At 31.1% G+C, this 115,023-nt stretch overlaps 7 protein-coding genes and 1 long non-coding RNA gene across 17 annotated transcripts; 6 read left to right on the top strand and 2 right to left on the bottom strand.

Moving 5' to 3' along the window:
• The first annotated feature begins 2,858 nt into the window (after positions 1-2,858).
• LOC129293183 (pyrophosphate--fructose 6-phosphate 1-phosphotransferase subunit beta-like) lies at positions 2,859-10,121 on the top strand. The gene is made up of 16 exons (XM_054930995.1): positions 2,859-3,122; positions 3,364-3,525; positions 3,630-3,751; positions 3,936-3,989; positions 4,083-4,189; positions 4,410-4,515; positions 5,235-5,298; positions 6,183-6,271; positions 7,806-7,937; positions 8,053-8,223; positions 8,310-8,425; positions 8,630-8,741; positions 8,907-8,991; positions 9,126-9,170; positions 9,529-9,597; positions 9,809-10,121. The coding sequence occupies exons 1-16, from the start codon at positions 2,927-2,929 to the stop codon at positions 9,883-9,885; spliced, it is 1,707 nt and encodes a 568-aa protein (XP_054786970.1). The 5' UTR covers positions 2,859-2,926; the 3' UTR covers positions 9,886-10,121.
• A 20,475-nt stretch (positions 10,122-30,596) lies between these two features.
• Positions 30,597-31,789, top strand: LOC129293506 (uncharacterized). The gene has a single exon (XM_054931513.1). The coding sequence runs from the start codon at positions 30,703-30,705 to the stop codon at positions 31,708-31,710; it is 1,008 nt and encodes a 335-aa protein (XP_054787488.1). The 5' UTR covers positions 30,597-30,702; the 3' UTR covers positions 31,711-31,789.
• A 22,507-nt stretch (positions 31,790-54,296) lies between these two features.
• LOC129291977 (uncharacterized) lies at positions 54,297-62,647 on the top strand. 2 transcript variants are annotated; one of them, XM_054929466.1, is made up of 14 exons: positions 54,297-54,572; positions 54,901-55,037; positions 55,161-55,349; positions 56,057-56,213; positions 57,044-57,159; positions 57,277-57,548; positions 57,941-58,065; positions 60,079-60,122; positions 60,456-60,587; positions 60,706-60,783; positions 61,222-61,304; positions 61,397-61,519; positions 61,626-61,686; positions 62,336-62,647. In XM_054929466.1, exons 1-14 carry the CDS (start codon positions 54,455-54,457, stop codon positions 62,501-62,503), a joined length of 1,803 nt encoding a protein of 600 aa, XP_054785441.1. In that variant the 5' UTR covers positions 54,297-54,454; the 3' UTR covers positions 62,504-62,647. The 2 variants fall into 2 exon arrangements, with proteins under 2 accessions (XP_054785441.1, XP_054785442.1); XM_054929467.1 differs by having other exon boundaries at positions 54,299-54,572; positions 56,057-56,187; positions 57,039-57,159.
• Positions 62,648-76,398: 13,751 nt separating this feature from the next.
• On the bottom strand, positions 76,399-77,064 carry LOC129293951 (uncharacterized). Its single transcript, XR_008589243.1, has 2 exons — positions 76,931-77,064; positions 76,399-76,841 (listed from the first exon to the last, which is right to left on the bottom strand). It is a non-coding gene; the product is annotated as an uncharacterized LOC129293951 (long non-coding RNA).
• On the top strand, positions 76,836-81,980 carry LOC129293950 (homeobox protein SBH1-like). The gene is made up of 4 exons (XM_054932100.1): positions 76,836-77,631; positions 77,970-78,219; positions 81,149-81,393; positions 81,527-81,980. Exons 1-4 carry the CDS (start codon positions 77,194-77,196, stop codon positions 81,716-81,718), a joined length of 1,125 nt encoding a protein of 374 aa, XP_054788075.1. The 5' UTR covers positions 76,836-77,193; the 3' UTR covers positions 81,719-81,980.
• Positions 81,981-94,163: 12,183 nt separating this feature from the next.
• On the top strand, positions 94,164-99,010 carry LOC129293358 (chromatin remodeling protein EBS-like). 8 transcript variants are annotated; one of them, XR_008589149.1, is made up of 6 exons: positions 94,164-94,551; positions 94,650-95,043; positions 95,143-95,211; positions 95,951-96,092; positions 97,321-97,423; positions 98,678-99,010. XR_008589149.1 is itself a non-coding variant. In XM_054931270.1 (6 exons), the coding sequence occupies exons 1-5, from the start codon at positions 94,479-94,481 to the stop codon at positions 97,348-97,350; spliced, it is 708 nt and encodes a 235-aa protein (XP_054787245.1). In that variant the 5' UTR covers positions 94,164-94,478; the 3' UTR covers positions 97,351-97,377; positions 98,678-99,010. The 8 variants fall into 8 exon arrangements, 7 of the variants coding, with proteins under 7 accessions (XP_054787245.1, XP_054787252.1, XP_054787249.1 ...); XM_054931270.1 differs by having other exon boundaries at positions 97,321-97,377; XM_054931274.1 differs by having other exon boundaries at positions 94,165-94,551; positions 97,372-97,423.
• Positions 99,011-99,916: 906 nt separating this feature from the next.
• On the top strand, positions 99,917-106,086 carry LOC129293151 (subtilisin-like protease SBT2.4). The gene is made up of 9 exons (XM_054930954.1): positions 99,917-100,071; positions 100,190-100,334; positions 100,415-100,803; positions 101,105-101,200; positions 102,056-102,125; positions 102,207-102,489; positions 103,148-103,488; positions 104,110-104,653; positions 105,674-106,086. The coding sequence occupies exons 1-9, from the start codon at positions 99,917-99,919 to the stop codon at positions 106,084-106,086; spliced, it is 2,436 nt and encodes an 811-aa protein (XP_054786929.1).
• Positions 106,087-107,961: 1,875 nt separating this feature from the next.
• Positions 107,962-113,687, bottom strand: LOC129292099 (O-fucosyltransferase 15-like). Of its 2 annotated transcripts, none has more exons than XM_054929619.1 (10): positions 112,927-113,681; positions 112,107-112,196; positions 111,883-111,976; positions 111,706-111,767; positions 111,485-111,573; positions 110,870-110,990; positions 110,646-110,789; positions 110,216-110,550; positions 109,360-109,600; positions 107,962-108,459 (listed from the first exon to the last, which is right to left on the bottom strand). In XM_054929619.1, exons 1-10 carry the CDS (start codon positions 113,446-113,448, stop codon positions 108,175-108,177), a joined length of 1,983 nt encoding a protein of 660 aa, XP_054785594.1. In that variant the 5' UTR covers positions 113,449-113,681; the 3' UTR covers positions 107,962-108,174. The 2 variants fall into 2 exon arrangements, with proteins under 2 accessions (XP_054785594.1, XP_054785595.1); XM_054929620.1 differs by having other exon boundaries at positions 108,287-108,459; positions 109,322-109,600; positions 112,927-113,687.
• Positions 113,688-115,023: the final 1,336 nt, after the last annotated feature.

The raw sequence follows: 115,023 nt of genomic DNA, 5'->3' as shown, positions 1-115,023 counted from the left end.
ATGTTTATCAAAGATGTGTGCAATGATGGGTGAGATAAGAACTTTCCTGAGTGAAATTTTCTATATGTTTACAAGATGTAACAGACAATTTTTCTTTATTTTTGTAATGAGAGGCAATATTGTTATTTGGTTGTGAAATTTAGTTTCAAATTATTGCCCCTACCTTATGATGATCAGTGATATGTCAATATTTTTAATTTTTTTTTAAGTATAGTTAGAGTTTCTTGAGTGAAATTTTTTCAATTATCTATGAATTATGATCTTTCTTGTTTTCTGCTATATCAATCGGGCTATCAAGTGATTCGATGGCTTTATATGTCAAGCATGCCTGAGGCATTCGAGCTCATTGAGCCGAGCTTTGGGCCACAATAAATTGTTTTATATCTTTTTATTCTTTTAAATAATTTGACTTCTTTTTCTGGCCTGAAATAAATAATTTAATTCGTTGAATTCCATTATTATAATTATGAATTTTATAACATCATAGTCTATGAATATAAGTTTTGCTTAGTTAAGTTTCTTATTGAATTGAAAACCATCAGTGTGTCGAATTTTTTTTCCCCTCCCATGCTATTAAACAAAAAGAAGTAATCCATTTTCGATGGTTAATGCATAATACCAATTTTAAAAGAGTTTCACTTTAACACTAGTTTTTTTAATCAAATAATGATTTTAAAAAAATAAAATTCCATATATATTTTGATTGTTTTATTAGACCAGTCAATCAAATTATATATATTCATGGAACTACATAAACACATGATCCACAGGCGCAAAGTGCAATTAATTAATTATATATAATATTAAAAATTTGAAGATATATAAAATGAAATCGTTTCCAGTTGAAGAATCATCCACCGATTCAAGGGAGACGGTGGTGGCAAAATAAACTCACGACGCATTACCCACTGATTTCATTAGCTAGAAAGGTTAATAATTAATAATTAACACACACACAGACACATTGTTGATTTTTTCAATCATACATGTGATTGATAAAATGTAAGTTGGATAAAAAAATTATATATGTAAACATATACCTGGATTTTATATATTTAAATATTTATTCATCCAAAGATAATTTATAAATGAATTTTAATCAATAAAGCTAAAAAAACAAAACTTTGAGTCCTTATATTTTATTTATGTTTTGTTATTAGTCTTTATACTTTTTTTAATATGTTAAATCCTTAAATTTTTATTTTTTAATGTTCTAGATTTCCTATACTTTATTCATGAAGAAATTTACAATATTAAAAAATAAAAATATAAAAATCTAAAATATTAAACAATATATAAAAATTAATAACAAAAGATAAGTAAAGTATAGAAATTCAAAGTTATTCTTTGACATAAAGTTGTTTGTATGGCCAAAAATCAATAAAGGTTATATCGAAAAAATTCGTGCGAGCCAATCTAGTTGATATTGAAGCTAGCTATGTTTTTTTACAGTTTCCATCAATAATTAACAATTATAATAATCAAATTTAATAATATTATCTATTTTTTTGTTAAAATAATATTATCTGTTGTCCCTGTCGATTTGAAAATCATTACCTAATCCATCCTATATAAAATAGTTTCCAATTTGTAATTAGTAATTATCCTCACAAAGCAATATATTTTTTCCTTTTTACCAGAATTATCACTGAGCATCAAGAAATTTAAAAGCGACAGAAAGCTGTGGTTAGTTACCTTATTTTATTTTAGCACCTTTCTATATCTTTCTGACAGTAACACATAGTAACCCTGATACAGAATCTATCATCTTCATCCTGGGGAGAGGGTTCCTCCCTTTCATCCTTGGACACACGTGGATGATTTGGCCAACTGATTAATTATTATTTATTAATTTAATTTAATAATTATTAATGCTATTTAATTAATATATAGTACTTATACTACTTATAAATAATAATTTCTGACTTATTTCTATCTTTGAACAATATATTCCTCTCATTCGAGTAAATAATTTTCTTAGTTTTATTTATTATAATTTTTTATTCTCATTAAATGTTAGTAAGAAAAAAAATTATTAAATTTATATATGTAATAAAAATAAAATTAAAAAGTTATTAAATTTTTTTGGGAAAATAAGGATAAAATCTCTTTAAAATATATAAATGATAATTTGGTCTTTCAAAATGCCATAATTCTCTTAAAGTCTTTAAGGACTTTTCTTTCATTAATAAATTTATATAAATTTTTAAAATTATCCTTATTGAAAATAAAATATTTATAAGTTTTGTTTAAATATTCACAACTTTCCTTCTTATATTCACAACAATGCAATAACAAATAAAGAATTTAACATGTGAAGTTGTGATTTGCTGTTGCATTATTGGGAATATAAAAAAAAATTATGAATATTTAAACAAAATTTGTGAATTATTTATTTCAACAAAAATAATTTGATAATTTAGATAAATTCATTAATAATAAAAAAGTCTTTGGATACTTCAATAAAATTATGACATTTTAAAAAACTAAATTATTATTTATATATTTTAAAAAAAATTTATTTTTATTTTTTTATTTTTTTACAACGTCGGAAAGGGGAGAGTTTTTAAATTTTTTTGGAGTTAGTAAGTTTTATTTTTTAAATTTAATAAAATATATCAAAAATAACTTATAAATAATACAGCATATTCACTTTGCAGTCAAGACAATTAATAATAATAACTCGCTGCCTAAAAAGAAAAAAACACAAGAACTTGACGCATTTTTCTGAGTTGGTTTGGTTTGGTTGGAGGAAGTGTCATGCTTTCTCATATATAATTATATATACATATATATCAAAAATATATATATATATATACACACACATATATATATACACGCACTGCCCACAAAAAAATATATTTACGCTTCGTTCCCACTGGAAGATAACTGTCACTGTGATCGTTTCTGATAGGTCTGATCAACAATGGCACCGTCTTTTTTACCAAACGGTGGCCTCGCCGCTGGCTGGTCCACCGCTCCTTCCGTCACCAGTCGTCTCACCTCAGTCTACAGTGATGTCCAAACCAGTCGTATCGACTACGATCTTCCTCTTCCTTCCGTTCTCAGAAATCCTTTCAAGGTTGTTGATGGTCCCCGAAGCTCCGCTGCTGGACACCCAGGTCTGTCTTTTCTCCTTGTTGTTCAATTGGGTCCGAATTCTGTGATGGTCGATCAATTTCTATGCGCTCCGTTCAATTTCTGGCTAATTTTACTTTCTGACTGGTTGAGTTCACTTAAGTAGTTGAAACGAAATGATGATTCTATTGGATGGTTGATTGTAGAGTTAAGTTTCCTTTTTGTGGATTTTTACGTTTTGTCAGGTTACTTAGTTTGGAAATTGACTGATAATGGATTTTGCAGAGGAAATTGCGAAGCTGTTTCCAAACTTGTTTGGGCAGCCTTCAGCAATGTTGGTGCCCGGTGATTCTGATACGGTGCTACCAGATAAGAAGTTGAAGATTGGTGTGGTATTGTCAGGGGGCCAAGCTCCTGGAGGTCATAATGTGATTTCTGGAATTTTCGGTGAGGATCATTTTGTTTGAATTTAATGGGATGTCTTGGTATCATTTGGCTCTACGTGTGTCGTGGAACTTAATTTTTATCTTTTTTTCATTTTCTTTTTTAAGATTACCTGCAACACCGCGCAAAAGGAAGCACGTTATATGGTTTCAGGGGTGGTCCTGCTGGCATCATGAAGTGCAAATACGTTGAACTGAACTCGGACTATATTTATCCTTACAGAAATCAGGTTCCTCTTCTTTACCTAGAAAACAGTTGTCATGTTTCAGTTTCATGGTTTTTACATGTTCCTTTGTGTAGTGCTGCGTCATACAGGTCAAAGTTTTATGCACTTAGCACATGATATAATTATTACTCCTCTTATATCAAATAACTACAAGAATGTGACCTCTTGCATCAATTTCCTCTTGCAGGGTGGCTTTGACATGATTTGCAGTGGTAGGGACAAGATTGAAACTCCAGAGCAGGCACGGCTAAATATAGCTTCTATATATTATGTGATTACCTGACTAGCTTTTCTATATCTGCGGTACGAAGAGTGATCTATTTTACATGTTCAGTTTAAACAAGCTGAAGACACAGTACAGAAGCTGGACTTGGATGGGCTTCTTGTTATCGGTGGAGATGACTCAAACACAAATGCATGCCTTCTTGCTGAAAACTTCAGGTTGTCTTAATGAAGGTTTATTTTTGGCATAATCTATATTAAAGTAGTGATGGTGCTTTCTTGTTGATTAGCAAATCACCTTCTGGGTTCATTTATCAGTTCTTAGATTAAATTATTAAGTCGGCCTTAGAACATACATATGAGAAGACAAACAATTTCCTAATCCATTCACAGACATGTTGTCATTGCAGTTTGTTTTACTCTAAGTTGGTTCATGCAGGAATAAAAATATGAAAACACTAGTGATTGGATGCCCCAAAACCATTGATGGTGATTTGAAATGCAAAGAAGTTCCCACAAGTTTCGGGTTTGATACTGCATGCAAGGTGAGTGAAGCTATGCAGCCACTTCTCATTGCACATTTGTTAATGCAAGTTCAGTTTAGATTTTGAAGGCTCCACAATCAATTCTCACAGTGTCTATGGGTGGCAGAATCAAATCTGTTTTCTTAGGATAAAATAAGGTGAGAGTTGACACCAGGGTCCAAAATCAGGAGCAATCTCATGAATGCTTCTACCTTCCAATATCAGTTCCCCCACTTCCCAATAGAACATAATTTACTTGAATTTTCTTATCATAATTTGTTGCATATTTACAATTTTTCCAGGAATACCGACATTATTCCTCGTTCCTAGTGATTTCATGTTCCATTGGTATCTCTTTTTAGTTGCTATGGTGTGCCCTTCTCTACCACTTCTTGTAAATAAATTCATTGTGAGAAAGAAGATTAGTACAAATGAGCATAACAAAATCTTCTAAACAAGTCGTAGGGGGAAAAAAGAAAGGATAAAGGGGAAAAAAACAAGAAATTCATGAGCTCAAAATAGTGCTCCCATCCCTTGAGAAACTATCCTTAAGAAACCATGATACCTATGAAGCCTCTTCTCATGCATTTATGTGATTAGGCTTTCACCCCCTTTCCGGAAACTCTTGTACACTTATTTATTGAAATATCACTGATGCTAAATTTAGATCCCTTCTTTAATACATGTTGCATAATTACATGACCAAGCTTTGATTACTTTGTTATGTGGATTGGATGCAGATATATTCAGAAATGATTGGAAATGTTATGGTAGATGCACGATCAAGTGGAAAATATTACCACTGTAAGTATATTCAATTGGGATGTTTATATAATTTTTGGCAATTAGAGACTCACGACTTTATAGAGTTTAACTGACTGATGTTGTATGCATAACTTTGTACGTTAATTGTTGGTGCTAGTCTGCGCTTCCTAGCTTCCTGTTTATTGCAAAATGAACCACTTCACCTAGCCCTTTAAACCCCTCACGTCACCTGATCTTTTTCCTCACATCAGAAGATTTGAATCATGAGTTCATATTATCTGAGACTATCCCTGTGGCATTTCACATATGCCATTTTTCCTGTCACAAATTACTTGTAATCTGAATATTTTCTTCCCCCATTATGTTTGTGTCAAGGGAATCTACAACATGCTTACGAGAATATTCCTCTTTTTTTTTTTATTAAGACGGAAAATATGATAATATTCCTCCGTAGTATCAAAAAATGATGCCTTTTTAATGCACCTACCTTGCCTTATCTCAGCATTTTCCCTCCTGTGAGGTGACATTTCTGTTTCTGGTTCTCTTGAAAATTTGATATATCATGCTTTAAGGTTGTTGTGTAAAGGTAACTTTCATGGCTCTTTATTCAGTCATTGATTATATATGAAGATAAACTATGGCCTCTAGATCTTTTTCTTTTTGTTTTTTTTTTTTTGGGCAGAATCTATGACCTCTTGATTAGTTTTGACATGAATGTTTTCCAACATCTACAGAGTGTGGTACTTTTCTTAGAATGATGTGATATGATCTGAAAGATAGGAGGCTTTACTTCATATGGTTCAACATTAAAATTAGGAAGCAGTTCCGCCTCCCATTAATATCTTTCTCTATATATAAATATATGCATGTATATTGGGCTTGAAGTCATGGATAACATAACACGTTTGAAATTCTGTCTGCAGTTGTACGGCTCATGGGACGTGCAGCTTCACACATTACACTGGAATGTGCTTTACAAACCCATCCTAACATTACTATTATTGGAGAAGAGGTCTTTCATAAACTCAGCTAATTCATTTAGTGTCTCCGTAGATGTTGAATATCATATTAAGATGTATTATTGTTGATCTTGTGATTCAAGTTGTCGTCTCTACTCTGTACTGCCCAATGATGTTAAAGAATCACATCATCCTCTCATGAAATCAAGAGATGCACTACACTAACTCTGTTAGGAGAAAAGAAAGTAATTTACCATAGATTTTGTGTAGCTTTGAAGGTTTTTGAGAAGCCATATGGCATTTCAAATCAAAATGACACTAAGCTTGGTGCAAATTTTTGACCAAAAGCACAAAAGTGTGGAGTCATAATGCGAAAACAATTGTGCCTGCCACCTGAATAAATTACTTCCTCCTATATGTGGAAAATAGTATATAGCAGACATGAGGTGATAGGAAATAGCATTCATCCTCTTGAGCAAACTCTTGTAACCACTTTCAGCACCATCCAGCCCCCCTCCCAGCTCTCATGTAAAAGGACATGCTTCCTTGTATGGTTTCTTATTCTGAGACTCAATGACATGCAATATTTTGGAAACCTGCGAGCATCAATTCAGTCAGTCGAACCATGAACTACCCATGTTAGCAGTCTAGTTAGTATTCAATTTTCTATAAAGTTGAATTGAATTACTTAGCTAGTACCAGTTTGAGTCTTTGAGAGAGAGAGAACCGTGTGATCCTTCCTTTGAGCTTCCAAATGTTCAATTTAAAAAAAAAATATGGCAAAGGGCCAGGAATGGGGGCATCAAACTTGGTCTAAATGACTTGGCCCGGCCCTAAAGAGCCTGTCCTTGACGAGCTCAAGCCTAAAAGAGTCAGCCCGTTTAAACTCACTTACCCTTTGAGATCCTTATATGCGAAGCCCGACTCTCATGATAATGGGCTTAGGCCTGGTCCACGGGCTTCAAGCCCTTTTACCTTTTTTTTTTTACATTTTTTATCAAACCAAAAATATTTAAACAAACTTAAACAAGCTTAGAAAGTTTAGTTTAGGATTTTATAAAATAAATTTTAAAAAAAATAGATGTGAGCTTAAACTAGCAGCCCTTGGCCCACTTAAAACCCATTAGGGCTAGCCCGTTTAAGTGTGTTTTGCAATTTCAAGGTCCTATATGTAAGCCCAACCCTCCTTTTAAATGGGTTGGCTCGTCGGGCTTGGTCTAGGCTCTACCCATTTTCCCCCAACCAGGAGGTCAGTACTTATTTTTGGTTCATGTGAAAAAATATTAATTTGTTATCCGTGTTTAAATTAGACTGAAATAATTCATAGCGCATGGAAATAGCTATGTACTAAATAAATTATGTTCTTTTTTTTTATAGTTATTATATTTCATAACTGTATCATGTAATAATATATTAAAATAGAATATATACTTTCTAATTAATTTAAAAAATTATTTGGGTTGATTTCTGTTTTGGATTTCTCCCCTGATTGCAGCCTAGTGCAGTCAGTGTAAGCACTGGTGATGCATAATTTGTGAAAGGCTTCTAATGTCAATTTAGAACTGAACTGGAGCTGTCTTGTTACAGGTTGCTGTCAAGAAGCAGACCCTGAAAAATGTCACAGACTACATTGTAGATATTATTTGTAAGCGTGCTGAGGCTAATTATAACTATGGGGTCATCCTTATCCCCGAAGGTCTAATTGATTTTATTCCTGAGGTATGAATCACTCTGCTTAGAAGAGTTTTGATTCAGTCTGTTATTCTCCTTTTATTTACTTGTGATATAAGCTTTTCATATGATAGGCAGTCGTATGTTATGGTGCCATTTGCAGGTCCAGCAGCTTATTGCTGAACTAAATGAAATCCTTGCCAATGATACTGTGGATGAAGGTGGGCTATGGAAAAAGAAACTTACTGATCAATCATTAAAGCTTTTTGAATTTTTACCTCGATCAATTCAAGAACAATTGATGCTTGAGAGAGATCCCCATGGAAATGTTCAGGTACCATGTACTTTCTTTCTGTGATTGTCTGTTCCCAGCTTGCACTTAACTAGGTATTGAAGTTATGCTGGCCTTTTCCCACTCAGGTTGCCAAGATAGAGACAGAGAAAATGCTTATTCAGATGGTTGATGCTGAGTTGGAGAAGAGAAAGAAAGAGGGTTCATATAAAGCGGTGTTCAAAGGGCAGTCTCACTTTTTCGGGTATTTTATTTAATCACACATTTCTTGGGGGGGTTTCATGTTATGAAACGTATTCTGAATATGCAAAGAACTTCTCAGTGCATACTCTGTAAATTGCCTTTCATTTAGATTTATAATTTTATTTAACCCTGCATTTGCTTGTCACCATCTTTTGACTTAATTTTTTAGAACTTGTAGTTACTCACACTTGTTTTAAATTTGCAGCTACGAGGGGAGATGCGGCTTGCCAACTAACTTTGATGCTATGTACTGCTATGCATTGGGCTATGGTGCTGGAGCCCTCCTTCACAGTGGGAAGACCGGATTAATATCATCAGTTTGTGCTTCTCCCCTGCCTTGTCATCTTCTTTTGATTACAAGTTTACAATTTTCATTTCTACTGCTGTTGATGACTTGTTATGTTATAAAATTGTTTGTCTGGTAGCTTTAAAGCTGTACAACTGTCAGCTAAATTCTTTCTCTTTTGTGATATTTTTATCAGGTTGGGAACTTGAGTGCTCCGGTAGAAGAATGGACTGTCAGTGGAACTGCACTCACATCAATGATGGATGTGGAGAGGAGACGTGGTACGCATTTTGATCCATCAGAGCTTCCAGTGGCTATTTCTTGATTAATCATACATGAAATGTCATTTTGTCTCCATGATCCAGCTCATATAAACGTCCATCTGTTGCTTATGAATGTTTAATTTCCTATGCAGGTAAATTTAAGCCTGTGATCAAGAAGGCAATGGTTGAACTTGAAGGTATGTTATCATCCAAACACTAATTATTCAGCTTAAATCAAAAACTAAGGGATTCACGATGGATGAACGGGTGAAAGAGTGAACTATTGCTTTTAACTCCTTGGCATGAGAATAATAAAATGGAAGGGGAGGAAAAGAAATAATTTGCATCATATTCCCTTGATGTGGGGCATAGGATAACTTTGTTTCTTTTCACCAACCACCATGGGCATAATTGTTCGCCCACAGACGCTTGGGGATTTCAAGATTATCAATTTTTGTCTTTCTTTTCTTTTGCATAAACGTTTTTCTTTATATAAAACATGGATTTTGCAATAAAAGATGAAATATTGATTACATTTGACGTTGAATTATCCAGGGCCACCCTATAAAAAGTTTGCCTCAATGAGGGATGAGTGGGCCCTAAAGAATCACTACATGTGTCCAGGTATGCTCTATTCTATTTACTGATAACTGGCTGTTTTCACTATGCCTTCATCTGAGAAAGGCCTTGTTTTTTGTTTGACATGGTTTATATTTCCATTTAAATTGAAAAAATTGACTGTGGAAAAGTGGTATAGAATGAAAGCTGCCTTTATGTTGAACTTGGAGCTAGTCCTAATCTCCATTGTGATTTATGGTGATAACATTTGCTGCAGGTCCAATTCAATTCTCTGGGCCAGGATCTAATACAGTTAATCACACATTGCTTCTGGAGCTCGGTGTAGAATCTTAGGCATGTTGTGAAATAAATCTTTGTTTTGATTATGGCAGTTCCTATCTATATGTTTCGACGTGCCTTGATAGGTAAGCTCATATCTTGCGGTAGAATGGGCCAGGTTCCTTGTTCATGCTGATCATGGCATTGTAATACCTCTTCAGTCCTAGGCCATTTGCTCGGCCTTCCTGTTGCACATACTGGACTGGCTTTGTTAATAAAGACTGGATTTTGATAAAAACGTTTTGAACTAAGATTTGAATTCCTGTTAAGAAAAATGTTCATATGTTTCAAAAGGGTTGCCTCTAATGAAAAGTTACATGTGTGCAATTTAAAAAAAAAAAAAAACTAGATTTTGATGGAATTCCATAAATGTTCATTTTTACCAAGTTATTGACTGGTCGAGGTAATGGTATCAATTATCAAATTAAGATCATTTGGAGGAAAGCTGACCATGAAGCAGAATAACTATGCCAAATCCTGACGGAGCTCTCTGAAGACGAAGACGGTGATTATGATGCTGATGAAGTAGCCAACGATGCTAGGATGAGAAGAAAGCGATGCTAAGACAAAGAAGGCAAAAACTCGCCCACTAAAATTGCAGTATGACTTGGGGGCTAGAGCACGATTCTTACATCAGACATATTTTGATCATGCAAAAATATTTCTAACCACCGGAAAGGATCGTGGTTCTAATATTTAATTTTTTAATATTTTGTGGTCGTAAATAGTTATTTCTCATTTTCATAGGTCTTTATTTGTTTATAATCTTCCCTTAAATTTTTATATGGACTAGCTCAATAACAAACCTGAGTTCAAGGTGTAGGTTTTCTTTTCTTCCCTTTTTTACAATGAATCAAATTCACACATCTACTTATCCATCGCTTTTCCCGAAGGAAAGGTAGCGCACACATGCTCACCACACTGGCCCCTTGATCACATGGGGTGGAGAATTCACAATCTCTCTCTTGTTAAAGAGTGTCCATGGAATCAAGAGACTCTTTGAAAAAAGGTCTAGAAGTTGGAAACATGCATTGTTCCACATTCTTTAGAGCAAAATAGGGTCAAGAAAAAAAAATTTGGACTAAATTCAAGAAAGATGTTTTGATCGTTGTTGTTGCAGCAATAGCTTGCCATACATGTAAAGTAAGGGATATTAGAGTTTTGAAAAGAATTAACCATTTGATCTCTATAATTTTAATTAAATTTTTTAAACTTTGATTCATTTTAATTCGATCCTTATAATTTTTAACTCGGTTGTAATTCAATTTTTAAACTTTGATTCTTGCAACTTACTCTCTATAATTTTAATCATTTAAAATATTAGTCCATATATTTAAAAAAAATTATAAAGATTAAAACTATTTTAAAATTTTAATCTTTATAATGGTTAAAAGAGTTTAGTAATTTAAAATATTAGTCCTAAGTTTTAACATATTTTAATATTTATAGTTTTATTTTTTAAAATATTAGAATCAATATTTTAAATGGTTAAAATTATAGGAATTGAGTTGTAAAAGTTAAAATTTAAGAATTGAATTATAACTGAGTCAAGACTATAAATATTGACTTATAACAAGTCAAAATTTAAAGATTAAGTTACAATTAGGTCGAAACTATAAGATTAAATAATTAATTTTTTATTTACCAAAATGCCCATTATTCTCAAGCTCAAATCATGATGGATATGAAGGCTTGCATTAAAGTTCAGTCATGTCTTTTCCAAAAGTTAAGGTTTTCTTATTGTGTGTGTTTAATTTTTAATTTACATATGGCAAAAATTTATTTACAAGATTTAATTATTTGTTTGATTTGACAAAGATACATCTCAGATATGATTTAAATGTACTTTTGAAAGTTACTCAAATATTCTTTTAGAGATTGTAACATGTATGGATCCCTTAATTCTTGGTTTTTTTTTTTTTAGTATGATGTGTATTTTCTTGCAACATTTAAAGGTTTTCTGTGGTGAGTGCCACATTAAATTTTTTGAAATGGATGAACCCTTCATAAAAGATGGTCTATTTATATCTATTTCTCTTCATTTGTGTGCATGTATTGTTGGAATTTTTTTTTAAAGAAACGTCATTTTCTTTTTTTAAAAAAAAGATAGGAGGTAAATTTCTTTGAATAGAAATTAAATTATAAAATATTAAAAATTTGAAATTTCTAAATAAGTTGTCAATCAATTTAAAAATAACTTAGAAAATCCGGAGTCTATAATTACATTTACATCCATACATCCTTTCCAAGGGCATTTTGGGGGGGAGGGGGAATGAAATCGAAATGAAATTTGTTTGGACTATGCGTGAAGGGAAAAAGGAAAAAGAAAAAACACTTCAAATAAAAACTGAATCATCATTGTTTCTTAGAAAATTTATTCAAGACATCACATCACATCAAGTAACGCAAAATTTGAAAAGTCAAGGAATAATAAGGTGTTGAAATTTTCAACAAATTAGCATTTTGTTTATGAAAAAGTCTTCGGCACATGGGTTGGCCCTACCCACTTCAGCCCATAGATTTCAGATTATATGGCCCAAAAATTTCGTGGTGCCAATGTGCCGCGAGGCTCGCGTGAGAGAAAATTATATTTGATCCCCTAAACCAGGTTTAATTACAATTAATGGGAATTGAGTCTGACAACAAAAAATAATATATACACATATCTGATTGTATCTTAAATAGATTGTCTCTAATAAAAGAACACCTGTGAGCAATCAAAAAAAGTTTTAATTATAAAATTAGGACACAAAATTTAGATTAGAACAAAACACATCTCCTACACTTGGAATTAATATCAATACATCACTTTTTATTTTCTTATAAACAAAAATTTGACTGGATTGGATCCCAAGACAAAATTCATAGTTCAGAATGTAGTATTTACATATTATTTACTCCATCCCAATGTTTGAAATTTTTTAAGATAATGAGATATTTCAAAATATAAGATATGAGAAAAATAAGATTTTATAATAATAATTGTTCAAATATTACCTCTCATTATTTCATTTCTTAAATAAATTTATTTTCTTCTCTCTCTTATTAATGAAATGTACTTTAAAAGTTTATAGAAAAATTAAAATTATAAACGATATTTTATAAACTTTATTGATATTATAATTTTATCAAAAATATTTAATAAACTGTGACGGAGGGAGTATTAGGACTTTAACCACTCTCCTTGTGATGTAAATTAGCACATTCTTTATGTTCTCTCCAGTTTTTTTTTTTTAATAAATAAAGGTTTAAGTGAGTTGGTTTTGAAAACTCACTAAAGTGAGAGCATACATTCATACTTAAATAAAGCTTGCAGAAGTACTTATAAATTATCTATCAACAAGCCTCTATATCAGTAATGGGATTTAATTCTAAAATCTTTTGAATTATGAGTCAAATTCTTAACAATTAGATCAATGTTTGTTAGTTGTTCTCTCGTAGTTTTAATATAAGGAATAAATAATTAACACACTGGTATTAGGGGGAAAAAAGTTATTCTTTGATCGATCCCGTAAATATACAAGATTTCAATAGTAAAAATTTCCTGAATATCGTAAGTGTTGTATCCAAAGTTGGCGTTAAATTTTATCTTCTCAATAAATTTTAATCAGTTCACAGCAGCAAGCAATAGTGAATTTAATTGAAGCAAATTTATACTAGTAAAGAACAGTGTTAAAAGAAATTAAACAACAATAAAGTATGATTTTTCCAATCACTATCTATATCCCAGCAAAAATGACGAATAATATGGTTATTATTAAAACAGTTCTTAATTGAACGAGTCCCATGTCTTGTATCCCCTCTTTCAAATTATTAAGCCACGAGAGAAATTGATAATGTCAACAAGATGATGATCATAATGATAATAATTAACCGGAATAATTAAAAATGAGGTTAGGAATTAATCATAATAAGGTCCTATGAATTACAATGAAAGTGATCATTATCAATCAAACATTGAACTATATATAAAGTGACAACAGAGCTTGTAATGAAAGAATTAATGAGGCATTGACAATGAAGCAAAAAAATAAAACATGGTGGGGTAATTCACACTAGTATAAAAAATATTTAAAACATAGTTGACAAGTCACGAATGAGAATCAAAACGCCTGTATAAAAAAACACTAACTGTAAAGACATGTTTCAAAAGGATATACAAATTATATTTGAAATGTGTTTTTATCAAATCTAACAAATAGTTAGATCTTTTAATGTAAACTAAAAACTAGACACACCTTAAAACATGGAGGCAGAAGCTACGAGAATGTTTGTGTATTTGTATGTAGACATTATTGGAGATAATATTTTCTCTTTCTGTAAGCACACGACTAAGAGAAGGATAATATCAGTAGTAGTATCACTTGGGTTATTGGATAAGTTTTGAGATCATGTAAATGAAGGGATTAGGGATCTGTTTGTACGTAATTGTTATGTTTTTTTTAATAAAGAAAAGATTCATTAATAAAAATATTACAAACTAGTCGATAAGAAGTTAAAGACAAATTCGATCATTTCATTATTCACCACCTTGTTGCAGTATTATTGTGAGGTTTGATTAAAAGTATTAAAGCTTCGATCGAAACCTATCCTTTGCATTTGAAGCCAAAAAAATAAGTACAGTAAATTTGCTTCCTTGTACACAAAATTTAAAGAAATTAAACACGTACACCAATTTCTATATATGGAAAAGTATCCTAACTTGATCAATAATATCTCTAAAAGAATGTTGTAATGAATCACATCTGGCAATCAAATTCATAGCTTCTGCGAAATCCGTTAAGGGTTAAGCTAAGACTTGAACTTTATGATGGTTAATCTCTAAACCACACCCAATAATTGTTTTATTTCATAGGCAAATAAAATGAGAGGTGTCAGATTCAATATACTTTAATTTCTTCGTTTTTTTTTTAGCACAAAGCCATGGATCAAGAACCGTACAGTGAAAAATAAATCAAAATCATGTCAAAATGCATAAGGTTTCTACACACAAATGGTGGATTTATCATAAAAAATCTTATACTTAGGCTATCACTAGAAGCTTGACAAGCAAGCCAATCCTTGCATTTATTAGCTCATCTAAATACATGGTCAGAGATAATCATTCACTCTCCAATGGCAAGTTTCCTAATATTCTTTAAAGTTTCATATAGGGGATGATTTTGGTGAAATCGCGCTAGATGTATAAGCATGAAGGCTTTTAAGGAAGTCAGAATAGATGTTAACTTTAATAAACTTTATATTTTAACTAAGATTAAGGCCTTTGAAGATACATAAAAGCTCAACAGCGATGTTGAGATAATAACCAAGTATTTAGAGAAGTCATTTCATGAATTCTCTTGATATCATAAATGATGTCTTTACAAGCTAAGCAATAGCTTCATTAATATTATTGACCTATCAATATAATGTCAAGTTTGACTGAGTCAAGATCGGGTGAGGATCATCTAACGAGAGATCTATCACGATTCAAGAACATATGATTGAGTCTCAATTAAAAATTAAGGCTATTGATTGACATATTATGGGTGCAAATGAAAGTGATATCTCTAGCAGTGATATCTAGGCTTTGCTATGGATTGAATGGTTGGCTTTCTTGTGATGAAGAGCAGTTATTCTCAATTTAATGCAAAAAAGGAAAAAGGTAAGCCAACTTCCTCTATGGGGGAATATAATATAATGGCGCGATGAACTAATGCTTTCTCCTTCGAGACTTTTCGGATCTTTTTTTTTTTTTGGGTGTTTAAATATTTTTTTTCCTTAAATTATATAATATCTGATAGTGTCAATTAATTTAGAATTTAGTCGAATCAAGTGAAGCAGGGACACTACAACAGTACAACTGTGCCTATGTCAATATGATATTTGAATTCAAGGGATTATTCAAGAGGCATTGAATCTTAATTTTTTTGCTCAACTCAATTATCATAGCTTGTTTGACTTTCTGGTGAGCTATTGATTTGTTGCTACTTTTGTGAATATAATAATTGATCCCCCACCTTTGTCAATGCTGAATTGTTCCCGTGTTTGAGTCTAAAACTGAGCTAAATTACTCACAAAAATGGAACCATAAAGGATTAAATTATCTTGAGAAATTATCAAATTGCGCATTACTCTTTTATTTTAAGGTATGGTGGAGATGCAAACTGAGATAGTTTTGTGAAGAATTTAATGTTTCAGGAAAAAAAAAAAGAAATAAATGAAGTTGTTTTATTAGTAAATTACAAATGACAAATCAAAGTGATGATATTTTGAAAATATATGATTAACGATAATTAAGAAAAGAAACTAATGATAGAATACCCAAAATTTATTGCATAAATTATACTCTCTCCAGCCTATAACATGGGACACTTTCTAGAAATATACATTTAGTCTAAACAAAATATTGGGTAGTTCTTATAATTTTATATCCTTTCTTCATTTATTATTTCATTTGAAAAAATGGCCCATTGAAATTTCAATTATTATAGTTATTAAGATATAACGAGAGTATAATAAAAATATATATAATTTTTATTAGAACTGTAAAAAATTACTATTGTCTTATATTGTGAATCACACATAGTTAACATTGTTGGGCCTAGGAGCACTTTAGAAGGGAGGGCATAGCTGGGTGGCAAAATAGGTTCTAAAAAAATACATATAAATAAATACGATATTCATGTTAACCCAACTTGCTACAATAGCTTAGCCATGCCTAGTAATATTGGTGATCTTTAAAGGATTTTTCTTTCATTTTCATGCCAGGTCTCATACCACTTGTTTGGCCTTAAGAAGGAGATAGCTAGGCCACCAAATGGGTTTTAATAAAAAATATAAATAAATAGAATAGTATATTTTAATCTAAAATCTTGAGACATGGAGTTTGTGAATTTTTTTACTTATGTGTGTGCATATATATATAATATATATATCTCTTCATTAACCCAACTCTAATTGACGTAAGACTTATTTTTTCAATATCAAATCAAATTACACTTGACATACATCCTAACAAATATTGAAGTAAAGGACGCAGTTAAATAAGATGAGAGATAAATGTTCCCTAAGAGGCAAGTAACAGGCAAATGAGACACTGAGACTCCATTGATTAATGATTTGTACAATTAAACGAAGAGATTAGTGATAATGGTGGGGTTAATACATTAAAGTTCTCGTTAATTAAGATGGTTGGTGCCATCAAATTTGGTAATTAAACCTAGAAAACTAGAAGCAGAGAGTTAGCTAGGCACGGCAAATAAAGTAAAATTTGATAAATGGAGGAACAGTACAAATTAATGGTGGATGGAGGAGGAAGCAGCCTTGAAAGTCAAGCGTGTATAATGAGGATTGAAGTTTCGTTCAAAAAAAAATAATAATAAGGAAGATTGAAGGTGAGAGCCAATTTTTTATATTTTGATGTAGCAAACCCAAGGCTTTGTGCTCTGAGCCATGTCTTTCTCTTTCTCATAGCCCTCTGTAACTGTAATCTACTGCACACTACACTACACTACACTACATACGCCCACCTCTGTAACTGTGATCTAGTCAAGCTTCTATTCTTCGGACTCTTTCTCTTTCTTTATCTAAGCTATGGAAAATGGTAGCTACATATATATATATATATATATATATATTCCGTATTTCCTTGTCATAGAATCTACAGTATGTTTGGAGGGAGAGATTCTAAACTAACAATCATTTTTTAAGAATTTAAAGGGGTAATGCAAGCATTAATTAAAATTTTAATAATGTGAGAAAATTGAAATACTCCTTCATTTTAATTATAAAATAATTTTAAAAAAATTTTATTCTAAAAGATAAGATAATTTTAAAAAAATTAAGTTTTATTAATTACACTTTTTTAACATTACTTTTAAATTAAAAAAAATAAAATAATTTTATAATATAATGATTAAATGTGTAAATACATTTTATGAAAAATAAATGTTAAAATAATGTTGTTATTGACTTACTGTAGTTTATGAACATGCCTAATTTTATTTTTAATTATTATGTAATTTAATTTGGAAAAGAAGCAAAATAGTTTAAAAAAATTCTAAGAGCCATGGGTACTATAAAAAATCATTTGTCACTCCGCAGACACCCTCGAATTTGGCTCCAGGACATAACCGATGAGACATAACACGTTTAGGCATGAGTCTGTGTCATCTGTCTCAGTCTCTCCTACTTTTAAACACCAAAATCTTATGAATATAAATCTAAGGGTCCATTAATTTGCTTCAATTTTAAAACCCTCTTTCATGTTTCAATAATGAATTTTAATTACCACATATTTTTTACAATTTAAAAATATTTTTTGGAAATTCATTACTCATTTTTAAGAATTCCAACAATGACAGTTAAATTTAGAAATTAATTTAATAGTATTTAAGTCTAAAAAAAATTACTAAAAAAGTCCCAAAATTTTTATCGAAGCATAGGTTTGTAATTAAAATTTTTATGTTTATAATTTCCTAGATTAATATTCACAACTTAATTTCTAACAATTTTTTGAAATTTTCGGCCATTAAATTTATGTTTTTGGACCTTTATAACTTTATTCCCCTCAAGAATTTACAAATTACAAGCAAACCAACTAAAAATTAAATCTTATTTTTGTTATTTTGTTATAAAAAAAAGTGTGTTTCCTGTAGAGTACAAGTAAGAAATTAAAAAAAAATTACATTAAGTTTCACTTAATATAATTATTTAATTTTAAATTATTATATTATCATTTTTTAAACTCAGTTATCAATAAATTTAAAAATAATTAATTGTGTTGAATATTATTTTAAAATAATTTTTTCAAATAAAAATACATCTTAGTCAGAGCCTCAGAGGAAAAAATGTTTTATTAGAATCGTACTCTACAAAGTACTACCTCAATGCATGCAGGGACACAAGCCATAGGGAATAGAGGACTCCCCATGGTTACAAACGAGGGAGAAGAAGCAAAACCATTCTTTTGATTGCTTCCAGTTCTTGGAATTTACATCCATGCCTAACAAATTTTTTAATTATCATCATTATTAAGGTTCTTCTATACAGTGATAAACCCAAATTTTAGAATAGTATTGAAAATCAAGTTAATTGACCCGTTAAATAAAATCATTAACTTGATGTCTTAACAAATCTTCATGATCGATCTAATTATAATTCATCTACAATTTTAGTTATTAACTTTTGAGCTAAGTTTTCAACTAGTTTTATGATATATGATTTTCAAAACATTGTTTAAGGCTTGAGATTATCATAATTTGCTGGGATTTACAAGCTTAATGAGTCACCAACAAGTTGGTATTATCCTATTTTATTTCCTCGAGTTTCTAATTTTGTTTTCTTGATTATTACCCAATTAAAGCAAGGAGGGAAACATGCAAAAGTGATTGGTACTTGATGTCTAAATAATTCCCCTTATAAGTACCCCTCTTTAATTAGTAATCATTCAATAGATTCTCTCTCTTCTATTTGCGTTTCATCCGCGGTGACTATTGCCTGAGCCTGATGGTTTTACGCTTGTCGATTTGTGTTCAATTAATTTACTTTTATATATATGTAGCCTAAGAAAATAAGAGGGAAAGGGACTTGATTAATTGAATCCAAAAAATTAAAAAACTATTTGTAAATATTTAAAATTAGTTCTTATATAAAAAAATATATCAACGTGAAATGACATTCTTGGTAATGCTTCAACTTCCTCAATAGACGTTTAATTATAGATCTATAGGCATGTTTGATTTAGTTTATAAAAATTGTTTTCATTTTTCTTTTGAATGTGTGTTTAGGTAAGTGTCTTCAAAATTATTCTATTTTATTTTAAAAATCAAGAAAATAAAAACATTTTAAAATTATTTTCATTTATTTTTTATTTTAAAAACACATTACTACATTATAATTAGTCATTAAAAGTTATTATCACCTATGCTTATTGCCACTGCTCTTGTCACAGCCAAATTACACCACTCACTTCCACCATCAATTGTTACGAACAGTCATTGAAAGTCCTTGGTAGTCATTGTGATTGGCTATCAGTCACCATTATCGATCATAAATATCTACCGATCATCATCATCAACCATTAGGATAAAAAAATTGATGGGATCGAGGAGATTTCAAAATTTAAACTTGACAAAAAATAAACCTGGTTTAGGTATTGATGGTTTCCAAACAAGAAGTGGGATGCAAACAAGATTAACGGATAAGGGTAAGAAGACAGAGGGGACACATCTCACAGTGTCTAGAGTCTATATGTGTGTGACATGCTAATGGCCAAGAACATCACATTCATGCATTGATTATTGGACCCTACAATTAATTTACTTACTTGGGTAAACTACAAGTGGAATTTGGAATTATTATTTATGTGATTGAGATTTTTGATGTGTCCCTTTTTGTGGGGTCCCTCACTGGATTTGTCTCTATCATTAGAATTTGAATAAGGTTTGGCAACTAACCCTGTAGTTTAGCAGCAAGCTCACTTGTAATCTCATATTCTTTGCACCTATCCCTCCACATAATAAAGAATTTGAAGAAGGCTTTGTGTTTATTTGGAGGCTAAACTCTGGACTGAGTTCAGCTAAATTTGACGACAATCAATGAATTATGATGATTGATTAATTTTCCCAGATTTGGAGTGTTACGAGCAGAAGCAGCAATATAAATCCCTTGTTGCAAATAAGATTCGCTACATATAAATCATATAAGATTTTTTTTGAGTGATTTGATTTACATAGTATTACCTCCGTCCCAACTCCAGTTTGTAAGATGTTCTTAAGTAAGACTCCATGTCACAAAATATAATACGTTTTGAGAAAAATAAATTTTTATTGATAATATTTTTTAATAGTACTTTTGCATTATATTTTTTTATATTTAATATTTTTTTACAAATTAAGTATTAAATTGAAGATACTTTTGAAAATTTTTATTTTGAAACATTGGTACACATGATTTTGTTAAAAAGTATTTATAAATTAAGATGGAGAAATTGACAAAAAAATTCAGACAAAGGGAGTATAATGTTTTGAAAAGATAAGATTAATTAATAACATTATTTCAAAATTAATTGTTATTATTTTACTTTTATATATCTTTCATTTATTTTATTTTTTTATTAAATGATAAATATTTTAATAATTTATTATCCCTTTAAAAAACATAGGACTCCAAGTTATATTATCTCACTTAGTAGTATTTACAATTTTACAAAAAAAAAATCTTTTAAATTGGAGGATGGTGTATACTCCATTTGGCGTCCAGTCCTAGGGCATTAATTAGTAGCTATTTCCACAATTTTTTTGAGAAAAAGTTAGCTTCAACATTAATATTTTAAAAAGTTGAATATTATTTTAATTATATTCTTATTAAATATCCTATATGAATAACTTATTCTACAAATTATTTTTAAAATAAATAATAAATGAAATAGGTATATGCTTCCCGTTAAAAAATATAAAACATTTTTTAGGGGTTAAATTTTAAAAAATACAAGACATTTTTTTTTTATTTTAAGATATAATTATTATATTTTTTTCAGAGTGCTTCTATTAAGAATCACTTTATAATTATTTTAGAATGAAACACCTTGTTACATAGTAATAAATATCAAAAGATAATATTAATTTGAAAACAATTAATTACTATTGGTAGATAATATTAAATTAAAAATATTTATATTTTTTTAATGAAAAGAATAGTTGAAAAACTTATAAGAAGTGCATAATGTCCTATATTTTAGAGTAAAAAATATTTAAAAAAATGTCTACGTTTATAAACCGAAATACATGATATACTCGAAAGATTTGGTTCGACCATTTCTTCAAGAGATTTTCTTCGTCCGCTTTTAATATTTCATAAGATTGTTAAAGATCATTCAAATTGTTCAACACTCCTCTTTTTTTTTTTTTTTGGGCAAGCAACACTCCTCGTTAGCATCTCTAGTTTTACCCTCTTCAATCATTTTCTTTGTCATGGTCAACAATATACATTTTTTCTTACATGTTTTTTAATGCGGGTATGGACGGTTGATGAACAGCTTTTTCATTATCATTTAATTTAATTATAAATGTATTTTATTATAATTTATTTGTTATGTCCTAAACGCAGAGTTTTGCGGGGGCAGACACCAAACATGGATAATGATAATGATGATGATTTTGAAGGGCACATGCAAACAAGGCTGAGTAACAAAAGGAGACAGGCGGTGCCACGGAATACCAAGTCCTCGCGGCCATTCCATCCCACATTCACTATGTACCCTTTCTTTCATGGGCCTTCACTTTGTCACAATAATTAATTGATTATATATATAAATATACACGAATTGATTATATATATAAATATACACGTATACATACATACACATATATATATATGGAAAAGATCCAAGGTTTAAATTCAATATTAACTATTTTATATATGTGCATATGTTTTCCATTTTCTTTGGGAAGAGCAAGGTTAAGAGTATTTAAAAAAAAAAACAAAATTATGTATGTATACACTCCCTCCATTTAAAAATATAGTGCATTTTTTAGGCTAGATGTTCAAATATATAAGGTATTTTAGTTTTTCAATGCGTAATTAATAGTTTTTTAAAAAAATATCCTTAATAAATAAATACTCAATATGTTATGTTTAAGTAAGATATCTTATTAGTTAGAGATAAACATGAAAAGATTGTGTCATTTTGAAAACAAACAGAGTAACCATTAATTTATTGAGGGTATAATTTAATTAAAATATTTATATTTTTTAACAAAAAGAATATATAATTATTATTATTTTTAGTTTTTCTGTTAAGATACTTTTTGCATTTTCTTGTTAAAGTTATTATTTGTTTCTAATATTGAATATTAGAAATTCATTTTATATAGAAAGTAACTAAAACCCATATATCATTTTGTACAATAAAAATTTATAATAAGTCATAACATTACGAATATGAACAGTACAACTTATTTAATTATTTTTAAACTCTACATTATATGAGAAATGGGTTAGCATTACATAATTACGCAGCAAGTATTAATATTATTATTATGATTGTTGTTGGTCAATCTTTTTTTTTAAAAAAAATATGTATTATCGATAGTAACTTTTCTGGGTGACCTAAACCCAAACAAAAATTTCACAAGAAAATTACGTCTAAATCCCTTATTATATAAGTAAGTATCACAAAATGACTTTGTGATGTTTAATATGTTTTAGGAAACTTAAGTATATTTCTATCAAATTTTAATTATTTTTATATGAAAAAAAATATAAAACTTATACAAGCGGAAGCAAACAAGCCATAATCTTTCAAGGTTCAAAAGGCTCAGGGGGTGGTGCTGATGAATTTAAGCTCTATTTTTTTTTTAAAAAAAAAAACAAGAGCTAACTTCTAAAGTCTCAAAAAAAAAAAGTCTTGAGAAGACTATAAGTGAATGAAAAATTCTTATTTTCTGAATGAATACTTCAAAACCAATGACAATTGGTTCAAATAATTGTTGGTGCTCCTCTTTAAAATATGGTCTGAAACTTGAGTTTAGTATATAAAAGAAATTGTAATTATTTGGAGCATACTCATGCATCAATATATGTAGTCTTCCATTCATATTAGTCATACCCATGTATATTTTAGGGAAATGGATTGGTATTATGAAATAGAGAAGCGAGTGTTTTAACGATTGAGCGTGAGATTGATCAAAGTGTAATAGTATTCTCTTACAATATTTTAAAAAGGAAATAATTATATATCAAGTCTTATATATTAATATGCTTTTCTTTAATTAAATAAAACGTGTGAATATTTTTATAAAATGATTTATTTCTAATAATTTTTATTATAATATTATTATATGTTAAAGTTCACATGTCTTAATTTGATTGAATAATTGAATAAAGTATTTCAAGTATATAAGATTAAGTGCATAAGTCTTTTTCTTTTAAAAATGTGTACAAAAAAGTATGGCAAGTTATGCTTCTTCATCATAATGTATTTGTTATGAGGATTGAGAATACACAATTCTCATAATAATATGTTTAAGTTATATGGAAAATATAATAAAAGCGTCTATATTTAATAGTTGATTGTATCTCAACAACACTAATTTTAATATATGAACACTCGTGAGAAATAAATTAACAAAAAAAAAAAGAGATGACTGTTAACATGCTCCTCCTCATCACTCACAAATTGAAAATTAATCCTAATTAATTCCATTGTCCCGTGATCATCGTGATTCGTCACCAAAAGCTTATGTACAGGGATATTGTATCATCACTGAACTAATTTTCTGTTTTTATTCCAAGTGATTGGCACATGGGAATTTCACATGCACAATTTATACAATCACATGTTTATTCACATATATTAATAATTAATGTTATTATATCATCTATATCAATATATATAATAACAATTATGAACTGAATTATATTATTGAAAAATATTGATTCTATAGCTTATTTTTCCAACTCTACAAAGTAACTTGGATATTTTATTTATCCCACGTACTCAATCAATCTCCTACAGTCTACAAAGTAACTTGGATATTTATTTATCCCACGTACTCAATCAATCTCCTACAGTCGAACATAGGACTAGTGAAATTTAAAAAAAAATTAATCAAATTAACACACTTGTTGAGCTCTAAGGTGATCCCCATTTACGTTTATTTAGGCAATATGTTGAAATGCTTTTTATTCCAAAAATATAATTGAATGATTATTTGAGACTAAAGTCAAGAAATGAATAATACGAAAAAGAATATTTAAATTGTTGAATAACTTATTAAATATTCTTCAACTTGGAGATTTTGTACATGTTCAAACTTCAAATTCTATCCTATTAAAATAAAATGGGACGTAGTCGTTCCGCCTCAATCGTTGAAATCTAAATTTCAATGAATCTTAAACGTTGACTTATAACCTCATCATATACATTAACAATAGAATTAATGATCGTTGATTATTAATATTGACTTTTACATTTAAGTGGGAAATATTAATCTACCCAATTGCGTCGTAAACTTACCAACTATATCATCATATCCAATGATTCATGCAACGCATATGTTTCTTTTTTATATAAAGATTAAAATTAATTACATTTTGGACCTTAATCATGAAGAAATTAAGCTTGAAAATACTTAGTTGTAATGTAAAAAATGAAATATTTGAAGCAAATGATTCTTCACTATAAGTGTGAAACTTTTAATTTTAAATCCGTCTTAATAAATTTCAAATGATTAATCAATTATGCTGCTAAAAAGTATAACTAATAAATATAGACAATCGCCTGATCGTTAGTTGACTTTCGTAATGAAATTCTAAAAAAAAAAAATGCACTATATTTATTCTTAGACTTGATATCACGTTGATTAGGGCAATCAATATGATTAGTATCATCCGACAGAATGAATTTTAATAAATTTCGAGAGTAGGTAAAATAGAATTGTAAAACTTGAATATTAATGGGAAACATAAAGATCAAATTTTGTTTGACCTGTTAACTTTTTAATATTTAAAAAGTATAACATTCAAAAACATTTTCCTTAATTCTCTGTATTTAAAATTTAATAATTTATTTTTTATTTTCAACAGGTAAATCAAATCTTCACTGTAGCCAGGCATGCGCACTCCTCGTACAATACGATTATCTATTTATCTTTCCGTTTTTTGCGTTTCTTACTTTACATTGAATCATTGACACAAATATGGTGTGTATATAATTATGGGTAAGATTTATACCCCCTCCCTTAAAAATATAAAACATTTTTTAAAAATTAAATATTAAAAAATATAAAATTTTTTATCTTTGAGATATAATCATTATCTTTTTTAAAAAAATACCCCTATTGACAAATAATTTTATATTTATTGTAGGGTGTTTAACATGAATAAATATAAAAAGATAAGGTTAATTTAAAAGTAGGTAATTATTTTATTGAAGGGTGAGATTTGGTTAAAAATGCCTTATCTTTTAAATGGAGGGAGTATAGTCAACCTTATGTACATAATATATTTAATCCAACCAAATCAAATCATAACAAATAGATCTTAATGTGTTAATGAAATTAATAATAAGAATTTATTATAGAATAAATAATTTATATAAAATTTACATGTCTTGATTTAATTAAAAATAAATATATTAAGTAAATAAGATTATTTTTCCCCTATAATTATAATGTATTTATATTAATACACACACATAATAAGTTGTATCATTCACCGGCACTTGACATAGTACATGAGTTTATAAGAATCATTTGTAACAGTAGCCGGTAAAAAAATGTAACCGTGGGTATAATGCACAACCATGTGTCGCTTATTAATCAATGAGTACATGTCAAGTGAGAAATAATTTTGAATATTTGTTATAAAATTAAAAAAATGCACGGTCAGATGATCAAATTATTTTAAAAATATATTTAAACATCATTCTAATTCTAATTAAAAAGTGATACATATATGGAGTTGGAGCAATTATAATTTTCCCATGAAAATGTTTAAATTTACTTCCTTCCTATTAATTTTTTTCCTCTAAAATAAAAGATTTTTTATATATCAGTTGCCTCTGCTGTAAGAAATAAGCTACAGTAGTCTTCGTTTCAATTAAAGTATTCTTCCATAGTACGTTACTACGTAAAATATTAAATACATGTTCAAATATATGTGTGTATATAAACAATAATCAATCATTAAATAAACATTTAACTAACATATAAAAAATAGTCTTAACTTAAACCTAAAAAAATAAAACATTGCAAATAAGTTTGAAAACATTTTTTATAGTTTGTGGGCCAAAAAAAAAACATTTTTAAAGTTTTCTAGTTAACCATTTAATACTATCTCAGATAATAAAGGTGAAATAAGGCATACGTAGATATTAACAGTTAAAGCCTCATGGTGTGACAAAATACTTTTATTTAAATAAAAATTTAATATTATATCCGAGTCATCATTCTTTAATTTAAAATATTTTGATGTGTTACTATCATAAAATATACTCCCCGTGATTTTCATTATAAAACCTTTTAATCGTTTCACATATTTTAAAAAAATTTTTATATTATAAAAAATGAGATGTATTTTTTTATTCTTGTTTTTAAATCATGATATAATTATATTAAATTCATTTATATTAATCAATAAGGGATAAAATTTTAAAAAAGTTGTTTAATTATTACGAAGTGTGTTACATTTTAGATAAAAAATTACTTTTAAAAAGTATTTTGTAAATAGGATTGAAGGGCAAATGTGAGAAAATATTGAAGCAATTAAAATAAAAATTATACTTTTTTATTAAAAATATAAGATATTTTTAATAAAGTGGTTATTTGTCTTCAAACTACTCCCTCTGTCTCTAGATAAAAGAGATTTTCTAGAATCTTTTTTTATTCTTAAATATATGAAGTTGTTAGCATATTTTTTAATGAATGGACTACTATACTCTTATTAAGTTAAAAAAAAAGTACTATCATTAATTTACTTTGAAAAGGGAGTTTGTTTTTTTTATTTACAATATTTGGGGGAAAAATTAAATATTATTGTGCTTTTAATTAGATAACTAATTTTTTAATTTGCGTAATTCAGTTAAAATATCTTATATATAAGAGGGAGTAACATCAACTCTCTATATTTATCTTATATTTAATAGGATGTTTCACTTTAAAATAAATATAAAGTGATTTATTTATCAGGGACACTTACAAAAATAATAATTTTTTTGCCAACATTTTTAAATTCAACCCTTCAAAAAATATTTTATATTTTTTTAACCAAGAATATAAAGTTGAATAGAATATTTGGAAAAATAACTTAGTTCAATATTAATCTATATTGTTAATATTTTTTCCTTAGCATGTCTCATCCTATGTCCAACATATTCACTAGAGGAGAGATGCTGAAAATTGAATTGATAATTTAACTAGTTAAAATATTGGTTTATAGGTTAAAAGTCAAAATCATGATTAATTGCTTATAAATAAATTACTTTATTAAATCAATCAAGATATTAATTTAATAATTTATTGGTTGAATTGATTACATTCACTCGAATTACTATAAGGATGTACAAATGACTGGATATGATTAGACTTTAATCTAATTCAAAGTTTAGTCTCTTTCATAAAAGAATTAGATCAGGTAACCCATAATTTAGTTTGATCTAGTTGTAACTCAAACATTAACAAGGTTAGATTTGATCCATATAATTAGGAGATTGATCTTATTAGTTAGCACTTACTTAGCTTTTTTTTTCCTCTTATGAGAGGTAACAATTCATTTTATCCTAATAAATTTATTAAAAAATAAAAATATTTATAATCATAAAAAATTCATAACAATATCTAACAACAACAAAAAATTAATTAAAATTTAAATGATTCAAATTCATAATTTTAACAACATATTTTAACAATAATTTAGTAACATGCCTAACATACATTTTAACAATAATTAAAAGCAACCGAATTAAAATCATATTAAATAGAAAGGTGAAATGTGAATGAAGGAAACGATGCGTTCAAACTACTTAAATATAAAATATATTTAAAATAATTTCATAGAATCAGATCGGATCAAATGATTTGAAAATTTAGTCTTTTATTCTATCCAACTTGAGAAGTTAGTATAATTTTTTTAGTTTTTTCAGTCTTTTAGACCAATATTTTTATTGGATTGAATAAGATCGAATTTGCTTGGATTGGATTGAGTTAGATGGAACAAGTAAGCCCTAAATTATCATATTACTCCTTCCATTCCAAATTATATGGCATTTTTAAAAGAGTTTTTTTATTTCAAAATATAAGACATTTTGAGTATATTAAGATTATATTAAATGCATAAATTTTAAATTTACCCTTCTTCTCTCTATAATTAATTATGTCCCTTCTTTTTTTTAATTTATACCATAACCTTTTGCCAAATGGTAAGCTTTCTATGAAACATTCTCATGCCCTGCATAGTGGACCCCACCTCGTCACCTTCGCCCTTAAAATCATATAGAAAATAATACTAATAGTACTACACTAATAAACTTAATAATACAAGTTTATTATAAAGTAAATAATTTATATAAAATTTACATGTGTTAATTTAATTGAAAATAAACACATTAAGTAAATGAGATTATTTTTCTCCTATAATTATAATGTATTTATAATCAATACACATACAAGATAAGTTATATTATCCACAGGCACTTGACGTTGTACGTGAGATTATAAGAATCCTCTGTAACAGTAGCCGGTAAAAAAATGTAACCGTGGGTATGATGCACAACTATGCGTCACTTATTAAACAATGAGTACATGTCAAGTGAGAAATAATTTTTGAATATTTGTTATAAATTTTTTTAAAAAATGCACGGTCAGATGATCAAATTATTTTAAAAATATATTTTAAATATCATTCTAATTCTAATTAAAAAAACGATACATATATGGAATTGGAGTAGTTATAATTTTTCCCATGAAAAATGTTTAAATTTACTTCCTCTAAATAAAAAGATGTTCTATATCAGTTGCCTCTGCTGTAAGAAATAAGCTACAATAGTCTTTGTTTCAATTAAAGTACTCCTCCATAGTACATTACTACGTAAAATATTAAATACATATTCAAATATGTGTGTGTATAAACAATAATCAATCATTAAATAAACATTTAACTAAATATAAAAATAGTCTTAACTTAAACCTAAAAAAATAAAACATTGCAATATAAGTTTGAAAACATTTTTTATAATTTGTGGGCAAAAAAAAACATTTTTTAAGGTTTTATAGTTAACCATTTAACACTATCTCAGATAATAAAGGTAAAATAAGGTATACGTAGATATTAACAGTTCAAGCCTCATAGTGTGACAAAATAATTTTTATTTAAATAAATATTTAATATTATATTTGAGTCATCATTCCTTAATTTAAAATATTTTGATGTGTTACTGTCATAAAATATACTCCCTGTGAATTTTATTAAAATTAATCATTTCACATATTTTTAAAAAATTATTTTTATATTATAATGTCCAACATTCAACAAACTTCGGTAGTAACATATATTATACTAATAATTTAAAAATCAATTAAATTAAAATTATATTAAATAAAAATGTGAAATGTAAATGAAGGAAATAATGCATTTAAACTATTTTAAATATATTAAAAATAATTAAAATTATATTAAAATATTCTATCCAATTCAAGAAATTAGTCTAATTTTTTTTAATTTTTTAGACCAATAGTTTTACTGGATTGAACATGATTGGATGTGTTTGAATTGGATTGAGTTAGATTGAACAAGTGAGCTCTAAATTATCATATTACTTCCTTCATTTTAAATTATATGATGAAAGAGTTTTTTTTATTTTAAAATATAAAAATTTTAAGTATATTAATATTTTATTAAATGTATAAATTTTAAATTTATTTTTTTTATAATTAATTTTTACTTTTTAATATATTAAATGATTAATATTGTTAAAAGTTTATATTTTTATTTTAAAAAAATAAAATTATTAAATATATTTAATAAAATTTATTAATATATAAAATTTTATTTAAAAATATTTTATAATTTGAGAGGGAAGGAAGGAGTACCATGTTATAACTATTATGGCATTTCCTTACTCTGTTAAACTCCGCCAATTACCTTTTGCCAAATGGTAAGTTTCTATGAAACATTCTCATGCCCTGCATAGTGGACCCCACCTCGTCACCTTCACTCTTAAAATCATCATCCATCTCATTTTCTTCTTTCGTGACTCCTCTTTCTTCTTCCATCTCAATCCAACTTCTGCAACATCCTCTTCTTCCTGTGCAACACATTCCCTAGCCTCCCCTCCGTTCCCCCCACCCCTTCATGGAGGCCGAAACCCTTTCCCCTCAACCGTATTCCCCAGCTACTTCTCCAAGAAGCCATAACACTTATTGCTGCAAGTCACCCGAATTCGAGTTCTGGATGGTCCGGAACCCCTGCTTCCCTCAACCCAACCTCCACTCCGCCGATCAACTAATCGCCGACGGCGTCCTCCTCCCTCTCCACCTGCTTCCTCTCCAACCCAAATCCCAAACGCCAGAACTAGATCCACCACTTCCAGAAGCAGATCCTCAACCTGACCCGGAAACTGGACCAGAGTCGTCTCCGGCGATAACAGGGTCAGCTATGACGACGGTGCTCTCGGCGTCCAAGCGGTGGAGGGACATGTTTAAGAAGAGTGAGAAGAAGAACACCGAAATGAACAGTCCAGAAGAGAAGGACAGAGGGAAAGGGAAGAAGAAAGAGAGGAAGAGTGGAGGTGGAGGTAGTTCCGCTGAGTTGAACATCAACATATGGCCGTTTTCCCGTAGCAGGTCCGCCGGGGCTCCACCGAGGTTGTTCCCCGGAGCTCCGGTGACTCGGAGGGTCAACAGCGCGCCGTGCTCGCGGAGTAATTCGGCCGGAGAGTCCAAGTCCAGGAAATGGCCCAGCAGTCCGGGTCGGGCCGGAGTCCATTTAGGACGGAGCAGCCCGGTTTGGCAGGTTCGTCGCTCGAAGATTCAAGACCCAAATACTGAAAAGGGATCAAAGAAAGAAACAACCACGACCCATCGGAGTAAAGTAGCCTCCACCACCTCCGCCGCCGGTGCCAAAACCAGGGTTTTGAGCTTGAATGTCCCCACTTGCATCGGTTATAAGCAACATTTGACTTGCAGAAACGACGAGAACAGCGACATTAGTGCGGCGGGCGGCTCCACCAGAAGTGCCACTCGTACCCGTGGCAGAAACGGCGGAGTTAGCGGCGGCGCTGGTAACGGAACCGGAAACAGTGGAAATTTTTTCAATTTTCGCAGCATTTTCAGCAAGAAAAGCGTATTAACGTCTCACTAAGGAGAAAATCTGTAACTACCCACATGATGATAAACTAAAAAAAAAAAAAATCTTTTTCAATTTCTTTTTCTTGTATTTACTCCCTCCGGTCCTATTTATAAGTCATTTTTATCAATCTCATCAATATCAATACAATAAAAGTATAAGGAATAAAAGTAAGTAAAATTTCAAACATACCCCTATATAATAAATCTAAAAAGTAATGTCCTGTTACTTTTTCTCTCTCATGAAGGATAATTTTGAAAATTCCTCTCAAATATTACTTTAAAAGACGCACCGTGATTTATAAATGAGATCAAATACACCTTTTAAAATTGGACTTATAAATGGGACTGTAGGTTTTTACTTTTTTCCATTAATCTTTTTTTTTTTTTGCATGTTTCTGATACTGACAACCGAATCGTTCATTTATCCTATAAAATTAACTAGACGGATTGACTGGATCTTATGCTATATTGTCTAGTGAGGGAAAAAAAACAAGGAGGAGATTTATCCTTTTGAAACTGTGAGTGTATGAGAAAGTTTCTGACTTTGTGGAGGATAGACTTAGAAAGAGACTGATTAACGTTATCTGGGTTGGAATATTTATGCTTTTGTGCTCAAGCTCGTATACTCTGAAGTGCTTTATAAAAGGGTACTTTTGCTCTTGATTTTTCAAGGAGCATCCATTGGTGGAAATAATTCTGTTCTCAAAATAATTAAATTAAAATATTTTTGCCGTTAATATTAAATTTCCTGATAGTAATTTCAATTAATATTTTTAATGATTAATGTAAGAATTTAAAGATAAAGATAAAGATATTTTATTTTAATTATTTTAAGAGTAAGATGTTAAGTGTTTTTCAAAAGTACTTTGAGAAAAAAATATATTTTTATCATTTATTTATTTCTTGTTATCCTGTATGTATCCTGACCTTCCCCACCTCATCTTTCTCTGCAAGTGGCGGGACAGTCACTCACAGTCCTCTGTTTTCGGTATTGACTTGTTCGTCCGAGGCTGCGATATTTTTGTTTTTGCTTTAAATAATTTGAATAGAAGGACGTGCAAATTTACTGTACATCTTCACTCGATCCATCAGTATCCTTCGTTATTTGGGTCATGTAACTTTTTTGTATACATTCTTAAAAGCATGTTTCAGTCCTGATAAACTCTCTGTGACTCTATCACCCAAACTTTTCATGTGATAAAGCGAACGAAGTTACTTAGAAATTATGTTATTCTTATTCTGGGATGTAATAAATATTTCTTAATACAATGATCTATTAATTATTATCGCATCATATTTGAGTCTTACCAATTTAATTAGGGGCACTTTTGTTAACATGGCAACGTGAATATAATATATACTGCATATATAATTTAGTATCGACTCATATTCTTGCTCATACATTCACACCAAATGAAGCCTACAAATCTCTTTTAAGGTTTTAGTTGTCTGGCTTGTATAAAATCCAGATGTATAATTTAATATACAATATAATATTGTAACTGTATTATTTATTTGGCTCCCATAATATATTATATACGATTTATATTCACTGTCTTCTTATAAATTAAAAGGCTAATTAAATTTACAAGGTAATGCTTTAGTGCCATGAGTTGGGGAGTAATGTAAACACTATCTTCTTGCTCATTAAAAGAAAAATGATTCTTTGATATCCAATGTTTTTGTTTTTCGCTCAATAGGAGGGAACTTTATCAATATCACTTTTTCATTCAAATTGGTTTAGACCATCAAATCTTATGTCATATTTAATAGCATTGAATTGGTAAGGTAAAAATGAAATCAGAAATGAAATTCTAATTTAAGTATGATTGGTATGCAAAAGTTACAATTCTTAAAAATTTTAATTTCATAAAAAATGTTAGAATTCAATTCCTTCATATTGGTCATAGAATTGCTTTAATTCCCTTGAATTCAATTTATGAACTCCACTATTCTTATCTTTTTTGTCCATTTATAACAAAGTAGGTCTTTTTAATTTTGAGAAAAAAGGACAATTTAGTCTTTTCTTATTTTAAGTACATATACAAATTACTATTATATTAGAATTTCATATTCATACCAAACACACTTTTAAAATTTAATTCTATTTCAATTTTGATTCCAATTCTGAATCCGAATTCATTAAAAACTCTTCTATCATACCAAACGAAGCCTTATTTATTAGTCATGGATGGAAAACTTTATTTATTCCTTGAACATCTTCAAATAATATAACTATATAAAAAATTAAAAAGTGTTAGTAAATCAAATGAATTTTTATTGTGTGTATTTAAAAAAAATTAAAGGGTGATTCAATTAATTGAACGTAACTCAGCTACTCTATATAACTTGTTATCTGTTAATATAAAAATTTAAAATAAAAAAAATGAATAGCTCAATAAATTTTATGAAATATAAGCGTTGATTCCAAAAATAGGAAAAAAAAAGTATGAATGATTTTAGTAAAACTAATGAAAGGGATATTCAAGCGATGATTTTGTGTTATTTTAGTATTTGATACTTAAGGGATGATCTGTCCTGAAAAGTGATGAAGTGCCGAAAGTAAGGATCTTAGGTGTTAACAAAAACTGATCCCATGTTCCAATGTTTGGCATTTCAATCACACAAACCAAATTTTTTGATCATTGCAAAACAACCTTGGCTGTGTTTGGATTTTAATTAGAGAAAATTGGTTGTGAAAAAAAATTAATTAACAAAACATGATGATGTTTGGATAATATTTTTTAAAATTTATTTTGCAAGGTCAACTTACTAAAAAAAAGAAAAAATAATTTAGAGTGTCAAAAACTAAATGAAATTTGAAAAAATTGGCAGTGTTTGGTTAGCTTATGCAAAACAAAGTTTCTAGAATCAAATGGGGTTTAGGAAAACTGAGAGCATTTAGAAGATCTTTTCCAAAACTATAATTTTGGATCTCATAATTAATTTTAAAGGAATATCCAAACAAGCCCCTTAAATTTAGATTCCTACATGTTTGACCAAACTGATTTCAACATCCAAAGATCTTCAAACATGTGCCCATATTCCACACACCCTAAAATCCCACTTCAATAACAATAACAAGCATTATTTTAAGTTAAAATATATATTTAATTTTTTAATTTTACATAATATTTTATTTTAATCTATTAACTTTAGAAAGTGTCTTTTTAGTTCTTTAAACTTGATACTATTAGTTTTATTTCAATAAATTTTTACATTAAACTTTTAAATATTAACAAAATATCTTCAAATATTGATATATTAAGTTTAATTTTTTTAAAAAAATAATAATGATTGAAACAAAAAATAATCATTTGATATTAACAATGATAGGATTAAAGGATTAAAAAGATATTTTATAAAATTAAAGGATCAAATTTAAACCTTATATAAAGTTATAGAACTAAATGTATACTTTAGTCATTATTTTATTATGTTGAGTTACTTACGCTTACACTATATCATTGTTATTTTATTAATAACCAATATTTTTAGGTATATTGATAACTAAAAAGTCTTGTATAACAATTTCAGTAAGATTACTTTTGGATGTATAAGGATTTGAATTTGAATTTTTATTTTTATTTTTATTTAAATTTCAACTATATCCCTAATTTATATATATAAAAATTTATGGATCTATGTTTTATTATAATTTTTTTATAATTTTAAATTTTCTATAAACCGTCGTTATTTAAAATTTAGCTAGTCCAACGCTCTCTCTCTCTCTCTCTCTCCATGTTTTCACTGTCATATTTTTTTTTTGGTAATAAAAGGGTCTAAATTTTGAGATTTAAGAATGGTACGCTGTGATTGAGATTGCATTATTCCATAACTGGGCTTAGGATCTCGCGTATTTTGTTCCTCCATGTGAATTGGGCCAATTAGAGACTTCATCAAGAAATTGGGTCTCCAGTTTTATAATTGTCCGAATACTGCACATGCATTGTTCTTGTTTCTATTCTCTATTTTTGGGAGAAATGCATGTGGATGATTAAAAATAGGGAAAATCGCAAACACGGAGGACAAAACCACAAAATTACGAAATGGAATTTTAGGGCCATGGTCCTTTTTTGTAGTTTCAAAAATAATAATTTGACTAAAATGTTCCAGAATGATGACTAAGCTTGTAAGTCTTGGAGGAGAAAATTTTCCAACTCAAATAAAATGATTTCATAATGCTCTTCAAATAAATTTCCAACTCAATTAAAATGATTTCAGAAGTATTTGTAAATTTTAAGTTTGTCAACTACAAATTTGAGAGTAAAAATATTTACAACTCAATTAAAGTAATTTTTATAGCGGAATCAACTATTTAAAGCTATTAAAATGATGGGAAAATGACAATTACAAGCCTTGGAAAGGCCATGACAATTTCAAATCTTGAAAAAGTGAAATCTCTTTAAAAGATCATAGTCTTTATTCAGAATTAAAACTTTAATGAGTTTATGAAATTACCCTTATGAACAAATGTAGCAAATTACTTATCCAAGTCTCATTTATTTAGCATGAAATCCTTATTGTCTCGTCAAAGTTGCTCAGTTTGTCTTTAATATTGGTTTTTGGATGAAGTGGAGCATCTTGTAACCCATCTCTTGGTTTTCGATAGAGTGGGTCATCTTGAAATCCATACATGTGCATTCCTCTATTTTTCTAGTTTAAATATGTGAACCTGTGGTTGGTTTGAAAGTGTTATAACTATTGAAATCACTAACATATGATGAGAGTATTTTTAAACATAGTTGCAAAAACTAGGAATCATATTTGAATAGACTGTTTCCAAGTTTGATTATTAGTTTTCCCAATTACATCGAAAATGTTCTCAACTCATGTTAGCTAGTTCCAATAGTTAACACTTGTCCAACAAATTACATGGGCATATATTTAAACGAAAAATAAAGATATGTCAGCATTATACTAGCGTTATATCTCATGAATGTTAGCTAATTTCATAATTATATCCAACCAATTTTATTCAGAATGTTAGCTAATTTCAATAGTTAATCCTTCTAGATGCCAATTACATCATGAATCTTTTTCATTGATAATTACCAGAACAGAGGACCTTCCCTACCAACATTATTATATATCTTAGCCTTTCACCTGCACACAGTAAGAGCATGGGGAAAAAAATAAAGAACTACTGAATTATTTTACTAAACCACTGAATATATCTAACACTGCTGTTTAATATACATGACATAATTGTTAAATTTACCTTACATCAATATTGAAAATGCCTTAAGTCACAATTGAAATTACATGACCATACTGCTAAATCTTCTAAATGTTATTGCTACAACTTTCTCAAGGTTAATAATTTAAAACTTGGCTCCTCTTGTGCGTCAATTCCATAAAGTGGTCTCAAACTACTGAATATGTGCACATGTAATTTGTTGGATAAATGCTAACTACTAAGAGTAGCCAATATGAGTTGGGAATATTGTTAATGTAATTGGGAAAACCAGGAAACAAACTTAAAAAGGAATTGTTTTCCAATGTGTAATTCATGAACAACTTCATGTTCTTTCAATCTCAACTTTAGACGACTTAATTTGAATAGCATTAGTTGTGAACACATGAATGCATGACTAGTCCCTTATAAATTTTAGGATAGTTAAAATGCTAACTACTGAAATCAGTTAACATTTTGGATGAAATTGTTTGGCTATAACTTTGAAATTTGCTAACATTGGTGATATATAATTCTAATATAAAGCTGAGATTGTAATTTGTTGGCTAAAACATTAACAGCTAAAATTAGCTAATATGCATTGGGAATATTATTAACGTCACTTAGGAAAACTATAAACTAAAATTAGATATGAGTTGTTTTCCAATGTGTAAATCATGGATAGACTTGTCTTCTTTCAATCCCAACTTTGAACAATTTAATTTGAATAGCATTAGTTGTAAAAATTTTAATTTTTGTGGTTTTATGTTAGAAAATAATATATTTCCAAGCATGGTTCCTATTTTTCGCAGCTAAGGTTAAAAATACTCTCATATCATATTGGTGATTTCAATAGTTATAATATTATCAAACCAGTTATAGTCCACATATTTAGACTAGAAAAATTGAAGAATACACATGCACAGATTACAAGATGACCCACTTCATTGGAGACCAAGATATAGGTTACAAGATGCCCAACTTTGCATGAAGACTAAGATTGAAGGCAAACCAAGCAACTTTAAAGCGATGAGAAGGTTTCTACACTAAAAAAGGGGACTTCGATAAGCTATTTGTTGCATTTGCTTTCAAGGTAATTTCGTAAACTCATTGAATTTTTAATTGTAAATAAGGACCATGGTCTTTTAAAATGATTTCACTTTTTTATTTAATGCCTTTATGAGATTTGTAATTGTCATTTTCCCTAAAATGATTTCAACTCTAGCAAATTTTAAATTGGCCAATTAAAAGTCTGAGGGTAAAAAAAAATGAACTAGATTCACTCCCATGTTGTTTTGCCTAATATATCAATCTATTCATTCTCAAGGAGCTTAACTTGAACAGCAACTTAAGAACCATGTTACACCTCCAGGCTCCATCAATTACTAGTTCAGTTCATCTAGTAGAAAATAACACTAACAATACTACACTCAACAAGAATGAGTTAATAGAAGTAGTGAAAATTGTGTTATCGCAAAAAAGCACAAAAAAACTTCATCAGTATGGAATGAATTTGAAGAAATTCAATTTCTTGATGTTGTCACGAAAGCCATGTGTTTGTATTGTAAGGAAAACCTATCTGCTAGTGGAAGGGGTGCTAGCACTAGCTATCTCAAAAGGCGTTTAGAGGTTTTCTTGTATAGAAAGTTTGCTATTTCTCGCCAAAATAAGCAAACCCATTTACAATTCTACCTATCTAATGAATCAAGAAGTAATCCTTTTATTGTTCCTAGGTCTAAATACTCTAATGAAAAGATGAAAGAAATCATTACTAGTATTATTATGGTGCATAAGCATCCTTTTTAGCATTGTGGAAGATGAAATTTAGGTATGGGCTTTTGAATATACAAATATAGATTTTAGAACAGTCACTCATAAGACAATAAGAAATGATTATTTGCAATTGTATAAGGCTGAGAAGGGCACCATAAAAAATATTTTGAATAATGTGAGTAAGGTTAACATTACAATAGATATGTGGAAGTCAAGTCACCAAGTATCTGAATACATGGTTGTTCTAGGTCATTTTGTTGATGCAAGCTGGAATATTCAAAAGATAGTTTTGAGTTTTTATAAATATGTAACATCTTCAATTTTAAACCAGATTAATTAAGCCTAATTAGATTAATTAAGTGTATTAGTGAGATATGTGCTAGAGAAGCCTAACGGGTATATTTGGTTTCAATTTCAGCCTTAAACATGAGTCTGAAAGAGAATTGGGTTACTCGAGAATGAAAGAGGAAGAAATTTTGAGAGGGAAGATTCTGTGCCACACGCCGCGGCTTGTGGATAAGCCGCCGCGACACATGTGTAGCAATACGTCTGGGAGATGCTCTCTATGCCATACGCCATGGCGTATGGTCACATTTCTGCTGTCATAAGTTTGTGAAATAAACCAAAAAATAGAGGAAGAATAAAGGAATACTGGATATCAATGGGAGAGTAGTGCTAAGACTTGAAGAATCTAAATATTGGGAGTATTTTAGAGTTCCTAAACATTAAAGATAAGCTTTCTTACTTAAATCCTTCTCTCTTCCATTTTCCTAGTGGGGGAAGTTAGGGTTTAGTTAATAATAGTAATTTTTGATCCATAAAGACTATGGGTTCGAACCCATTGACTTAAATAGAGTTAATGGAAGTTGAATTAAGAAAACTTGGTATTTATGATTAATGTAGATATTGATAAACTATATTGTAATTGCTTGTAGAGCAACCTTATTGGTACCATTTTAGCTTCTTGGAACCTGTGAAGAGTGAGTATTTAAGGGATAAAAACTTTAACCTTTTAAAGGTTTGAGATAATTAGGGAATTTTATCTTGTGCCTTTGTATGTTACTCAGTTTATTAATTGATAAGTGATGATTGAATTATGAATTATGTGAAATTGATTGAAATGTAAATGTGGCATAAATTATTTGAAAATCCACGATGATGATTTTTTGCAAAAAAATGCAATCTATAGAGAATGTTATTAGTATATTTTTGTATCAAAATTTGTTGGGAGTTCAATGATTGCTTTTTATGGGAGTGCAACGATGTGATTTCCTTGGAGTTCAATGATTTGAGTTGATAAGAGTTCAATGATTTTAAAATTTAATGAGTTCAATGATTGTGAATGTGTGAAATACAATGATTGTGATAAATATGAAATTTGATAACTTGTTTGATTTTGAGTTCAATGAAAATACATTTAGAGAGTACAATGATTCCTTGTCAATGAAGTTTTATGAGTATATATATATTGTAAGGAGTTTAATAATAAATGGTTAAGTTCAACAAAATGGGTTATGTAGGGTTCTATGAATTATGTTAAACGTGAATTATTGCATGAATATGCATTGCATTATCTTAAGAGGTGGGAGTTCACCTAGAAAGAGGAGTATAAAATTAAATTCATGTGGTATGTCTCCTATTTAAGTTGATGGCTTGCCCGAATTGATTATATTCATATTGTCCCACTTATTTAAGGACGGACTATCCTAGTGGTTTAATGAGGGACTCAAACCTAGCTAGCTATCTACTGGTTCAATGAGGAAGCTAGTTTAGGGAGTATGACACTTTATAGTGTGAGAAAATGGAAGAAACCATGTTTCACAAGTGATTTGGGTGAGCCTTGACGGGGTAATCCCTTCATAAGTGTTTAGGCTATAGAAGTCACAAATTATAGACTATCACATTGTGTTATAGCCCATGATTTCATATCAGAGAAATAATGAGGATATAAGGGAGGTGTGATCGTGCATGTAGTGAGATAGGGCACATGGTTGTCTGTATTGTGACTCTAATGATGAATATTATAAATTGAGTCTTAATCCCTTTCGAGTATATGTCATTTGATTGTGTGACAAACTCTTTTTAATATGAAAGTTGTTAAAAAGCATTATTTTATAAGTATGTGTTATTACGCCTGAAATCGTGAATTTATGCTTTTGAACATTTTACACAGTTTGGAGAATTTATTGCATTAGCCATTTGTATTTAAATTAATTGACATGCATTAATATGAGTTAGTTGGACCTTGATTACTGAGTAGTTGTACTTACCCTACTATCTTCTACTTACCCTACTATCTTCCATATTACAGAGAATAGCTCAAGAGGATTGGATAGAGAAAAGCAACTAGAGGCTTAAGACTGCGATCCTATTTAGAAGGCCTCTTTATTTTTGAGCATTTATGTGTATATGACATTTGAAATTGCCAATTAGGAATAGTCCATTTTGATCCTTACTTACATTATGTGTTTTGTAAATTGTAAGTATATTTTAGGCCTTAGAGAGTGAGATTATGAAATGTGATATCTGTGATAAGGCTAAAATACTAATGTAAGTAAGAGTTAAGCATATTATGTGTTGAATGTGGAGTGCTTGATGAAAATGTGCTTAAACTCCCTTTTATTATGTTTTTGAATGAATGGGATTGAGTATTAAAATTGTTGATTGTAAGTATTTTATAACAACCCTCTGGGTCACCACTGCCTCTCCAGGGTCTTTTCCCAGCGTTGGACAACACACATGTCACCACATGATTGCCGGCTTTCTCACTGGTGGTACAGTAGTTATTCCTCACCCCACCCTCACGGGGGTCTTTTGGAACCTCCCCAGACTCGAACCTCCAACCTCTACCACCTTAACGAAGTTGAGGCGAAGTCTGGTACCATTGAGTCAAGTGGTTCAATGGTACCAGGTTTAGCCTCAACTTTGTTATGTAGGAGAGGTTGGAGGATCGAACCTGGGGAGGCTCTCCGCAAGGGGAATAATCCGTACACTACTGCGGGGAAGCCTTTGTCTCCTGATGCTCATCGTAAGGGGTGGGGTCGCCCTGTTGTGGGGCCTGGGGGGAGAGTGTCCATCGCAGCAAAAGACCTCGGGGAGGCGGGGTGAGCGGAGGGCTGTTACATTATTAATAGCACTCTGGGTCACCACTGCCTCTCTAGGGTCTTTTCCCAGCGCTGGACAACACACATGTCACCACATGATTGTCGGCTTTCTCACTGGTGGTACAGTGGTTATTCCTCACCCCACCCTCACGGGGGTCTTTTGGAACCTCTCCAGACTCGAACCTCCAACCTCTACCATCTTAACGAAGTTGAGGCGAAGTCTGGTACCATTGAGTCAGCGCCTTTTAATGTAACAGCCCTCCGCTCACCCCGCCTCCCCGAGGTCTTTTGCGGCGCTGGACACTCTCCCCCCAGGCCCCACAACAGGGCGACCCCACCCCTTACGGTGAACATCGGGAGACAAAGGCTTCCCCGCAGTAGTGTGCGGATTATTCCCCTTGCGGAGAGCCTCCCCAGACTCAAACCCACAACCTCTCCTACATAGCGAATGTTGAGGCAGAGTCTGGTACCATTGAACCACCAGAATTGTAACACACCAAAATTTTTTTTTTAAAATAATTTAACTCAACCATAGTTGGGTTACAGCCACCCAACACATTTTTATATCAATAATTTCAATATAAAATATTTTATAATTGGCTTCAACTCACACACTATAACATTTCAGATAAATTTTTACCTCCCACATGCCATTAGGCTAAATCACATTTGTCCATCCTTATACTCCCAACAAGTAAACTAAATCACATTTGTCCATCCTTATACTCCCAACAAGTAAAATAAGCAATTTAGTCAATTTTCAACACAAGCCAGTTATTTGACCTTATAATCATGCCATTTTAATCAATCCAAAGTAAACCTAATATTAAAATTACAGTCATCCAAATTGTACCAAAAATAGAAATAGTTTGAAAGGCATGATTACATTTATATATTCATATAATTGACAATAAACAAAAAGCCCTAATATTGACAATATAACACATTATAAATCATAAATTAAATATCCAAAAGAGACAGTGGATCTATACCACTAAGCCTCTGGGACTCCTCCATGTGTCACTCGTGGCTCTTCTCCTGAAAATTGTTAACCACATAATGAGACTCAAAAGTCCCAGTAACCAAAGCCAACTTATGATAGTGTATACAAACAGTTAAGTGTGTGCTTACTAAGTGAGAATTAAAAATAATATAATTCCAACAAATATAAGAAATATTACAATAAACACAAACAACCATCCTTATATCCCTCCATTAACCTCGAGCCGTAGCCCTCACTCGGTGCTAAATTACCCGGCCAAAGGTAGATTAGCCCTAGCCCTTACAAGCCACCTATTGAGCTCCAATAGGGGCGTACCACGTGGCACATAAATACATCAATAATAGCAAGTCTCCCAACACCTCCCACAATAATCAAACAAATTCATAATAATATTGCACAATTATACAATATTACAAAATTCATAATTTTCTCGATAATCACGCAATTAACATGAAGTAACACTAATCACAAATTAAAAGCATGGTTACCTTGTGGCTTTTTCAATAAATTATTCCTTAAAATTTCTCTCTCACCACAATCTTCACCAGTAATACAATCTACAAATAACATATTATTTATAAATATTAGTTTCAATTTTTGAAACTAATAAAATAATTCTAATAATAGAATTAAAAATATAACATAATTCCTAATCTCAATCTTAATACAAATCTATAGTTAATACTATTAAGTAAAATTTTTAACTCCTCTTTTAATTATCAATAAACATTAATAATCTAAAAATCAACTTCTAAACTAATTTCTATTATCAAAATTTTCTTTTTATTTCATAAATTCGTACCTAAAATACCCAAAAATTAAAAATTGATTCTCTAGCTTAGAATCATAATCCTATAACCATAATAATTCATTTCTCATCCCAAATAATCATCTAAACCTCAATAAATCAATATATATTTTCAGATCTAGTTTAGAATTTGATCCATAAGCCACAGATTCAAAGATCATCAATAAATTTATACTCTAGAACATTTATTATATTACTGACAACCTCAAAAATCATATTTATTCAACATAAATTCATCCCTCTTCCAGATCTTAAATTTTCTACCACTACAAACTCAGAAACCAAAGAAGAAGGATGATTAAGAAAAAATTTTAGAACACTTACTTAGTCTTGAAAAGCTTAAAATCACACCCTAAATATCCTATTAAAAACTCTTACCTTAAAACCCAGCACTGGTGAAATTGGCTCACAGATGCTCTCTCTGCCTCAGCTCACGCACGAAAGAAGGAATGAAGAAATGAAGGAACAGGTGAGTTTGTATAAAAATTCAGTGGGTCCCACACATTTTTTTTATTATTTCTTCTTTTCTCTCTCTCCCCTTTTTTTATATTATTATTATATACAATGATTGTTGTGGGCGGCCGAAAGCAATTTTGTTCTTCTTCTTCTCTTCTTTTTTTTTTGTATACCTTTTCCCTTTTTTTTATTATAATAATAATTTAATAATATTTTTATTTATTTATTTTTTTAATTATTATTTTTTTAATTTTTTTTAGAATTATATCCTAAGTTAGATTTAATAATCATCTCTTACTAATTTTCTTACCTTTAAATATTATTTTTTTTAAATTTCTATTAACCCAAATTAACTATTAAAATTTAAATTGGGATGTTACAATTCTCCCCTCCTTTTAAAAATTTTGTCCTCAAAATTTGAAGTTAGTAACTATTAACTACTTACTTAATCAAAAAGACGAGGATAATCACGTCGCATACTGTCCTCGGTCTCCCACGTAGCATCACCTGGAGTTGTGCCCTTCCAGATTACTTTAACCAATCTAATGGTCTTGTTTCTTAATTGCTTGTCCTTATAATCCACAATCTCCTTCGGTTCAGCTTTGAATATTAAATTCTCCCTGAGTTCAATTTCCTCGGGTTCAATTATATGGGAAGGATCTAGTTGATACTTCTTTAATTGTGATACATGGAATACATTGTGTATACCAGTAATTTGGGTGGTAATGCTACTTGGTACGCTACTGGTCTAACTCGTTTTAAGATCTTAAAAGGCCCCATAAATCTTGGTGTTAACTTCTTAGCCTTAATAGCTCTTCCAACACCAGTTACCGGAGAGATTTTCAAAAATACATGGTCACCTACTTCAAACTCAAGCGGTCTTCTCCTCTTATCCGCATAACTCTTTTGTCTACTTTGAGCTGTGAGTAATTTTTGCTTGATTAAAGCAATCTTTTGGGTAGTCTCATCAACAATGTCTGGCCCCAAAACAGTTCTCTCACTTAATTCTGTCCAACACAGTGGCGATCTACATTTTCTTCCATACAATACCTCATAAGGTGCCATTTGAATGCTAGAATGAAAACTATTATTGTAGGCAAATTCAGCTAATGGCAAATGACTATCCCAATTACCTCTAAGCTCAATGGCACAAGCCCTCAACATAACTTCAAGAGTCTGTATGGTTCGTTCTGTCTACCCATCGGTCTGGGGGTGGTAAGCGGTGCTAAAACTCAGACGAGTACCCATGGCTTCCTGTAATGACTTCCAAAAGTTTGATGTGAACCTTGGATCACGATCAGATACGATATTTATCTGCACTTCATGCAATCTCACCACTTCTCTTATGTAGATTTCAGTTAATTTTTCAAGAGAATACGTGATATTGGTAGCAAGAAAATGAGCTGATTTGGTGAGTCGATCTACGATTACCCATATAGTGTCATGACCAGAAGATGTTCTAGGCAATCCTATAATAAAGTCCATAGAAATGCTGTCCCATTTCTACTCTGGAATATCAAGAGACTGTAGCATTCCGGCTGGTTTCTGATGCTCAATTTTTACTTTCTGGCAAGTCAAACAATGAGTTACATGTTCAGTTACATCTCTCTTCATCCTTGGCCACCACCAACCACGTCTTAAGTCATGATACATCTTAGTTGCTCCTGGGTGAATGGTATATTTACTCTGATGAGCCTCCTCAAGTAAGATATTTTTCAATCGAGCATCATTAGGCACACACACTCTACCTTTATATCTTACGACATCATCATCGGTCACATCAAAATGTTCAGCCTTTCCAGCTCCAATCTCTACCCTAATCTTATTCAAATAATCATCCTTCTGTTGCGCAATTCTAATTTCTTCCCAAAAATTATTCTCAAATTCAGTAATGTGTAGAGCAGCCAAACGATTCTCGACTACTTCTACATTTACTGCATGGAAACTACTCCATAATTCATGTTCTTTGACCATCATGTGAGCAATATGTACAAGCTTCCTGCTCAGAGCGTCGGCGACTACGTTAGCTTTCCCTGGATGATACTTTAACTCAAGGATGAAGAGAGATGTAACTGAACATATAACTCGTTGTTTGACTTGCCAGAAAGTAAAAATTGAGCATCAGAAACCAGCCGGAATGCTACAGTCTCTTGATATTCCAGAGTGGAAATGGGACAGCATTTCTATGGACTTTATTATAGGATTGCCTAGAACATCTTCTGGTCATGACACTATACGGGTAATCGTAGATCGACTCACCAAATCAGCTCATTTTCTTGCTACCAATATCACGTATTCTCTTGAAAAATTAACTGAAATCTACATAAGAGAAGTGGTGAGATTGCATGGAGTGCCGATAAATATCGTATCTGATCGTGATCCAAGGTTCACATCAAACTTTTGGAAGTCATTACAGGAAGCCATGGGTACTCGTCTGAGTTTTAACACCGCTTACCACCCCCAGACCGATGGGCAGACAGAACGAACCATACAGACTCTTGAAGATATGTTGAGGGCTTGTGCCATTGAGCTTAGAGGTAATTGGGATAGTCATTTGCCATTAGCTGAATTTGCCTACAATAATAGTTTTCATTCTAGCATTCAGATGGCACCTTATGAGGCATTGTATGGAAGAAAATGTAGATCGCCACTGTGTTGGACAGAATTAAGTGAGAGAACTGTTTTGGGGCCAAACATTGTTGATGAGACTACCCAAAAGATTGCTTTAATCAAGCAAAAATTACTCACAGCTCAAAGTAGACAAAAGAGTTATGCGGATAAGAGGAGAAGACCGCTTGAGTTTGAAGTAGGTGACCATGTATTTTTGAAAATCTCTCCGGTAACTGGTGTTGGAAGAGCTATTAAGGCTAAGAAGTTGACACCAAGATTTATGGGGCCTTTTGAGATCTTAAAACGAGTTGGACCAGTAGCGTACCAAGTAGCATTACCACCCAAATTGCTGGTATACACAATGTATTCCATGTATCACAATTAAAGAAGTATCAACTAGATCCTTCCCATATAATTGAACCCGAGGAGATTGAACTCAGGGAGAATTTAACATTCAAAGCTGAACCGAAAGAGATTGTGGATTATAAGGACAAGCAATTAAGAAACAAGACCATTAGATTGGTTAAAGTAATCTGAAAGGGCACAACTCCAGGTGATGCTACGTGGGAGACCGAGGACAGTATGCGACGTGATTATCCTCGTCTTTTTGATTAAGTAAGTAGTTAATAGTTACTAACTTCAAATTTTGAACAAAATTTTTAAAAGGAGGGGAGAATTGTAACATCCCAATTTAAATTTTAATAGTTAATTTGGGTTAATAGAAATTTAAAAAAAATAATATTTAGAGGTAAGAAAATTAGTAAGAGATGATTATTAAATCTAACTTAGGATATAATTCTAAAAAAATTAAAAAAAATAATAATTAAAAAAATAAATAAATAAAAATATTATTAAATTATTATTATAATAAAAAAAAGGGAAAAGGTATGCAAAAAAAAAGAGAAGAGAAGAAGAAGAACAAAATTGCTTTCGGCCGCCCACAACAATCATTGTATATAATAATAATATAAAAAAAAGGGGAGAGAGAGAAAAGAAGAAATAATAAAAAAATGTGTGGGACCCACTGAATTTTTATACAAACTCACCTGTTCCTTCATTTCTTCATTCCTTCTTTCGTGCGTGAGCTGAGGCAGAGAGAGCATCTGTGAGCCAATTTCACCGGTGCTGGGTTTTAAGGTAAGAGTTTTTAATAGGATATTTAGGGTGTGATTTTAAGCTTTTCAAGACTAAGTAAGTGTTCTAAAATTTTTTCTTAATCATCCTTCTTCTTTGGTTTCTGAGTTTGTAGTGGTAGAAAATTTAAGATCTGGAAGAGGGATGAATTTATGTTGAATAAATATGATTTTTGAGGTTGTCAGTAATATAATAAATGTTCTAGAGTATAAATTTATTGATGATCTTTGAATCTGTGGCTTATGGATCAAATTCTAAACTAGATCTGAAAATATATATTGATTTATTGAGGTTTAGATGATTATTTGGGATGAGAAATGAATTATTATGGTTATAGGATTATGATTCTAAGCTAGAGAATCAATTTTTAATTTTTGGGTATTTTAGATACGAATTTATGAAATAAAAAGAAAATTTTGATAATAGAAATTAGTTTAGAAATTGATTTTTAGATTATTAATGTTTATTGATAATTAAAAGAGGAGTTAAAAATTTTACTTAATAGTATTAACTATAGATTTGTATTAAATTGAGATTAGGAATTATGTTATATTTTTAATTCTATTATTAGAATTATTTTATTAGTTTCAAAAATTGAAACTAATATTTATAAATAATATGTTATTTGTAGATTGTATTACTGGTGAAGATTGTGGTGAGAGAGAAATTTTAAGGAATAATTTATTGAAAAAGCCACAAGGTAACCATGCTTTTAATTTGTGATTAGTGTTACTTCATGTTAATTGCGTGATTATCGAGAAAATTATGAATTTTGTAATATTGTATAATTGTGCAATATTATTATGAATTTGTTTGATTATTGTGGGAGGTGTTGGGAGACTTGCTATTATTGATGTATTTATGTGCCACGTGGTACGCCCCTATTGGAGCTCAATAGGTGGCTTGTAAGGGCTAGGGCTAATCTACCTTTGGCCGGGTAATTTAGCACCGAGTGAGGGCTACGGCTCGAGGTTAATGGAGGGATATAAGGATGGTTGTTTGTGTTTATTGTAATATTTCTTATATTTGTTGGAATTATATTATTTTTAATTCTCACTTAGTAAGCACACACTTAACTGTTTGTATACACTATCATAAGTTGGCTTTGGTTACTGGGACTTTTGAGTCTCATTATGTGGTTAACAATTTTCAAGAGAAGAGCCACGAGTGACACATGGAGGAGTCCCAGAGGCTTAGTGGTATAGATCCACTGTCTCTTTTGGATATTTAATTTATGATTTATAATGTGTTATATTGTCAATATTAGGGCTTTTTGTTTATTGTCAATTATATGAATATATAAATGTAATCATGCCTTTCAAACTATTTCTATTTTTGGTACAATTTGGATGACTGTAATTTTAATATTAGGTTTACTTTGGATTGATTAAAATGGCATGATTATAAGGTCAAATAACTGGCTTGTGTTGAAAATTGACTAAATTGCTTATTTTACTTGTTGGGAGTATAAGGATGGACAAATGTGATTTAGTTTACTTGTTGGGAGTATAAGGATGGACAAATGTGATTTAGCCTAATGGCATGTGGGAGGTAAAAATTTATCTGAAATGTTATAGTGTGTGAGTTGAAGCCAATTATAAAATATTTTATATTGAAATTATTGATATAAAAATGTGTTGGGTGGCTGTAACCCAACTATGGTTGAGTTAAATTATTTAAAAAAAAATTTGTTTCAATGGTACCAGGTTCAGCCTCAACTTTGTTATGTAGGAGAGGTTGGAGGATCGAACCTGGGGAGGCTCTCCGCAAGGGGAATAATCCGCACACTACTGCGAAGAAGCCTTTGTCTCCTGATGCTCACCGTAAGGGGTGGGGTCGCCCTGTTGTGGGGCCTAGGGGGAGAGTGTCCAGCGCCGCAAAAGACCTCGGGGAGGCGGGGTGAGCGGAGGGCTGTTACATATTTGATATGACATAGTGCATTACACAAGTGAGTTTTAGTGTATTGCATGTGTTTTAAGTGGTGTCAATGGCTATTAGCTTTTGGTGAATAAGTTGAACACCTAGTTTTGTGAAAAAGATTGAAAAAGCATAAATTTTGGAAAGAGTGTCTAAATTCTAATTGTATAATAATTTGATTATAAAACTAAAGCCATTAATTGGTGCTTGGAAAGAGTTTTTCGTAGACACTTAATTCGCATTAAATGGATGTCAGACGGAGGAATAGAGCACTACGAAAGTTGACCCAAAAGCTGTCAAATTGATAGCAGAATTTGTTGTCACAGATTATACAATACGCCACGGCACATGGTGCCACGAGCTGCGCGTATGGCATAGAGGCGAACACGTTACGGTGCATGTTTAATGAACCATGGCGCACACCCCAGTTTTTGTAGAATCACTTTGTTTTTCTGATCCTTTAGTAAATGCACTTATGTTTGAAATGATTCCATGCTTTCGCATAAATCGTGAACTCTGATTTATTTCTTCAAAGATCATTGGAAATGGTTTTAGTTTTAAAAATTTAGGATCCTAACTTTTTCACCCATTTAAAACTTGGCATATGTTAATTATCTTAATTCAATATGTTTGTTAATTAAGATTTGGAGTTAAATTAGGGTTTAGTAGAAGGAGGATATTACAAAGTGCCCACTCTAATGCAAAGATTAGATATAGCAAATGTCATTTTCAAATGTTTGAGATCATTGGGCGTTAAGAACATGATATTCTCAGTTTTTATTGACAATGATTCTTATAATGATTTTTGCATATGAAATTTGAAAGAAAACTTGCCTTTGAACAAGTTGGTAATTGGTAGGCTACGATTTCATGTTCGATGTTGCACACATATTTTGAATTTGTTAGTATAGGATGGCCTTATGAAGATTAAAGATATCATTCACAACGGTCGTGAAAGTGTCAAGTTCATAAATGGCTCATATACAAGATTGAAATATTTTTGTGAAGTAATTGAGTTGAAGGGAGTTAAAGAAAGAAAACTTATTATTGATTGTCCTACGAGATCAAACTCTACATTCTTGATGTTGACCATTGTAATGAAATTTAAGCATGCCTTTTTAGCTTATAATTTAAAAGAGCCATATTATAACTATGCATCATCTTTTGAGGATTGAGAAAAGATTGAGACAGTATGTAACCTCTTAAAGGTTTTTCATGATGCCACTCATGTTATCTCAGGTAGTGAATACCCAACTTCCAACTTATATCTGATTGAAGTTTATAGGGTAAAATAAGTTATTGATGATGCATTAAAGTCTTTTGACTTATTCATGAGTAAGATGGCAACAATTATGAAAGAAAATTTTGATAAATATTAGGGGGAAGTCAACTTGTTGATGTCTATTACAAGTGTTTTGGATCCAAAGATCAAATTTAGTTTTTTGAAATAAGCTTCCCCTTGACATATAAACCAAAAGCCGAGGCTAAGCAAAATGTTGAAAAGGTTAAAAAAAGCATTAGAGGAATTATATCTTGAGTACATGGACTTGTGTAAAGATGACTTAAACTCTTCTGCTAGTGAAGTGAATTTTGATGGCACCACCTTGACAAATCCTATTGTACCATAAAAAGATAAAGGGATGCAATGAATGTTGAACATGGTTTGTCAAAGGCATTCAGTTCCTCCTTTTAAATTAGAGTTGAAAATGTACATTAATGATGATCCTTATATTCTAACTCCTAATTCTTCATCTTTTTGTGCCTTAGAGTAGTGGAAGAACAACAGGGTAAAGTTTTATCAAAGATGGCAGCTGATATATTAGCTGTCCCTATCTCAATTATGGCGTTAGAATCCACATTTAGTGTAGGAAAAAGGGTGATTGATGAATATCATGCTAGATTGAATGAAGAATCTATTGAAATTCTTATTTATGATAGGGATTAGCTTCACCACAAATATGGGTTGAAGAGAAAAGAAAAGGTAAAAATTTATTTCTTTTAATACTTGTTGTATTGTTAATTGGGATTATGCTAAACTTGTTACTTATTTTCAATTCATTCTTTTATTGTGTAGGAGCCATTTGAACAATATGAGATTATGTTGAAGTCTTGATTGTGTTGCTATCCTTTATTTGTTAGGTTGTATTGTTGCTAGTTAATTTCATTTTAGTTGTATTATATTGTTGCTAAATTTTAGTTGTAACTCTTAAAAATATGTTTTACTTGAATTTATTACAAGTTTTAATTTTATTTTAATTTAATTATATAATGGCTTTAAATAGGTTTTAAGCTTTTAAACCTATTTAAAATCTAAAATATGTAAGGTTTAAGGCTTAGACAAAAATGTAGGCTTTGAGCCTACTTAAAAATTTTGAAGCCTAAATTTAAAAACCTTTTTAAAGGACTACATATGAAAAGGGCCTTTATAAAGGCTTTAGACCTGGCCAGACTTTAGACTTGGCTAGACTTATCATAGGTTCATGTTTGAGCTCATAAAAAAGCCTGCATGCAAGCTCAAGCTTGAGACCTATGTTACAGGCTCAGGCTTATTTAGCTAAAGTCTGGCCTGACTTGATTTATTTTCACCCCTATTTATAGGACACTTTGATTATTATTATTTATATTTTTACCATTTTACTTTTATTAAATATTGGGAAAGTTATTCTTCAATAACAAAACAAGTAACAAAAAAAAAACAACACTTACTATGACAGTTTAAAAAACAAGCATAGGTCAAAAAAGATAAAACAAAAAGGTTATTAAATGTTAAAATATTTTATCTTTAAAGTATATACTTTCTCCGTTAAAAATTATAAAGTATTTTTAACCTAATCTCACCCTCCAATAAAGTAATTACCTACTTTCAAACTAATTCTATCTTTTCATATTTACTCCTATTAAATACCTTACAATAAATATAAAGTCATTTATCAATAGGGATACTTTAAAAAAAAAGCAATGATTACACTTTAGAAGACTAAAAATGTCTTATATTTTTTAATATCTAACTTTTTAAAAAATGTCTTACATTTTTAAACAGAGAAGGTATATCTAATAGAGGTATAAAGTTAAAAACTTATTAAATTTTTAAACAAAATTAATAATGTTTGAAGTTTAAAATGTTAAAAATAATTTATAAATGGAAAGAGATTGGGGTAGTTTTTAAGGTTTAGTAATGACAAGATTTTGTTTCTTAAAAATATCACACTTCACCCCATACATCTTACCTTTCATAAATTCCATTTGAAATTACTATTCCACGTGCACTGAAAACTTTCTACAACACAAAAAATTATTTAATGTTTTATTATATTTTTTTTCATAACTACAACACAAAATCCCACAATTTTATGCGCGTTTGTGGATATAGTTTGTAGTTCTACATCTAGATTATGGAGTACTCCCTCCATTTTACAAGACATTTTTGGGGTGGACATGCCATGCCAAAATATAAAGTATTTAGACAAAAATAAAATTTTATTAATAATATTTTTTTAATATTATCCTTTCTATTATACTTTCTTTCTCTAATTTTTTTATAATAAAGTATTAAATTAAGGATATTTTTTAAAATTTATATTTTATTTTTAAAAAATAAGATTATAAAATGTATTTAAAAAGTGTTATTACTACGTAAAATTTTATTTAAAAGTATCATTTAAATTAAGATGGAGGGATTATTTGGTAAAATTACAAATCTATCATGTGTCCAATTATTTTAATTTCTTTATATGGTTTCAAATCTACCTTTTGTCCTATTATTATTTTACATTTCTTTCTCTTTTCCTATTTATTTTCGTTGAAGTTGGACCGTAACTTAAAGTGGTTGTCAATAAAATTGCATTTCATCCTTTGCCTTGTTAGTGTACATTTCTCTCCCCCTTTCACGAATCATCTTGGCCGAGATCCCTCCCTTTTGAACTTCTCTTGCCTATTGCTTGCCAAATCTATTTCCTGAATCTACAGGGATTAAATTGTGTTGAGTTCAAGCTTGAAAATTAAATTATAATTAAATTAAAATTATAAATAGTGAATTATTATTATTTTCAATAAAACAAGATTTTTGTATTTTTATTATATTGAAGAGTACAAAATGATAAAAAAAAGTTATTAAAAATAACTTATAATACACTTGTTGCATGCGCGGGCAATAAAATTTATTGGCTTAAAATTCGTAAGTCATAAAGTTGAATTTTAGAATTTAATGGAAATAAAAGTATATCCATATTTGGCTCCATCAGCCATAAAGTTTTACGTGGAGGGCGAAATTATGAATTATAATATTTTCGGTAAAGTTCAACATATATGAGTTATTCAAATCAGTACAATTTATATTAATTTATGTATAGTAGTAAAAAAAATTAATAATTTTATAAATTGATTATTTAGATATATTGATAATCTAAATTTAATATTAATTTTTTAAAATTACTTTAAAATTTAATTTAAAATTAACAGTATAAATATTTTGAAATAAAATGAAAGATCTAGACTTACTGACTGATAAATACCAATGGGTTTTGGGGAATTTTCTAGTTTATATTAATTATTACTCGGCAAAGTTTTAATGCCGTGTTTCGGAGGAACCAATAGAAAAATAACAACTCAATCAAGAACCGTGCTTGGCAAGCAGGGCCTGAATTTGAGTCCCACTCTCCCACCGACTTTACGTGTAGTTTACGCGCTGCGATACGGCACCGGGGTGGTTTTCAGAAACGTTCACCGGACGAAGTGAAATAGCGAAGAGCGAATTACTCTTGACTCCTGGACTTCGCAATGGCGATTCTGGAGCGATTAGTGAGGACTTCTCGGCTATGGCGTTCAATTCCTTCTCTTAAAACCCTAACTCCTTCTTCTGCTTGCTCTCGCCGCACTACCCGCCCTTTCTCTCACAGTAAGTTCATGTTCATCTGTGCTCTTCAGTATCGGAATGTTCGTGAGACAGTTTGTTTCTGTCTTGCTTATTTGAATTCGTCGAGTCGTTTTTAAATACTTCGGCTTGACGATTTCAGTGGCCTTTTGCTTGCTTGACTATGTTCTGTAAATGTTTGCTGTATGGAGTGAACAATGATCAGGGCTAGAAACGTGCTCTGTATGTTGAATTTTGTCTTTCTGTTTTGAATTTGTAGTTTATAACTTAGACATTGCCATTTCCGTTTTTCTGTTTCCAGTTCATAGAGATGATTATTTTTTTCATGCGGAGTACTTGTTGATTTTTGTAGGATCTGCTTTTTCGTCTGAGGTTTTAAGTTCTAGAGGTCTACCTGATGCTGCGGGACCATATTCGTTGTTTCCAGCTGTGTTAGCTGGTCTTTTTGGGGTTGGAGTTCTGGAAACGGCATACGCCGATGCTAATGAGGTCTGTCGAAGTTTTAGTATCTTCGCTAGAGCGACTGTATATTGTTGATTTGTGTTCCCAAAACATGCTCTAATTGGATGATCTTTCTTTGAATTATTTCATTCTGTGTTAGTTTTATTGCAGTCTGCAGATGCAGGTTGGAAAGAGCCTGCCAAGACGGAACCTTCCTCATCATCAGCATTGCCTTCAAGTCATGAGGATTTGGAAGGAATTGCCAGGAAATTACGGTCCCAAATAATACTGAAACTTAGAACTAAAGGAATTCTATCTGCTTCTCATCCTGATTTCACTGTTGCTGTTAAAGGTCAAAAGGTTGTGGCATTTATCACCCACAGTTTCTAATTAAAGGAATTCATTGTTGATTGTAATCTGTGTTGTTTTGCGTGGAAAGATCCATTGATTAAAAAGATATTGATTCTTGTTTTCCCCCTAAAATACACTTAATGTAGAATAAGTAGATGGATTTATTTGTTGTTATCAGGTTCAGGAGTACTTTCATAAAGGCTGATATTTTTTGGGTAATGGATGAGGACCGTGCCCCATAAAGGTTGATATTTGTGTAAATGGTCATTAGTTCTTTAAGATGGCGATGTTTCTGATTTCAAGATATCATACATTTTCCGACCATCTGCTCGCCGTTGGAGATGATATGACATGCAATACTAGTATAAATTCCATGAAGTATCTTCGTCATTTACTAGCTTTAAACTCCATGCATGCAATACCATGTCAGAAATGGTTCCATTGTTCAACCTTGCCCCTTGATTTATATTTTTTTCTGAGACACATTCGACACCTCCCCCCCCCCAAACCTCTTCTTTGTGCTGGATTTCATCATAGCCCGTCCAGTACCTACAGCACCCTTTCTTATTCTTAAGCACGGGATTCAGTGTGTATGTTGGATGCATTGCTGAAAACTTAAACACCTGCTGTCTTCTCATTTATTTAAGCTAAATTTTAATCTTCTTTTATAGTGATAAAAGTAAAATTATTTTTTATGGTGACATTTGTCAATGCAGGTTAGCATCAAGTTCCAAATTCCTCCTGCATGTGAAGTTTCCCATCTTCTTGCCAATCTCGTTTCCCAACTTGGAGTGAAGGCTGAAGAGGACAGGGGTGGTTCAGATATGTTACTTCGTGCTTGGGACAGGTTTTCTTGTTCAATTCCTAGAATTTGTGCGTTTATGATTTATGATGCATTCTGAATTTTCTCTTTGCTGTAAGACTCAGTACTTTCTGCATATAAATATTGTTATATTAATACAACAACAAACAACAACAACAACAAGCCTTTATCCCACTAGGTGGGGTTGGCTACATGGATTGTAAGACGCCATTGTTCTCTATCATTTATCAAGCTTTTAGGAATATTATTAATTAAGAGACCGCGTTCAATAACTTCCAAGAGAGTTCTCTTAGGCCTTCCTCTACCCCTCTTAATCGGACTCAAAGTTATATGTTCCATTCTTCTCACTGGTGCCTCCCTTGGTCTTCTTTGTACATGTCCAAACTATCTCAACCGATTTTCTACCATTTTTTCCTCAATAGGTGCCACCCTCACTTTTTCGCATACGTGCTCATTTCGAATTTTATCTTTACGTGTATGTCCGCACATCCATCGTAACATTCTCATCTCTGCTACTCCAATTTTATGCTCTTGCTGTCCCGTTAGAACCCAGCATTCACTACTATATAACATTGCCGGTCTGATAGCAGTGCAATAAAACTTTCCTTTAAGTTTATTAGGCACCTTACGGTCGCAAATAACTCCTTTAGCTTTTCTCCAATTAAACCATCCAGTTTGAATTCTATGTGAAATATCTCCACTGATTTCGCTATCATTTTGAATAATGGCTCCCAAATATCTAAATTTTTCCACTTGAGGTATAATTTGATCTCCCAATTTTACTTCCAAATTATTGTCAAATAGTCCTTTACCAAATTTACAAAATATTGTTATATTAATACATTAATACATAATGCTTCTTGTAAACCATCCAGTACAGTTGCATGGCAGCTTACCCTTAGTCGTCCTCTGAAGCAAAAGGATATCCAAGGGAATTCAAGTGATGAAGATCTATGCATACTCATCTATTATCCTATCATCAGACCTGACAAAGCTGTTAGCATTTGACCATTCCCTTTTCTCTCTTTTCATTATGTGTGCTTTTTCTGTAATGTGTGAAAAAGAAAAGGGAATGGACCCTTTAATTTCCAACTAACCAAGTCTATATTGCAGGAGATTGAATTCATTAAGCATGGTAACCTGAGTACTGAAGAGCTTGATGCTTTTGCATCCATTTTAGAAATAGCTGGCAAAAAGTTGGGACAAAGAAGAACCCCAGATAGCAGACCCAGGGGAGAGACAGAAAAGGTGCCATCTGCAGATAAATCTATAGCAAGTCTTGAATCAATGGGAGTGAGAGTTTATGGACTCAATGAACCTCACACAGGTGTCTCAAATGGTGAGATGGCTTGGGACAGCATTGCTGGTTATGATAAACAGAAACGGTATGTTCTAGAGTAGACTCAGCCTATCTTGGCTCTTGCTCTTTTCTTTTGTATCAGTTAAAATTCCGTTCAACTTGCACAGCAAATTTTCCATCTATGCATATTTCCAATGTTATGGCTTTATTGCTTCAAGAGAAAGGTACAGGAATTCGTGATTAGGTCCCACCAAATTTGATCATCTGTATTTTTCTTAATATAATCCATATATATATATATATATATAACTCAAGAGAGACATCCTGTCCTTCAACTTTTATGTACTTAACCCTTTCGGTAACATGTTTACTTCTACCTTGGTATTACCTATTAATAATTGTGCTCATATGCGTGTTTGTTTGATAATGTGCATGAAATTCCTTTTTAAGTTTTTAACCTAAGTGCTGATTTTGTAGAGAAATAGAAGATACGATACTATTAGCTTTACAAAGACCTGAAGTATATGATGACATTGCTCGTGGGACACGTCATAAGTATGAGATAACCAGGCCGCGAGCTGTTCTCTTTGAAGGTCCCCCAGGTGTGCCCTTATAGTATCTAGTTTTTCATATGATTGCGTAATTTGAGACATCCACGTTCTCTGTAAACATTACTATAGCCTGATATGTCAGTGTATGGAGCCTAATTTAGTGATTTGTGCGCGACAATTAATAGCAGAAATGAAACAAAACTTAATTGAGGCTTTATGTTATAAAGGCAATTCTCAAACTGAAGGTATTTGAGGAATTATGTCTTTTGTCACTGTCCCTGATTGGGTTGTGGGTGAAAAGGCATCCAAATTTTTAGTGGAATGATGTTTTTAAAGACAAGCATTTTTCAAGAGTAATAGAGCAGGACATTCTGCATCTTGGATGATAGTCTTCATTGTGCTGTTGATACTGTTGTTACAGTGTGGAGATAGGACCCTAAAATAGTCAAGAAGCTTTTCTTTCACATTTGCATTATATCAAACAGGTGTATGATATTCAGACTTTTTTTTTTATCAATTTTTTTTTATCAACGATATTCAGACTGTTATTGTAGAGTATTGGCTTTTAAGATTGCATGTGAATAAAATTGATGCACACAAAGTGTTTCACCTCAATTGTACGGGTTCAAATGTATTATATGAGTACGTGAAGGTCGATCCCACAAGGAATCAAGCATAATAGCAATTAGGCAATAAAGTTCTCATTTTTGTTCACAATAAGCAAAACTAATTATAATTGATTGATTAATCAAAATTAAAAAAGTGAAATGAATAAAATGTAATGAGATTTTCAATCTAACAACTAAAAATGTCCAAGGCAACCTAGAGCCACTAATCCCTTGCTAGCTTCATAAGTCTTGCTTTTACTCAATGAATTAAATTTAATGTCAATTTTGTTAATTTAGAGTATTGGTGGCTAAAAGGGCCTTTCGAACCTCAAATAGCCGTTTCTCAAATTAATTATGTTATTTCTAATATAATTATCCAAGAGGCAACTTCAATTTTAACTCAAATTAATTTGATTATATGAGGTAATTAGGTATGTTTCTATCTTAATTGCAAATTAGATAATAATCTAATCCCATATTACTTAATCTAAGGGTCCAAATGAGATTTATTTTTGTCAAGGAAAAATCCAAACACCCAAATTCATATTTAATAGCAGCCAAACATCAAATAGACAATTAAATGCAAGATTGAGCAACCAAAATCAGCATTAAGCATAACCAATGGATAAAAACAAACTGTAATCCACCAAGTTCATAATTACTTTAGGTCAAATAGAATCAGCCACTAACAGCCATGAAAATATCAAAACTCAACAGAATATACATCCAAATGAAGAGAAAAGGAAAAAGAAAGCTTAGGAAGGATGATTTCTATCACAAATTGCAACACCCAAGTGTTTCCCAAGCTTCTCCAACTTAGAATGCTCCTTAGATGTGCAGCTGCTGGTTGAAGAGGAACTAAAATGAAAATGATGGCTAGAAACCCTTTAAAACATGACTTCAAGTGAAACTGTGCGCTTTGTTGAAAACTGGTCTGATGTCGCGACATTCAAAATTGGTGCTGCAACATCACTAGTGAGAATTCAATTTCTTGTGGGCTTTGAAATTGTCAGCTTTGGGCCCATAAATTGGGCCTCCTTATAAGAATAAAACCCAAGTTTAGTGCCATAATTGATCCAATAACTTCTACAATTGTCTTGAAACATATCCATACCCATTCTCACAAATAATTATCTATTAAATCATAAATTTGCTAACTAATTCCGCAAAATGACTTCCAATTGCATTAAAAACTCCATTAAATTCATTAAAATATTGGGAGTCATCAATTGGCTTTTAAGCTTGCATGTGAATAAAGTTGCTACTTGCTTTGACTTAAAAACTACATCTGCTGAACTTTCCCCATCCCTCCCAATAAAATTAAAACCTTATTTTAGTGGGCTGTAACTATGTAATGTCTGAGTTAGGATAATAGTGCAGAATTTAATAATTGATCGGCAGCTATAGTTGATGTCTAAATTCTGAAGGCTTATTTGTTTGGCATTTTTTTCTTCAGGTACAGGGAAAACTTCTTGTGCTCGTGTTATTGCTAGTCAAGCGGTATGCAACTTAAAATCTCACTTTTTCAGCAGTATGCTTTGTACGATGTTGTTGGGCCTATGTTGAATGACATTGAACATGTCCTAGTTGCCTGTTATTATCTGAAGGTAGAATATTCTTTTTTTCAAGAAAAAACATTTAATTATTGATATATAACAATCATCTCAGAGTATAAACTATGTAATTCACAACCCAAGCTGCACAGAAGTGCTGATTCTGTAACTTTTACTTGCTAGTTTATTATAGTTTACAGATGCTGTGCTCATAGGATTTTCCCCCATTCAGTGCATGATATACAATGAACTGAAATTGGTGTGTGATTTGTTTTGGCAGGGGGTCCCATTGCTGTATGTACCACTGGAGGTAGTCATGTCCAAATACTATGGTGAAAGTGAGAACTTGCTAGGAAAAGTGTTTTCTCTTGCAAACGAACTTCCCAAGGGTGCTCTTATTTTTCTGGATGAGGTAATGGACAAATGGATGGAGAGTGGCTTATGTTTTCCTGTGGGAAACTTCCTATTTTCATTCTAAGTTTCCATTTTCAATGTTTTTTGGTGGTTGTTTTCATTTCTTTGGGATGCAGATAGATTCTTTTGCTGCTGCCCGTGATGGTGAAATGCATGAAGCTACGCGCAGGATATTGTCAGTCTTATTGCGACAGGTTATACTTGTTCAAAGCATCATGCTCTACACAAATGGCATATGATATTATATAAAGCTGGACTTTGTTAAAGTTTCTTTAAGTGTTTGCTTGGGTAAAATTACAATAACATGGTTTCAATGAAAAAGGGAAAAAATTAGAACTTGGGGACATTTTTGACAAGTTTCTTTAAGCATTGGCGGGGACTAGTTTCTGTTTACAAGTTCTGGTTTGTCACCATAAGCACTTAAAGTTTCACGAGTTTGGAGGTGCTAGAAAATAGCTTAATTGGTCCAAATTAAGCTATTCTATCGTGCATGGAAGAGAGAATGAGCTTATCGGACAAGGTGTTTGAATATGTTATTTTTATTGCATAAACAGCCTTGGATTAGTGACTAATTGATGCTCATCCATAGCTTAAATGTTTTAGTAATTGACAGGAAAAACCAACTTGTGCAGATTGATGGGTTTGAGCAGGATAAGAGAGTGATTGTCATTGGCGCTACAAACAGAAAGCAAGACCTTGATCCAGCGTTAATCAGGTTAGATTGAGGACAATTTGATTTGTGGCATGTAAATGAGACTCGGTCATGTAAATCCTAATTCCTGGCTGTTGCTTCTCTATATTTTTTAGTCGGTTTGATACTATGATCACTTTTGACCTGCCTGACCATGGTAACCGTAAGGAAATAGCTGCCAAATACGCCAAGCACCTTACAAAATCAGAATTAGATGAACTTGCAAGAATTACAGAAGGGTATGTTTGATGTTTATCCTTTGCCTCTACATATTATAATCATTGAAACCTCTATCTACATACATTTCACTTACATTCTTACCTCGTTGAATCTCACTGTTCTTAGCATGTCTGGAAGAGACATTAGAGATGTTTGTCTGCAAGCTGAAAGGTCCTGGGCATCAAAGGTAAAGATTATTTCCCATGTGAGAAATCCTATAATTTTTTGAATAATAATAAAAAGAATAAAATGAAAATTTGTTTGTACTCTTTCTAGCAGAAGCATCTCAAATATTTTTGTCGATTCAAAATATGTTGGGGGAAACTAACATGCCCTATTTTGGTCCACCCCCAATCACAATGTCTTCGACAAACGAAAAATCACAGTTGACTGCCTTATTTATTAACCTTATTGTTTGAAATGATTTTTTTTGGGCCAACAAGGAAGAAATATTACCATGGAACTAATAGATCAGGGACCAATGCTACTTTTCTGGAGATTAGAAAGGGTAGTGCAATGGGAGGCAAAGATCAAGTGGGTAGTTGCAATTTCTCCTGCAGTATAACTTTTGCTAAACCCGATCCACTGATGTCTTTTCTTTGCCATTTGATCTATATAAAAAATTCCTCTGCACAATACAACAATAGCAAGAAGTTTTATCTCACTAAATAGAATCAGCTATACAGATTGTGTAATAGTCAGTTATAAATATAAAATTAACTGCATTAATTGTCTTATTTAGAACAAAATAAAAGGAAGATAACATAATTTACTCCAACTCATCATGTGTTATATATGGCATGTTCATGTGAAAATATCCCTTTGTGACTTGACAGATTATTCGAGGAAAAGTATCCAAAGGAGATGAAGCTTGTCTTCCACCTCTGCAAGAATATATGGATAGCGGCTCCAATAGGAGAAAAGCCTTGCTTAGTGCTGCAGCAAATCAGAAATTCCGAAGTTGTTCTCCCGTTGGCAAAGGGAGCCAGCTAGATCTGGTCTGACTCGGAGTGGGAAAATATGCTTATTCATTCAATCATGGATATTTTTGTTTTTCCTTGCTTATAGTTATTTAATATTATTTTCCCCCTTTTAATGTTAGCATAGATGGGCATAGCATCTATTGAAGAAACAATTATTAAAAATCATTTAAGATTGTTTGGATATATGCAAAAAAAAATTGTGAGAGGCGCTAATGACGAGAAAGAAATGGATAAATTTGAATGTTGTTAAGAAGGATAGAAGAAAGTCAAAGAGTGCTTATAGAAGTTGTTGACCAAGATCTTTGTTAACATTTTTAAAAGCTTGGTAAATAATAGAATATAAACAATTTATGTAACTAATTTCATTTAGTGTGATAAAGCTTCTTCTTGTTAATCTAGGCATAAATATTGTAGGGGCAGAGAATCGCAAAAGTAAATTTCATTTCAGCCAACTAGCAAAAATGCTAGTGTAGTTTGGTGCATTGCTAGATCTTAACACATCTATTTATAAATTCCATGAGAATATATTTTAGGTAGTTATCTGGATATACATAGGCTAACAAGTACGTTAATTCACATATGGCATACAAAGATTTATTCTTTTTGACTGTACATCCTTGAAGCGCTATTTTATGACAGCGAAGTCAGGTAAATAAAACGAGACCCAGTGGTAAGTTGGCTTGTATATGTGTTTGTGCTATGTAGAAAAAAGAAAATGATTTAGTGCTTGGCGGCTGAAGACATTGGAGCAATTGATACGATCCAAAAGTTGAAATTTCTTGATCGAACTGAAGTCTCTGAAGGATCTAGGGGCCAAGATTTTTATACAGTAGTTTTTATTTCGGCCAACATTTTTTAATGGTTTTGATCAGGTGCTCTATTTGGAGGATTTTGTTTTAGGCTTGGTTTGCATGGAGGGAAAAATGAGAAGAAAAGTGGGAAGAGAGAATACTTGAGAGACGTTTATAAAAATAATAAATTTTTTTTATCATTTTTAAGAGTTTTTCTTTTTTGTTTTTTTTTTCCTTCATATTTTTTTCCCTTTATTAAAATTTATGGAGAGAATGTCCGGTGAATCTGCATCAATGTTCTTTTCGGCATTAAGTATATTTTATTGAATTAGTGAGATATTGGTTGTTGAGACATGTCGAATTCAGAAAATTATCCAACAAAAACAACAATGAATTTTATTCTACTATGTAAGGTCGGTTGTGTAGATTGCAAATTGTCACTTATGATCAATCAAATTCAAAAAAAAAATCAACCTTCTCAACAAATTCATTCATTTGTTCGTTTATTTTTTTTGTCAACGGTCTGTAAGCTAGTAGCATAAGATTCTTTCAGATAAAAGATGCCATGAGTTTAAACCATATAAGGTTCAAGTAAATAGTGAATAGTTAATGACATGTAAACATTTTTGTAAGTGAAAGATTGTGGATTTAATCTCGTTTACAATTTCAGGCCGCTGTGGGAAAAAGAAAGTAAATAGTGAATATGTGTATGTGTGGCTTTCGCTGTGGGAAGAAGTGTAGGGCTTGTGGACGGGTAAAGAAACAGTTTGCATTTCAATCATGTGCAATGTTTGTCCAAAAAAGATATGCCATTTATGCACTGCTATGTTTCATCTGTTTGAATGGGGGCCCAAATTTTAAATAAGGCTAGTTTACCAGTCACCCTTATTCCTAATGGCGTGGGTTACCCTACGAGAGGAACCATGGTTTTTGTTTTTTAATAATGTGTGACTTGAATGATATGTGAACGTCCAAAATTTTATTTTTGAAATAATCAATGAAATTTATTTAAAAATTTGATCTTCATATATTCCCAAATTGTATAAACCAACCCATATATATTTTGTTCCTTAAATTTACTTCCTGTCTCATATTAATTATTTAATTCTTAGTTTTTTTGGTAAATATTCTTTAGTTCTTAGTTAACTCTTGTTTTATGGCTTAACTTCATTTTTGATTTTGCTTTCCTCCCTTTATTTGATTTTCATTTGATACTTTATTTTAAGTTCTATTTCTCTCTCTTTAAGCTTAACATTAATTTGAATTTGATTCTTAACTTTAAACTCAAGTTTTATCCTTTAAAAAACATTTTGTTTGGATTAAGAGATTGAGAAAAAAATTTAAGGAAAAATATTTAGATAATTAAGCTTATATAATTAAGGTAGTTTTTTATTGTTAAACAAGGCTATATGGAATTTTTTTCATGATTTTCCTTCTAACATATTCTTGTTATAAATATTTTTAATCTTTTTAAAGTTTAAAATCCCTTTCCCTATTTTGATTGGAAAAAAGAATACTAACTATGTAATTTTATGCAGCAAAAATTTCTACAAATTTTTATTATTAACAAGTTTTTTTTTTGGTTATGAATTATTAAAAAGCATTTGATTTGATTTGATTTGCTAGAGTCAGTCCATGCCACTACGAAATAGGAATGAATATCCACCATTTTTGTGAACTAATGAAGTGCATTTTAATTTCCCTACCAAAATACACTAAAAAACTACTACTAATAATATTTTGAGTGAAAGTATAATTTTACTTTTAAAGTAGAGGTCTTGGAATGTTTAGAACCGTAAATTCATTTTATTATGCCATGTTTTTCTTCAATTTTTTTAAAAATGGTGTAATATTATTCTATTATTAATAAATGTTAACTTTAACTGTTAAACAAAAATTACAAAAAAATACATCAAAGATTAAGAAAAATTCAGAAATTTATAAAAAAGAATTTAAAAATTGCAAATGAGGATTCAAAAATTTATAAGAAGTTTCTTGATCTTTTTCTATAATTTTTAAATTTTTTTATTAAATATTGGTTAAATTTTATATTTGTTAATGATAGGGATAAGATTGTACTCTTTTAAAAAATTTAAAAAAAATTATTACATTAAAAATAAATTTAAAGCCTTAGGGCTAATTTGATATTTAACCTTAATAGTTTAAAAAAAAAATTTATCATAATTTCAAATAGAGCCAAGGCTAGGTGAGGTCAATGTGAGAGGGACAGCCGTAGAATCAATAGGACCATATCTAATAATATCTAATAATATATAAAGCAAGATTTGCTTCATGCTGGAAAATTTTGAACCAAACATCAGTGAAAACAACACATTCTTTGACATAACTCACACTAATTAACTTTTCAAATAAATAATAATTAAGGTGTTATATGACTTTCCCAATTAAACTTAATCAACCATTAGAAATTATAATCTCACAGGCTTCCTCGTGTGGCGCACGGATAACGAGCAAAATGGTTAGTGAAAAGCTTGGGCCCCACCATTGTTAATCACTGCTTTACTTTTATTGATAATTCTACTAAACTGATTCTATCAAAGTTAAACTACAGAGGAAACTGCTCATAGCTTTTATTATAATTAACATGCTTAAAGTTTCAGCCAATACAATTGACGGGAGTTGATTTTAAAGTTTGATAATTGTTGGTGGGGTCTCACTCTTGTTGTTTATAGTGGAAAATACTTGACAGATAATAATAATAATAATAATAAAATTGATCTTTATCTTTTAAGTAAAATTTAAACGTCCCTGTAATTTAGAAGGGAAAAAGGAAAATTATACTCTTAATAATAAATTATCTTAATCTTCAATTTGTTTTTTATAGCTTATTTTTTTATTTAGGTCTTCATTCAAGGACCTTGTTATTTAGAACTTATAATTACAATTTTTTAAATACTTTATTATATATTTTAATTGATATTATTTTCTTATCTATATTTATATCACTTCTATTGCATTATATTATACATATTTACAATATTAAGTTAAGATGATATATTATTAGCCATGCCAACAAAGTTTATTAAGATTAATAAAATTTTAACAATAAGAACTAAACTTCAAATTTAATACTCATAACAGATTTTATTATATAGTTTTAAATTATACATTTTAAATAAAAAAATATATATTTTTTAAATAAAATAAAATTGAATAAGATCTGATCTCATCGTTTCCAATAAGTAGGGACGAAATTGGGACACGGAGGCGTGCAGCGTGCTCTCTCCTCCCCCTCCCCCCCGTCAAAAAAAAAAAAAATCAATTAAATCTGACTTCTCTTAATTCTTCCCTCTCCGTTTTTCTCCCCACTTTCCATCTCAATTATTAAATTTATTTTTTAATAAGTAAAATTCATAAAATTAATTAATTAATTTATTTTTTATAAAAATTTATATTTTAATAATAATTTTATAAAATATCAAATCTCAATTATTCAATAATAAATTTAATGATTGAGATGAGCGGTTAAAAAAAAATAGAGAGAAAGTCAGGTCCACTTCAATCCATTCTTGACAAAAATTTAAATTTTTGGCTCATAAAAAGTTTTAAAATAGATTTTAATCTCTCCATTTCATATTTAATTTTCACTTTGGCCCTTCTTCAATTAGTTCCAAGATCCGTCCCAGATGTCCATTTTTAATAGATAGTCGATGTGAGATTAGTAAGTGTTCTTTCGTTCCTATATATTAATCACATTTTAAAAGCACGATGTGATTCACTTTATAAATTATTAACGAATGAGATTATTTTATTTTAAATTAATATTTTAAAAGAAAGAAAGACAAAAAATAATATTATATAATTTATTTTTTATATTTTATTTAAAGACTATGTTTAAAAATTTACTTAATTTTATTTTTTTATTTTTATAATATTAATATTGATGAGGTTAATAAAAATAATTTATAAAATGAAGGGAGTAGATGAATAAATAAAATTGCATGAAAATTATAAGGAAATGAATGGAGAGGCAGAGAGGGAAATGTTAATTAAGATAAATTTAAGGGCAACTTTATAGTGTACTTATGAAAATCATTACGAGAAAAAAACGTCGATGTGATTGGAATAAAATGTATATATAATATAAATGGATCTCAAAAATGGGTCTAAAAAGTGAGAGGTTTAATGATAACTATTGGCAATAAAGCGGGAAAAAAAGAAACGAATGCTTGATGTGATTGCGATTGTAAAATCAACGAGAAAATATCACAAAAGTTTTGATGTTGCTGTCAAATTCAACTATTCAATTTATTTGGACCCTTAAAGAGTTAACACTATCCTAATTAATTAAAGTTGCTTTAATCAATTTGGCTCCTCAAAGCTTATTCACAGACAATGTGAAGTAACAGTGTTTTCTTTCATCTTTTAGCTGTCCATGACAATGTAATTATCACATTCATCATTGATTATTTGTAAATTTTACCCCCAAACACCAAAAAATTTAACCAGTATATAAAGTTTTAGTCATGTTTATCTTTCAATTTTATATGAAAGGTCAGTGCATATTTTAAATTCAACTATATATTAATTTTACTTGTTAACTTTAAAATTTTTTTTTCTTATCACTTTATTATTTTTTTACTGTCTTTTTATCATTAGTGAGTTTTATATTATAATTTGTTAATATAAAATAGTTGAGTTTAAGATAGCCACTGACCCTTTGAACTAAAGTTGATAGATAAAAATAACTTATCACCCAATATTTTATAATACAAAGATATTAAAAAAATGTAATGTGAGCCCATTAATAGTAAATAAATAGTGAGAAAATGATAAAGTGATGAAAGAGAGAATTTTTAACATTTAAAGGCACCATAATTGAATTTATAATGCTCAGTAATCTTTTTTATAAAAATTGAGAGGAAAAATGAATCTTAATCTTAATATCAATGCTTTTCCTTATGGCTAAAAAGGGAGTGTTTAATAAGTTTAATTAATCTTTTAAAACCAACTCTTGTACTCTGACTTTTGTCTCGCCCGTACTAATTAAATAGATTTTTGTATAAATATATGGTCAACCCTTTAAGAATAAATTAATATTAAGTCGAAGACCTTACATTTTAATGAAAAATATTAATTTCCAATATGTAAATATATACACATATCCACACATGACATTAAAAAAAATCAATAAAATAGTTACATTTTAATCCTATTTCATATCAAGAAGATCTTTATCCTTTATTTTGAAGTTAAAGTACACATTTAATTCTTTAACTTTACACAATATTTTATTTTAATCCCTTAATTTTAAAGTATTTTTTAGTCTTTTAACCCTAATAAACTTAGTTTCATCCCAACAATTTTTTACATTAAATTTTTAAATATTAATAAAATATTATTAAATATTGACATATTAACTTTAAATTTTTTAAATAATAGTGAATGATACAAAAAATAATTATTTAAAACTAACGATATTATGATTTATTTGCGTTTGAGTGTCAAACTTTCTTACGTAAAATAATTTGATACTAAAATTAATACTATTAACTAGTTTATAGAAAGAACTTTCTATAAATATTCAGATTGAGAAATTTGGTATGTCCAAAGTTCAACCCCAAGTACTATCAAATGATAGCAAAATATTATCAATTTTGTATAATGCATCATTTTGTATGATACAGAAAAATTATGCCATTTTTACTCTGATCTTTACTTGTTATAGTTTAAGTTAAAGTTTTAAAATTAAGACTTGGAATCCCATATTTATTACTATTATGTCTAAAAGCGCAAGCTGAAAATTGGGTTAATTCTTACTTTTAAGAAGATGGTTTTGGTTATATAGTCGAGATAACAAGGGTGATATTGTATTTCAGACAATACATGGCTAAACCCGACACAATGAATTAGATTTAGAAAAACATTTCTTCAATGTTTGAGCTATGTTAACATTTAAATGTCAATCCTCACATATAAAAGAGCATAGTATCCGAGAAAGATTAATTATTACCGACAGAGTCTATTCCTTGTGCTTCACTGATAACAATCATGTTAAAAGAAATTTGATGGCGTCGAATACAATATAATTGTAGAAAATGAAACGTGGCCAACAATAATAATAAATCTAAAATAACCCAAATTTGATGAAGGCGTATATAAATTATGTTAAGAGGAAAAGACATTAAAAAGTGAAAGTAACAGGTGAGAGATGGATGATTGATGAGGTTGTGGGGCGAGTCATGTATCTTAAAAATGAAGCTAACATGACATGTTTTTGTTTTGTTGTGATGAATAAGCTAACATGACATTTAAAATATCAAACACATCAAAAGTGTCTCCTTTGTTTGTTTTTCCATTTTCTTCTTCAACCAAAACACAACAAACATCAAACCAGTAATCGGACACTCTATGTTATGCCTAAAAAACCAATCAAATGGCTTATCACTTCGTCACCTGATTTGATTATTTGAGTGCAAGGCTGAGAGGACACACACACACACATTATGAGTATGATTAAGTAATGTGATTTTTCCAATTCATATAGTTTGAACTTACGCTCTTGTCTTGTTCAAGGATATCGAATTACTTATCTATTCACTTTCATTTTATTATTTCAAAGCAAATATAAAATAAAAATTATATATAGCTCGAGTCCTAAACAATGACAAGTCTATTTTTAACTCTAAAATAATATATATATATATATATATATATTTATATATTTACATAAGATTCAAAATACTACTTTTCACAATTTATGAATGATGTAATTGTTTACAAGTTTTGCATATATATTTAACAATAACATTTGTGAATAGATGTTTCGTATTTTCCCACTTTATTCTTTCTCTTCTTTTGGTGTCCCTGTGTCCAAAGTTAGATGGATGACACGCAGGAAAACACACTTGATCAGTTATTACCTACAATGAATTAACTTCATTTCATTTCAATCCTTGTTATAGTAAACTTGTACACCTAATTGAATTAATTGTGCATGTTTTAGCCTTAGTTGATTATTAGAACATTTTTTTTTTTAGAATTGATTTGTTTTATAGAGTCTTGTTTATCATCCTCCACCCCCTCTTTTTTAAATATCAACTTCATTGTTATTTCGAAGAATTCTTTTGGAATATACCACTTGGAATTAATAAGTTCCTCTTCCAAATTCAGCCGATCCATACATATTCACAAGCCTTTCTCTCAGGACATGTAAATTGTAATATCTTAATCCTCAAGCAACATAGCCTTTGGAACTATGTGTGTATATATATATATATATCATTAGTATTATCCTCATGTACACTTTGCTATTGTCAATTTTTTTTTAAACACGCAGAGCATTTAGACAGAGAGTTCGCGAAAATTAAGATTGGTTCTCATACTATAAATTATCACTGTCTGCCACGTCATCAAAGTCAACATGTCTAATTAAACAAGTCCACCTTATTATTGGCAACATCACATCCAACAACTAGCGCCCAACAACTCCAAGAATTAGCTGCCATCACCACATATCTATATGCAAGTATATAGAATTTCTTATTGTTAGGTGAGTTATATAATCTTCCAAATCATTTTATTACTGTCAGTAAAAAAAAAAAAAGCTATATTATTTATAATACTTAAATAATAAAATTTTATATATGAGGCGGCCAACAAGGTATAAATTCAATCATTTGGGAGCTAATATCCTATTTAAGTTCCATAATATTTGTAAAAAAAATAATCATTATTCCATATAATTTTATTAAATTTTATTTTTAGTTCCTTGAATTTTTTCTATGTTTTTAAATAGAGACATGAGGAACAAACATGACATTAAGAGTGAGAATAGGTCAGGCCTTTAATAGTGACCTACAAGTTAACCTACTTTAGGTCTAGCTTAACTTACTTATTAAATAGGCTCAGGTCACTGAAGTTAAGCTTTTAATTAAGTCTATTTAATTAAATAGGTCGGGTTTATTTTTTTCAAAGCCTAACCTACAGCCCCAATAAGCCAGCCTATATATATATATATTACATACTATATCACAAATACATCAATTTTACCATATAATTTTTAATCAATTTATTTTTATTACTTCTAATTATATTTTCAATAATATTTGATTTATATATTAATTTAATATTGTCAATTTATTATTATATTATATTGTAGTTAGTAACTTCTTTCAATTCTTATATATTGTAATTAATAAATTAGGTTATACATTGTATATTATAATAGCCCCTAAAGTACATATAAATGTTTAAAACTAAAATACGAAACTATTTAAAAGGCTTTACTTTAAAGTAAACTTTTAAATAAGCTTGTAGACTATGTTAGGATTTAAGTAGGTTCAAGTCTGAGCCATAAAAAAAGTTTTACATAGGTTTGAGGTCAGGTTCAGATATTTGATTTACTACACAGGTTTAGGTCTATTTGGCCAAAACCTGACTCGACCTAACTTATTTCTACCCCTACATGACACAATCTCACTAAAACTATATGGATTAAAAATACTAAAAAATTACAAAAATTAAAAGCAAAACTCTAAAAACTATATAGACTGATAATTATATTTTCTCATTTTTATATGTGAAATAATAATTTTGATTATATGTGTGTTTTTCAGCCTTTAATTCGGTGAACCAAGTATACCCTTAGCTTGGCATCACACAATGAAATTAGACAAACATGTCTCTTAAATTTTAAATGAAAAAAATTAATGACGGTTCGATATGTGATATATAAATTATTTAAATAATTACAAATTCAAGAATTTTAATCATAAAGAAGATATTTAAATTTTAAATATAATTTTTAATTTATAATTGAGATTCATATCAACCAATATTTATAATTCATTTTTTAAAAATTATACAACACATAAATATCATTAATTTTTAAAAATTTTACTGTCATCCTCCATAAAATTAGTCATCAAAGGGGACTAATCGATTGAAATGTTATTACTTTTTTATTTAAAAATATAAAATATTTTTAATTAAATCTCACTTTTCAATGAAATGTTACATATTTTTTAATTAATTTTATTTTTTTATATTTATTTTTATTAAATATTTTATAATAAATATAAAGTTATTATTAGATATTTAAAAAAAATAATAATTATATTTTAAAAATTAAAAATATTTTATATTTTTAAATATTTAATTTTTTAAAAAGTATTTTATATTTTTAAACCGGGAAAGTATTATTTTTCTTTTGGTTAAAAAATGTCATGCTTCTCCTACCCCTTATTTTAATATTATTATTTTATTATATTCAGAAAAAGAGAAAAAATTCATTTTTTTTTTATGTCTATCATGCAACAGTACATGGACGTGACATAAAGCGAGTAAGCGATAAAACATGCAAAGAGAGAAATGAAAAGCTCATCTTTTAAATTAAAAGATTTTCAATTCCAATTAAATAAAACAAGTTAGCATCATGTTAGTTACATAGGAGAACTTTGTTCTCATTATCTATCAAATTTAAACTGAGGTTAGTAAACAATATATCATACGTTAAATATATTTATAAAAATATAAAAATATTTTCTGAATTTTTTTATAAAAATTCAGTATATCATTTATATATAAGCACGACTCAATTTTTATATTCATGTCATACATTGATTTTTTTTTAATATTGTGATAAAAAATAGATTTATTTTTGTTTGTTTATAAAGCTATGAAGTAGGGTAGAGAGAGTAGGGTCTTGAAACTAAAGAGCTTTATTCTCTCTCTCTCTACATAGCAGCTTGTCTGTTGCTTGGCCATGACCATCACATTCACACCTTGCAGCTGTGACGTCGCTCCCAAACGCCAACAGGACAGACTTTCCAAACCCTAAAAAGTAAAAACCCTAACCAGTAATCATCATCATCCTCTTTGCCAAGCCCTACATTTGGACTGCTTTTCCATCAACTTCTTTTTTTCCGGCTTAAAAAAAAAAATACAATTCTCTCCCTTCCTTCCCCGACAAATTCTCATATTTTCAGAGATACTATTACTATATATATATAACTACAATTAATTATAATTCGAGTCTATATGTATTATAATTAAAAGAGTCTTTATTCATGACCATGCGTGAGACCCATGACTTTTGTGAAATATTGATTGATTATAAAGATATGAAATGTTAAAATAAAATATAAATTTTCTTGCCGGCCATAATATTCATGGAGATGAATAATGCAACTTAATTATAATTAGATTCTGGGACAAAATGCATGGCTATTGTTTAGTGTAGTTTAGTTTGGTCAATATAAAATTATAAAAGGTGTAGGAAAATATATTATTTTGTCCGTATCACCTTATGTCCAAAGCTCACTCTAGCCGATGTTAATTAAATCTATAACTAATTGCACTATCTACATCTATATCTTATAAATGGTATAACTTTATCTCCTTTTTTTTTTCGTGATCCAAAACGCATCGTCTCAAACTCTGCGCAGAAGGAAAGGACGTGTTTATGTATTACATATGATAATATATCTTATTTATTTATTTCTATTAATTTAAAATATAATGTGATTGGATGTTGAATGATTCATTAATTTTTTTTAAAAAAGAAGGTATGAGAACTTGATTCCGGATATTAAAAAAAACTTAAATTAAAGATTTTATTAGAAGATGGGTTTCATTCCTCGCTAGTGCCATGGGGGTTATTGCATTAGCAAGACATGGCACAAATGATAAGCTACATTCATGTCTTTTAAGATATTGAAAAGCATTAGTCATCGGAAAAAGGTTTGCTTCTTGAATAGAATTCAGATACTATGTCGAAGAATTAGTCTCTGACAGTACACTTGTACCATGAATACTAGAGAAGTAAAAGAAAAAGAAAAAAGAATGGTGTGATTCTAAATGGTCTTAATGTCTTTTGTTTTATTGGACTCTCAATTTGTGGTAAGGTTTTCCTCTTTTCAAGCTCCATAAAGATCCCAACCCTCACATCCAGGTAACATTCCAGTCATCACCACCTTCTAAGCAATACTTTTTTTTAGACTCACTTCTACGGTGGAGAAAATTAAATCTCAAAATTAAGAATTAGCATGCTCTGTCTCTTTTTTCCTCTTTCATAAGCATATGATTTTGCAATAGCCTGTTGTATGTGGGCGAAAATTATAATTGAATGAGACTCACAAAAAGTTAAATGGAATAATCCATAATTTTGTACGAAAAAAAAAGATGTGTCAGGAAATTATGGGCCCAGTGATTGGATGGATCGTCATGCTTGATGCTAAACTATTTCTTAACTTGTCTTTCTTTGTCACAACTTGGAACTTACCACTCATTTTTCTACCTGCATTATTGTTCTTAAATGTCTGCTAGTAATAATGAATATACAAAAACATGATTTTTTTAATATAAAAATCTAGAATACAAATCCTAAAGTTAAAATTGGTGAATTTGGATATAGTTTTCGTTGTTTAGTATTTTTATTTATTTTATCATTTTTCTAAAATATAAAATCCTTTTTCTCCTTTTTAAAAATAAAAACTTCAAATAAATTTACCAATACCAAGTTTTGAGAATTAAATCCAAAAATAAGCTTAGTTAAAATCAGTAAGCAGTTGGATTATTTTGGAATCCAACGAGTGGCAATCGGATCTCACTGTAAAGATTTGATTGACTCTCTTTAACTTGTCGATCACCCTTCTTATTTTTCTGATTTTTTCACAAAATATCAAGTGATGTACATTCTTTAGTTGGAAATTTATATTTGAAATTACTTTCAAATTGATGGCAATTTAAAATATGTGAAAATTTTTAATAAAAAATGACTAAAACAAGATTCTGATAAAAAAAAACACTAAAACAAGATTTGATATAAAAATTTAACATTTCATGTCTGAAAAATCAATTACAATATTTATGATTTATAAATGATATAACTTGTTTTTTTTTTTGGCCGCAGATAAATGATATAACTTGTTACTAATCTTATCTCACACACACACACACTCATTGTAATAGTGATTTTGTGACATCGATGGCTTGAAATTGCGGCTGAGATGAGGAAACTTAAGAAAATATTATTAAAAAAACATTAATATGTCTGGGAGATGGGAGATTTGTTCAAAGAGAGGGTTAATATTATTAAAAACATTAATATGTCTAGAAAATATTACAAAACACAATATTTTATTTACAAGAAGTTAAGGTATAGTATGATTTATGGTGTGATAAATTAAAGATGGGAGAGATGGGGAAGCAAGCGACAATTTGTACGTAACCTGAGAGATAAGGTGCTTTCACAAATCACTGCGGTATTTCACAGCAAGTGATGCTACTCTACAATCTACGCCCTTCTCACCAATGACCATCAGAGAACGCACAATCCTTCTATCTATGATCTATTTCTACCATTTCGTAGAGATCTAGTATTCTGTGTGATCCAGTCTAGAGAAAGATAGAGATAGAGTGTGAGTGAACGAAGAGACATTCGGACTGTCCCACTAGCTTTACCAGCTTTACTCGCTTTTTTCCATGTAAATAATCTCGGATTAGATTAGATGCTGTGTGTGACACACACTAAATAACAAGACAGAGAAAGAGAAATTCACAAAAGAAAACATGCATCATCATGTTACAGCAAGACACTCGCAATTATGAATGCCAATGAACATCATCAACAGTACATCAGAATTCAGAAGACAGAGACTCAGAGACTAATTAACTACAATGAACAGATTCTCGATTAACAAGGAAGATCGAAGCCCAGCGTACGTTGGATTAAGTATATTTCTTCAACCTGAGGGACCGAGCGAGGCCTTCTTTTTGTTCAGAAATGACTAAAGAGAAGACAGAAGCGGGAAAGTAGTGTGAGAGAATATTGAATGAGGGGCTGCTAATAAAAGTATAGTAGAATGGGAGAGATATGGCAAAATCTAAATTTATGCTTAACAATACGCATATTCTCGTTCATATATAGTTTACTTACATTATTGATGTCCATGCTTTCAAGTAATTCCCATGAACAAAATTTAAATGATTTTTAGATAAATAAATATATACCCCAATTACTTTGCCTCAAATCACAATCTAAACACTACCATTTTTTCGCAGAATCACCTTTTAAATAACAAAATTTTATATATTCTGACGTGAATTGATGGCGATCTTGTATTAAAAAATTTTAATAATTGAGATATTAGGAAGAACAAATTGAGTAATTTATTGTTTATTGAAAAAACATGATACAAGAAGGCGATTTCGTATTCCCAAAACCCATGGCCTGAGCATCCATCATCGGGGAGTATCAGCCAAGTAGGTGACTTGTTGGAACATCCTCGATTTGATCGTTCGTCTCTCTCTCTATCGCCTGCTTTTGTTGGCAGAAGCCATGGCAGTGTGATCAGTTTAGTGCAAGAAAAGAGGGAGAGAGTTTTTCATTGGGAAGGTAATAAAGCTTCGTGTGCTCTACAGTTCCTCAGAACACTGTTCGCACCAACAAAAATTCTTCTTTCTTTCTTCCCCAATTCCTTTTTCTAACTCAAGTTTAACAATCTCCAATCCATAATCATCATCTCTCTCTCTCTCTAGGCTATACCCTGCGTGTCTTCTGCTGCAACTCCAATTCACCCTTCCTTTCTCTGCAACTTGTTCTCCTGCGAGTAACACACAGAGAGAGGTAATACTATATCAGCAAAATTAAACACACCTATTCAACAAAGCAAATCTTCTCATCAGGCTTTACCACACAAGCCAAGTATATTTAGGATTTTCCTGTCAAAAGCCTGAAACTTGTCCCACAAAACCCGGGAGATAGACCTATGTTACGTTACCAAGAGGGGGAGATAGAGATAGACTGAGAAACAAAAAGTTTTGTCCATGGGCTTGTGTTAGATACACAATCTCACAACACTTGTTAACAAAAGCAGGTAGGAGAGAACAAAGGATCTAGAGAAGATAAGGTTATATTGAGCGTGAGAGAGAGAGAGAGAGAGAGATCTGGAGGGAATGGAAGACGGTGGTTGTAATGGGAGTTCATGTGTGATGGGTTTTGGAGAGAACAGTAACAATAGTAGTGGTGGTGGGTTGTGTGCTTCATCTCATCCAATGATGATGATGATGCCTTTTGTGACTACTTGTCATAATGTTTCCCATCAAATTCCATTCAGTCCTAATCCTATGAATAATGCTCCTCCCACACAAAGTACTCCTTTGTTTCCTTTGCCTTCTTGCACTAACACTCCTACTACTTCCAATCATCATCCCCAAAACCACCACCACACCACCACCACCAACACTACTTCTTCTGGTTCTGGGTTAGCCTCCTTTTTCATGGACGCCAACAACAGCAACAACAACGCTAGCTCTTCTTCTTCTGCCAAAGCAAAGATCATGGCTCATCCTCACTATCATCGTCTTTTGTCAGCCTACGTTAATTGTCAAAAGGTTAGAAATATGAAACAAAATAGAAAAGAACCGCTTAATTTTGACTCTACTTTTGGGTAACCTCTTAACCTAAACGGTGAGAAAAAGTAAAGAAAGAAGCAACTTGGACATCCATTGACGAGAAATTAATGATGCATATTAATTAGTCTTTGTACACGCTCTCTCTTGTAACTTCGGATCTGCTCATTTCATTTCATTAATAATTATTATCCTGTATTGGGTGAATAGTTATGATGGAATTTTTAATTAAAAAGAAACAGAACTGATTGTTAAATCTCTTAAGCTCGTTTTGACGTATCATTTCCTGTGGAAAAATAATTAAAAAAAAACTTTGGCAGGTCGGAGCTCCGCCGGAAGCGGTGGCGAGGTTAGAGGAAGCATGTGCGTCTGCTTTGACAATGGCCGCCGCTGGTGGGTCGGGGTGTATCGGAGAAGATCCGGCACTGGATCAGTTTATGGAGGCGTATTGTGAGATGCTGACCAAGTACGAGCAAGAGCTCTCCAAACCCTTCAAGGAAGCTATGCACTTTCTTCACACCATCGAGTCTCAGTTCAAAGCTCTCACTATTTCTTCCTCGTCAGATTTCGGTGATTAATTCTCTCTCTTCCTCTTTGCTCTATCAAACATGCTTTGAATTTGGATCTGAAAACTCACTGCGTTGGTCCAGTTTTTTGTTTATCCGCATGTTAACATGATGACAAGCTAATGTTTTTATGCAGAACAAGGAAATTTTCTCCGCATGTCAATGAGGGTGGTATTGAAGATTAAAATATTCTGTTCATTTAGTTCAACATGATAAGTTTTGTTTCACGAGCCCAGTTAGAGAATTTCATTTGTTCGATTGGCCTAGCTTTAAAAATCCGAACTCGGTTTTGGGTTTTACTTCAGATAAATAAAGCTAGGTTATGCTAAAAGTTCTATAGCAATCTATTCTATTTCTTCATTTTGGGTATTTGTTGTTTGATTAATTGAATGGCCATGCATGTCTTGTTTCGGAGGATTAAGGTTTCGATGCTGTCGCAAGAGAACTAACTCGTATTCTGATTCTAATCTTATGATAGTGTTCCAATTATTTCGGTTTCCTTCTGAATTCTAGCATGTATTCTAGTGTTTTCTCATTATGATGAAGTATGATATACTCGTAAGCATGTCATGCCCAAGTCGTGTAATTTCTGTCAAGACGTAAATGGATTGGTACATATATGGTTCAGGCCTCTGACTCTCTTTCTCGATATTTGTGCATTGAATGATCTTTTGTTGTTATCTAACTTATCTTGGATCATATATATGCGTGGCTTGATATTGACATAAATCTTAGTATCGCTTTAATAATCATCCTTTGTCTATGTATTTCCCCATTGGATGATTATTTACAGAGAGTTTCAGGATTATGGGTGTCCATATATATATATATATATAATAAAAGAACTTGGAAAAGAAATCCAAGAAATGGCATGTGGGGACATCTGGGACTGTAGCTTTAGGTTTTCTAAGAAGCTAGGGTTTCTTCAGACATTACATTATGCCCAGTAATGGCAATTGCGAGGTTGGCTATGGACACAGTTTTCCAGATCATTGGAACTGTAAAATGCAGCCAAAGAACGGTTATACAGTGATGACCTGAGGCCATTGGCGCAGATGGTGCAGGTGTTATTCAGGATAAAAGTCTAAGAATTACTACTATGTTATTTCTGTTCCCATTGAAGTCAAATATATATTGTATAAATTATTTATTAATATTAATCATAAGATTGGGGCAGGTGAAAATTCCGTAGTATACTTATTCTGGTCATTGACTGGTTCAAGGAGTTTTTGGGATTTAACTTGTTTGCAGGGGGTTGAAATTTTTAAGACTTGAAATTCAAACATATGTACCTGGGGAATGGGAAAAAGAATTATGCTTTATCGAAGTAATTTAACGACCAATGGAAGTTCATCAATATTATTGGATTGCATAGGTCTTGCTAATTTTTCTCATGTGGGACCGTCATTTTCTTTTATGGATTGATACTTGATAGAACTTGCAAAAAGAAAATATATATATATATATATATATGTTTGTTTATTATTTATTTTGGTAATTGGTAATATAGAATTTTTAGTCGTGCGGGCGCCTAATTAGGTTTCTTAGTTTTATAACTTAAAATCTTCCCCTCAATGTCATATCTATATGATGCTAATATTGATTGAGATCTTTAATGTTGCTGCCATCAATCAATCCAAGTCAAATTTTGCTGCTATATTGCTGTTTAACGTGCATGATGAATAGGTTATAGTGCATAATTGGATTACATAATTCCAATTTGATATAAACAATACATCTTTTTTCCACTATGCATTGTCAAAGATGTAAGTGTCTATTAATTATTAGACAAAATTCTTAGCATCATTATTTATAGTACCAAACGAAATTTTCCACCTATGCAGGTTATATTATATAGTTTCCTTCATAATGATCTGTGATGCAGCTTCACAAAATTAAGTTAAATTATCGATAATAATTATACATTGTTTTTATGAGCCGTTGTTTGATACTTTAATTCAATTTCTAGGGACTTGACCATACATGGCTAACTAATGACAAATAACTTTTCAGGCACTGGTTAGATGGGGACCCAATTGTCTAAATTATGCTGATTATGGCAGCATTAAGATTGAATTTATATGAACCACTAAATTATATATATATATATATATATTGTGTGTGTGTGTGTGTACAATTTGCATTAGTTTGATTGAATATTTTAAGTAAACTGTTTCTTATATCTTTTGTTTTCTTTCATTTATATGATCATAGGTGTCCCCAATATCACTTGTTTTCATGGATTGAAGCTCCCTCTAGGCTTTAATTACCAGAGTGTGTTTCGTCGATAAAAGTACCATAGCTAATTTTAGTGAAGCAGGCAGCTGGTGTAGAATTAGGGTTTCATGGACGTAGAATTCTTCTTTTAACCTAAACGTAGTGATAAATATAAATTAACAACTTTTTCTTTTGTTATCTAATTGTACTTGTTAATTAATGATTACAAACTTTATATGTTGGTTCTGCAGTACGGCAGTGAGGTTGTGGCCTATTAATAAACTGCTTCCAATTTTCATCAAGTTTAAAATAGTTTACTTGTTCAAGAGTTTATAATTGACTTTTTAAGTGACATTTCTTTTGGGGGAGCTCGAATGACATTTTAAGACCTCGTGAAAATATCAAATCAAGAACTCATCACAACTTAAATTTCCAAATTTCAGCACTCAATTTCCTATATTTCAGTACTGATAAAAAATTTCTGAAATTGAGTGATGTTTTAAGTGAAGCATACATGGATCCACCACAAGTGATTGTTTACATGTTTGTCATGAAAGCTTTGATGCACGAGTCTTGCACTTCATAGGGGTCTTCGAAAGTTCTACATATTTGAGACGCTCTTTAATTTGATAGTTTGTTGACGAGTCATTGCGATCATTTATATATGTGTGAATGTATATAATAACACATAAATATGGATTATGTTATTTAATCAGCATGTGGAGAGGCTAGTGATCGGAATGGATCATCAGAAGAAGACATGGATGTGCCGAAGAATCTGATCGATCCACTGGCGGACGACCAAGAGTTGAAGGGCCAACTTCTGCGGAAATACAGCGGATACTTGGGCAGTCTGAAGCAGGAATTCATGAAGAAGAGGAAGAAAGGGAAGCTTCCTAAAGAAGCAAGACAACAGCTTCTTGATTGGTGGAGCAGACACTATAAATGGCCTTACCCATCTGTACGTTCCAATATAATTCTTCTTCATTATTCTTGAGTACATTATATTAATACCTGACTTGGTGATTTATTAAGATTGTGATGAATGTTTAGTTTTGCTGATTGAATAATGAATGCATGATAATGATGAACAGGAGTCACAGAAGCTGGCACTGGCAGAATCAACAGGACTGGATCAGAAGCAAATAAACAACTGGTTCATAAATCAGAGAAAGCGTCATTGGAAACCTTCAGAGGATATGCAGTTCATGGTGGTCGATCCTTCTCATCCTCACCACCACTATTACATGGACACTGTTCTTGGCAATCCCTATCCTATGATCTAATATCACGATGCTATATATATGGTAAGTCGGGTATGAGAAGCTGTGTATTAATTGTAGTGTCAAATATTTGAAGGGCATTGAACGCTTAAACCTTGTGGGGATGATTAATTGTATTGCGTGTAGAGACTAGACAATTATGTGTAAATCCGGACTGCGAAGCAACCTGTGTAAATCCGGACAGCTCTATATATATTTTTGTCGTCAGATGCAAGGATGCTATTAGGTTTATAAAGTCGAATATAGTACTTGAACTTTGCTGGAACTTCATTTGAGCTTAGCATATGTAGCATTCATTGGCGAATTAATGTTCAATATTTAGGCTTGTTCTTGAGATGTAGAGATAGGTTGCATTGGAAAAAAAAAATTGAGTCAAATAAAACTGGGCCTTTTGGGCTCAAAGTATTGAACTCGAGTCAAATCAGCTAATTTTTATGACTTGTGCTTTGTTTGGATGGATATAAAATATAGGAGGAAAGAAAACATGGGAGGAAGGGAGATTTTCTCCCTATTTGGGTGAGGAAGAACAAATGAGAGGAAAGCAAAGTAGGGAAGAAAATGAATTGTGGAATCTATCACGTTTTCTTTTGCAACTTTTCTCTTTCCAAGTGAACAAATTTTGGAAGCGAAAATTTTTATCCCAACGTCTGCTCTTTCTCTCATGTTTTCGTGCTTACCCATCTTCAACCCACACAGTGGCTCTATTTTCAACGGCTTCGTCATCTTTGAATGTTTTTGCAGTACTCTTCAACCGAGCCTTGTGTATGGTATACAATTTTATTGTATTTTATTTATGTTTACCTCAAAAGTCTACACTGGGGGGGGGGGGTACTTGGAAGAAACGCATAATTGTGATTGCACTCTGCATGTTAAACAATTTTGCCTTTTAACCTCTTTTTTCCTGCAAATTAAAATCCATGACATCCTTGATTTTAATTTTCCTAAGACATTAGAGGTCAAGATTCTAGATTTTCTGAAGTGTAATAAATCATAGCAAATATTATTAGCCTTGCTGATCATATTTTTTGACAACCAATTCGATTACATTAATTTTAATATAATTTTTGTTTTCAATTTATTTTTACAAAAGTAATTATATGGAATAATATATTTTGATATAGGGGCATTACAATCATAATTTATATTTGTTCATTTTCTTTTCTCTTTTATTATTTTTCATTTATCCAAATATAAAAAGTGATAATATTTGTTTTTCAATTTTTTTTTAATTTTTCTTTCTATCCAAACGGAGGGTTAGAGTTAACCTATTTCACTTGTAAAATGGTTCTACTAATTGAAGTTGATGTAAGTGATATAAAATTTTATCATTCAAATAACTAGTTGAAGTTTGAAATTTAGTCCTTATATATATATATATATATATTAATTTAATTGGTAGGATTTTTTTTTTTTTTTGCTCTTAGAATTTCGGAGGAAAAAATCTTTGCTATTGGGATGGAGGTTTATTCCTTGTACTAACCAGAAAAATAAAAAAGGTGAATTGGCTCCTTTTCATGTTTAGTCTACTATAAAACTTAAAAAAAAATTATGTACTTTTGAAGTGGAGAAATGCTATACTAACGTAGTTGTTTAAGGAAAAGAAAAGGCCAAATTTAATGATAATGATGCCTAATTTGCATGGGCTGGTGCTAATAATGGGGAAATCTACTCGCTCATTATGTTGAAAAGTACTCAGCTCTCTCTAAATTTTGAACATGATTGTCATGTAAGTGAGGTCTTTTTATGGTTGTCAGTTAACATATATATAGGCATGTTTGGTTTGGACTTAATCTGAGGTTTGAGTCTCAAAAGTCAAATTGGATCAAAAGAGATACTGTTTGGATAAAAATCGTGGAAAAATGGCTGGTTTTGGGCCAAACTTAGCCATAGGGTAGAAGCTTAGTGTTTTTAGGCTTTTGGCCTTTTGTGGTTATTTATCAATATATTTCAAATTTTTAAAATTTTAAAATAATGCTTCTTAATTATATATGGGGTATTTTTTTATTTTTAAAATTTTAATTTAGTTTAATAGTTCTTCTTAAATAGATCAAATTACACACAGATATATCTTATAAAATTCTTTGTAAACTAATATATTTAAATCAACAATAGTGAATGAATGCCCATTAATGTTATAAAAAGATGCTAATCTTCCTCAATTCATTAAGTTCTATCCTTATAAATAAATAGTCAATATTAATGTTGATTTTTTTTACTAAAATTAATGATACTCATATATCATTGTTGATTTAAGGATACCAATAACTCTTAGAAAAAAATTCCGGCTATTTGAGCAAGGATTTAAACATTAATGTGTTAAATTATTGTGGATTAATTCTTTTTGCTAGGCCCAACTTTTTGCTGATATATAATATCTATTTATAGCCATATATCTATGTACAACCATATATTGATTTTTTCAAATAAAATAATACATTTTTAAGCACCTCAAAACCGTGTAAAATCCCTGCAAAATCCAGCCCACATTGAGAGTTCTAGATGGCTAGCCACCCATCATAGTCCTGCACCATTTAGGAGGGCCTAATTAGAATGGGCCGAAGATTAAATGGGCCAGAATGGGCCTCGTTTGACCGAACTATTCCATTTTTTATGGGCTAAGAACCTAATACACTAGTGATGTCCAAATGACGCTTTAATGGATTTTTTTGATGCCATGACCATCCGATGAACAGTTGAATGGGTTTTTAGACGATGGTACAAATAAGGGGAAGTCACTATCGAGATGTAAGGACTCTAAGTACTCATTGGACCCAGTAAAGAAGAAACGGTTCAGCGGCCTGTAAGGACTTAGCTGTAAAGGAATTCTCATGTCTAATGTCAAAAAATTGCTTTGATTTATGAACACTCCCTCCAGTCTTGATATAACGCAAATTTTGGAAAACTTTTTTTTCGTCTTTAATACACGACAAAGTTATAATACTAACTTTTTTTAATTTATTCCTTATTTATTTATTATCATTTAAATTTTTAGACAATAATTTATTGTGGTTATTAATTCAAAGAAGAATAAAATTAAAAAATTACATACCTTTTTTCTTTAAACTATTTTAAGGATATGCCTTCCATTTTTTTTTTAATATCATGAAGTTAATAAATTTACCTTATATTAGACCCACGTAGGTTAGTTATATGTTTGCTGAAATTAAAATGAATAATAAGACAACCAGGTGATAGGAACAAGATAATAGCATATGAAATTATGAAAAAAGTTGTCGTTAGCTTGGTTACTTTCAAACATGGGGTAACTTACTTAGTCTAAAATTAAATTCTTTCGTTTAATAAATTTTACATGTTAATATCCTATAAGGAAGTTGTCATTACTTGTTGTCTTCTTGTCAATTTCAATGGGTATAACTTATGCTATTTAACCTAAAATTTTCACTTAATAATTTTTTACTTATCAATGTAGTATGAGGAAGTTGTCATTGGCCATTTCCGTAATATAATTACTCGTTGTCTTAATGTCAACGTTCTTGAAGACCTTAGAGCCATTTATCTTTTCATGTGACTTTGAATAATTATATCCTTTCATGAGATTAAACTGTTGTTTCCCAATTAACATGGATAATCATGTACATATGCCACGCATTACATGTGAAAAAAATGAATAATTAATTATATAAAAATTTTGAATTTTGAAAAAATATTTTATAAGTGACATAATTATGAATTCTATGCTCTATGAGTAGCTGCTCATACCTCCTATATTTAGTATTTTTTCATCTCTCATACCTCTTAGTGAATGATTGTAGAAGAGTTTCTCAGGTTAATATCTTTCTACTCTTCCCAAGTTTACATACTATATTATTCTATCCTTCTTTATTATTTGTAATATTAAAATTAAGTTTAAATAGTTGACGGCCTATAAAAAGGTTATGCATAAAGCATTGGGTATTCAAGTGAATGGACTATACTCTATTATTTTCACTCTCAATTCTTCTCGCCTTGCTATTATCTTTTCTTCCCCTCTTTCTTCTTTTTTTTATAACACATATAAATTAATACGCAATTTAGTTTTCAGCAAGTTTTTGATTATTTTGAAATATTACAAAACTAATAAGATGCCTATGTTTGAAATAAATTGCATTTATTGCAGAATGTTACTATACATTGGTTGTCAATTTACATCCCTAAAAATTCATTTAGAAGAAGCAACCATTTGTTAGATTTAATAAAACTACATCTTAGTTTAAATAGACTTTTGAGGGGAGGCCCAAACAAACCCTTAAGATTCATTGTGTGGAATGCGTGTCCATAATGATGGGGAAGTCTTTTTTTTTATTGTTTTAAATACAAGAATTTAAGTAAGTTAGATCATATATTCATCAAGACTAATGAATGACTTCATATTCACAAATTATTTATAGAAATACTTTACATATCACTTACCAACAAAGTTTTTATACCGGTAGTGCTATTTGATCATAATTTCATATGTTATAGATCAAATCTTTATCAAATATAATAACATTTATTAGTAAGTCTTTTTTTTTTTTTTGTATTAGTGCCGGGCAGTTTTCATTTTATGCCCGCTTGATTTCATACTCAAAATTAGTTAAGCATTTTATTAAGGAATATTGCCTATTATTATACCGCCTTCATTTTATTAACAGTTGGGTTAATTAATGTGATTCATCCATAAATAAGACTATCATAATTAAGGTGTCTGGCACTTAACATGTGTAGAATATAAAATATAAATAAAAATAAATTGCTTCTTTATTTGTGTAGATCTCAATTATTTTCTCTTTCTCTTCTTTTTCAAAGTACCCGTGTGTCTCACGTTATTTATGTAACTTTATGATATCTATTGAATGAAATTTGACCAACATTAATGTGACTGGGAAATACTTCTTTTAGGTTTATGTATAAAACTTTTTAACCACTCATAGATTAAGAAATGTGACTAAATTTGTTAACAGTATTAAATAAATTAATTAGCTTGCATAAGCATTTTTTGATATAATTCAGAATTTTTTTTTGATATAATTACGCATTATTCTTGAGCCACATTGAGTAAGACCACATTAAGGGCAAAGTTTTTTTCAACAAGTATTTTAATATAATTACATATTCAAAACTCAACCTCAAGTCTACTCGTTAACCTAATATAACCTTTTATCAGTTAAGCAACATGCTCATTATTAATGTTTCATTAAATTTTATACTGTGTTTGATTGTCTAGCAACATGCTCATTATTAATGTTTCACATAAATTTTATAATTGAGAACATGTTTTAAAAAATATTTTGTATCGAAGACTAGAGGCAGCAAGGTTCTTTAGTGCTATGCTATCTGATCATTTATTGGTATATTCCCTTTATTTTTTAATATAAGAAAAAAATCATACTATAGTTTAAGAAAGTTAATTAAATAATAATTATAGATAAAATTAAAAATTTGAACTGAATCACCCTTATAATTAATAAAAAAATTTCTCTTGTAAAAATAAATTTTAATTTTACGATAAACAGTTTGAAAAAAATGTCATAAATAATTCTTGAATTTTATAATTTTGTTTATAAAAGAATAAGAAAACATATAACAGTTTCTATTACATTATAGTAATAAAAGGAGGGAGTACATGTACATTTCCCCGTCAATCACTCCCATCATAAAAAATTGACCAGGATTAATTGGTTGGGAAAAATTGATAATTCTCTTGATTTCTCAACCTCCTCCTTTTGAAATGCTTGCATTGTGTGGATCTGCGTTAATTATGCTACGTCAGACATTGAAATTCAAGTAGCTTTGGTCAACAATGCATTAATATTGAATTGACTTTTACTAACATTAAACCAATGCTTCTTACAATCCTTCTTATAAAGTAGTGAGAGAATGACTTTTTTTTTTATATTTATAAGACATATTATTAATTTTTTATCCATAAGTTCCCTTTTTATTCCCATTAAATATCAAATATTAGTGAGAAAAAAAGTATATTATTAACATAATTATATTTTATAGGAAAAAAATTGAATTTTTAGGTAAAGTTAATGAATTTTAAAATTTTTCTTGATTTTAATAAAATATAATAAAAATAACTTATAAATAAGAATGAAAGAATAATATTTTTTTTTTCTTGTCATACATATATACTACATGAATATACAGTTGCACGCACACATTCTCTTCACTCAAAATTATAAAGTATTTTTAATTAATAAACATTTAGTCAATAACAATTAAAATTACATTACTTTTATGTTTATTCTTATTAAATAAGGTATCTTAATTGGAAAATCTTATTTATTTCAATTCCAAACTAAGGACATTAAAAAAAATCTTGTGTTAATTACATCTCAAAAAATCAAAATATCTTTTATTTTTTTAACGTGATACTTCAAAACAAGATATTTTATATATTACTAAACGGATGGAATATATATAGGGTTTTGAGAGGGAACATTGTTTCTCTTAATTATGTCAGTCGGGGTTATGACCTTGCCCTGTCTCATTGGCCTTTTTGTTTTCATCTTCCTTAATTTCATGGTCATGTTCTTGGAATCGTAATAATGTTGTAGATTAACACTGGAAAAATTAATTATAAAACCATCCTTACTTTTCACCAATCATGAGTCAATGTGCTTTTGCTCGATTAGTCGATCGCCGGGGGCTACACTTGCTTCTAAACTTCAAGCCCTTATACGCAACGCTCATAATTGACATCTTCAGATCCAGCAACACAAGCAATTCTTCGCGCAATACTTGTGTTCATTTATATGAACTGGAAGAAGATTTTTGAGTGCAAAATGAATGTTAATTTCATTTTATTAATAATAATAAAAAAAAAACTCAGGTATTTGGATTAAGCATGTTCTAATTTTACTTGATTTAATTTTTTTTAAGCTTATTCAGGGTAAAGAAAAAAAAATTCTAGACTAATTTTAATCATGTTGAATGGTTCTTGTATTGATCAAGTTCATTTTTTTTTATTGTTTATAAGTATCTCCCTTAATTATTGAAAGCAATCTTATTTAATATATGATCGGATATTAAATATGAGCACCATAATCTGCTATGGTGTGAGAAACTAGATCCAACCATGTTTGTATATTCAAATTTATTTTATTTATGAAAGAAAGAACATATAAGGTTTGAAGCAAAATGAGAGATTTGAAAGTGCACAAGGGTATTTGTATCAAATGAACTTGTTAAAACTTTAATTAAACTTGTTACATTTAACTTGTCAATTTACAATAATCACTTGTTATCATAGTAGAACATGTAGAAGGTAACTTGTTAATATCTGAATTTAACTTGTCATTTTAGTAATTTTCACTTGTTAATCTATGAAGGGTAGTTGCAAACTGGGAGATTTAAAAATCCATATGCACCTATGTGAATATGTAATTTTATTAACATTTAATTGTAAATTTACAAAGGAAAACTTGTCAAATTCTTGAATTTTCAAATCTCCTAATTTGAAACTGATGACAATATATGAACAAGTAAAATTAAAAAAATGATAAGTTGAAGGGTTTAACGACTCTACTTATGTTCTTATGTTATAACAAGCCATGTGGACACACACGCTTCACTAATATTTAATTGTTAATTTACAAAAGGCAACCTATCAAATCTTTGGGTTCTCAAAATCTCTCATCTTACATCTGGCCCTCAAATTAATAAATAAAGTTAATAAAATGATAAGTTTAATTAAGATTTAAACAAATTCATTTCATGTGTATAAATTAGTAGGTTTGAAAATTCACAATAAACCTATACAAACACATTATTTCACTAACATTTAATCACGAATATAGCTGGCCAAACAAAAATTGCTAATATACAAAAGGTGAACACATCAAATTTTTGAATTTTCAAATCCTCCAATTTGCAACTAAGTTTAACTATCGACTTTATGCTGTAATAAGTAAGTGGTTTGGTTTTTTGATCAAAAATTGAGTGAAACTGTAAAGACTTATAAATATATTTTTAAATAAAATAGATTTTTAATTTTACTTACATTTAAATAAAAAAATTAAATTTACATTGTATTCTCCTTTATAATTAATAATTTTAAATAGAGATAATATTAAAAAGTTCTTAATTAATATTCATCAAGTGTTTTGTATGAAAACGACACATCTTTTGTAAAAAGTTGCTTATAATAAATTTTTAAAATCTCAAGTTTATAAAAGGCTCCCCTGTAACAAGGGAGGGGTATTAACTGCATGCTTTTGCCCTGTGGTATTGGTAAATTTTCGTCATGTGATGCCTGTAGCCTGTAGGCACAATTTTGAATTTTATTCTAATTAAACAATCAACATTCGGACCCAATTGCGAGGTTTTTAAACCTTCTTCATTCATGAAATACTCACAGCTTTATTTAAACCCCCTGTTGCCACTTGCCAGTCCAGTCCAAATAAAATCAAGATGGTAAAATGATAACAAAATTTGTTTAAAATTTATAAATAATAATTTAATCTCTCAAATGTCATACACTTAAATTTCTAAAAATTTTTTTATTATTAATGAATTTATATTAATGATTAAATTGTCCTTGTTGAAAATAAAACGATTCACAAATTTGTTTAAATAATCATAACTTTTTTATTCGCACTAATGTAACAATAAATTATAATTTTATATGTTAAATTCTTGCTTTGCTATTGCATTATTGTGAATATAAAAAAATTGTAATTATTTAAATAAATTTATAAATTATTTTTTTAACAAGAATAATTTGATTATTAATATACATTTATTAATGACAAAAATTTTTTAAAAAAATTTAATAAAATAATTATATTTTAAAAAAATTAAATTATTATTTATATATTTAAAAAAATTTTATTGTCATTTTTCCGATTAACATTGGCTTGTTAGTATGAATACAAATAAAGTAAGAGCATTGGCCGGGACACGTCTTAGCGTGATGTGACCAAGCCACACGCTGTGAACGCGTAGCTGAATGCTTTTGCAAGTCTTCCACTAAAAATAGCCGCGAAGACCGCCGCTCCCAGACAATTGGTGTTGATGCTGGTGCTTATAGGGAGGGTGATTTAAAAAAAAAAAAATTTAAAAAAAAAAAGGAAGAGAGTTAGGATCACTTTTTATACAAAGTTCTTTTCCAATTAATCCTCCTGCCCTAAGCGATAATTTAAAAAAAAAAATTAGTCCTTTTGAGATATTTATAGCCTCCTCTGGTGGTTGATTTCTCCAATATAGAACCAACTTGCTAATTATAAATGCTTGAATACTACAAATCATTTTATCAACCCCATGCTTTCATGCAAAAAATTTGTGTCTATTTCATGTGAATTAGTGTCAATTTTTTAATTTTGTTTAAAATTAACCTTGAGTATGTTCCACTGTGTTGGATAAACATATTTCTCCATCTGTGTGAATTTAATTTTCTCATTTAGCCTTTCTCTCTTTTCAAAATACACAGGTTTGTGTGAACTATGTGTTTTTTTTTTTAAGAAAAAAATAAAGGAAGAATTTCATTCAAGGACCTCTAAAAAAAATTATTCATAGATAATGAATAATACGGAAAGGATTGTTATTAAAATAAAAACATGACTCATTTTTTTTAAATAAAATTTGTTATTAGTTATTGTTTGTAAATATTTTTTTAAAGGGTCCTTAAATGTGATTCTTTTAAAATTAAATATGAAGTGCTAATAAGTCAAACAAACCCATTTCTTTTCATTGTATGAATTTCAATTGTTGTTCCCCTCTTCTTCTTCTTAAAAGTGATGTAATAATCCGTCCACTATGCATATTAAATTAGATTTGATAAGCATTAATATGTCATAGACAAAGCTCTTGTTTCCCTCTGCCGTTTCAAATTTATGTGACTCTTTGTGAATTATATGTGAGATTAAATCAAATTTGAAGAGCGCAATAAGTGAGCTCTCTTTCAATAATACACTTAGCAATGAAAGTCATGCCAGCTTGTTTTACAATATTGAAGATTTAAACAACTATACACATGTACTCACTTTATTTTTAAATACTATTTTATTCATTTTATAAATTACTTTTAATGCATTCACTGAAATCAAGATGAGTTAGTTAGAATAATAAAATTATTTTAAAAATAAATAACTTTTAAATTTTATCTCTAAATTTGAGAAAGAGTAATTTGATTTGTAGAAAAAATTTTCTTAAAAATTGAAATATTGGGGTAATTTTAGAATTATACATAGAAGGATAAAAAAAAGGGAAAATGACTTACATAAACTATCCTATATCTTGTTATTATTTATTATAAGTAAAATTATGAATTTCAAAAAGTATTAATTACATTTTTTTCTAATTTTTCCTCATAATTGAATATTAAATAGTACCATTGAATTAGAGAAAAAATAAACATTAATTATAAGGGCATTTCAGTTCAAACATTTCAATTTTAGACATAATTATTATAATTAATTAACTAATTTTTTTAAATTGTATAAATTAATTAAAATTTTTTTATATTAAGTTACTCCTCTAATTTTATTTATAAATTACTTTTAACTTTATTTGAAAATTAAATGAGTTTTGAATTTTATATTTATTAAATATATATTTTAATAATATATTTTTTCATAAATATTTAATAAAAATAAAAAATTTATAATAAAAATTTAATAATGTAATTTATGTATAGAAATCAAAAAACTCATTTTAGCCTGCGGAAAGGGCGATGAAGAGGGACCGGGCAAATTCCTTGTTTGATGTGCAAAACTTTGGGTTCCCGAGAAAGGTATTGAATTGTCCGTCAAAATGGAAAAAAAAAAAAAAGAGAGAGAAAAAAAGAAAAAAAATAAAAAAGAAAAATGAAGAGGGGCCAAATAAAAATTTGTGAGTTCTTGGGAAGAAAAATTTAGTTGACTATTTTATCCTCAATAAATTTTCATAATGACCCACTTGTCATTAAAAAACACTCAGCCTTCAAACATTGTTCTTCTGTTCTAGCTTTTTTAACAACAATCATGAAATCTAATGCTAATAGAGCTTTTTTGTTTTTTTGTGATAATAAATGCTAATAGAGCTTTGAACAACAACGGTGAGTGCACGACGACAATGTTAATTTTGCTGCCAGTCCATCGATGCTATATTTGACCTTTTTTTTCTTTTTATCACTATTGACATCGATGTCTGATCTAATATCTCATTTTTAGATCGTTGCTCACCTTTAAATCTTCTATGTACTACTATCTTTGTTCTCCATTTTCAGAGATATTAGATCGTTGCTCACCTTTAAATCTTCTATGTACTACTACCTTTGTTCTCCATTTTCACACGCCCAACCATACTTGTCTTGGGTTTTCTTCGTAGTTCATCATGTCCAAATCTATTTTTTAATTGGTGGAAGAATCATTTTTGATGTAGGGATATTTTGGTCTTATTTTTAGGAATGTTAAATCTTCCGTTCCATACCTGAAGTGTATCTGTATACCAAATATCAAAATTTCACTCATTTGTTCAGAAATATATACATTGTTTTTTTAATTTTTTTTATTTTATTTCCTATTATCATCCCTATTCCTATATTTATTCCATAAAAAGTGCTTTCAAAAACACTAAACATGGCCTAAGAAACTTGTTGATCACATCATTATATTTAGTGTAAAATCGACTTTTATTTGACTATAGCTACAATTAATCCAAATCAAAATTGAAACAGATCTCATAGATGTAATGCTTTCTTAGCAACGGGCAGGTTTTTTTTTTTTAAATTATTGTTATTATGATATAAAGACATGTGAGAGTTTTCTTATTAAGTAGTACTCTCTTCTCGTCATGATATAAAATATTGGTAACTAATTTGTAACCTTAAAAAAATAATAATTGAGACTTTAATTATATTTCTTAAAAAATTATATCTTTTTAATTATACACTTATTAAATATTTTATATAAATATCTTCATAATTATATAAGTGCTTGAAAAAATAATCATAAAAGCTACCCATATTTTATATTTTGAATTAAGCATGGTTTTAAGAAGATGTGTTATATTGTTAGATAGAGGAAATAAAAGATACTCATTTTAGTCTTATTTATAAGGTAAAAAGAAAGAATTTTTTATCGTATTTATAAATTATATTATTAAATTTTTACAATAAATTTTTTTTTGACCTTTCATTGAATATTTGAAAGAGAAAATAGATTGTTAAACTATATTTAATGAAAATAAAATTAAAAATTTATTAATTTTTTTACAAAATTAATAAATAGCAACATGATAGATTTATAAATAGGAACAGGGGACACGTACGTTTCTTTGTATTCCAATCCCACGAGATTCCATTAGATGTCCTGCCACTAGGCAGAGGAAAGGGAGTCAAGGGGCAGTGTCTGTAGCTGTAATTTTATCTTGTTTGGACAAAGCTTGTCGCTATGAGACAAACTCACAAAAGGAAGGCACCTGAATACGCGTGTAAAAGTTTAAAAGAAAAAATAGCCCAAAAGAAAGAAAATGAAAAAAAGAGAAGAGAAGAAAAAACGTTAGAAACGTCAAGGCAAGGGATTGTGGATTGGCCATTCCTAACGGACATTGTAAAGCAGGAAGCACAGATTGCAGCACCAATCCCCAACAATACAACAACAGGGTCGTCACCAAACGTTATAATGAGCTTGACCGCATTCTATAAAATTGACTGTAACTCAGGCGAAGTGTCACCGTCTCACTCTTTTCCATTCCTTAGGGTTCCTCCTCCTCTGTTCTCCTTCCTCCCCGAAACTTCTTATTAGGTTTTCCAATTTCACATTCCTTCTTCTTGCCTTAACGTCCCCTTGGTCTTATGGCGAAAACTAGACCCGGCAGGAGAGACCTCGATTCTTACACTATCAGAGGCACCAACAAGGTCGTTAGAGGTAATCCCTCGTCCTTGCTTCTCCAAATCCGTGCCTTTTTCTGTTTCTCTGTTGAAATTTGTTTCTTTTTTTTGCGTTTCTTCTTTTTCCTACGGAAGCGAGCGAAGTGGGGTGTTTGAAAAACTTGTGCTTTTGTGGTGGATTTGCAGCTGGAGACACTGTGTTAATGCGACCTTCCGACACCAGCAAGCCTCCGTACGTGGCGCGAGTGGAGAAGATCGAACAGGACAATAGGAGCAACGTTAAAGTCCGTGTCAGGTGGTATTATCGGCCGGAAGAGTCTATTGGGGGACGCAGGCAATTCCATGGAGCTAAAGAGCTGTTTTTGTCGGACCATTATGATGTTCAGAGCGCTCACACCATTGAAGGCAAGTGTATCGTGCACTCTTTCAAGAACTACACCAAGCTCGAAAATGTAGGGGCTGAAGATTACTATTGTAGATTCGAATACAAGGCTGCTACTGGGGCTTTCACACCTGACCGTGTAGCTGTGTGAGTTTCTTGGCGTTTCTCTTTTCTTTTTGATGGAACTTTTGTGTTTTGGGCATAGGAACTAATGGGGTTTTGTTGTTTTGGTTTGTTATCTGGAAGGTATTGCAAATGCGAAATGCCTTATAACCCAGATGACCTCATGGTGCAATGCGAGGGGTGCAAAGATTGGTAAAATCATTGTTTTCTGCCTTTCCTGTTGGCTATTTTTGCATTTTGTATCGCCTATTGGACTTTCAGATCTATTGGTTCAGCGTTGAAGTTGCATTTGCGTTAATGAAGATAGTTGACGGTTTCACCGCTTGCTGAAGGTGAAGAGTGTTACAAGGTCAATATTGGCACTACAACCGAAAAGGGAAGAATGAAAATAACTCGAAGACTTCAAGAAGCCTCAGGAAGATGTCTCCTGAAGTGTCCAATAATTTGAATCGACTTTGAATTTGTTGTTGAATCTCTATATGGACATGATTTTCATGTCAGTCTCGAGAAAGCAATTCACATGGGCAGTCAGAGAGAGAGAGAGGAAGAGAAAGGATCAAATCGAGACTAAAGAGGAGATAAAAGTTTCTGTCTGCAATTCGGCTGCTAATGCTAAAATCATTATTCTGAGTTTTGCTGTCGTATTCCCCCAATTTGTGTCAGACAATAGATATTAAATGATGCAGGGGTCAAATAGTTTTATCTCAAAGTGCAACCATTTTCCATTTATCAACTAATTTTATCTGGAATCACTTTGATTTGTTTTGGTTATTCACTGATCTTATTAGGTATCACAATATTTTTATTCTGATAGATTGTGAAATTTATGAAGTTTCCAAGAAGTCGTATTATTATACGGTTTTTGATATCTTAATTATTGTGCGTGTGTTTTTATGAAATTCCTATTTCAACCTTTGTAGATTTCTTGTAGGTACCATCCTGCTTGTGTGGGCATGACTATTGAAGAAGCAAAGAAACTGGACCATTTTATGTGTTCTGAATGTTCATCTGATGACGACATGAAAAAGATGCCCCAAGCTACATATTCTGCATCTCCAGCTGATGATGGCAAGGTGAGGCTGCCTGTGTTTAGTCCCGAATAATTTGGAGACATGCTTTTGTACCAAACCATAAAATCCACTCTGGCAGAGTTACAGGAGGACCAAATCAGATTAACTCATTCAATTAGATTAGCATGAAAAATCATCTGACATGCATCCTATTTCATATAATCTAACATCCGTATTGTGTTATTTCTGTCCAGGTGCCAAAGTTAACTTCTTTAATTCTGTTTTTTACGTTTTGTTTATATTTTTCCTTGACCCAAGAGAGTTTAACCTTCCCCCTTCTTTTTTTGGTTCAATTGTGTTTCTCAGCAAAGTAAAATTAGCTAATGCTGTAGAACAATAAACAGAAGATCTTTAATGCAATGCCCACCTTTCTACTTAAACATTTTGTTTCATGTTCCCTTGATTTTCTTTAATGCACTTGTGTGACAGTCATATGAATATAGTTGACATTTAGTGGACATGATGGCCTCAATATTGAATCATGTTCAATTTGACGAGTTTTTAATCTCTAGCCACTTGTAATGCTTTTGCTTGATTCGTTTATATCATTATTTAATCTGCACTGTGCATACTTAATTTCTATGCTTGCTATACCTTATCTCATCTGCCAATTTTCAAACGGGGGATCCCGAAGTCTCTGATCAAACCACTCCTCCTTTAAAGATCCATTTCCCATTCTTCCTCTTGTATTGACCTCAGGAACTTCTAATGTTTTCACGGAGAAATAAATTTCAATTACTTTCTTATATTTGGAAATCAATAATATAAAGGTAAAATGTAGTACCTGCATGATGTTCCTTGTAATGTGGTTTTGGCTAAACTATGATTTGGTCGATGTTTTTGTGCTTTATCTAGATGCTGGTAATACGTGAACCGTCTTCAACTCGTTGTCATAGATATACTGGCAATACTTTCAAACTAATCACTTGTCTCATATTTCCCCCTTTTTTATGGGAGGGAGGCAGATAATGGAGGATGGTTTGCAATGTTTAGATTGTAACTGTTTTTTGTGATTTGATTCTTGCCAAGCTTGCTTTAAATTTTGTGTTCTTCTGATCTATCTCCACTTTGGTTTGCCCGTAATTAATTTTAATATATTTGCATCATTCTTTTGGATGTTCACATCAACCAACTAAGCATGAGATCTGAAGTCATGATTACTTAGCTTTTGACTGATTTCAGATCCTGTTAGTTGTTATACGTGCTGATATCAAACTTAAATCATTTTTAGGCCCACTGCATCAACATTGTGCAGCACTGAGCTGGTTTTTGGTTTGACTAGGTTTAGGTATGTTTGGGCTAGGCATGTAACTGCAAATCTGGAAATGTGCTAGGTGATTCTTTTTTTACTTTTGAATAAATTCTAGATTTAATTTACCATGTTGCTGTCATTAAGAAAATTTGAAATTTTGGTTGTACTTGTACATCTGCATATTATAATTATTGCTGTATGGGTCATTTCTCATTGTGCTGGACCTCCACTTTTCTTCATTTGGTGCGTCTTCTAGATTTAGAACTGCTTATTTTGGGGTAGTTGAATTGTGTAAGTACATGTTAAAAGGCTTTTGTTCCTTGGGGGCATAGCTTCCGCTCAGATATGCTTTAGAGTTCGAATCTTTCTCATATTTCCTTAGGTAGTGCTTGGATTAGTGAATTTGGATTTGAAATCTTACATTTGAATTCTCAAATTTGAAATCCTTATATTTCAGATGCATGCACACACAAGTAAATCTAAATCTATAAATCTTAAAATGTGCAAACAGATGCAAATCCAACTCCAAATTTTATGTATCCAAACATAGCATTATGTGATTTTAAAATTCTTAAAAATATTCATTTTTGGCACGTTTTTCCTGATAAGATTATTACATTAAGTGACAGGACTCAACTATTCTGCAAATGTAGATACTGTAGTTGTAATCCTCAGTTCCTCACATTAGCACCTTGTCATGTTATCTCATGCTTGACCTTTTGTTAAGTGCATTTATCAGTTGGGGATTCTAATGATATCATCCTTCAGTTCTATTTATAAGTTATTCTTAATATATTTTATCGAAACCGAGGAAAATCTTAAAATTTATTAATTTTATCTAAAAATTTTATAAGCTTTCAATTTTATCCTTATTAAGTATACATATTTTTAATAATATACCTTTTTCCCTAACATTTAATGTGGGTGAAGAGGGAAACTTGAGATAGAAAGTCAATTAACATGACTTATAAGTAGGATAAAAAAAAAAAAAAATCTCTTTGTCTTGTAAATAGAATTGGAATGAGTGTCAATTTGGTGGGACAAAAAAAAAAAAAAACAAAAACGAAAACAACAACGAAAACGAAAGAAAACGAAAACAAAAAAGGAAGAAAGACTATATCTGGTCTGAATTCTAATGGTGAAGGGTGCTAGTAGTTATCAGGTCTTGAGATTTCTGTTCTGTTATCTGTCAGATAACAATGTCTGATGCCAAAAAGAAACAATTAATAATCAATGATCATTAAGGCAAGTTGACTGACGTTGTTAATATACTTTGTGTTCTCTATAGTTGATGATTTTCTGACTAAGCTGCTGAAGGCATGAACAAAATTTGCAGGTGGAGCCCAAGAGGAGGAAAAGATGACCGCTATGCAGAAGAGTTTAAACCCTTTGGAGAGAGAGAGACAGACAGACATGAAATGACTCATGCTCAATAATTTGGCTATATCTTAGCTGTTGGGTGTGTTTTGGTGTTGTTTTGTACAGCTTCGACCAGAGGCTATCATCAACTAATTAATGATTATAGAACATCCTTGTGTATTTGGCTCAGGCTGTAAGGCTATTATTATGTATGTATCTTAGATTTATCATCGTTTTGATCTGAACTGTCCCCTTCTGTGATACATGAAACCTTAAACATGTCAGTAAAGAACCAAATTCTCATCTGAAATTGAGGTCCCAGTTTTATTTATTGTTTCCGTTGAAATTATGGGAAATATAAGATGTTATTTACACGGAGAATTTTAAATCTATTATCTAGTTAGCTCTTGGTCCTATTATACAACGTCTGAATCTTATAATCTGGATAACTGATTATCTGCTGAAATAAGGGTAAAATAATTAATTGAACAAATAATGAAATATATTAGTCAGCTTAATTTTGTCAATTTGGACAGGCCATAACAATATTGTTGAATTGGTGGACTAATATTCTACATGATGTGGAAATTCATGCCAAAGTCTGATTCCATCTGCTTGGGAATAATGTTCCAGGACAAGTTTGAGGACTTACATTATTCTTGAGTGAACTAATATTTTGATTTGTTAAAATTGTATCTTGCTTTACTACAACTTTGTAAGGTGTCATAATTTCTTTTACATGATATTCTGAGATAGATTTTATTCTTAGAGAATTGAAATAAATTATTCAAATTTTCTTGTGATCAAATTGATACAAAAAATATGTAGTTGTGTGAGATAAAAATACACCATTGAAGGATAAAAACGTAAATTCAGTCTTTTATTATTATTTCTTGCGATCCCATTAGTTAATTATCACCAAACAGGGAAAGAGACGTTAGAAAACAAAGAATAATTAATAATTATTAAAAGCGAGAGAAAAAAGCAAGAAAAACTGGGTTAAGCGCGAGAGAAAGAGATACATGAATGGTTGTTTGGCGTGATGCAAGATGGAAACGCTTGAATTAAAGTAACCTATGAAATCTGTTCACAAAACCAATATGGAATCTGACGAGCTCACGTTAACAGTGCATGTGAAGAAGGATTATATATTTGTGTGTGTGTGTGTGTGTGTGTAAACACATGTAACTCTCCTTACACACACCCCTAAATCTCCATGGCTGGAAAAAAGAAAGCTTTTCAGGTAATATTGGCGACCTTCTTGGTGTTCCTGTTCTTCAGAGCTTGTTTTGCAGAAGAACGATCCATATACTTGGTCTTATTGGAAGGAGACGCTGTCGCTTTCTCTCGAGTTTCGTCGCACCCCAAAAGGTTAATATTTTAGTTTCATGCCAACATATAATACTGTATTTTTCAAAGATATTAATTGGTCAATACATACATACATATATTCTTCTGATCTATGTGTACTGCGTGCATGGCTGGATAGCGAAAGTGGGATGGTACATGCAAACAAGTTGGTGGAATCTCATGAAATGCTTCTGCAAACAACCTTAGAGAAGGGAAGCTACACTAAGCTTCACAGCTTCAAGCACATCCTCAATGGCTTCTCCGTTCACACCACACCATCCCAGGTATCGTCTCTCTCATTCTGTCCTTCATTGACACAATATGAAGCCCTTTGAACTTATAACGACTATGGGTTGATTATCAGGCTGGGAGACTGAGAGGCATAGAAGGAGTGAGAGTGGTGGAGAGAGACGGAGGAGCGAAGATGAAAACGACATACACGCCTGCGTTTGTGGGGGTAGAGGGAATGAGAGTGTGGGAGGACGGAGAAGGAGGAGAAGGAGTGGTGATAGGTTTTGTGGACAGTGGGATAAACCCTAGCCATGGAAGCTTCGCTTACGATGCTTCACGGCCTTTCCAATCAAACATATCTAAGTTCTCAGGAGGATGCGAGACCGGTCCAAGATTCTCTGAGAGTGATTGTAACGGGAAGATAGTTGGCGCCAGGTTCTTCTCTAAGGGAGCTCAAGCCATCGCTCCTCTCAATCCTTCTCTTGATTTTCTCTCACCTTTTGATGCTGATGGCCATGGCAGGTTCGAAAATCATAGGTCAATATATATATGAAAAATTCTCTAGTCTAAATATTAGAAAACTCATGAAATCATAAAATTACTGAAGTTTCATGTATTCTTTGTTGAAATTGTTAATTAAATTATTCAGTTGCAGTGATAATTAACGGTTATTCCGTAGCAATTGAAAATGTCACTAAAAGGACATGAAACTTTTATGATTTAATTTAGATTACCTGTGTGAGATATAAGAGTGATTTTCTAGTAGAGAAGTAAAACTGATATATAATAATTTGAGAGTTGAATGATGAAATGGGTTAATCAGTCATGTGGCGTCGACCGCTGCCGGGAATTGTGGGGTTGATGTGGTGGTCAATGGGTTTTGCTATGGCCGTGCTTGCGGAATGGCACCACGAGCCAGGTGAGTTTGATCTGCTGCTAATTAATTATAATAGTGCAGTTATAGAATTCATTTTAATATTCCATTTAAATTTAATTTTACATTATTCAGAGTCATATAGCTCAGTCGCTCCAATGATTACATACAAATACAAATTAAATAACCAAATCCCGCACTCCGATTTAATATATTTTTACAATTCAAGCCCTATAATTTGACTTTCCAGGTAACTTGGGGGGGGGGGGTGTGTGGGTTGCTAGCTTCGTTTTAAGTACAAGATATTTTACAGAATTTTAAGGATAATTCATATTTTTTTTATTTAAAATTCTCATAGAAATTTATCAAAATTACTTGCTTAGTTTCAGAATTATATACAAATGACTAATGATTGGTATTCTATAAAATGCCTTACATCCAAAAGAAATGTCTTACACTTGAAAAGAGGGAGTCGTATCAGATGATATTAAATAGATTTTGATTACTATTATATTAATTTTTAAAATTTTTCTATACCAACACAAATTTTTTTTTTAAATTCCATGAGAATTACATTAATCGACCTGATCTTTTTTATTTTTCAAAATGTAAACTCTTCATAGAAAAGTAATTAAATTACATGGACTTACGTTAATTTGAGTTTGAAAAAAATTGCAAAAAAGTTATTCTATTTTTGAAATATACATACACAAACTTGTTGAGAGAACAGAAAGAAACTGCCTGTAAATTTGGTGAAGTTCTGAAGAAAACTATGATTTGTTTGGGAAAAGACTGTACTCCATAGGCTATGAAAGAAAGATATATAGAAAAACTTTGAATAATTCTGAAGAAATTAAAACTATGTAATTGAATATTTGGTTGTGTGGAATGATTTTGCAGAATTGCAGTGTACAAGGCTATTTATCCAACCGTGGGAACTATTGCAGACGTTGTTGCAGCAATCGATCAAGTGAGCCAAATTTTGTTTGTTCATGCATCATCATTTTCACATACACAAGCAAGTGAAATGATTTTATGAATTTGGCTGCAGGCTGTGGCTGATGGGGTGGACATGATAAGCCTATCAGTAGGACCAGAGGAAGCACCTCAAGACACAGTGACGATGCTGAGCGTGTTGGAGATCAGTCTGCTGTTTGCAAGAAAAGCAGGAGTGCTTGTGGTTCAAGCCTCTGGCAACAACGGACCTGCTCCTTCCTCTGTCCTCTCCTTCAGCCCTTGGACTCTCTCTGTTGCTTCTTCCTCCACTGATCGCTTCTATTCTGCTTCTCTCCTTCTTGCAGATGGCCAATCATTCGGTGGCGTTGGCCTCTCAGGTGCCTAACTAATTAATCACCATATGTCTCTAGCTAGAAATGAGAGCAAGTCCCCCATTGAGTTTCATGCAATTGAAAAGAGATAGACATGGTGGTGGATTCATGTATAACATGGCTCTCTTCAATTAGGGCTATGCAAATGCCGGAAAGTTTAGTAAGCCCTATCAAGCTCGATCTATTCGAGTTGTTTGAGGGAGGCTGGCCCAAATTGCACATCGGGTCAAGCACTGGACAGAGGTGATACCTAACCTTGACACAATCCATGTACACCCCTATTTTAAACCATACATTTTATGCAATTAGAGAGAAAGATAGATATTATAATAGGTCATACCTATTAGATGCCTATCTTTGTATGCATTTAGCTTGTTTTTAAGGGTCTCAAGACCTTCTTTAGTAAGGATTCTCTTAAGGTACAGCAAACTATTTAACATGTGAAACCCATTAAACCTCTCTTCCTCTCTCCCCACTTAATAGCGTACTCCAAGTTTCCTTGGGAGAGTATTTAAGCCTAGATTGTGTTCACCTGGAGAGGGGAGGACCGAAAAACCTAGAGATCTATCACTAGTTAATTATATATCTGTCTCAATGTATCTTGTTAGAGTTAAGTTCTGGCACTATATATATATATATGTACAAGATGTTTAAATATGTGCAGGACCAGGCTTTAGAAACGGGTCAGTGCTGCGTAAGTTAGTGTTAGCGAAGGACGCATTGAAAGTGAATGGAACATTTCCAAGGACTCCTGAATACACAGAAGAGTGTCAACACCCTGAGGCTTTGGACGCTGAGACATTGCGAGGCAGTGTCATAATCTGCTCCTTCTCGTCTGGCTTCTACAATGGAACCTCTACTCTCACTGCCATTGTTGACACAGCAAAAGCCCTAAGCCTTCAGGGTTTTGTTCTTGCTGCAAACCCTAGCTTTGGTGATTATATTGCAGAGCCTGTTCCTTTTGCTGTTCCTGGCATCATGATCCCTTCTGTTGCTGATTCCCAGGTATATATTCAAACCACCCCTCTTGGCGTCTCTAATTAATTTTAAAATTCATTTTTGTTTGGAATTATTTTTAAAAAAATAAACTTTTGCAAAAGCTTGAAACAACCAGTATTAATAAAATCTGTTGAGATTTAATATTGATAGTGTTTGGCCTGTTTTTGAAAAAATCGTTTTCAATGACCTCAAAATTTTATGTGATGTGCTCATAGTTCTTTCATCTTTTAAAATTGATAATGAATCCTTATATAGATAACTTGTTAACTAGTATACATGTTGTTTCACTTAAAACATCAGAATGTGGTGTAATTTAACTGATATTAAAAATAAAAGAAGCTAACTGTTTTTTTCTTTTTATGTGCTAGTATTTTTTTTAGTGAAATTATCTGTTAGTACCAAAACTACACAATTTTAGAATATTTATCTTTAAAAAATCATTAAAAAAGTACAAAACTGTATTGTTCCATGACCTTAAAATATTAAAATGCCTCTTATTTTACATATAATATAATTAATAATCAAAAGAAAAAAAATTGAGAAGTTGAGATATTATAAGAAATATAGAGATTACTAGAATTCTTGAAAAGAAACCTTTAATAAACTGCTTTAATTTCTGTGTCACAGGCTATATTACAATATTACGAAAACCAAACGAGAAGGTGTGACAACGGAAGTGACACATTATATGGTGGCAGAGCCGCCATTGGAGAAGGAAGAGTTGCTTCATTCAAAGGGAGAGCACCCGTAGTGAGCAGATTCTCATCAAGAGGACCAGACATCCTCGACGCTAACACCAAACATGTTGCAGATGTTCTGAAACCAGACATCCTTGCTCCTGGCCACCAAATCTGGGCTGCTTGGAGCCCTATCAGTGCCCTACAACCTCTGCTCGCAGGTCAGAACTTCGGGTTGGTGTCTGGAACAAGCATGGCCACGCCTCATGTTGCAGGCATTGCTGCTCTTGTGAAGCAGCATAATCCTTCTTGGACTCCTTCCATGATAGCTTCTGCAATATGCACAACGGCCACTAGGTATGATAACTTTGGAGAGATGATCATGGCTCAAGGAAATGATATCAATAGCTTGTACCCTTCCACTCCTTTTGATCATGGAGCTGGCATGATCAACCCCAACTCTGCTATTGATCCTGGATTGGTCTTCCCAGTAGGTATGTTTTCTGTCAGGATCTTTTCCGCTCGTAAAAGTGGGATGCATATGTTACATGCAGGAATTGGTAGAATAATGAAACTTTTAATTTCTTAAATTTGTTTAGTTGTTGATTTGATCATTTAAGGTTTAATTTTTATTAATTTAGTCTTTATGTTTTTCTTAAATTATTGTATTAGTCCCATAAATTTTAAAACCCAAATTGACTTTTAAATCAATTTAATTTTTAATTTGAGTCTGTTTTTTTTTACTTGAATACTTCTTTTTATTAATGTACAAGACTCCCATCAATATTTTGTAAATGTTATTTTTTTTAAATAATAAAAACCAAATCGATAATTAAGATAAATTTAAAAAATTAAATTGGTAAAAATTAAACTTAAGAAACCAAATCAATAATTAAGATAAATTTAAAGGATTAAAAGTTTCATCATCCAAAAAAAAAAATTGTGGACTTGGTTTAGGGTTTTGGAGTGATCGTTGCATTGATGAACACCATCTGGACCCTTCAATCTATTTTGGATGGTGCTCATTATTTTCGGGTAGGGTTACATGCTAAGGAGATCTGTTAGATTTTGAGAAGAAGTGGATTTGACACCATATATTAATTTAAAAATATACAGTCCAGTCTTGTGTAATCTTTCCCTGATTAAATTTATATAATGTGAGACTTCTTCCAATTATTATAACTCGCGCTTGAACAGTGACGAATGGAAAAAATCATGATATACGTAACAATGAGTGTGACTTCATGCATATAGTTTTTCTTCCATTTTGTTCTTAACGTCCACAATGCGTAGCAGACCAACACATAGGATAGTGGGGCCTACCCCACTTGACAGATGGAGTCCACTCGCCCATCCCATGTGTCTGTCTATTGCACCCAGCATAGTGCATGCGCGCAGTAGACAAACAGAACTCAATATTCTTTTGCGTCACCCTTTCATTTACATTAAGTTATTGTATACGTCTGTGTTAACTGCTGAATAGATTCATATTGGTTCGATACATACATATATAGGACATGAAGACTACATCAGTTTCCTGTGTTCTTTGCCAAACATTGATCCTGCAAATATAACAGCAGCCACAGGGGAATCTTGCAATTTCTCACTTGACTATCCGTACAATCTGAACCTTCCTTCAGTGACAATATCATCAATGACTGGCTCAGTTTCTGTGCGAAGAACTGTCATGAATGTGGCCAACAAGACAGAAACATACTTGGGATCGGTGTTACCACCTAATGGAACTACAGTAAAGTTGAATCCATCTTGGTTTACCATAAGTCCACAGCAAACACAAGATCTGGAAATACAATTCTGTGTGACTCAACCAATGGGTGCTTTCAGCTTCGGTGAAGTTGTTTTGACAGGAAGTCTGAATCACATTGTGAGAATGACCTTGTCTGTGTTTCCAGTTTCAGTATTATGAAGAAGAAGAACTTTCACAATGTTTTGAGTTCATGTCACCAAACGAGAGATCTTCTATTAGTGATAACATAAACTTTTTCTCAATGATTAATTGGATAATAATATATATTTCATTCCAAAATACTTCAGTAGCATGAAAGTACATTGTTTCTTTCTCGGACACTAAAGTTGCAGTACAAGCATTTCGCGAAGACAATTCAACGTGACAATTCTATATGCAAAAAAGACTCGATCAAGCTTTGAGACGTTTGATGGTCGTCCGTGTTATAGTTCCTAGAGTTAAGAATCAAGAAAAGTTCTGAGAAGGGACTGTGGCTTTACATGTCAAGGAACATTAATATTGATTATCAATATTTTAGTACTATACTAATAATGAATTTCACTATTTATAGAGTGCAATATGTCTCGTATTTTTTTTTTCAAATATTATGCAATATATGCATGTGACTTGTATTTAATTAGTTAGTATCTAAACATTATTTAAGAAAACGATCGACTTGAATTGGACCATTTAAAAAAATATTACTATTTTGAAAATTCTTATCTTATTACCAACATCAAATTCTTAAATTCAACGAAGTTAAAAGGGTAAGAAAAATGTCTACCCGTTGTAATTACCGTCGAATTGCAGCGCAAGTGACTAAACCTTTTCCTCAACATCTATGTGGGCCCACAAGGATAAATACAGTAGCTTGTGCCGCATAATCCTTATATTATGGTGTTGTTTTAATTTTTTTTTTTCAGCCATTTTGGTGTGTCTGGTCCTTTTTTTCAGTTTAAAAAAAATATTTAGCATCATCCTATTGTCAATGTTTTTTTCACGGGAATGATTCTTTGAAGTATAAAAAAATAGAGATGAAAAAAAAAAGTTGTATATGATGTCATCAAAGCATGAATAACGCTTTTTTCTAAACTTAATTGGCTCCCTATTCCAATATCTAGGTGTAAATTAGGATGACAAATTTCCTTCGAAACATAATGAAAATTCTTGAATATGAATTACCTTCTCAAGATTCAAGTCAAGATTACAATGAATTTTATAAAGTAATGATTCGTAAGGGCATATTCTTCAAAAAGATACTTTTCTAACAATTTTTTTATCATTTAGTGAGTACGGTAGTCAATTTTATTTTTAATTTTTATATAATAAAACAACATATATGAGTGAAAAATATAAAACCTATAATTAAAATAGCCTATGTGAAACCTATGATAAAATTAAAATTTTAATTTACGTTAATTGTAAAAAATAGGTATGCAATTCATTGATTTTTTTTAGAATTTTAATGTAAACAAAATAATAATTTGAAAAATTAAACTAATTACAATCTCTTTCTCTATGTTACCTTTCAATATATTATTGTGCACAGGTATAAAATCTAATTCTTTATATTTCAACAGCCAAAATTTTGTTCCCCCCAAATTCATCGCGGAAGCTAATTGTACTCTAAATTTTTTTCTTCCAAGAGTTTCCTTCCTACTCCGAGGGGCATTTCATCCTCTTGAAAAAAAGTACTTCAACAACCAAAATTTTGGAGTGCATGGTTTGTACAAAATTTTGTTCCCTTGCAAAACGGAATATGTTTTTTCGTACCTCACAGAAATCTACCTTTATAATTATCTATTTTCTATTCATCTGTAATGGGTTTGCTATTTCAGGAAAAAAGTTTTTAATTTGAATATCCTTATGCATCGACACAAGGATAATTTTTTAGTTATTATTTTATTAATTTGATCCAACATTTAGTTACCAATATTACAAGAGCAACAAGAAAGAAAATCCCCAAACGCACGTCTAACAGATGGGGCCACAATTAACACTTTATGCATTTATTGTACCTATAAATCTGTCAACAGATTTTCGACTTCGAAGTCATGTTATAAGTATTCTCATCATAATCAATATTTGAAAGTTGAAAACTTTATGCACAGTCAAAATGGGGGCATTTCATGCACCACATTTACAAATCCACAATGTCATTGGCATTGTGGGTGGTAATAAATAATACAATGTTACCAAAAGCAATGGGTATTTGTAAGCCAAATAAAGTGCAAAAGAATAGATCAATCTGTCCTGCACATACATTCTTTACAGCGAGGGTACCTGTAAATACTTCTTCCCTTTGGGCCTTGTCTGCACATGTTTGGTTTGTCTAACAGCTTTCCTAACTCTTTGTTCAAACACTCGCCATTCTATTGTTGAGTTCTTGGTGAAGATACTGGCGAGCCGGCGCTTATTTGGTCGTATTGTTGGCATTTTGCCGCCACCATAATATATTCGGTACCCAGACACCAAAGATGATAGCTGACTTCCTGAATCGGTCATGGCAAATGCATCAGCAGCAGTACAGCCTATGAAGTCCAGTGCTGCCAACTACAAAAGAAATGAGCTTTCTGTCATTCATCAAATGAATCACATTAAATGAACCAAGCAGAATAGACTGCAGCTTTCAGAAAATAAAAAATGTAAAATGGAAATAGGACAGCTTCCAAGGCCCCCAGAGATTCAAAATCACATTATTTATTCATTTATTTCCAATTTTGTAAATTCAAAATCCAGTAAAAACTAGAATTGTCAAGTAGTGATTGTTGGATGGGAGACCAATCAAATCCCAAAGGGGCCTCAACAGGCAATGTGCCAATTAACAAAAGTCAGAGTGGTGAATTAGTGAGCATTCACTTCCCCCTCTATAGTCAAATACCAAAGGTCCCCGCTAGTGATGCAATAAGTGATTTACAAGGCTACACTACCTTGCTGCTAATGCGACATTACCAGGACATGAAATGCCATCCAGAAAACTCTCAGATAAACAAGAATGACATTCTTGTGGAAGTTTAGCATCTCAAGAGAAAGCATCAATAAGCAGCCCAAGAGCAGAAATTATATTCAAGAACAAAGTTTCTATAAACGGAATTTGTACACATGCGTTGTATGCACAGTTATTTCTCCCATTAAATGCCTTTCTGGTCAAATGAGTTTTCTGATGTTGTAAAATAAAGGATAGCAATCCTACTCTATGGAAACAGAAACCAGGACTCAACAACTTTAGAAGCCAATCCATCACAAAACCCCCTTTGACCATACACCTCTTCAATATCACCTACTCCAAAATCACATCCAACAAAGATTTACAACCAGACAATCTCATCTAGCATTCAACCATATTGGTTTTGAACATAACATGATGGAAACAGCTTAGGAAACAGATTCATTAAGATGAGGACTCGTAAAATACCTAACATAAGCAAAACAACAATTGCAACTGCAGCAAACCTGAGATGAATAATTTGCAAATGGTTCAAGTTCAGATGAAGAGAGCAAGTTCTCTTTAGTCACTAAATTAGGGTACAAGCTGGTCAATGCAGTCAACCGTGATTGACCTCCATACAAATTAGAACCAGCTACAAATATATGAGTCTTCCGGTTAAAACCAAGAGCCGCAAGCATAAGGACTGCCTCTTCAGGTGCCAAGGGGCACAGACCTTCAGACCTTAGCTCTGAAGGAGTGGGCAATCTGCAATTAAAAGAATTAGTGTTATTGGAAGGCAATGTAGTTGAAAGAATAAGGAGGTTCTTTTTGTCATTGTAATAAAGAAAATGAAAAACTGCTGTATGGAACAGAAGCTAAGCTGGCTCTTGGTTGAGGGATTAAATGAATCCTATCTACAACCTACATCCTCCAGAGGAGGGGCAAAATAGCATATGACTGAGTATGTCCGTCAAATTTTTTGGAATATGAAGGAGATCAAAAGAAAACATTTTACATGATTAAACAACCAGAATCTTTTTCCAAAATGAAATGGACACTTCTACAATAGAAATAACAACACGGGCAGCCATATGAATCCAACATTGTTTTGGGGGTCTTGCAGAAAATTGCTCCCACCCCCACCCCAAGATAGATAAGAGATAATAATAATTTAAAGAGAGATACAAGAACTGGGAGAAGCAAAAGCATATAGCAATATATAGATCTCAGAATAACAAAATTTAGATTAATTGAAAAGGCTGCTTTAGAAAACTACCAGATCTACTCAAACTGACCCAAAAGGAGTCATATTAAAAGAGAACTACTAAAATGATACAATAAGTGGGGGTATATATCTGGTGCAATTAGCATAATGCATACTTTGTGGTCTTCACTAGATGTGCCAGTGCAGGGAAATGGATTTCACGATAAGCTGCCAATTCTTTCCTTTCGGCTTCACCTCCCCCAAATTCACACAAAGAATGAGCTACCATGTCAATTTCAAATCTGAGATGCAAAGATAGATATTTAGATGCTTTTTTGGAATGATTTCCTCTTTCCTCCAAAAGTGATTCTGCAAATGGACCAATGAGATATGAATCCAACAGTCCAATATGACCAGTATGCTGGCGCAACCTTTTAAGAAGCAAAGCACCAGTTTCTTGTATTCTGGGGACAAAACGCAGGGCATGAAAATTGCATCTGCAACGAAGTCTCTAGATGAAGTCATCCAATCAGAAACAGCATAGTAGGGCTTCAGATCAAAAAAGACAAATCCAATTGTATTCACAAAACATTATGGGGGATTTACCTGCATCTCAAATGGTATTGGGTCAAATGCTAAGCGATTCCCAAATCCAACCAAATGGACAACTTGATTTTTAAGTAGAATAGGCAGAATGTTCTTCAAGTAAAAACTTGGCTTAGCCTCTTTTCCCATGTCAACATCTGACACCTGAAAGAAAACAATCCCAATAATTTAATACAAAAGGAACTGACTGTGAAAGTAAATTTTCTGGGAGGGAAATAACTTACAACACTACCAATTGCCTCCAAGTCTAAAGACTGCAATTCCTTGGGAAGTTCCTTCACTATCCTTATATCAGGAGTTAAGTATTGTATAAAATGCTCCTCCTGATAGATATCACTGAACTGACTGAAATTATACAATTTGGTATTGTCAATTTCCATGTAAAGCAATTATAAGAAAAAGTATTGACAACAACAGCAAGAAGAAGAAGAATTGAAGAACTAAAGACATATCATTAAAATAAACAGCGATGTTAAAATTGGCAATTCTGGTTAAACATCAGAGTAATTACAATTATCAATGATCCACATTACTTATGTATGGGAAACCCAAAAAGAAAATCTTAACATCCTGTGATGTAGTAAATATTTAATCGTATGTCCTTAGCCAAACCCTACCCTGAATTAATCAGCACAAAAAATCCTAGATATGCATTTGAAGCACAAGTGTAATAGCGAATTACATTCAGCCACAACTAGAAGAGATTTCACACAGGTAATATAACATTCCTTGAATCAACAGAATCCCATTTGGACACTTGGCCCAAGGACTAAATATTGGTTATTCAATAAAGTAAGATAAGAAGGAAAAAGTTAAGAGGATAGAAAGAGCATCATCACCTTACATCTCTCCATACACTACTAAACATAAATTTGGGAACAGCCAAAGTCGAATTAAGTAATCGCGCCACAACCACCGCATTGCAAACCTATAGTAAATCAAAACCAACATATTTGAAATGTTAATAATTCAACAACAGAGTTTGTCTTCTTTGGACCAAACTCATAATTCAGAAGTAAAGTATACATAGAGGTGGAACAGTCTAATAAAGATCACTTACAGCTACTCGTTGTTGATTTATTCCACCATTTGCAGTAACCAAAATGTATCCATTATTTCCCTCTATCAGAGTACAATAGCAGACAGCAGACTTTGAGTGTCACCTTATAGACCAACAAACTTCATTTACTCACACACACGTTTATTAAAAATAAAATCAAATTCAACATCAACATACCACTAGGTTCCCAATTACGCTGATCAGCACAAGGTCTCCACGCAGAAGCAGGAGCAAAGGGCTCCTGCCACAAATCTTTAGGCTCACGTTTATTCTGTTCCCACATGAAACAAATCAGAACAACTGAAAACTTGCAAATAAAGATAAGATTTGCTCTGCCATTTAGATTAATGATTACAATACTTCATGGGCTGTAATTACTAACAAGCTACAGGTACTGATACCTCTGCCAAAGCATGGGCAGCCAAAGCCAACAATCTTTCAAAATTTCCCTTCTGGGGCTTTTTCCCTTTTCTAGTTTTTTTCCATTTTCCCTGTAAGAAAATAAAAAAATGAGAAAAATGTCAACAGACACTTTCACAGGCCAAGAAACTTCAGACATGTTAATTTCAACATCTGCTAAAATATTTAACACATATCATGTATAACGAGCACTATTGTTTTAAGGGGACAAGTTAATAGTGGTTTCCTCAGACCTCATAGTTTCTCAACTGTATGCGATCTAATACATTTCACCGTGCATCATTCCTGACAGTTATCCATCACAATAGGAAATCATGCGATCATTTTTCATTTATTTGTATCTGGATTAAAATATATGTCCACAACGAACACTATGTTAAACTCAAAAAAAAAAAAAAATTGCAAAATTCTGACATCCGCACGCTAAATATATGGTATTAGCCAAAAAACTTAAAGATTGGGAACCAGTTATTGGGTATCTAGCAAAGGATATGCATAGTACCCCATACCGAAACCACCTTTCGAAAGATGTTCATGCACCGCTAAGACAAGTCCATCGTTTTTTCTCTTTTCAGAATTCACATGTATAGACTTATATATATGCTTCACTTCAAGGCACATGGTAGAAAAGTTTCAAATTTCGTCCGGTCACATCAATAACCTCTACCATTTACTTCACTCGTCTCAACACAACCTATCGTAAAAACTAAAAAGTATAAACTAAAAGATGTAACTATTAGTAAGGGACGGGAAAAAACATTTTTTAGAATTGAAAGTCTACAATACTAATCATGCACACACCTGAACCGAAACCGGAACTGAATCAGCAGATGAATTTCTCGATGACTCAGTGATTGAATGGGCCGCTTCATCTTGCAACCGCGTAAGCATAATCCAATTAACCAAGAAGAATGAACCCAGCAGCCCAAGAAGCAACAGAAGCCCTTTCACTCGTTTCGTGCGATACCATGACTTTCCCGCCTTCAACTTTCCCTTGTGCTGCTGAGGCGGATTCAGTTGCAACTTCCAGTTTCTCAAGAAGCCCCATGCGTTCCATCCGAAAGGCGAAGAAGAGAGTGAAGAATGGGATCTATGGAAGCTCGAGAGCCGACTGGGGCCAAGTCTGGGGGAATGAGTCGGAGATGATTGATGACTCCTCGAAGTTGGCGAGGTGGACGGAGAGTGGAAGGAGCTGGAGCGAGCGATAATGGGTTCGCACCGATTCGGAACCGTGCGAGGTGAATCATCATCATAGTCTGTCTTCGAATGGAAGCCATATCGTTTGTAATGGGAATCGGTGAAGAGATCTGTAGAAGATGGCATGATTCAGATTCGGGTCAGCCCAAAACCGGCGAAGGAAAAAGCGAGAACAAGAAGTAGAGTTGAAATGAGAAGAATCACTTCAAAAAGAAGACGAGGAGTTGAAATCTGAAGAACTGCTTCAAACGGAAGAAACAGAAGCTGTGAAAGTCCGAATTCCCGCTACGATGGTCTCGCTACCAATCCATGACGCCAAACACATTTGAAGAAAACCTTCAAAAATTGAAATTGAAAATGGGATAAAACCAGGTATTCGTGTTTGCTTGTGTGTGTGTGTGTGTGTGTGTGTGTAAATTACTTAAGAAGAGTTTTATTCCAAAAACATTTTTATTATCGATTTCTAGTTAGGGAATAAAAGGAGTGCATTTTTTTAATTTATAACATTTACGAAAGATGATGATAAACAATTTTAATAATATAACTAATTTTTTATTTGAATAACTAAAAGTGGTTTATAAAAATATTGAGATTTTTTTTTTGGTATGGCTAGAGCCCTCAGATTTGTACTTAATCACTTTTATTTCACAATGTTGATTTTTAAAAATTTATTTGTATAAATGCTACTCTAGGCATAGGAGATAATAATATTATTCTATTCCAAGTATGGATCAGATCAATATTGTTAGGCTTCCTACATAGTTTAGTCTAAGATTATTTATGATTTTAGTTTTTAAATGATTTTCAAAATTTAAAAGTAATTTTTAAGTTAGTAATACATAAAAACAATGAATAATTTTTAATTACATATAATTTTAAAAATTATTACTTTCCATCGTAATATTAGTTTCACAAAATTTCATCTTAAAAGTTAAATGAAGATAATTATATATTTTTTATCATGCACAAATATCCTCCTTCAAAAGCTCAATTTTTCATTTTAAGAGTGTGATGATATCAGCACTAATATACTAAATCTCACAAGAACAAGTGTATTTTTTTAGTGATAAAGAAAAGTGTTTTATTTAAAAATATTTTTTGAGTTGAGCCAAACTTCCCGAACTATCAAGTACCGGGCTAACCTGATATGCACATAAGTCGGGCAACAAGTTAGAGTGACACCCGTCACGTACCCCTCAGTGGAAATGGCACTAACCAGTATTTTTTTTCATATTGTTGGTTTACCCAAATTTAGGCAACATGTTACCATTCATTCAAAGTATTAAGTCAGAACTGTGGGCTAATGGATACTTTGACCCCAAACGGGGGAAAAAAAAGTAAGAATTAAGGAGCGTTTGTCAGTGATTCTTTCATTTTCTATTATGAAAAATGACTCCAATCTTTTGAAGAAGGGAGATCTATTAAAAATTCATGCTCTAAGATATCCAGCAACAAAAAATCCTACCTAAACCACTGATAAGTGGTCAAATCAGACATAATTTTTTGTAAGTGTTAAAACATTTTAGACCTAATTTTACTTTTGATTAAGACTAAGGATCTTATTATTTTATAGAAATTGAGATTCAAACCATTTGAGATTTTATGCAATAGTATCAATTAATATAACGAATAAAATTTATGGTAAACTGCATTATTCATAAACTATAAACAATGTGACTCATTAATGTAAAAGAGTACATT

The sequence above is a fragment of the Prosopis cineraria genome, unplaced genomic scaffold (genome assembly GCF_029017545.1).
Source record: "Prosopis cineraria cultivar Desert tree isolate PC_DT_omini unplaced genomic scaffold, ASM2901754v1 PC14, whole genome shotgun sequence".
Lineage (NCBI taxonomy): Eukaryota > Viridiplantae > Streptophyta > Magnoliopsida > Fabales > Fabaceae > Prosopis > Prosopis cineraria.
This window is presented reverse-complemented; position numbering and strand designations above follow the sequence as displayed.

Coding starts and splice junctions, on each gene's coding strand:
- LOC129293183 (XM_054930995.1), top strand. CDS start 2,927: ATGGCACCGTCTTTTTTACCAAACGGTGGCCTCGCCGCTGGCTGGTCC. Junction 4,190..4,409: donor CTTCTTGCTGAAAACTTCAG/GTTGTCTTAATG, acceptor TGGTTCATGCAG/GAATAAAAATATGAAAACAC. Junction 6,272..7,805: donor TTACTATTATTGGAGAAGAG/GTCTTTCATAAA, acceptor GTCTTGTTACAG/GTTGCTGTCAAGAAGCAGAC.
- LOC129293506 (XM_054931513.1), top strand. CDS start 30,703: ATGGAGGCCGAAACCCTTTCCCCTCAACCGTATTCCCCAGCTACTTCT.
- LOC129291977 (XM_054929466.1), top strand. CDS start 54,455: ATGGCGATTCTGGAGCGATTAGTGAGGACTTCTCGGCTATGGCGTTCA. Junction 56,214..57,043: donor TTGTTCAATTCCTAGAATTT/GTGCGTTTATGA, acceptor CATCCAGTACAG/TTGCATGGCAGCTTACCCTT. Junction 61,687..62,335: donor AAAGGTCCTGGGCATCAAAG/GTAAAGATTATT, acceptor GTGACTTGACAG/ATTATTCGAGGAAAAGTATC.
- LOC129293950 (XM_054932100.1), top strand. CDS start 77,194: ATGGAAGACGGTGGTTGTAATGGGAGTTCATGTGTGATGGGTTTTGGA. Junction 77,632..77,969: donor CCTACGTTAATTGTCAAAAG/GTTAGAAATATG, acceptor AAACTTTGGCAG/GTCGGAGCTCCGCCGGAAGC. Junction 81,394..81,526: donor ATAAATGGCCTTACCCATCT/GTACGTTCCAAT, acceptor AATGATGAACAG/GAGTCACAGAAGCTGGCACT.
- LOC129293358 (XM_054931270.1), top strand. CDS start 94,479: ATGGCGAAAACTAGACCCGGCAGGAGAGACCTCGATTCTTACACTATC. Junction 94,552..94,649: donor CACCAACAAGGTCGTTAGAG/GTAATCCCTCGT, acceptor TTCCTACGGAAG/CGAGCGAAGTGGGGTGTTTG. Junction 95,212..95,950: donor TGCGAGGGGTGCAAAGATTG/GTAAAATCATTG, acceptor GATTTCTTGTAG/GTACCATCCTGCTTGTGTGG.
- LOC129293151 (XM_054930954.1), top strand. CDS start 99,917: ATGGCTGGAAAAAAGAAAGCTTTTCAGGTAATATTGGCGACCTTCTTG. Junction 101,201..102,055: donor GGAATGGCACCACGAGCCAG/GTGAGTTTGATC, acceptor ATGATTTTGCAG/AATTGCAGTGTACAAGGCTA. Junction 102,126..102,206: donor TTGTTGCAGCAATCGATCAA/GTGAGCCAAATT, acceptor ATTTGGCTGCAG/GCTGTGGCTGATGGGGTGGA.
- LOC129292099 (XM_054929619.1), bottom strand. CDS start 113,448: ATGCCATCTTCTACAGATCTCTTCACCGATTCCCATTACAAACGATAT. Junction 109,601..110,215: donor CATCTAGTGAAGACCACAAA/GTATGCATTATG, acceptor TTTTAATTGCAG/ATTGCCCACTCCTTCAGAGC. Junction 108,460..109,359: donor TTGCAAATTATTCATCTCAG/GTTTGCTGCAGT, acceptor TTTCTTTTGTAG/TTGGCAGCACTGGACTTCAT.